The sequence below is a fragment of the Pelophylax lessonae genome, assembly GCF_965119305.1.
Source record: "Pelophylax lessonae genome assembly, chromosome: 8".
NCBI classification, from domain to species: Eukaryota; Metazoa; Chordata; class Amphibia; order Anura; family Ranidae; genus Pelophylax; species Pelophylax lessonae.
In genome coordinates, this window is record NC_138775.1 from 168,686,358 (window position 1) to 168,830,536 (window position 144,179).

The following is a 144,179-nucleotide window of genomic DNA, read 5'->3' on the forward strand; positions in this document are numbered from 1 at the left end:
ATGCACCAGGTGGCCACCCCCGAGCCCGCACTACCTGCATGCATCCTGGCTCGGATATTCGGGCCTCCTTCCATTTGCATGCTGGACCACTGTCAGTTTGCATAGTCTCCAGCTGCATCATGAACCACAGCATTCCTCTTCCACGGCCCAGGAGAGGCCCCGACTCCGCAGCCAACAGGGCATGAGTGACCCCGGTCTCCCATGTCATGCTCAACTTCCTGGGCCGACCTTCACTCCACTCTGCCCGCAGCAGCAGATTGCCACAGTGCCCGCACTGGCCCCAAGCTTGCACTCGCATGGTAACACTCAGACACTGACTACATACCAGGCCCAAGTGCTCCACGCCCTCTCCAGTGCACAACGCCAGTCCTCCGTCGGGCACCATCCACACCCCTGTATCCCACAGGGTGGATGTCTTCGGCTTTCTGGTCTGCTCCGCAGGTTCTCCGCCAACATGTGGGTTAGCCTCTGCACTCCGGCTCCCTCCAGTACTCGCCATCTTGCTCCTCCGCACACGTGTCTCCCTCTCAGCCACACCCGGAGGCGGATATAATTTATAGACTCTCTTTCTTGCTCCAGATTGGCTGAGCGTGAACGGCTTCTCCGCCCACATCTGCAGATTGGCAGTGGCTCCTCCTGCTAGGCAGAACTTTCCAGCGCACCCTTTCCCGCGCGGTACAGTAACCCTTCCGATGCCACTCTCTCTCAGCTCAGCCTGAATGGAAGTTACTGTAAAGCGGACCGTGCCTCTCAGCCTGCACGCATCCGCCATCCTTGCTTGTACCAGGGCTCCAGCTGCGCCTCCATCACTCTGAGCCAGCTGACCCTCTTTGCTAGTCCATAGATTTGTCCCGCTGCCAGATGCATGGCCAACATTTCTCTTCTTAGCACTTGTACAAGCAAGATCCACCATATTGTACTTGAAAAATGTTCCTCTATCATTGTATGCATGGTCAACAGATTTCTTTACAGCATCCACATTGCCGCTGTGTTGGAAAAATGTCCCGCTGTCATTGTATGCCCATTCAACATTTTCCTGTACAGCTCTGGCACACACATGGCTCCCGGCACACCGATCCACGGGCCCTGGGCCGCCAATTTCTTCGTCCACACTTGCACCGTTTACTGTTAAGCAGACACAGTGCATTTTCACAGTAAAATACATTCCTCTGGGTCTCCAGCACATCATTTGAGCAAACACTTTGTAATCCTGGCAAAAATTCTTCCATTGCCATTGGCAACCATCACTGTGCATTTTATTCTTCATCCCACTCTCCCTATCTATCTCCCGTGGAGAAGGCCTCACATTTATCTTGAGCATTAGAACACTGAGAGAAAGATGACATTTTCACAAATTTTCTTTGACCATTGCCATTAGCAACCATTCCGGTAACCCAGGGCGACATCCCAGACGAGCCCCAAAATATAGCACTGCCCCCATGGAAGCTGCTTAAAGTGGATTCCCCTGGGTTACCCATAGCAACAGACAATTGAACTTATAGCTTTAAGTCCTCGGCTCAGTCAATAAACAGTCCAGGGGATTTGTTTTTTGTATTTATTTTGGAACTAGGATGGGAGAAGGGATGAGTGGGATACTCCAACAAGCAACTATGCACAACTTGAGGACATCTAGCTGTGGTGTGTGCGGCAAAGCCGCTGCTTTACTATGCCACTGAGGTGAAGGTTTTAAATGATGAAAAGTACTTTAGGTTTCTCTTCAGGGTCTATCTTGGCACCCCCTTTCTGACCCACTGTGTGTGCTGGCCTTTGTCCACTGACTTTCCCTGGAGTGGTCCCCTTCCTGGGCAGACCCCTGGCAAGCTTCGTGGTACTCACTGATACTGTTTTCCACAGGAATCTCTGCCACTGCTCCACCGGCAGCTTCCACAGGACCTTGCAGCTCAGCCCCACACGTCTGGTCCACTAGGCTGACTGCCTGTGACCACTTCTTTTCTGACAGGAGGAGAGACAGCCTTCACCCTCCTCCTGGGACTCTGCTTCCCGCCAAAGACGCCCTGTCACATGTGTCCTAGGCTTTTATGAACAATCCCAGGATGCACTGCGGTTGTGCCTTCCCACTGGGACTGTCACAAAAGCCTGTGTGGCACTGGCTGGGTTTCCTCCACTGTTCAACAGGCTCCCCTATTGGATACAGTGGGGACACTCCCTCAGACCAAGTGAATCACACCTGGACACATGTAACAGGCAAGACTAGAAATCCTGCTCCCTGAAAAGTAGAAGAGCACACAAATGCTTTTACCTAGCACCTGACTAGGAGGGTGCTACACGAAGAATGCCAAAATAGAAAACAACGTTTCCTGATTTATTGGCTGGCCCCAATGCTGTCCACACATGGACAAGAGCTTTCCTATTTCACATTCACCTCACAACCCTGGCAGAGCTGTACTCCCTCTATGTAGGTGCAGGAGTTACATCATCAATGCCTGCCCAATGGGTGAAGCAAGAAGACGGCGTACCTGGAAGAGCTTAGAGAAGAGCACACCCAGGAGGAGTGAGTCTGTCATAATGTGAACGTATACTCTGCATACTTGCACATTATGGCAAATGCTAGCCACTCCCATACCTCCTACGTTTTTGAGATGGGAATGAGGGACACCTATTAGCAAAAGTATGTAGGCATAAAACAAACACCCCTGCCATGCTTCCTTAAAGGAGAATTAAAAAAAAAAAAAAAAGATTAGTTAAACCTACAAGTGCTGTTTTTTAATCACTATTATTCCTTTATATTGGCTTTTGAATTATACAAATGCAGCAATTTAGAAATTAGATTAAAGGTTTAGCATTGGGAAACACTTTTTGAAAGATAAAAATGGGATTTGAGACTTAGCGTAAAATGCATTTCTCTGATGTTCACTGACGAACACAGCTTCTGGTATTCTTAACCATTGGATTATACTGCCCCCTACAGGCTTAGGAAATGGCAGAAAAAATTCTGGCTACACCCATGGGCAGTCCCAGGGGGTATACTCCCTCTCCCTGCTATAGCCACTCAGTTTTGTTACCAGCAGTGTTAGGAGAACTATAACTCCACAGAGGGGTGGGTGCTGTGTCCGTCAATGAACATCAGATGAATGGATTTTGCGGTAAGTCAAAAATCCCATTTTTCTCTTTTGTTCATTGACGGACACAGTTTCTGGTATTAATTGGGACTATTAACCATTGGGATGTCCCAAAGCAGTGTTAAGCATGAGGGGTTGGAAACAACAAAAAATTCCCAAGGCCAACCATTAGCCAACCAGGCAACAGGGGCTCAACCAAACAACTGGAGCCCACCTGGAAAAAAAAACAATACACCCTCAAAGAGGATCAGGTCCTCTTAAACGGCAGCCTGCAAAACCTTGCAGGCCAAAGGAAGCATCTGCAGATGCCAACAGATCCACTTTATAAAACTTTGTAAAAAAAAGTGCACAGACGACCAGGTGGCCGCCTTACAAACCTGCATCACTGACGCCTGATGACGGAAGGCCCAGGAGGCACTAAGCGCTCTAGTAGAGTGTGCCTTAACAGGAAAAGAAGGAACCTGACTCCTGATGGAATAAACCTGAACCACTTTCTCTCTGATCCATCTAGAAATGGTCACAGAGGAAGCAAACAACCCTTTACGAGGTCCATCCATGAGCACAAATAGAGAGTCTGACTTCCTGAAAAGACTTCCTGAAAAACTCCGTAGCTGCCAGGTATACCCTAATTGCCCGGACCACATCTAAGGGATACAAGACAATTTCCTTCCGATGTTTACGCCTGGGACACAGGATAGGCAACACAATGTCTTTATTTAAATGAAAATCAGAGACCACCTTACGAAGGAATGAGGGAAAGGGGCGAAGCACCACCATATCTCTGTGAATCACCAGATAAGGTGTACTACAGGATAACGCCGCCAGGTTCAACACCCTGCGCACAGAGGTGATAGCCACCAAAAAGGCCACCTTCTGGGACAGTGTAAGCAGGCAAAATTCTCGAAGATTCTCAAATGGAGACTGCTGGCGAACTGAAAGTACCAAATTGAGGTCCCAAGGCGGCAAAAGAGACCACACTGGAGGGACCAAGTGCCGAGCACCCTGCAGTACGCACCAGAGCTGTAGCTAAGGGTTGTTGGAAGAAGACCGCCAAGGCCGACACCTGGCCCTTGATAGTACTCAAGGCCAACTTCTGTTCAACCCCCCCGTTAAAGGAAGGTCAAGATCCAAGCCATCGAAAAAGAGCGAGGAGGAACCCCAAGGGATTCACACCATGCAATGTACATCTTCCACATACGATGGTAGATCTGCCTAGAAGTAGATTTCCTAGCTTTCAACAGTGTAGGAATCACCGATTCAGATAAACCTCTATCCTTTAGCACCAGGCTTTCAACAGCCAAGCCGTTAAAACCAGCGACTGTAAAGCAGGCTGGAAGATTGGCCCTTAGAACAGCAGATCCTCCTTGAGAGGGAGCTTCCAAGGAAACGTCGGCAACCAGCCGCACCAGGTCGGCGTACCAAGCCCAGCGAGGCCAGTCCGGGGCCACTAAAATGACCGGATTTCCTTCTGCCTTGATCCAATAGATGTCTTGGCAGAAGCTTGAGAGGAGGGAAGGCGTAAATCAGACGATAGTGACCCCACGGGGCCACCACCAAAGAATCCCGTGGTCGAGCCACGAACCTTAGTACCTTTCTGTTGAGTCGAGACGCCAACAGATCCACCTCGGAGACACAATTAATGAAACACTTCCGGATGACGAGACCATTCCCCCTGGTCTAACCCCTGCTGACTGAGGTAATCCGCCTGCCAATGTTCCACTCTGGGAAAGTGAACGTTAGAGAGGGCTGGAACAACACGTTCTGTCCACCTGAGAATGCTGGCTACCTCCAGAGCTCCAGAGCCACCAGGACACTTCTTGTGCCCCCTTGAAGATTGACATAAGCCACGGCCGTGGCATTGTCAGAATGAATGCACACTGGACAGCCTTGTAGATGATCTATCCAATGTCCCAGGCACACCCTAATTGCTCGTAACTCAGGACATTGATCGGTAGTCTGGATACTTCCAGGGTCCAGACTCCCTGAGTAGAACTTCTGCCGAGGAAGCCTCCCCACCCGGACAGGCTGGCATCCATGTTGACCTCTGTACAATACAAGGGTAGGAAGAATTTTGCCCTGCCTAAGCACCGGAGAACGAAGCCACTAAATCAGGGACTCTCTCGTACCTCAGTTCAGCTGGATTTGGTTGTCCAGAGACTGCAGATTCTTGTCCCATGTGATAAGAATCTCCCATTGCAATTGCAGGGACCTCGCATAGAACTGCGCAAACTGGACTGCCTCAAAGGTTGACACCATCAGGTCCAGCACCTGCATTCAAGTCCAGAAGGACGACCATCTGCTGGTCAGCAGGAGATGAACTGCAGCCTGCAGTGTCTGAAGTTTTTCCGGAGGAAGAAATACTCTGGCTAAGGCTGAGTCCAGAGTCCGCCCCAGATAGTCTAGGTTCCCCAGCACCACGATCCCCCGCTGGCATAACAATGCCAGTACCGTGGCAAACACTTTAGTGAAGACCCGGGGAGCGGAGGTGAGACCGAATGGTAATGCTCCAAACTGATAATGTTCCTCTCCCACTGCAAAGTGGGTAATCTTTGGTGACCGACACATATTGGAATGTAAAGGTAGGCATCTTTGATGTCTGTGGATGCAAGAAAATCCCCCTAATACAGGGAAGCCACCACTGTGCAAATAGACTCCATCCTGAACTTCTGCACCCGCACAAAGCAGTTCACCGCCTTGAGGCCCAGGATTGGACGCATCTTGCCATCCTTCCTGGGGACTGTAAACAGGTTTAGTAAAACCCCTACAAACATTCCGAGTCGGAACCAGGAAAATCACTCCTTGAAGCAAGAGATCTTGCCCTGCCTCAAAGAGGGCCTGTAAGCAGACTGGGGACAGTCGAACGGTGGAAGGAAAGAACCTTTTGGAAGGGCGAGCAGGAAACTGGATCTTGTATCCGGATCGTATGACTTTGTGGAACCACTTGTCTTGTACCAGGGAAGTTCACGGGTCCCCCCACCCCAGATACGGGTGAGGACGCACCTTCATGCTGAAGGAGCCTTGTCTGCGGGTCTGGAGAAGCCCGCCCTCGACTTGCCAGGCCAAGTTTGCTTGGATCCATCAGAGGACACCCAGAAAGGTGTCGATCCCTTGTCAGACGATCCTGAGGGACGAAAAAACTTCTTATGAGCTGAAAAGGAGGACCCACGTCTGCAAGCAGGGTCCTTGCCCTTAGTAGCCTGTGGAAGAAAGGTACTCTTCCCCACAATGGCACCCTGACTGTCATTAGGTAATGGGATCAAATCCTTGGACCCATTGACAGACCCTATGCTGGTGCACTGGGTCCTGGGTTCCTTTTGGTGCATGACAATGTCCGGCATCATGCGACGAGAGTATGCAGCCAGTTCCTGGAGGATGAAGGAATTGATACTGCTAAATGGCTCCCATGCTCGCCTAGCCTAAATACAATAGAACACCTCTGGGACATTAAGTTTTCGGTCCATCCGCCGCCGCCAAGTTGCACCTTAGTCTGTTCAGAAGCTCAGTGATGCCCTGATCCAGATCTTGGAGGAAACATCCCAGGACACCATCCGTCGTCTCATTAGGAGCATGCCTCGGTGTTGTCAGGCATGCATACAAGCACGTGGGGGCCATACAAACGACTGAGCACCTTTATGAGTTGCTGCAATGAATTTTCAGCAAAATGGACTAGGCCTGCTGCTTCATTTTTTCACTTTGATTTTTGGGATGTCTTTAAATTCATCCCTCTGTAGCTTGATAGTTTTAATTTCCATTAAACAATGTGGCATCCTTTCATTCCTAACACATTACCCAGTCCATATCAGTATAGATATCCAGCATGATATTTTTCTCCATTGAGATCTGATGTGTTTTCAAAGTGTTGCTTTCATTTTTTGAGAAGTGTAGATCAGAGTAGTAGTAATCAGTGTAATAGACCAGAGTAGTAGTGATCCAAGTAATAGATCAGAGTAGTAGTGATCCGAGTAATAGATCAGAGTAGTAGTGATCCGAGTAATAGATCAGAGTAGCAGTGATCCGAGTAATAGATCAGAGTAGTAGTGATCCGAGTAATAGAGCCGAGTAGTAGTGATCCGAGTAATAGATCAGAGTAGTAGTGATCCGAGTAATAGATCAGAGTCGTAGTGATCTGAGTAATAGACCAGAGCAGTAGTGATCCGAGTAAAAGAGACGAGTAGTAGTGATCCAAGTAATAGATCAAAGTAGTAGTGATCATAGTAATAGATCAGAGTAGTAGTGATCATAGTCAAAGATCAGAGCAGTAGTGATCATAGTCATAGATCAGAGTGGTAGTAATAGATCAGGATAGTAGTGATCCGAGTAATAGATCAAAGTAGTAGTGATCATAGTAATAGATCAGAGCAGTAGTGATCATAGTCATAGATCAGAGAAGTAGTGATCATAGTGATAGATCATGATAGTAGTGATCAGAGTATTAGATCCAAGTAGTAGTGATCATAGTAATAGACCAGAGTAGTAGTGATCATAGTAATAGATTAGAATAGTAGTGATCAGAGTAATAGATCAAAGTAGTAGTGATCATAGTCATAGGTCAGAGCAGTAGTGAACATAGTCATAGATCAGAGAAGTAGTGATCATAGTAATAGATCAGAGCAGTAGTGACCATAGTCATAGATCAGAGTAGTAGTGACCATAGTAATAGATGAGGATAGTAGTGATCAGAGTAATAGATCAAAGTAGAAGGGAGCATAGTAGTAGTGATCATAGTCATAGATCAGAGTAGTAGTGATCCGAGAAATAGATCCGAGTAGTAATGATCTGAGTAATAGATCAAAGTAGTAGTGATCATAGTAATAGATCAGGATAGTAGTGATCAGAGTAATAGATCAAAGTAGTAGTGATCATAGTAATAGATCAGAGCAGTAGTGATCATAGTAATAGATCAGAGAAGTAGTGATCATAGTAATAGATCAGAGCAGTAGTGATCATAGTCATAGATCAGAGAAGTAGTGATCATAATGATAGATCAGAGAAGTAGTGATCATAATGATAGATCAGAGTAGTAGTGATCATAGTAATAGATCAGGATAGTAGTGATCATAGTAATAGATCAGAGAAGTAGTGATCATAGTAATAGATCAGAGTAGCAATGATGATCAGAGTAATGATCAGAGTAGTAGTGCTGTGAGTGATGATTGTAGTATGAAGGAGTTATGAATGTGGGAGGAGATGTCAGGCATGCAGTGTCTCTACCCTCTCCCCCCTCCTTTTAGGTGGAGGGAATTCCCTGCTCGCCCCTCCCCCCCCCCTCTGGGCGGTGTCCTGTCACTGCACTCCTTCTTGTCTTTCTACATTTTTGGGTTGTTGGCCTGAGCTCTTCCTGATCCCGATCAGCAGTCCCCATAGACAGACACGGTGACATTCGGAGATGTACGATCAGGTTAGGAGGTCGGTGCTGTGCCGGGCGATGTGTGAAGGATCGGACACTCGGTCTAAGTACGCCGATCTCTTCAGTAAGCTGGACGTCAATAAGGATGGGAAGGTGGACATCCTGGAGCTGCAGCAGGGGCTCCGAGCCCTGGGGATGGCCGTGTCCCCCGGAGCCGAGGAGGTAAATCCAGGAGAAGTGTGGGATCTTCATCTATGTCATAGTCCATCTACTCTACAACTCTGCATTGGAGGGTGTAATTATATTCTATATGTATATAGAGGATACAGGCCCAGGATCGCTGATGATTGCCATGTATATGGTGATGTGATGATCAGTATTGGTGCAGTAGTAGTAATGCTGTATGTGTATGATCGGTGTCAGTACACAGTTGGCGGTGTGCCAGCACTGAGTTATAATGGGGATTGTCAAATGATTCAAATAAGTAAGTTTGTTATTTATATCTGTGAGGGTTCTTCTCTATGGCTGGATACACACTATATAACTTTTGTGGTTTGATTTCCTTTAGGGCTCTTTCACACGGGCGGTCCGATCAGATCCGCCTGTCAGTTTTTAGGCGGATCTGATCGGATCCTCCATGCAGCTCTATGGGGCAGCGGGTGTCAGCGGAGACACCTCCGCTTACACCCGCTGCCATCCGCATCCGATCCTGTGCTGAAATCTGGACGGATGGAAACCCTATTTTTCCATCTGTTCAGTAATCGGATCGGATCTGATGAGAGCGGACAAGCGGTCCGCTCTCATCCGATCCCCCATAGAGGGCAGCGGGGGCTGAGACACCTCCCTCTCCGCTCTGCAAGTGGAGACGGAGCTGTCATCCGCCGGCTCAGCGGGGATCGTGGATCGATCCCCGCTGAGCAACACGGATCCCCCTACGGAGGCGGACAGTGTGAAAGAGCCCTTAGATTTACCTACAACTGTAGTGTAAGGACCTGCTTTATTGCATACAAATTAAAATTGTTTAGGATTGACCAGTGGCGTAGCGTGGGTTGTCAGCACCCGGGGCAAGTTAAGTAATTTGCGCCCCCTACACAAATATACTAGACCACTACACTGACCTAGCTGACCACTACACAGACCTACCTGATTCCTACACTGACCTACCTGACCACTATACAGACACCTACACTGAGCTATCTTATTCCTACACTAACCTACGTTATTCTTGCACTAACCAACCTGATCACTACACTGACCTACCTAATCTCTATACTGACACCTACATGGACCTTCCTGACCACTACACAGACCTACCTGACCACTACACAAACCTACCTGACAATTACACTGAACACTACACAGATCTACCTGTTACCTGCACTAACCTACCTGATTACTATACTGGACACCTACAGAGACCTATCGGACCACTACAGAGACCTACCTGACCACTACACTGGCCAACCTAATTACACAAAATTAAATCAATGAGCTGCCTACATGCAGAACACAGGTAACAATGTTATAAAGCTAGGCTCATATCCTTTACATCACAATCCTGTCATTACAATAGTGTTCTTAGTCCCCCCTGCACATCACCTGCCTGTCTTCAGCCCACCTTCATATCCCCCCTCCTCCCCTCACATCCTTGTCATCACCCCCCCTTTACATTCCTATCCTTATGCCCCTTTATATCATGCCCCTCCTCCTTCACATTTCTGTCCTCAGCCCCCCTCTGCATTCCTGTCCTTAGCCCCCTTTATATCACCTCCCTTCCGTCTTTACACTCCTGTCCTCATCTCCAGTACCCCTTTATATTCCTGTCCTCATCCATTACCCCTTTACATTCCTGTCCTCATCCCAAGTACCCCTTTACATCCCTGTCCTCAGCCCCAGTACCCCTTTACATTCCTGTCCTCAGCCCCAGTACCCCTTTACATTCCTGTCCTCAGCCCCAGTACCCCTTTACATTCCTGTCTTCATCCACTGCCCCTTTACATAACTGTCCTCATCCCCTACCCCTTTACATTCCTGTCCTCATCCACTACCCCTTTTCATTCCTGTCCTCATCCCCAGTACCCTTTTACATTCCTGTCCTCATCCCCAGTACCCTTTTACATTCCTGTCCTCATCCCCAGTACCCCTTTACATTCCTGTCCTCATCCCCAGTACCCCTTTACATTCCTGTCCTCATCCCCAGTACCCCTTTACATTCCTGTCCTCATCCCCAGTACCCCTTTACATTCCTGTCCTCATCCCCAGTACCCCTTTACATTCCTGTCCTCATCCCCAGTACCCCTTTACATTCCTGTCCTCATCCCCAGTACCCCTTTACATTCCTGTCCTCATCCCCAGTACCCCTTTACATTCCTGTCCTCATCCCCAGTACCCCTTTACATTCCTGTCCTCATCCCCAGTACCCCTTTACATTCCTGTCCTCATCCCCAGTACCCCTTTACATTCCTGTCCTCATCCCCAGTACCCCTTTACATTCCTGTCCTCATCCCCAGTACCCCTTTACATTCCCGTCCTCATCCCCTACCCCTTTACATTCCTGTCCTCATCCACTACCCCTTTACATTCCTGTCCTCAGCCCCAGTACCCCTTTACATTCCTGTCTTCATCCCCTACCCCTTTACATTCCTGTCCTCATCCACTACCCCTTTACATTCCTGTCCTCAGCCCCAGTACCCCTTTACATACCTGTCTTCATCCACTGCCCCTTTACATAACTGTCCTCATCCACTACCCCTTTACATTCCTGTCCTCATCCCCAGTACCCCTTTACATTCCTGTCCTCATCCCCAGTACCCCTTTACATTCCTGTCCTCATCCCCAGTACCCCTTTACATTCCTGTCCTCATCCCCAGTACCCCTTTACATTCCTCTCCTCATCCCCAGTACCCCTTTACATTCCCGTCCTCATCCCCTACCCCTTTACATTCCTGTCCTCATCCACTACCCCTTTACATTCCTCTCCTCATCCCCAGTACCCCTCTACATTCCTGTCCTCATCCCAACTACCCCTTTACAATTCTGTCCTCATCCACTACCCCTTTTCATTCCTGTCCTCATCCCCAGTACCCTTTTACATTCCTGTCCTCATCCCCAGTACCCCTCTACATTCCTGTCCTCATCCCCTACCCCTTTACATTCCTGTCCTCATCCACTACCCCTTTTCATTCCTGTCCTCATCCCCAGTACCCTTTTACATTCCTGTCCTCATCCCCAGTACCCCTTTACATTCCTGTCCTCATCCCCAGTACCCCTTTACATTCCTGTCCTCATCCCCAGTACCCCTTTACATTCCTGTCCTCATCCCCAGTACCCCTTTACATTCCTCTCCTCATCCCCAGTACCCCTTTACATTCCTCTCCTCATCCCCAGTACCCCTTTACATTCCTCTCCTCATCCCCAGTACCCCTTTACATAACTGTCCTCATCCACTACCCCTTTACATTCCTGTCCTCATCCCCAGTACCCCTTTACATTCCTCTCCTCATCCCCAGTACCCCTTTACATTCCTCTCCTCATCCCCAGTACCCCTTTACATTCCCGTCCTCATCCACTACCCCTTTACATTCCTGTCCTCATCCACTACCCCTTTACATTCCTGTCCTCATCCCCAGTACCCCTCTACATTCCTGTCCTCATCCCAACTACCCCTTTACAATTCTGTCCTCATCCACTACCCCTTTTCATTCCTGTCCTCATCCCCAGTACCCTTTTACATTCCTCTCCTCATCCCCAGTACCCCTCTACATTCCTGTCCTCATCCCCTACCCCTTTACATTCCTGTCCTCATCCACTACCCCTTTTCATTCCTGTCCTCATCCCCAGTACCCCTTTACATTCCTGTCCTCATCCCCAGTACCCCTTTACATTCCTGTCCTCATCCCCAGTACCCCTTTACATTCCTGTCCTCATCCCCAGTACCCCTTTACATTCCTCTCCTCATCCCCAGTACCCCTTTACATTCCTCTCCTCATCCCCAGTACCCCTTTACATTCCCGTCCTCATCCCCTACCCCTTTACATTCCTGTCCTCATCCACTACCCCTTTACATTCCTGTCCTCAGCCCCAGTACCCCTTTACATTCCTGTCTTCATCCACTGCCCCTTTACATTCCTGTCCTCATCCACTACCCCTTTACATTCCTGTCCTCATCCCCAGTACCCCTTTACATTCCTGTCCTCATCCCCAGTACCCCTTTACATTCCTGTCCTCATCCCCAGTACCCCTTTACATTCCTCTCCTCATCCCCAGTACCCCTTTACATTCCTCTCCTCATCCCCAGTACCCCTTTACATTCCTCTCCTCATCCCCAGTACCCCTTTACATTCCCGTCCTCATCCCCTACCCCTTTACATTCCTGTCCTCATCCACTACCCCTTTACATTCCTCTCCTCATCCCCAGTACCCCTCTACATTCCTGTCCTCATCCCAACTACCCCTTTACAATTCTGTCCCCCCACTACCCCTTTACATTCCTGTCCCCCACTGCCCCTTCACTCACCCTTTACATTCCTTTCCCCCACTGCCCCTTTACATTCCTGTCCCCCACTACCCCTTTACATTTCTGTCTCCCCAGTACCACTTTAAATTCCTGTCCCCCCTACCCCTTCTCTACCCCTTTACATTCCTGTCCCCCACTACCCCTTTACATTCCTGTCCCCCACTACCCCTTTACTACCCCTTTACATTCATGTCCCCCACTACCTTTACATCCCTGTCCTCATCCCCAGTACCCCTTCACATTCCTGTCCTCACCCCCATTACCCTTTTACATTCCTGTCCCCCAGTATCCCTTAACATTCTTGTCCTCATCCCCAGTACCCCTTTACATTCCTGTCCTCATCCCCAGTACCCCTTTACATTCCTGTTCCCCAGTACCCCTTTACATTCCTGTCCCCCAGTACCCCTTTACATTCCTGTGCCACAGTACCCCTTTACATTCCTGTGCCACAGTACCCCTTTACATTCCTGTGCCACAGTACCCCTTTACATTCCTGTGCCACAGTACCCCTTTACATTCCTGTCCCCCAGTACCCCTTTACATTCCTGTCCCCCAGTACCCCTTTACATTCCTGTCCCCCACTACCCCTACATTCCTGCCCCCCACTACCCCTACGTTCCTGTCCTCAGCTTTACCCCATCTTCAGATTCCTGTTCTCAGCCCTCCGCCCCTCCCCCCATCTTCAGATTCCTGTCCTCAGCCCCCCCATCTTCAGATTCCTATCCTCAGCCCCCCCCCCCATCTTCAGATTATTCCTGTTCTCACACCACCCCCCCCCCCCATCTCCAGATTCCTGTTCTCACACCACCCCCCCCCCCCCATCTCCAGATTCCTGTTCTCAGCCCCCCCCCCCCATCTCCAGATTCCTGTTCTCAGCCCCCCCCCATCTCCAGATTCCTGTTCTCAGCCCCCCCCCCCCATCTTTAGATTCCTATCCTCAGCCCCCCCCCCCCCATCTTCAGATTCCTATTCTCACCCCCCATCTTCAGATTCCTGTTCTCAGCCCCCCCCCCCCATCTTTAGATTCCTGTCCTCAGCCCTCCCCCCATCTTCAGCTCCCTGTCCTCTGCTCCCCCTTCACAGCTTCCTCCACGATACTCACAGAGCAGGCAGCAGCTGGATAGCTCCGCGTGGACGGCAGCAAGCATGAAGCTAACATCAGAAGCAGGGCAGCTCTGGAAGGAGGGCGGGATCTGCACAACTTTTCTAGGTAACCAGCTTGTGATTGGTTGCTAGCAACCAATCACCTGCGGGTTAACTTGAAGTCCCGCCCTCCATCCAGAGCTGTACTGGCTCTGATATTAGCCTCCCGCCGCCCGCCGTTCAGGATGGCTGAGCCTGAGCAGATGGCTGAGTGAGTGGGCTCCTAAATGGCAGCGGCGGCCGCAGGATGCGCCCGGGCGCCCCCCCCAGGTTTTGCGCCCGGTGCGGCTGGCCCCCCCAGCACCCCCCACGCTACGCCACTGGGATTGACCTCATATAGTTTTGGTATATCTAAAGGGAAAAAAATCTAAAGATGATTGTATACTGTAGTGTGTATCCAACATAAAACTGTATTCACAGAACAAGCATGTTGGATGTAACTGACTACAGCTGTCCATACACTGCGAATTATTGCCATTTCCCAAGCAACCAGACGAAATACACCCAGTGGGTGGTCTGCTGACCCCACTCTATTCAATAAAGGTGGATTGACATTTGTCAAAGGAATCTGCTGGGAGATTTTTGTCTGCACAGTGGTTGCATCCATTCCGATGCAGCCGCTGTAAAGATATTTCTCTTTCGTTCATTCATTGACAGACACAGCTCCTGATCTTCTTAACCATTGGGTTATACTGCCCCCTACAGAAGTAGGACACTAGGCAGAAAAAGTCTGGCTATGCCTATGGGCAGTCCCAGGGGGGATACTCTTTCTCTCTGCTATAGGTACTCAGTTTTTTTCTGCCTAGCCAGGACCTAGTTTCTTGCTGGGATCTCTGGTCCTGGGAATTTTTTTCCTTTTAGATAGAACTTCTTTTTTTTTTTTTTATTTCTCCTGGTTTTTTCCTGTGAGATCTACAATCAACTGCCGGACTGGGCGACGGGCTGGATAATTTTGATCCAATGGTCCCCCCAGTCCTCCTTCCCGTTACACTCCCCCCTGCCTTGCTGAGCTGGTGGACCAGCTGGTCCAGGGACTGCATTTTATCTGTTATGCCTCTTTGGATGTGGCTCCCCCGATGGCTCGCGTGTCTTTTGGCTCAAGTACTGGTCTATGCATCAGACTTAAAAAAAGGCCTTGACTGATCTCCCCTTTCAAGGAGATCGCCTGTTTTGAGCTACCCTGGATGACATCATTAAAGGTCTCACAGGGGGAAGAGTACTTTTCTTACACAGGCTACTTGAGGGCAAGGAACCTTGCCGTAGACATGGGCCTTCCTTCTCTGCTCACAAGAAGTTTTTTCGTCCCTCAGAGTCAACTGACAAAGGCTCGAAGCCTTTCAGGGCCTCTTCTGGAGGATCCAAACGAACCTGGTCTGGCAAACCCATGGGCAAGGCTCCTTCAGCATGAAAGTGCGCCCTCACCTGTATCGGGGGTTGAGGGACGTCTTCGCTGGTTTCCGGATCCGGGGACTTCCGTGATCCACAAAGTAATTTGGTCCGGCTACAAGATAGTTTCACTCTTGTCCCCCGGAAAGGTTCTTTCCTTCCAACTTGTGCCTGTCCCAAGATCACTTGCAGCATCTGTTTGGGGTGGTACAAGACCTGTTGCTTCAAGGGGTGATTGTCCCAGTTGCGACTTCTGAACATTTTCAGGGTTTTTACTCAAATCTGTTTACAGTTCCCAGGAAGGAAGGCAAAGTGCGTCCAATCCTGGACCTTAAAGCACTGAACTGCTTTGTGTGGGTGCAGAAGTTCAGAATGGAGTCCATTCGCATGGTGGTGGCATCCCTGCATCAGGGTGATTTTCCTTGCTTCAATCGACATCAAGGAAGCCTACCTTTTACATTTCAATATGTGCCAGTCACCTGTGCTTTCTCTGCTTTGCCGTGGGAGAGGAGCATTATTAGTTCATGGCGTTACCCTTTGGTCTCGCCTCCGCTCCGTTTTCACAAAAGTGTTAGCCCCGGTGCTAGCTTTGTTACACCAATGGGGGATACTTGGACAATCTGGGCTACTTGGACGATCTCTTTCTGCGAGTGGAGTCTCCTACTGCTCTGGGGGAAAACCTGGAGATTACAATACGAACTCCTGCAGGAGTTCAGCTGGATTCAGAATTTTCAGAAGTCTGCACTGGTTCTGTCCACATAGCTGGACTATCTGGGCCTGACTCTGGACTCTGCCTTAGCCAGAGTGCTTCCTCTGGACAAACTCCAGAAATTCGTCCCCTGCTGACCAGCAGATGGTCATCCCTCTGGACTTGCATGCGCGGTTGCTGGGCCTAATGGTATCTACCTTTTTTGAGGCGGCTCTGTTTGCACAGTTTCATACGTGGTCCTTGCAAAGGGAGATTCTGGCCAAATGGGGAAAGACTCCGCAGTCTCTGGAAATCAGATCCGGCTGAGTCGGGGAATGAAGGAGTCCCTGATATGGTGGCTTCGTTCTCTGGAGTTTCGGCTGGGCAAATCCTTCTTCCCCCTTGTATTTGACAGTGGTCACCATGGATGCCAGCTAGGGAGGCGTCCTCGGCAAGAATTCTGCTCAGGGGATCTGGACACTGGAAGAGTCCAGACTACCGATCAATGTCTTGGAACTCTGAGCGATCAGACTGTGCCTGAACCATTGGACGGATTGTCTTCAGGGATGTCCAGTGTGCATTCAATCTGACAATACCACGGTCATGGCTTATGTCATTTACCAAGGGGGCACAAAAAGTGTCCTGGCGGCTCTGGAGGTAGCCATCATTCAAAGGTGGGCAGAACGGTTCGTTCCAGCCCTCTCCGCTGTATACATGCCCTGGCAGGCCGATTTACCTAGGTCGGCAGGCATTGGACCAAGGGGTTACATAGTTCCATAGTTTTGTGAGGTTGAAAAGACATCAGTCCATCCAGTTCAACCTATGATGTGTGTGTGTGTGTGTGTGTTTGTTTGCCGTTAACCGTACATTGTATACCCCTGTATGTTGTGGTCTTTAAGGTGCCCATCTAATAGTTTTTTGAAACTATCGATGCTCCCTGCTGATACGACTGCTTGTGGAATCGAATTCCACATCCTTACTGCTCTGACAGTGAAGAACTCCTTACGTATTTTAAGGTTAAACCGCTTTTCCTCTAGTTTTAGTGAGTGGCCCCGTGTCTTATTGTATTCCCTTTCTCTAAAAAGTTTGTTCCTTATGCTAGGGTCATCACCAGTACAGTATTTGTACATTGATATCATATCCCCCCCTCAAGCGTCTCTTCTCCAGAGAGAATAAGTTCAATGCTTGTAGTCTTTCCTGGTCCCTTCATCCGGAGGTGTTTCATCAGTTGTGTCTCCGGTGGGGCATCCCCGAGGTGGATATTTTGGCATCTCGGCTCATCAGAAAGGTGCAGAGTTTTGTGGCTCGGTCACGGAATCCCCTGGCAGACGCTACAGACGCGCTGGTGGCCCTGTGGTGTCAGTTTCGTCTGATTTACGCCATCACTCCCCAAGCTTCTGCCAAGACTTCTACGCAGGATTAAGGCAGAGGGGGGATTTCGGTCATCTTACTGGCTCCGGACTGGCCTTGCTAGGCTTGGTACACCAATCTGGTGCAGCTGGTCACCGACGTTCCTTGGAAGCTTCCTCTTGGGGAGGATCTGCTGTCCCAAAGACAAGTGGGGGGGGGGGGGGGGGAAAGAGATCGGCGCCAGTCTCAGTGCAGCAAGTTTTAAAAGACAATTTATTATAATAAAGCACTCCCATATGGTACTGTAATACAAGCATGAAGATTATGGGGAACGCTGTGGTGATGCAGTCCTGGCGGTAGGCAGATTCCTGTGTCTCGCAGCGTTCTGGCTGTTCCGGTGGGGTTCGGGGCTCCAGGTGCGAGGAGGAGAGGAGAAAGTCGTTGCATCCAGAGGACTTGCGTGGCAGCGGTGGGCGTGTCCTGGCGCACATTAGGAGCATGCGTGCTCCTTCATTAGGCCCTTCTTGGAGGCCTAAGAATATCAGGAGCTGTATCCGTCAATGAACTAAAGAGAAATGGATTTTACGGTAAGTCAAAATCCCTTTTTTTTTTTTTTTTTTTTTTTTTCTACAGCTGGCAGGACTGGCTGGCAGAACACAATATCTGCAGAAGAACTGTTCATCTGCACTGTATGGCATGGATGACAGAACTGGTTAGTATAGTCCGTCCCCCCAATCTGGCCCTCAGGCTGGTAGGTTATGCTAGTAAGACTAGTCTTAGGGCTTGTTCACACCAGGGATCACACAGGATTATGCTGCTCATTCCTGTGTAATTCACATACAATTCAGTGCAGTGTAATTTTAACCCATTCAAAATGAATGGGCTCAGATCACACTGCATCGCACCAAAAGTAGTACGTTACCTTTTAGGAATACACTGCAACCAGATTGTATGTATGGTACTTCTGTACCATGCGGTCTGGTGCAGGTAAACGCACTGCGTTTGGAGTGTCATTAACTTAACGTTGACACCCACTGCAGATCACAACTGCAGTGCATTTTTAAACCCTGTGCGGGGAACGTAGGTGCCTGGCACCGCGCTCGATGTGAACAGGGTCTATAGCGAGATGTACGCTAAGATTTATTTTATTTTATTTTTTTTCATTAAGGCTCCATGTACACGGGACGTTGTTAAAAGTCCCTTTGAATGCTGGAATTTTTAGGACGTTTGAAATGTCCGTTCGGTCGCGTTTGTACCCGCGTTTAGCGGGCGTTTGCGTATAGAACCGTTCCTAGAGGTCAAAAAAATTATTCCCCTTTAAAATGGAAAAACGCGAACGCTAAACACGGGTCATCGCGTTTGGACGCGTTTGTGCGTTTGAAACGCCGGGAAACACACGTTCGAACGCAAATAATTGCGTTCTAAAAACAGTCCCTGAACGCAACTGCCTGCAAATGACTGTAAACGACCTGGTGTACATGGACAGATAAGATAAAATGTAGATGGGTTCAGGGGCTTCTGAAAAAAACGGCCATTTCCAGCGTCCCGTGTACATGGAGCCTTAGCCTGCAGGCTAAACAAAAAAAAAAAATGAACAAATGCCTCCATCCACACTATACAATACAAGTGGACAAATCTGCGGTGTTGGCTATTCAATGGCAGATGTCAGAATACCCAAACCCATCCCAAAGCTGCTGTTCACCAGCAATTTTCCATCTGTCTCCCTCAATTTTTAAAAGCAAATTTCATCCAGTTAATCAGGAAAATTCCCTCAGTCTATGGACAACTTTTAGGCTGAAATTAATGTAATCAAATAGGAATGAACCGATTTTTCTCATCCCCGTTGATACAGCACTTAGGGACAAACCTCCAACTGTGCCTATTGTATTTTGACAGCTATCCCCGCCAGCTGACCGTTTTCCATCTGGCTCTTTCGTTTTTCTATCAGGAATCAGCCAAAATTTGCATAGTGTATGGCCAGCTTTAAACTGTGTCCACAGTACTTCTGGCTATTTTCTGCCACTGTGACTTCATGGGCTCACGCACACAGGCGTACAGGGGCATATAAAATACGGCCACTTTTTTGGCATCTGGGATAAGATGACCAGATTTTTAAAATTCAATCCGGGGACATTTTGTTATTTTTGGCAAATGGCACAGGACTGCCTAATAGACGGAGCGCTGGGCACAGGACTGCCTAATAGACGGAGCGCTGGGCACAGGACTGCCTAATAGACGGAGCGCTGGGCACAGGACTGCCTAATAGACGGAGCGCTGGGCACAGGACTGCCTAATAGACGGAGCGCTGGGCACAGGACTGCCTAATAGACGGAGCGCTGGGCACAGGACTGCCTAATAGACGGAGCGCTGGGCACAGGACTGCCTAATAGACGGAGCGCTGGGCACAGGACTGCCTAATAGACGGAGCGCTGGGCACAGGACTGCCTAATAGACGGAGCGCTGGGCACAGAGGACACTTATGCCCCCACTTCCATAGCTCGCCTCTGCACCCTTCTCTCACAGATTATCTCTGCAGGCTTCTCTTAGCCCTTCCCCCACAACAGCTAAACTCTCCATCTCTCTATGCAGCTGCATTAGCTCTGACCCCTGCTCCCTCACTGCCCTCACCTGTGTACAAACGGACCCATCTTCTCACCTCCCGGTCTCAGCCCCCCCACACACAGTCAATTTTTGGCTCCGCCTCTCCTCCCCTGAACAGCAGCAGGAGCGGCAGTGAGATCGTCCAGCAGGGGGCGTGGGCATCCGAGCCACCAGGCTGTTTCTCAGCCATCTTGGGATGCCCTGTCTACATTAATCTGGCCCTGAATCCGGGGACCATCTTGGTCCGGGGACAACTGGTCACCCTAACCTGGGAGCCACAGGGTATTGCATACAGATGTCTGTACAAATGATTTACAGGTTACAGCTGTATGCGGATATATGCAGCTCTGAGCATAAACACACATACACAGATGGATGTGGACTGCCTGGGTCCAGGGGTGCATATATATGAACATGTTTTTATTCAGGACTGTGTATAGTCTTGTACAGTTGTATCCTGTAATTCATTCATACAGCCAGCTATGCCCCCAATGTGCCCATATGCATAAACCCAATAGCACTAGAGTAAGGCTGGATTCACACTTGTGAATTGAATGTGCGTTTCCCCGCATCTCAATGGCGCCGATTCACACCGCTCCGGGGCGGCCGCGGAGCGCATTGTAGAAGAGTCCTGTGTGTCTTTTCAGGTTCAAATTAAGGCATAAATTCGGACCTGATTCGCACCTGAAACGGTGAACAGGGATCCCTGCTGTGACCTGTGCCGCAGCTAGTGTGAATCCAGCCTGAAAATGTGAGTTTGCGTTTACAGAAAAAGAGAAGTCCAACTAACACTCTACACCCTTCCTAACCCCCTGGTCCCCTCTGTCCAAGAGTGATGAGCTGTCAGTGCCCATGCAGCCAGTTTAGCGGACTGGGGTATTATAATCCCTCTTCTTTCTTCTTTCTTCCAGAGCCTGTGTTCCTCCTCAACAAGCCCATCCCCTTCACAGTTAGAAAACACACCCTAGGCTCACACTTAGCCCTTTGCTCGCACCTTGGTTAACCCCTTCCCTGGCAGTGACATTATTACAGTAACAGATTAGTAATGTCACTGCCCCCCCCCCCCCAAAGTGTCAATGCTAGGGATCTGATCTGTCTACCTCAATGTCGCAGTCCCGTTAAAAATCGCATAACGTCACCATTACTAGTAAAAAAAATAAAAATTACATAAATATTTCCCCTAGTTTGTAGACGCGATAACTTTTGCGCAAGCAAATCAATATAATCTTATTGAGTTTTTTTTTTGTTTTGTTTTACCAAAATAATGTAGCAGAATACAAATTGGCCTAAAATTATGAAATAAAATTAGATTTTTGACATTTTTGTTATTGGGAATGTTATATAGCAGAAAGTGAAAAATATTTTTTTTTTGTTTTCAGAATTGTTGCTTTTTTTATTTATAGCGCAAAAAATAAAATCTCACAGGTGATAAAATACCACCAAAAGAAAACTCTATTTGTTGGAAAAAAAGGACATCAATTTTATTTGGGTACAGTGTCGCACGACCACGCAATTGTCCGTTAAAGTAATGAAGTGCCGAATCGCAAAAAATGGCCTGGTTATAAGGGAGTAAAACCTTCCGGGCCAGAAGTGGTTAAGGGCCCATTCATAGCAGATGCAGTGGGATGCATGTTTTTACTGCATTCCAGCTGCTTAGGCAGTCCAAAATCCAGGATAACCTATGGGCACAGTTCACACAGTGCAGTGAAAAAAGTAGAGCAAGTTGCATTTTTCCGCACTGCAAATGCACAACAAATGTGGGCAAATGTAAATACACAAATTCACCACAACGCAAATTCAGTGCGCATAAAAGTCCAAAGAAGACGAAGGTGACATCACAGGAAATGCAAGCTTAGGAAAAATGCACTGCAAATGAACATCACTGTGCATGCAAAAAATGCGCAGTAAACACGCAGTTTCTGGCATGAATGGACCCTTAGAGTCTATTAACATTTATGCGATTTGTCATGGACATCAAAGTTGCATGGCAAATCACACTCCATTTTTTCAATGGCACCTCTTCAAATCACTGCGACTTAGGTGCGATGTTTCATGTGACCTTGATCTATAGAATGTAAAGTCATGCTCCAAAGCCGTGCTTTGTGCTTTCCCCATTGAACTCTTGCTTTACTCCTAGTTATTCTACCCTAGTCTCAGCTGTTCCTATCTCGTCTTGTCATCAGTTCCTGTTAATTGTCCTGCCGAATCAATATCCACAGGGAGTGGTGGGGAGGGGCACGTGGCTGTGACTTTGTTCATTTTATGGAACTTATCAAGGGAACGCGTATTGCGTGAAGAAGTGCGTATGTCATTTTATAGTGGAGCAAACCCTTCATATCTTTTAGCAGTTTGTAAGGAAAGGTTTTTCGATGAATTACAACTCCTATGCATACACTGCCTAAGCATATCCTGAAATAGGTCAATAGAGTTGTTGGGGCACCCAATATACATTATATTACCAAAAGTATTGGGACGCCTGCCTTTACACACACATGAACTTTAATGGCATCCCAGTCTTAGTCCGTAGGGTTCAATAATAAGTTGGCCCACCCTTTGCAGATATAACAGCTTCAACCCTTCTGGGAAGGCTGTCCATAAGGTTTAGGAGTATGTCTATGGGAATGTTTGACCATTCTTCCAGAAGCGTATTTGTGAGGTCAGGCACTGATGTGGACAAGAAGGCCATTTATTTTAGTAATTCACTTCAAAAAGTGAAACTCCTATATTTTATATAGATGTGTTACACACAGAGTGATATATTTCAAGCATTTCTTCTTCTTTTTTTTTTTTTTATGGTCTTATGTAGTATTCTAATTTTCTGAGATTTTGGGTTTTCACTAACTGTGAGCCATAATCATCCAAAATTTACCACTTTAGCCACGGAGGATTTGGCTGCTCAATGACCAGGCCCTATTTTGCGATTCGGCACTGCGTGATTTTAACGGACAATTGGGCGGTCATGCGACGCTGTACCCAAATGAAATTGAAGTCCTTTTTCCCCACAAATAGAGCTTTCTCTTGGTGGTATTTGATCACCTGTGTGTTTTTTTTTTTTTTTTTTTTTTTTCTTATTTTTTTCCCGCTAAAGAGCGACAATTTTGAAAAAAAAAATTTTTTCACATTTTTTTTAAAATGAAATTCTCAAAAAAAAAAAAAATGTAAAAATCAAAATTTAACATTTTAGGCCAATTTTTGTTTTCTGCTACATATTTTTGGTAAAAATCGCAATAAGCGTATTTTGATTGGTTTGCACAAAAGTTATTGCATTTACTAACTACAGGAAAGATTTCTGTCATTTTTATTGTGTTTTTTTTTTTTTTTTTTTGTAATGGCGGCGATCTGCGATTTTTGCAGGACTGCGACCTAGCGGCGGACAGATCGGACCCCTAACTGACATTTTTGACACTTTTGGGGGTACCAGTGCTATAAATATGCACTGTTACTGTAAAAATTACACTGGCAGGGAAGGGGTTAACTTTACTGGTTAAGTGTGTCCCTAGGGGCGTGATTCTAACTGTCAGGGGGCGTGGTTTGTGAGATCATCACAGAGACATGCGATCCTATATAGCAGGATCGCATAGCCTCTGTGATAATCTAAGGGAGAATGACAGACGGCTGTGTTTACATCAGCCGTCTGTCTTTCTCCCTCTGCTGCGGGAGATCGTGAGTCACCGGCGGCTCTGATGGGAACGAGCGCTGGCTCCCCAGGGAACGAGCGGGGGCGTGAGCGTTTGGTTTACATTACAACAATATAATTTAACATATTTTTTATAAAACAACTTATAAGCACCGGAGCGGAGAAAAAAAACTGAACGGCCGTGTGAAAGAGGCCTAAACAAAATGAAACAAAACTTCTAAATAATCATGCATAGCTAGCTGCTTATGTATGCTTTGCTTACTCAAGGTTTTTAGCCAAGAACACAAGTCTATTAACCTTTGCAGGCTTGAGACAGGTTCGTTGGCAAGTGACGATGTTGCCAGTAGTACTGAAAAGTCTCTCTGACGGCGAGCTTGTCGCAGGAATACACAGGTATTTGTGGGCAAGTCTGGCGAGACGAGGAAAGCTTATTTTGTGTACTTTCCACCATGCAAATGGATCCTCCTCTTTGTCTATTGGAGGTGTTAGCAGGTAGGTGTTTAACTCTGCTTCCAATGCATCCATTAGGGCAGGGGTCGGCAACCCGCGGCTCCGGAGCCGCATGTGGCTCTTTTACACCTTTGCCGCGGCTCCGGGGCGGATACTAGCGAGGGGAGGAGGCGCATTGTGCGCCCCCACACTCCGCACTATGGCGTGCGCTGTACTGGCTGTGACGTCGCATGGGGGCGGTGCGTGCATTAGTCACGCACCGTCCCGACGTCACCTTCCCGCCCGCTGTCAGATCGGAGGGCAGCGGCGCGCACTGCGAGGAGGAAGATGACGTCCGTCCAGACTCCGGTCAGCAGCAGCATGCCAGGCACCAGTGTGAGGTAAGTGAAGTGATGCCTGGGGGGGGGAGCCCGGCCCACACACACTGCATTGAAGGGGGCATGTATGGTGGTCTCTAAATGTGATGCCTCAGTGGGGGGAGCCCGGCCCACACACACACTGCATTGAAGGGGGCATGTATGGTGGTCTCTAAATGTGATGCCTCAGGGGGGGGGAGCCTGGCCCACACACACACTGCATTGAAGGGGGCATGTATGGTGGTCTCTAAATGTGATGCCTCAGTGGGGGGGAGCCCGGCCCACACACACACACTGCATTGAAGGGGGCATGTATGGTGGTCTCTAAATGTGATGCCTCAGTGGGGGGGAGCCCGGCCCACACACACACTGCATAGAAGGGGGCATGTATGGTGGTCTCTAAATGTGATGCCTCAGTGGGGGGGAGCCCGGCCCACACACACACACACTGCATTGAAGGGGGGCATGTATGGTGGTCTCTAAATGTGATGCCTCAGGGGGGGGGGGAGCCCGGCCCACACACACACTGCATAGAAGGGGGCATGTATGGCAGTGTTAATTTTGGCAGCAAATTTCAATTTAGTTTTAGTCTTAGTCTTAGGACTAAAATGGCATTTTAGTTTTAGTCGTATTTTAGTCTTCTGCAAGTGTTTTAGTTTTAGTCGTATTTAGTTGACTAAAACTCCAGTATATTTTAGTCGACTAAAACGCCCTACATTTTAGTCGACTAAAACTAATTTTAGTCATCTATAATGGAATGGGCTTAGTTCAATTGTAATTTGTAATGCATTATTTAAGCATTTCTCTACAATTTACAAACTCATTATATACTACTGCTGGTCCTGGAGTGAAAAATCTAATATGTTATTACTTATGCTTTGAGCATGCACCAGTGTTAATTTTTGGCAGCAAATTTCGATTTAGCTTTAGTTATAGTCTTTTGACTAAAATGCCATTTTAGTTTTAGTCGTATTTTAGTCTTAAGACTAAAATGCCATTTTAGTTTTAGTCGTATTTTAGTCATCTGAATTGTCTTAGTCGACGAAAACGTTTTAGTCGGTTTTAGTCGACAAAATTAACACTGATGTATGGTGGTCTCTAAATGTGATGCCTCAGGGGGGGGGGAGCCCGGCCCACACACACTGCATAGAAGGGGGCATGTATGGTGGTCTCTAAATGTGATGCCTCAGTGGGGGGGAGCCCGGCCCACACACACACACTGCATAGAAGGGGGCATGTATGGTGGTCTCTAAATGTGATGCCTCGGGGGGGGGGAGCCTGGCCCACACACACTGCATTGAAGGGGGCATGTATGGTGGTCTCTGCATGTGATGCCTGGGGGGGGGGGAGCCCGGCCCACACACTGCATAGAAGGGGGCATGTATGGTGGTCTCTAAATGTGATGCCTCGGTGGGGGGGAGCCCGGCCCACACACACACTGCATTGAAGGGGGCATGTATGGTGGTCTCTAAATGTGATGCCTCAGTGGGGGGGGAGCCCGGCCCACACACACACACTGCATTGAAGGGGGCATGTATGGTGGTCTCTGCATGTGATGCCTGGGGGGGGGGGGAGCCCGGCCCACACACTGCATTGAAGGGGGCATGTATGGTGGTCTCTGCATGTAATGCCTCAAGGGCGGACCCGGCCCAAACACTGCATTGAAGGGGGCATGTATGGTGGTCTCTGCATGTGATGCCTCGGGGGGGGGGGGACCCGGCCCACATACTGCATTGAAGAGGGCATGTATGGTGGTCACTACATTGAAAGGGGGCATGTATGGTGGTCACTACTACATTGAAAGGGGCATGTATGGTGGTCACTACATTGAAAGGGGCATGTATGGTGGTCACTACTACATTGAAGGGGGCATGTATGCTGGTCACTACATTGTAAGGAGCATGTACGCTGGTCACTGTTTTTAAGGGCAGTGAAGAACACACACACACACACACACAAAAAGGTAACTTGTTAATTTAACGTTTATTTCTATGAGGAGGAGTAATTCTGAAGGGTCAAACAAAGAAATAATAAAAAAAAGCGACAAAAGTTATTTCATAATGACGAGGATGACATTGGGCCCTCATTATTAATTATTATTTACATATATAGCATTACGGTAAGAAACAATATATGCAGTGTTATATATTTTTTTTTTTTAATGTCGCAATGGCTTTGCGGCTCCCAGTTTTTTTTTTTTCTTCGGAAACGGGTCCAAGTGGCTCTTTTTGTCTTAAAGGTTGCAGACCCCTGCTTTAGGGTCAGAGAGGAATCACCCTTTGCTGCAGTTTCACTCTGTTTAACCACTTTAATACAGGGCACTTCCCTCCCTTCCCGCCCAGGCCAATTTTCCCCTTTTAGCACTGTTGCATTTTGAATGACAATTGCGCGGTCATGCAACACTGTACCTACACCAAATTTATGTCATTTTCCCCCCACAAATAGAGCTTTCTTTCGGTGGTATTTGATCATCTGTGCGATTTTTACTTTTTGCTAAACAAATAAAAAAAGACCGAAAAGTTTAAAAAAAAAAAAAAAATTTTGTTTATGTTATACAATTTTGTAAATAAATAATTTTTTTCCTGCACTGATGAGACTGCACTGACAGGCACTGATGAGGAGGCACTGATGGGGTGGCACTGATGGGGTGGCACTGATGAGGCGGCACTGATATGCGGCACTGATAGGCACTGATATGTGGCACTGATAGGTAGCACTGATATGCAGCATTGGTGGGCACTGATAGGCGGCACTGCTGGGCACTGATAGGCGGCATTGATGGGCACTGATAGGTGGCACTGACGGGCACTGATAGGTGGCACTGACGGGCACTAATGGGCACTGATGGGCGGCACTGATCGGCACTGACGGGCGGCACTGATGGGCACTAATGGGCACTGATAGGCGGCACCGGTGGGCAATAATGGGCACTGGTGGGCGACACTTAAGGATGGCAATGATGGGCACTTGTGGGCAGCACTGATAGGGAGGGCACTGGTGGGCAGCACTGATGGGGTGGGCAATGGGGGGCTCCCTGAGCCCTGATTGCCATCCCTGGTGGCCATAGTGGGCATCCCTGGGGTCATAGTGGGCATCCCTGGGGTCATAGTGGGCATCCCTGGTGGATCTAGTGGCATCCCCCCCCCGAGGGTCTGCACTGGTAATCAATGATCTGATTACCAGTGCCGACCCCCCCCCTGTCAGGGGAGCCGCCGATCGGCGCTCCTTTACTCGTGCCTGTCAGGCACGAACTAAGGAAAGCCGATCAACGGCTGTTCCTATTTACTATGTGACCAGCCGTGATTGGACACGGCTGATCACATGGTAAAGAGCCTCCGTCAGAGGCTCTTTACCGAGATCGGAGATGCAGGGTGTCAGACTGACACCTCGCATCACCGATCGCCGCTCTGCGCGCCCCCGGGGGGCGCCCAGAGCGGTGTTATCCTGCCGCCGTCATATGACGTCCGGTCAGGATAACTCAACCACATTCCCGCCGTCATTTGCCTATAGGGCGGGCGGGAAGTGGTTAAAGAAGCTTGCCAATGACTTCTTTGCTTTCTTTGCCTGGGGTTCACTGGTAACGTTGGGCATCACGTCAGTGCTGCAGCTTGATTTCTCCTGGCATTCCATCATCTGTGATGCCACTCTGGCCTTAACTTGGGTCTTCTTGTCCGCACTGATGAAGTCCATCTTGAACCGGGGGTCCAAAAAAGATGCCATATCTAGCAGCTTCTGAGTATTATCATCTTCGTATTTCTCGTTGAGGTAGTCCAGCATCATCTTCTTTATGTTCTTGGTCAGGTCTGTGTCTTCCTCTCGCATTTCCAGTAGTGAAGTGTTGAAGAGCTGAAGAACTGGCTTTACAAAGGAGACACTTCCATATTCATCCCCTGAAAGTGCATCAGTGAAATCCAGCATTGGGCCCAGTGACTTGCTTACAGATTCCAGGACATCTATATCTTGCCAGGTTGGAATTGGATGCCGCAGCTTCTTGTCTGCAGACACGACCTGAGTTAAAGCCTGCTGCTGCTCTAATATCCTGCTGATCATCATCTGTCTGGAACCCCATCTTGTTTGGCATTCTGAGATGAGGCAATGTGATGGAAGATTGAGTTCCTTCTGGACTTTTGCCAGGGCATCGCTGGCCTTCCAGCTGTGAGAGAAGTGGCTCACCAGCTTCTTGCAGACTCCTACAGCACGATCAATGCGACCATCCTTTTTCACTGCATTTTCTAAGTGGAGAAAACAAACAAAACGTGAACTTTAATTATTGAAGGCCGCACACTGTTTTATTTGAAACCGTAAATGAAGAGCTCTTTTCCAAAACGCGATAAACGCCAATGATATTTCCTTGTTTAAAATGTTTTAACAGGATAAATTGAATATTCTAAAAATGTGTGGGTCTAGGTAAAAAAATAAATTTTCCCTGAAAACTATTGTAGAGTTATCGTGTTTTGGAAAAGAGCTCCTCAAATGTGCTCCTAAAACTATTTTTTGCCACTGATTCAATAAGTTGTTTAAAATTAAGTTGTTTAAAATTAAATGTTTAGTCAGTGTATTTTTTTCTTAAAGCTCTACGTACACATGCAACAAATTCATTTTTCAAGTTTTGTCAGGTTCAGGACAGGTTATTAAAGTGGAGTTCCACCCTAAAAAAAATTATTTCTCTTACGTCCTCAGACAGTCGCCGCTTCCTCTAAGTCATCACTATTGGGTATTGACTTCCGCTCCGCAGGAGTAGTTAGGCATAAAGTCAAAAGAACAAAGGCATTTGCCTATACACACCCATGAGGGCTGTCCCATCTGGTCAATACCCCCCTGCAGTGACCACTCCCAACTCAGTTTGGTAGCATAGCAGTAGGTAATAAGAACCCCAAAAGAGGGGCGGGGGCGGCGACTGTCGGATGACTCGGAGAAAGGAATTTTACAGGTAAGATTTTACAAAAATTCAGTTTTTCTCTTACGTCCTCCGACAGTCGCTGCCTCCTCTAAGTCATCACTGTTGGGATGTCCCAAAGCAGTATAGACATGAGGGGTGGGAGACGCAACCGTAGAAAAGGCAGCGCAGTACCCACATCAGAGAAAGGAACCTTACATGCACAGTAAGAGAACCTCTGGGCAACAGAAAAACAATGCTCAACAGGAGCAACAGCCCAGGAAAGCAAATACCAACAGCCAGGGACCCATAAAAAAACAAGGGTCCTTCATGGCACTGCCGCACTGAGAACTTTGCGGCCAAAGGAGGCATCAGCTGACGCCAGAACATCTACCTTGTAGAATTTGGAAAAAGTGTGCACCGACGACCAAGTCGCAGCCTTGCACACCTGGGCCACCGAGGCCCGATGCCAATAGGCCCAGGACGCACTCACAGATCTGGTAGAGTGCGCCTTAACAGGGAAGGGTGGAACCCGTCCCTTTAAAGCATAAGCCTGTTCAATGGTCTGTCTGATCCATTTGGCAATAGTCGCTGCGGATGCAGCCATGCCCTTCCGAGGTCCTTCAGGAAGGACAAAGAGGGAATCCGTCTTCCGAAAAGATTCCGTAGACGACAGGTAGATTAAAACTGAGTTGGGAGTGGTCACTGCAGGGGGTATTGACCATGGGTGTGTATATGCAAATGCCTTTGTTCTTTTGACTAAGTCTTTATGCCTAGCTACTCCTGCGGAGCGGAAGTCAATACCCAACAGTGATGACTTGGAGGCGGCGACTGTCGGAGGACTCAGAGAAAGGAATTTTACAAAAATTCAGTTTTTTCTATCCGACCTGTAAAAGAATTGGATAATTCATTATTTTTTTTTTTTTTTCACTTGCCTTGTTTTTAAAGAAAATATACTTGCCTTACTTCCTCTTCCTCCCTCTGTGGGCACGTCCGCCGCCGTGACTTCCTGCTTCCTGGGAGCTGAACGTCATCGCTCCCAGGAGTCAATGCGCCTGCACCGGCCCCGCACGTCAGTTCTGGTGCAGGAGCGTCATTCCCTGCTAAATAGCTTCTGGGCATGCCCAAAAGCTGTGCAGGGATGACGAGCCTGCACCGCAAGTGACATCGGGGCCGGTGCAGGGCATTCTAGGACGGAAGAGGACACAGAAGGGGACACTCCGGCTTCAGCTGCCCACACCTGATGGCAGCGCTGGACAGGAAATTTTCAAGGTAAGTATTTCTTCTAAAAGGTAAGTGCAACCTGGGACAGTAGAGGGTGGCTATCCATTGTGGAATGTACTAGCCCTGAGGCCCCTGACTGTCCCGGGGGTATTTTTATCTACATTTTTTTTTTTTTTCAGTAGGAACTCCGCTTTAAATAAAACGGCAAAAAAAATGTTTAGATCATGGTCATTCCTCACCAACTGCAAGATGCAGTCTGTGGCCGAAACACTGTAGCCTGGTCCACTTGTTCAGATCAGCAGCTTTCAGCATGTTCGCTGCATTATCTGTTATACAGACTTGACGTGTCTCATCTAAGCGCCAAGCAGACACCGCTTCTCTCAGGGCCTCTGCGATATTCTCGGCTGTATGACTTTCCGGGAAAAATGCCGTCTGCAAACAGCGACTTTTGAGCTCGAAGTCCTCTGTGATGAAATGGACCGTCAGACTCATGTAGGGCGCCGTTGTCCTGCTGGACCACAAGTCTGTTGTAGTTGCATAGTATTCCACGTGCGACAGTTCTGCTTCAACCTTAGATTTGCATTTTTCATACAGTTCTTCTATCGCAACTTGGGAAAAATATGTGCCGGATGGTACAACATACCGCTTGTCAAGCGTTTGGATCATTTTTTTAAATCCCTCTTTGGCGACGGTATTTAATGGCAACATATTTTTAGCGATATGAAATGTTATTGCCTCTGTTTATTTCTTTGTGACGTTGAGACTGGTAAGGTGTCTTAGTGGCAAAGGCATCACAAATACTTGTTTGTTTTGGAGCTTGACAACATCCAGATTTGACTTTAAATTCATCGTAAAGAGCTTTGTGGTGCCGTTTAAGTGTTCAGACAAATTGGTGGCGTTTCCTTGTTTTGTGGCCACAACTTTATGACACTGCATGCCAAGTACCTCTTTTTGGTCAACATCCTCTTTTTTTTGTACCCGAAATACTCCCAAATAATTGATTTTGACTTTCTTTTTGGTACGAAATCACTTTTTTTGCGGCGGATCCTCTTCGTTGCGCATTATTAGTAGTAGTGATGAATGTTGGAATGTTGGCTGTGACTGAGCGGTGAGCAGCAACACAGCAAACCAATCACGCGTGACTGTGCAGGCACGCGGAACGTGCAGGCTTTCTGACATACAGGGTTAATATATGTTACTGTAGGGAATGGGATTCAGTGCACACTGCAGCCTTGTACCATAGGGTTAATGTTACTGACACTGTAGGGATTGGGAAGGATGCTGGGAATGGAAATCATGAAGCATGCAGGCAGCCTTCTAAATTTTAATTGCAGATACTGGGCAGGTCAGGATAATTAATGGTACTCAAATCAATTACTCAGTGACAGTGTGGAATCGATCGGATTATTCAGTGACAGTCTTTCTCACAGTGGTGGTAGGAAGCTGGAGCGGTGGACTAGGAGCCGGGAAAGGATCACAGCACAACCGCATACACTGACTCACTCGTGCACTGCAGCCTACATGTTCAGTGAGTCTCACTCTCCGCCCTAGTTTTCTCAATGGCACATTTAGGGTACCAATCACGCCGTGAGTAGCGGCACAGCGAACCAATCAGGTGTGCAGGCGCGCGTGATTGGTTAGCTGAGCAGCTGCTCACGGCGCACTGCTCACTGCTGAAGTGGGATGGATGTCTGTGAGTCCTCCTTCGAGTCCCTTCCCCCTACCTATGCGAAATATCGTGACCTCGGCGATATGAATATCGCCGACGGCCGCAGAACGATGGTCGATATCATATCGACTATCGTTCAGCCCTAATCCAAACCATGTATGATCAGGCTGAATGTAACAAGTTGATCAATCAACTTTGGTACAACCAGCCTGTTGGATCTTGCATGCGATTTTCGCCAGCGATTAATCCCTGTCTTCTCCTGGCGGGGACGACTTCCTCCTCCTCCTCCCCCCCCCCCCCCCACCCCTCCTGGGAGAATACAGTGGCTTGGCAGATAGGGGGATCTCCCTGTCAATGCCGTCTGTGTTGAAGGGTAATTGAGCCAAAGAAATTTGCACAGAGTATGGCCGACTTAAAGGATAAGTGCACCTTTCGTAACATGTTACACCTATATTCTGGGTGTAATATTTTATGAATGGACCGGCCCCCGCACCTCCCCAATCCTTGCTTGGACAGCTAGCTGGGTTTTTCTCGCTCCCCGCTAGCTGTCACAATTAAAGAAAAAAACGTGGCCGAGCTGGGCTCTGCCCTGGTCCGGCCATGTCACTGATTGACAGGGCTATGTGCATTGAAAACTATAAGGTCCAGTAGCCTTTGTGGCGGTCGGCTTGTAGTTTTCAGTGAACTACCACGGTGCTGTGGAGCGCCATGGTAGTTAATTCATGCTTCCTGTCAGATTTGTATCTGCTTGCTCCTTTGGTTGCCCTTCTCTGCACTTTCTCCAGTTCCCCGATATCCTTTTTGAGAACTAGTGCCCAAAACTAAACTGCATATTCCAGATGAGGTCTTACTAATGATTTGTACAGAGCAAAATGATATTACTCTCTCTGGAGTCCATGCCTCTCTTAATAGAAGACAGGATTTTGCTCGCTTTGGAAGCCGCAGCTTATTGCATGCTATTATTAAGCCCATTATCTACCAGAACACCTAGATCCTTCTCCGCTATGGATTCCCCCAGTTCTACTCCACCTAGTATGTATGATGAATGCATATTCTTAGCCCCCAAGTGCATAACTTTACATTTATCAACTGTAAACCTCATTAGCCACATAGTTGCCCAATTAAACAGTGCATTAACCACTTGCCGACCAGTCACGTTGACTGTACTGCGGCAAAGTGGCTCGATTCCGTCCAGCGACGTAGACCTACGTCGCAGGACTCCTCCCCTTGTGGGCGGCGCTCGCGAGCCGCCGGAGGCTCGCTCCCGCTGTTTTCAGTCACAGCGGGAGTCGGGCCAGGGGAGGAGCAGCGGCGATCGCCGCCGCTCTTCCCCCGATCGTCGGGGAATCGAATCTGGAGATCCGCCCGCTTGTGTGAACAGAGCGGGTGGATCTCCTCTGTGACAAACAGTGACAGATTGCAGGGTTCAGCATAGCTGAACATGCGATCTGTCCCTGTGTCACTCAGTCACCTCCCCCCACACACGTTAGTAAGCACCAGGCATACATTAACCCCTCCCTCTCCAATAAAATTAACCCCTTCCCTGCCAGTGTCATTTTTACAGTAACAGTGCATATATATAGCACTGATTACTGTAGAAATGTCACTGGTACCCCCAAAAGTGTCAAAAATGTCAGTCAAGGGTCTGATCTGTCCGCCACAATGTCGCAGTCCCGCAAAAAAAATCGCAGATCGCCGCTATTACTCGTTAAAAAAAAAAAAAAAAAAAAAAAACACCAAAAATGACAGAAATCTTTCCCTTAGTTAGTAAACGCGATAACTTTTGCACAAACCAATCAAAATACGCTCAGTGATTTTTTTTTTTTTTTTTTTTTACCAAACATATGTAGCAGAAAACAAATTGGCCAAAAATGTAAAAAAATGTTGATTTTTACATTTTTTTTTGGGGGGGGGGGGGGAATTTCATATAAAAAAAATGTGAAAAATATTGTTATTTTCTCTTACGTCCTCCGACAGTCGCCGCCTCTTCATATTCGTCACAATGGGGTATTAGACTTTGCTCCGAAGGAGTAGCTAGGCAACAGAATATGTTAACATTAAAGCTTTTAACATATCCCACCCTCAAGGGGTGGTCCCCTCAGTCAATACCCTCCTACTTCCTGCAACCATATCTCAGTTTCAATGTCTAGCTTGTCAGGAGTAGCTGGTTCTCTCTGTGCTGGGGCTTTGTGCCCCAGCCTCTTTCTTCTTTTTTGATTTTTTGTTTGTTTGAGTTTTTTCTCTATCTTTACCTAGCTGTTCTTTTTGTCGGCATTAGTTAGTTCTTCTGACGAAGAGGATTATGCGGGCTGGGTCTCGGGCTGATCCTCCTGGTCGCAGGTCGTGGGTCAGTGGCTTCCCAGCCTGCCATCGAGCGTTCAGCCAGGTAACGCTCCTGGCACAGTGAACGACCCATCCCTGTTCGGTGCAGGGATGATTGGTGAGGTGGCTACCTCACTGGACGCTGTGCGGTTTCTTAACCCCCATTTTGTGCGTCTTGTATGCGACTCTCCCTGCCTCATGTGCAGCGGCTTGTTCGCCTGTGCGGGTCCCCCACGCCATTGAGAGGTAAGTGTATCTATGTGGGGACCTGTCTGTCTGGGGGGGGGGGGTGTCAGTCTGGGACTGTGTAACCTGCCTCTGTTCTCACTGTTTGTCTCCCTATCATTCTGCTGCATGCTGCGGGCTGCAAGGGGGCGGAGAGCTGTGTGACACTGTCTGTGTCAGCCTTGTCAGTGTGAGAAGCTGTGTGTTGTGGGGCATGTTTTGTGGCATGTTTGGGCACTATACAGCGATCGCTGCGGCGATCTGCCATGCTTTTTATGTGGATGGTGTTATGTGCATTACTGTACTGAGGAGCGGCGGTTTCGGCGCCAAACGGCGCCATTTTGCCTACACTTGCTCCGGCCGCATGTTCTACATGCATGGCGGTCATTTTCTTGTAGCCTCCCATAGGCTTTAATAGAGCGCCCTGGTCTCATCACTTCCTCTTCTCCTGGGTACACCGATCGAGGCAGCAGCAGCGGCGAGGGTCTCCTCAGGTTCTATCCTTCTGTTCTTGCTATATCCATTGCCTGTGTCAGTTTATTGTCCCTGTGGGGGTCTCATTGTGCTTGTGTGTGGTGCGGTGGGCTGCGCTCGCCGCGCTTGTTAAAGGGGCAGTTAATCCTTTATTCTCCGGCATATCATATTGGGGCAATGGATTCTCAGGAGGGCAAATTTCCTGCCACCTTGGTGGAAAGCCAGGGGACCGCTGTTTCCCCCCCAGGGGGGGATTTGGCCACTTTTGTGGCTGGCCTTGCTGCTCAGGTGCAGATGCTGGTGGCTGCTCAATCTACTAAAAGACCCAGAGTTTCTATTTCCTCTGATTCTGAGGGTGAAGGTGATGGGGCTGTTATGGCGGGGGTCTCCTTATCGGGGTCCCGCTCCTCCCTGGATCTAGTGGGGTCCGAGGTGGAGGCTGAAGTTTAAGGGGTGGATAATTCTCCCCCTGGCTCGCCTGAAGAGCTTGCAATCATGGATGAATTGATTGCTTCCATAAAACAAACGCTGCGTTTGCAGGATGAAGTGTGTCCCCCCGCTGCCTTGGCGGCTTATGGGACGCAGAGAAAACGCAGGATGCCGCAGGTTTTTCCCGGCAGTGATGATTTTCAGCGCGCTGTTAAGGAACAATGGCGCAATTTACGCAAACCTTTTGCTGTGCCAAGTAGGTTCAAGCTGCGTTATCCTTTTTCGCCTTCCACTGATGATCGGTGGTGTGTACCACCCCCGGTGGATCACGCAATTGCGGTTTTGAACAAATCCACTGCGATTCCTGCAGAGGATTCCCCGGTGTTCCGTGATGCCACGGATAGAAGAATGGAGTCTCTTGCCTGTCATACTTATTCTGTTACGGGTTCTATGCTTAAGGCTCTGTTTGCCTCTCTCATGGCGGCCCAGGCTGTCGCAAGTTGGACGCAGATGCTTAGTCGCGTCCTAGTGGCCGATTCGGCCTCGCCGGCGACCCTGGATATGGTGGATCAGATCCACCAGGGTGTCATGTATCTGTGTGATGCGGACGTGTGCACAGCGTGGCGGTGTTGTCTCGCCGCCTGGTTTGGTTGAAGTGTTGGTCGGTGGACCAATCTTCACGTAAGACCTTAGCCAATCTGCCTTATGATGGGTCTCGCCTTTTTGGGGAGTCCTTGGATGTGTTGATTAAGGGGATCACCGGAGGTAAGAGCACTCTCTTGCCCCATTTCCCCAAGGCTAAGGGGGCTTCTGGGAAGAAGCATGCTAATTTTCGGCCCCCTCAGGGGTCCTTTCGTGCCTTTCGGTCGCACTACAAGGGCAAACCGTTCAAAGGACAAGGCTCTCAAAAGAAGCCCTGGTCTGGTAAACAGAAGTCCGGTCAGTCCGGACCCGCTGCCCATAACAGTGCGGCCTGATGGGGCGCCCTCACCCAGTTTTGGGGTGGGGGGACGCTTGCTCGGTTTTCTTCAACCCTGGTTGGCCCACGTGCGGGACAGGTGGGTTCAGGAGATCGTTCGATCTGGTTACAAGATCGCGTTTCTCTCTCGGCCGGAGAGCAGATTTTTTCCCTCAAATCTTCAACTGTCTCCAGAGCGTTTACGGGACCTGCACCTGGCGGTGCGAGACCTGAGGGCTCAGGGAGTGGTGGTTCCGGTGCCTCATCGGGACAGATTTCGGGGGTTTTATTCCAATCTGTTCACCGTGCCCAGGAAGGAGGGCAAGGTTCGTCCAATTCTGGACTTGAAGGCTCTAAACTGCTCTGTGCGGGTTCGCAAGTTCCGCATGGAATCCCTGCGGTCGGTGGTGGCTGCCCTGGTTCCAGGGGAATTCATGGCCTCCATCGATTTGAAGGATGCGTATCTTCACATCCCCATTTTCGAGGGTCACCAGAGGTACCTTCGATTCGCCATTGCGGAGGATCACTACCAGTTCGTGGCGTTACCTTTTGGTCTCGCCTCGGCTCCGCGGGTTCTCACCAAGGTGCTTGCACCGGTTCTGGCATTATTGAGAGCCCAGGGCATCTCTGTCCTGGGGTATCTGGACGACATTCTGGTTCGGTCTGCGACCAGCCAGGGTCTGGAGAAGGACCTGTCTGTCACGATGCAAACTCTGCAGGAGTTTGGTTGGACGATAAATTTTCCAAAGTCGACACTGAGTCCGTCGGTTCGTCTTCCCTACCTGGGAATGATCCTGGACTCGGTTCAGGCGAAGGTCTTCCTGCCGGGAGACAAACTCGGAACTCTTCAGGAGGAAGTCAGGTCCCTCAGGGACGTTCCAAACTCGTCTCTACGGACGTGCATGAGATGTCTGGGATTGATGGTCTCGGCCTTCGAGGCGATTCCCTTCGCCCAGTTTCACACGCGGGGTCTCCAAGCGGAGATCCTGTCCAGGTGAGACGGGCGACCTCAATCTCTGGATCTTCAAATCTCGTTGGGCCATCGCACCAGAAGAGACCTTCTGTGGTGGCTCCAGTCCCCGATGGTGTCGGGGGGCAAGTCTTTTCGTCCTATCTCGTGGACGGTAATCACCACGGATGCCAGCCTGTCGGGCTGGGGTGGTGTTCTGGGCGTTCTGTCCGCCCAGGGAACTTGGTCGGAGGAGGAGTCCTCCCTTCCGATCAACATTCTGGAATTGCGTGCGATAAATCTCTGTCTTCATCGTTGGACGGACCGGCTGCAGGGCTGCCCGGTTCGGGTGCAGACGGACAATGCCACGGCGGTGGCCTACATCAACCACCAAGGGGGCACCAGGAGTGCCCGAGCGGCTCGGGAAGTGGCCGACATTATGTCCTGGGCCGGGACTCATGTCCTGGGCCGGGACTCATGTCCCGGCGATAACGGCGGTTCACATTCCGGGGGTGGAGAACTGGCAGGCGGACTATCTGAGTCGCCAGACCCTAGATCAGGGGGAATGGTCTCTCCACCCGGCTGTCTTCCAGATGTTGTGCTCGAAGTGGGGTCTTCCAGATGTGGACCTGTTCGCGTCTCGTCTCAACAACAAGGTGAGAAGGTTCGTGGCAAGGGCGCGCGACCCTCGGGCAGACGCGTTGGACGCGTTAGTGGCCCCGTGGCATCAGTACAAGCTGATGTACGCGTTTCCACCGATTCAGTTGCTGTCCAGGTTCCTTCGCAGGTTACACTCGGAACGCAGCACGGTGATTCTTGTGGCGCCGGATTGGTCACGCCGGTCCTGGTACGCAGACCTCGTGAATCTGGCGGTCGACGCCCCATGGCGTCTGCCTCTTCGAGACGATCTCCTGTCTCAAGGGCCGATATACCATCCTGCTTTACAGTCGCTGGCTTTGACGGCCTGGCTGTTGAGACCGAGGTCCTGAAGGAGAGGGGTCTCTCCCTTGAGGTCGTTCATACCTTGATCAACGCGAGGAAGTCTTCCTCGGGGAAGGTTTACTACCGTACTTGGAAGGCCTATTTTGCTTGGTGTGAGTCCAGGGGGTTTTCACCCCGCACGTACTCGGTTTCCCGAGTGTTGTCCTTCCTTCAAACAGGTGTCGATCAGCGTTTGGCGCTGGCTACGATAAAGGGTCAGGTGTCTGCGCTGGCCGTTCTTTTTCAACGTCCCGTGGCTTCAAACTCCTTGGTTGGCACTTTTGTTCAGGGTGTGCGGCATCTGGTTCCTCCTAGGAGGGATCCTCTGCCCCCTTGGGACTTGAATCTCGTTCTATCTGTGTTACAACGTGCTCCTTTTGAACAGATCAGGGAGATCTCGTTGTCTATGTTGTCCAAAAAGGTCGCCTTTTTGGTTGCGATCACTTCGGCTCGCAGAGTGTCGGAGCTGGCGGCTTTGTCCTGCAAGTCTCCGTATCTGGTTATTCACTTTTAAAAGGTGGTCTTGCGACCTAATCCTTCTTTTCTTCCAAAGCGAGTTTCGGAATTCCATCTAAATGAGGATATTGTCTTGCCTTTGCTGTGCGCGAAGCCTAAACATCCGAAAGAGGTGAGACTACATTCTTTGGATGTTGTTCGGGCGATAAGGGTTTACCTTAAATCGACTGAGTCTTTTCGAAAGACGGATTCCTTGTTTGTTCTTCCTGAGGGTCCTCGGAAGGGCATGGCGGCGTCTGCCTCTACCATCGCCAAATGGATCAGGCAGACCATTGAACAGGCATATGCTTTGCAGGGGAAGGTTCCCCCTGTGCCTGTGAAGGCGCACTCTACTAGATATCTGAGTACGTCTTGGGCCTGTCGTCATGGGGCTTCTGTAGCCCAGGTGTGTAAGGCGGCGACCTGGTCGACCGTGCACACTTTCACAAAATTCTACAAGGTAGATGTTCAGGCATCGGCGGATGCTTCCTTTGGCCGCAAGGTTCTTAGTGCGGCAGTTCCCTAGGGTCCCTTGTTGGGACCTCTGGCTGTTGGGATAGGTTTTTATCCCCTGGTTCTTTGTTTTTTCCTGGGTTGTTGCTCCTGTTGAGCAATTTTTTTCCTGTTGCCCAGCTGGTTTCCTTCCTTTGGTAAGGTTCCTTTCTTTGATGCGGAGACTGCGTTGCCTTGCGGCGCGGATGCGTTTCCCACCCCTCATGTTTGCACTGCTTTGGGACGTCCCCATTGTGACGAATATGAAGAGGCGGCGACTGTCGGAGGACGTAAGAGAAAACGGAATTTTTGTAAAATCTTACCTGTAAAATTCCTTTCTCTGAGTCCTCCGACAGTCGCCGCCCCCGCTCCTCTTTTGGGGTTTGGTTGTATACTCTACTGCTATTCCACTGAAACTGAGATATGGTTGCAGGAAGTAGGAGGGTATTGACTGAGGGGACCACCCCTTGAGGGTGGGATATGTTAAAAGCTTTAATGTTAACATATTCTGTTGCCTAGCTACTCCTTCGGAGCAAAGTCTAATACCCCATTGTGACGAATATGAAGAGGCGGCGACTGTTGGAGGACTCAGAGAAAGGAATTTTACAGGTAAGATTTTACAAAAATTCAGTTTTTTCAAAATTTACGCTCTTTTTTTTTTTTTTTTGTTTATAGCGCAAAAAGTAAAAATCACACAGGTGATCAAATACCACCAAAAGAAAGCTCGGTTTGTGGGAAAAAAAAAGGACGTAAATTTTGTTTGGGTACTGCGTCGCACGACCGTGCAATTGTCAGTTAAATTGGCACAGTGCCAAATTGCAAAAAGTGGCCTGGACGTAAGACAGCAAAATCCTCTGGTGGTAAAGTGGTTAAAGTAAGCTTGTAAATTGGACATCTAAAGAAGTTATTACACTGCAAAGCTTGGTGTCATCTGCAAACACTGAACTGGTACTTTTAATCCCAGTCCCTATATAATTTATAAAGATATGAAAAAGTAAGGGTCCCAACACTGAACCTTGGGGTACACCACTAATGGCCTTAGACCATTCAGAGTAAGAATCATTAACCACTACTCTCTGAATTCTGTCTTTTAGCCAGTTTGCTATCCATTTACAAACATTTTTTTTCCAGGCCTGAGGACTTTACCTTACACATCATAATGTATACCTGTAATGATCCCTATGGCTTGGCACATGCCTCCTTTCATTTGACATATGTTAAATGCATTGAACTGCCAAAGCTCTTTTGGCCATAGCTCTTCTGTGGGTCACAGGAGTGCACTTTCTGTGCTCCTGTGACCCAGATTCAGCCGACAGCGGGCTAAAGTTTGCTCTCAGCTCACATCACAGAGCTTGCACAGGCTCTGCAGGGATCCTGACAATAATGTTGGGATGTGCCCAGATGTCTGGCCGGCAGCTGCCTGGGCCTCTGGGCGTGCCATTGAGAGCCTGAGCCAGTCGCTCCCACTTCCTCCAAAGCTTGGTGCTCCAGTAATAGCTGGAGGGGCAGAGCAGAGAGCCAGTGACTGACATTCACTGCTGTCTGCTCACTGAAAAACCTGAGAACGAGCGATCAGTGGTCTTTGCTCGGTTCTTGATCTTGGAGGTGGTGGGGGACAGATACAACATCTGACCAAAACTGCATCCACCTTGATGAATATGACTTCTCGATTTTTTTTTTTTTTTTTTTTTTTTTTAAAAACCCACACTTCACTATTAATGTCCCTTGCAGTAAACTGCTGTTTTACTGCAACACATACTGTAGTTGTGAAGGTAAACTAATAGTTACTGCACTTCATTTTTGTTCTGTGAAATGCTTTGTTGCATAAACCTGATGGTGGAAAGAATGTTCCCCCCCAGGGAATAATGGAAACCTATTCTCTATGTAGCGTTGTACTGCCTTCTTTTTTTTTTATGTTTGTTTTTATACCACACTGAAATGATATAGAAAGTGTATTTGGCCTCTTGCACATGATACTCCTGTCTGAGCACCGACTTTTTTAGACATGTTTGAGGTGGTTTTTATTTGTGTGTGTGTGTGTGTGTATATATGTATGTATGTATGTGTGTGTATATATATATATGTATATGTGTGTGTATATATATATATATATATATATATATGTGTGTGTATATATATATATATATATATATATATATATATATATATATATATATATATATATATATATATATATATATATATATATATATATATATATAATTGTGTGCATTCACGAATTTGCGTGCATTTGCGAGCAAGCTTATTCTCACTTTCTCATTTTGTACAATATGCAAATGGGCATTTGCGTGTATTTGCGCGCATGGGGCGTAAATTACTGACCTAAAATGCTCCTTTTTTTTTCCCTTTTCTTTACTGAAGAATGCGTGGCGCTTGTTTACGTATGTGTGTGCGTGGGTATGTATAGGCACATTAGATATAATGGCCTGTATTTTAGCTCCATGAAGGAAAAAAGTGATACTAAGCTTTTTCAAGCTGTAGTGTGCAAGAGGCCTTAGGATATAAATTATTTTTTTTTTCACATCCTAATACTCCTGCTTCCTAGATGAATGTTCTTGCCTATGTCAAGAGAGAACCTTTTTAGAGTTGCAAGCAGTGACCTGCCTCACACACCTTTTAAATAAACAAATTTCTTCCTATACTGCTAGCTATGGTACTTTGTTTCTATGCAGAGAGTAAACGGACTACAGCCTATCCCTGGAATGGCTTCTGGTTTGAATGACTACAATAAAACATGAACACTAAACCCCTCTGGCCTAGTGTCTGATACCAGTCAGTGTGTTGGCTTTATAAATGTGCACTTTGTCATATAGTGAGTCATTTAAAAACTGATAAGAAGCACACTTGGGGATGGTGGTAATATTATGTTCTACTTGTTTCAGTTGTTTCTGCTCTAATCATAATCAAGTTAGCTCTCAAAGACATTTTTAATGCAACACTACAAAAATGAATAAACAAAAAAAAAAAAGAAAAATGAATGGCTGAGTAAAAAAAAAAAAAAAAACAGAAACCCGAAACCTCAGCATAAAAATGTCTAAAAGGAGATGGGGTCGGGGGGATTACTAGTGCTAGGTATTCAGGGTATGGGTCTGGTATCTTTTTCTGACTGACCCGGGTTCTGAGACTGCTTGATGCCATGACTGCCCAAAGCTTTGTGTTGCATAGTGCTGCAGTGACCGTGGTGGTGTGAATAGTGGACAGTAGGGAGGATATGAGTTTGGGGTGGGAGGGGGGGTTGGGGATGGAGATTTGTATTGGAGGGGGGGGTCATTTTTTCGTTCTGGGCAGTGCACAATACCCTGACTCCCTGCGCGCTGCTCAGCGCGCGATACCCTGACTCCTGCGTGCTGCTCGGCGCGCGATACCCTGACTCCTGCGCGTTCTCAAGGCATACAGCCCTAACTGTTAGGAATGCTTGGTATTGCACCACATATTTCATCCTGTCATAGATTGTGACGGGTTGTTGGCAGCAGGGCTGGATGCTGCACCTGTGCCCCTCAGGCACCCAAAAACACCAGGATTTGACGATAACGGACCAAACTGCCTGTGTGCATGTAGCCTAAATGTCTTCCCTTTGATCTGCATTTGTATGGAACAATTGCAATAATAATGTTCCATTGGGTTTCTCAGGCTTCTGAACACTGTCCTAAATGCTCAGTTTTACAACGCTGTGACCCCCCCAACCACTTCAGTAACACAGAGCAAGTCTAAGTTGTTATTTTTACAGCAAGTAATTTTTGGTAAGAGTAGCGGAGAGAGATGGACTGGGCCTATGCCCTGTGCACTTTGTTTTGTTTTTTTTTTCGGCTGAACGTCACGCGCAACAAATCTGCAACCAAAGAAAACTTGCCTTAAAGTATAACTGAAGGCAAAACTTTTATTCCAGCTTTAAATAGAGGGATTAGAACACCTCTCAGGTTTTTATTGCTGTCCGGACCCCATTAGAGAGATTAATTCTCTTTATTTGTCCTGGTGATCATTACCCAAAGTCTCAAATGTTGAGTGGTCCCCAAAACAGGACTAGAGGGGAAATCTTCCAGTGGGGACACTATTTCTACTAGGGATTTTCTTATTTTGGAGGGATTATTTCTCACTTCTTTTGGCTATGGGACAAGAGATGAAGGGAAATCTCCCCAATATGACAAACATGGCAAAAAAAACTCTGACAAGGGTTCTAAAGCTTCCCTTACTCTATACAAAAAAAAGTTTTGCCTTCAGTTCTACTTTAATAAATATGGAGGCTGCCATCGCTGACCTAGCAATGTAAAATGTTTGTGGCTGTCTAAAGCAATGTAAAATGTTTGTGGCTGTCTAAATTCATTCTTGATGAGTTCATATTTAGGGGGCTTGTCCAAAGGCTTGAAGTTTAAAAACGGAACAAAAAAAAAAAATCTTAAAATTCACATTCCCCAAGATGGACATTTTCCAGGATCTGATATGTTTATGTACACCCAACTAAGGAAGACCCAAGTCCACCAAATATTAGTTGGTTAGATTTGGATAGATGTGCACTTTCTATCTGGAATACTATGTCCATTCCTAAAGGGCATGTGTCATATATTTTTTCAGGACATAGTGTGTATTATTGCAGTGTTTACTTTAGGCCACATGCACATTGGGCGTCTAGCACAGTGTTTCTCAGTCTTTTTACAGTTGGGCCGCCCTTAAAAAGTGTTTTCAGTCTCAAGGCACCACTGTACAAGGCTTGGTTTACGTTACTTTGTCACGGAACGCACTTAAAATCATGCTCCTTCCTCGCACAAGGACAGATGCAATGCTCTTTAGGGGTGCCATTAATTCCTAATGGTACCCCACACATTGGCAAGCGTGGGGTGTTTTTGGTGTAGCCAAAAAGGGTCGGAACTTCTTTGTGCATTTCTGCAGGTAGTGCAGTCCATGGAAATAGGCTGCCGTAAACCCAGCCACTCAGATGTGGACCAAGGGCTTGTTCACATGGGACGTTGGAGGGCGGTAAGACTGCATGGTTTAAGTTTTTTTTTTTTTACCACCCCCCCCCAACTGAACCCCCTTTAGCTACAGAGGCAGCAGCTGGGTGTGTACAAATCCTGTGGCCACAGCTGGGTATACCTCCAGGTGAATAGGGCTGCACTGTAATCACCCCACAACTGTGTGCTTTGCATGCGGATGTGGTGTGGTGATGTTACATTTACAGGGTTAAAACAGGTTGTGAGGAGGCACAGAAAAAAAAAAAGGGGGGGTTGGATGTACAAGGACTACACAGACTGGATGTCCAGTGTGCATGTGGCCTTACAATAAACCTGTGCTCTCCATGATGGCAAAGCCATATGCTCGTTTTGATCCTTCACTCCCGTGCAGTAAGGCTACGTTCACATCTTGGCGTTGCTATTACAGGCATTTTTATGGGCGTTTTTGCAGGCGTTTTACAGGCGGTTTTTGTGCAGGCCTTTTTAGATTGAATAGAGACCAATGGAAAACGCCTGTAATCTGCCCAAAAAGAAGCTCATGTACTTTTTTGAGCATTGGGTGTTTTGCTCACAGCGTCAAAACACTCAGATGTGAACAGGGGTCATTGAAATGAATAGGCTTTGTCTTGTTGGGCGTTTTGAGAGCTGATCCTAGAGCAGAAAAACGCCCCCAAAACGCCTACATGTGAGCGGAGCCTAAATGCTCACTATTCCTTTCCTTTACCACCACTCCATTCTGCTTCTGAGTTTGGGAGAAGCCACCGTGGGTAGGTTATGAATTGCTCGAGTTGTAGCTTATATAGGACAATAGTCTGACTCCATGTGACAGTGATGGAACCTGTTGATTTCTTAGTACTGATACATGGAGTGAGTGACATTGACCCAAAAGTACCCAGCATTTCTGTTGGTTCTCAGAAGCTAAATAGAGCACTTGGAGAACAAAGAAAAGCTAAGTATATGGTGCTGGGGAGTGTTGAGTTAAGCAGAGCTGTTGCATTGGCCTGTTCGATATCATTTTAAATAATCGTTTGTCTCTCTGTTGCCTTTTTTCAGAAAATTGTTGCAGCTGGTGACGTTAATAAAGATGGAACACTTGACTTTGCAGAGTTCATGAAATATCTAGAAGAACATGAGAAGAAAATGAAAATTGCTTTTACGAGCTTGGACAAAAACAGTGATGGTGAGGAAATAGTCTTCCTTTTGTCTGCTTTTTAATATCTTTTATGCATGTATTTAAAGACCAATTCCAGCTAAACCATCTTTACCCTAATGCATTAAGGTAAAAAAACATTTTAATATGTTCTATCCAGCCCCCCTTAAACACTTACCTGAACCCGATCTTGATCCAGCGATGTCCCCGTCTACAGCAGCTCTTCTCCCCCTCTTTCTTTTCTCAAAGGAGTCTCCGCAGCATCCTAGACATTGGGAGCGGAGTGTGGGGCCAAGCCACGCTCTGTATCTATAGACATGCACAGCCCGGTTCTGGGGATCTGTGTTTATTTCCATATATACAGGGGAAGTCTACATAGGATGGAGGTGGCTTAAAGATTACAAAAAAAAAAAACTCTGTTCTACAGATACAATACTCTCTACCTTTTTCCTAGGCGTCCATGGGAATTTGCAGTGATGAATTATACATATGATGTAATTGCAATCTGTTCATCTCCAGCAGAAACACTTGGGTATGGTGTTCCTACTTTACACCTTTTAAGAGTCAGTAGTTATCTGTAGCCTGCTCACCTGCTGAACATGATATCAGCTGGATGCTTGAGCTATTGGGGGCACTATACACAAAACTCCTCTCTGTAACCAATTGCTCTAACTTTCATATCTGTTTAGATGTTTGCTTTATCCTGTGTGCTAGCTTGAAGGCATCCTGGCTTCTGCCTCTGACATCACAACTAGCTCATGCTGGCTATACACAATACAATCTGATTTTACAATCTCGGTAAAGATTTACCAAAACTACATAAAATGAGGACAGACCTAAGCAGTCTTTTCAGTTTGTATCAAATCAGGCAGGCCCTTGCACTACATGTAGAAAGATGATCTGCACACTGGTTGTTGCTCTTAAGAAATCTTTATTTCTTTCGGAAACCACAGCGTGCAAACGCAGATAAAATCAGTTCACGTGTTTCAGCCTAAAAGGCCTTAGTCATAACCACATTACAGACCTAAAACTTTGAAATAAATAGTAGCTCTAAAAATCAAACTCCACCCCTTAATTGTCTTAATTGATAACAGGCAATATCAAAAGGAAAAATCGGCTGCAATACATGCAAGGTAGTCCCTTTTTGTATTCCACTAGTTTTCACAGACATTGTAGTAATGATATGATATATTAAAAAAAAAAAAATAGGTGAAAATAACAAACTAGGTGTGTGTGTGGGGAGGGGGACCCGGAAGAGAGGAAGGGCACTGGGGAGAGGCATTTTAATGTAGGTGCAGATCCACATCCCACCTAAGGTTAACTGCAAATAAAAACAAAGAAAGGGGCGCACCAGCCTAGTGCATTATCCTCAGCGGGCTTTTTAATAACCTAAATTTTAAAATCAGCTACTCACAAACATGCGTGATATTCCAGCATTTCAATTCCATAGAGCAGTCTCTTTATGAAAGTCTAATGTCTCGTGGAGAGGAGACGGAGGGCTGACGCGTTTCGAGGCCGTGCCTCTTCCTCAGAGCCTGAAGGCTGTGCCTGGATCCATGGTTTAAATACAATGGACCAGACCTCAACATGACCCTCAGAGTTTTGGGAGGGGATACCGCCATTATGGGCGTGGCTACACAGCTGATTACCCAAACCATAACAGACCTAAGGTTAACCCCTGAGGTGATCCAGTCTTTAATCATAAAAATCCACCATGCCTCTCTCCCCAGTAACCTTCTCTCCTTGTCCCCTCCTCTGGCGAGTGAAACAGCCGTTCTATTCCTCTGAACTGGAATGAGGAGAGATCGCCCTGATGGCTTTCCCTAAAGTGACATGTTACATTAGAAATATTCTTAGCATTAGGATTATTTGTGTCACAATAATTTTCCTCTATACGGGTTCTCAAAGGATGTGTGGTACAACCCACATATTGTAGGCTGCAGGAAATACAGCTTATTAGATAGATTACAACATTTGTGCCAAGTTAATATATTGTTGTATAGGGAACTCTTCATCTGTAGCTGTGGTAACAAACGTTTTACCCAACACCCTAGAATGACAGTATCTACAGGCCTTTATATTGCAAGGGTAACTCCCAGCATAGAAAAGCCAGGTGGACTGGCATTGTTGAGATGAGAAAAGCCGACGAGCATTCCCTAGTGTGGGTGCTCATCTGCTAGAAAAACGGCAACCTGCATGCAATATTCAATTTAAATCTTTGTCTGTACACAGTATTGGCAAATTATTTTTTAATATTCTAACTTGATGGTATTCTTGGGGAAAATCACAAACATGATGGGTTTGCCTGTTACTCTATTTCTAAAGTTGTAAGATTCATTCTTATTTTTTTTATGTAATTTTATTTCCTCTTTGTTTTTAGACTATGTTTTTTTTTTTTTTTTTTTATTTATTTATTTATTTATTTTAAATTCACACAGAGCCAGTCCAGGCTGGTTATGGGGTAGAGTGGCAAGACGGAAGCCTTTTTCTTCTGAAGAAAAACATCCAAGCCTGGCTAAATTTTGCAAGAACACATCAGAAGTCTCCCAAAGGCATGTGGGAAAATGTGTTAGGCTTCCTTCACACGGTCCGCCTCCGCAGGCGGATCCGTGTTGCTCAGCGGGGATCGATCCGCGATCCCCGCTGAGCCGGGCGGATGACAGCTCCGTCTCCGCTTGCAGAGCGGAGAGGGAGGTGTCTCAGCACCCGCTGCCCTCTATGGGGGATCGGAGGAGAGCGGACCGCTTGTCCGCTCTCATCAGATCCGCTCCGCTCCGATTACTGAACGGATGGAAAAATAGGGTTTCCATCCGTCCAGATTTCAGCACAGGATCGGATGCGGGTGGCAGCGGGTGTCAGCGGAGGTGACCTCCGCTGACACCCGCTGCCCCATAGAGCTGCATGGAGGATCCGATCAGATCCGCCTAAAAAACTGACAGGCGGATCTGATCGGACCGCCCGTGTGAAAGAGCCCTTATGGTCTGATGAAACCAAGGTTGAAATTTTTGGCCATATTTCCAAAAGATACGTTTTGCGCAAAAACAACACTGCACATCACCAAATAATCAAAATTCCCACAGTGAAGCATGGCGGTGGCAGCCTCATGCTTTAGGGCTGTTTTTCTTCAGCTGGAACAGGGGCCTTAGTCAGGGTAGAGGGAATTATGAACAGTTCCAAATACCAGTCAATATTGGCACAAAACCTTCAGGTTTCTGATAGAAAGCTGAACATGAAGAAGAAGTTCATCTTTCAGCGTGACAATGGCCCAAAGCATACATCCAAATCAACAAAGAAATGGCTTCACCAGAAAAAGATTCAAGTTTTGGAATGGCCCAGCCAGAGCCCTAAGCTGAATCTGATTGAAAATCTGTGGGGTGATCTGAAGAGGGCTGTGCACAGGAGATGCCCTCGTAATCTGACAGATTTGGAGTGTTTTTGCAAAGAAGAGTGGGCAAATATTGCCAAGTCAAGATGTGCCATGTTGATAGACTCATACCCAAAAAGACTGAGTTCTGTAATAAAATCAAAAGCTGCTTCAACAAAGTATTTAAGGGTGTGCACACTTATGCAACTATATATTATTTTTGTTTTTTTACTTACCTCCATCTAAAAGTTTTCAGTTTGTTGTTCAACTGGGTGCTGTAGGTGTGAACGATCCCTTTACATGAAGTTATTCTATTGTCGCTATCATCAGTTGAGTTGTGTGAATTTGTCATCTGCTAATTGAGTCACACTACAAAGAAAGGATTGGGGGGGGGTGTTTTTACATAGTGATGCATACGTCGCTTAGAAAAAACATTTTTGCATGGAGATTATATGTTTGCATTATTCTTGGAGCATATTTTTTAATTTTCATGGATAACCATTTCATCCACTCATCTTTCACCTTTCTCATTCCAGGAAAGATTGAAGCATCCGAAATCTTAAACTCCCTTAAGACTTTAGGTATCCACATTTCATCAGCCCACGCTGAGAAAATCCTCAAAAGGTAAGTACGTTACAGACCACTTCTGGGCAGCCCTTTTATTAATGCTAACAAATCGCATTAAGGAAGGGTTATAACCCCTCTGTCAGTTTATTTATTTTTTTTTCTGTATGCCTTGTTCGGAAAGTTTCCTTCATGTCCTGCCCTGGAGACCCAACCAAAAGTGAGAAGACATCTTTCCAAAATGTTGGGGATTCCCCTCTTAAGCCGGCCATAGATGGTGCAATTTTTCTTTCCTGCAGCCACGGGTTGCAGGAAAGAAATTTGTCAGTCAGTGTTGATGGGGGAAACCCTTCTGTGGAGCCACTGTGTTCACCCAGTGGGAGGATCCCTCCCGCTAGGAGAACACAGTGATTACTGCTAGCGGCTATAATAGCTGCTAGCAATAGTCGCATGTAAAAACAGTATTGTCGGGATCCACCACCTACCTGATTGACCGCTGGCTGCTCCACCTTTAATCATATATCTGAGAGCAGGAGCCAGCCGTGTCTGCCCCTCCCCAGCCTGGCTCTCCAGTGAGTGGAGAAGGGGTAGCGCAGAGAGGGGTGACTGACAGTCACTGTTCTCTGCTCTGAGCAGACTGAGAGTTTACGGTCATGCAGCGGTTGTGTGATTGTTCAGCTTTCAGTCTTAGAGCCAGCATGGGACAACTGCAGTGTCACACCAACGCTGCGGCATGGAGGGGAGTATGGATGTTTAGTAATCCAAAACCTTTAATGATTACGTAACTGCATTCATTTGTCTAGTCTATTTCTGCCTAGAGTTCAGCTTTGAATAGAATAAATAGAATTTCAGTGACAAATGCAGTGTGCAGAGGAGGCCTATTTTTTTCATTCCATTCTTTGATTTGTTATGCAGGAAAAATATAATTCGATCAGTTTTATTTAATTTGTCATTTCTAAAGGAGTACAGCCAAAGCATGTTTGGCTGTACGTCTGTGGATCACAAGGGTGCAGTTCGTTCTACACTCCTGTGACCCGTTTTCAGCAGACCTGACTGCTGACATCACAGAGCCAGTCCAGGTTGGGGAAAGATCACAACCATGTGGTCGGGATCCACCCAGATTCCTGCAATTCATTCTAAAAGCCTGAGCCAGTCGCTTCTGCCCCCTCCACAGCCCAGCGCTCCCGCCCAGCAGAGGGGGGGGGGGGGGAAGAGAGAGCTGGAGATTGACAGTCTCCAGCTCTCTGCTCATGAAGCTCTGAGAACCGAGCAAACCGGACTGATGCTGCATCCACCTAGGCAAGTATGATTCTGAAAAAAACAAAGTTCTCAACCTCTCTTTTTATTGCTGCGATATATGTGCGTGGGGCATTCCGGAAGCGGTTGAAGTAGAAGTCCACCTTTACAGAAAATCTGTAAGGTGACCTTACATCGGACATCCTTGCTAGCGCCTTCCCTGGCACTTGTGGGTGACTTCTTCATGTGGGATGGACGAGAGAGGGGGGCTGGTTGGGATCAGCGCACAGGTAACCCCGTAACCAGTACTGTGCCCTCCTGACGGCCCCTATACCATGCACTCCTACCCCCCTGAACTGGGCACTTCTGCCCCCCCCTTTTTACTGTGCTGTCCTGATCTCTGCTCTACAGACTCATGCACATTGCCCTACTGACCCTGTACTCCACCTTGCTGACCCCCCCCCCTCTCCTCTGCCCTGCTGATGCCCTATCCTCTACTGTACTGACCCCTAGTCTTTTTCTCTGCTGACCTCCTAACAGTCCCCTACATCCTATTGACTTCTGAACACAAGCCTGCAGTGCCACTTGTTTTGACTTTACAATGGACTCCTGCATCAGACTTGTTGGGGTTACCAACTACTCTCCAGACATGAAAATAAAATGGGGAATGCCAAGCTTCTCACTGAAGCTAACATTTAAGGTAGTCTAAGTTTTTTTATAATATTTTTAAAGTGCCTTTTTTTTTTTTTTTTTACATTTACCTAAGCGTTCTTCACACCATCCTTACTTTTTATTGAGGGTTTGCTAGTTAAAAAATTGCTGTACCCCAGTGATCTTTGCTCTCTTCCATGTTGTCCAGGTAGTTCTCCATCTCTCAAAGGTTGCCTACCCCTGCCCTCGATATACTTAAGAGGAGCTGCAGTCATTTCTATACACATTAAAAGTCAGCAGCTACAAATACTGTAGCTGCTGACTTTAAAAAAAAAAAAAAAAATAAAAAAATGAAGATACTTATCAGCCCAGGGATCCATCACTGTCTTCACCCGAGCCAGCTCTTTGCCAGTCTTCGGGTCCCTGGCTCTGCCATCTTAGATGTGGGAAGCCAACTATGACTTTCTGCTGTTTGGCATCAAGCTCCCCACTGTGCATGTGCGAGCCGTGCTGCACTTTCTGAATGGTCCGTCAGCCTCCTGGGACCTGTGTTGTGTCCCAGGAGGTTGTGGGTGGGCAGGTGGGTTGGGGGGTCAAATTCAGCTCTGCTCACTTAAACTAACAAAGTAGGAGGGAGTGGGCACCTGCCATAAATGGGTACTCGATCAAAAAAAAAAAAAAAAGTTTCCAAAACTGGGAGAGGAGAATGATCATTTTAGGTGAAGTTCTGCTTTAAATCTTGGAACTACCTAAGTACACCTGAAGCACTTTTCATTCATGTACATGTTCTTCGTTCAGTAAATGATTTTGTACCCCTATGTAGAACACTGCAGCCACTTGCTGTGCTATGGTCAAGGGGCAGTGCTAGGTGTTCTTAAGCAGTGATCGGCAATCAGGGGAGGAGTTGACGTGGTTGACCATGGAAGGACACTTTGTAGTAGATTGGTGAATAAACAATAAGGGGCCGGTTTATTTAAGTGTATGTAAGCCCTAATAGTTAAATTCCCTTTTTGCCTCCTTTTGGACCCTTTTGAGGTCTGTTAAATATACCATTGAAAACCTTTTATCTGTTCAGTTAGTGCAAAAAGACCTATTAATCCTAACCAGAAATCAAATAAGCTTGTAACCTTGTATGTACTCTGCCTCTTCTGCGCTGATACCTCACTCTTACCAGCCCTGCCCTGTTCTCCCCTCCCAGACTACAGAACACCTTCCACCTATGTTATGGAAATGAGGAGAGCCTCAAATGAGGAGTTATGTAGTCCTAATCTGGAGTGCGCAGCCTAGGCTAACAATAATGCTTCACTTTAGAGTACAGTGGGCGGGTGTTTTTCACCTTGGACAGGAAGAGTTTTTTTAGGCCTTATTCACACTGTGGACTTACACCTGTGTTAGGGCCATTTTTGCCTGCATGGTTCTGTGTATTCATGTGCAGGCAGTCCTATTAATTTCTATAGGAATGTAAAGGTTGCACACAATCTAATATCGGTGTGGGTGCATGTCGCCATACTCGCACTGTGTCTATTTAGGAGCACGCACTCGCAAGTACCTAAATGTCAAATTGGGGGCAGTGGCTGTGTCCAGGCATCCACTGTGTGCCCCGTGCAAGCAAACGCGGTCCTTTCATTGGTTTTGCATAAGTACGCTTGTGTAAAAAAGGTCTTACTGGCAGGGTCACCAGGTGAGAATAAACTGAAAAAAGGGAACTGTTGCAGCCATCTCATTTTAAGCGGAGCTCCCCCCCCCCCCCCCCCCCGCTGCACCAATTTGCGCCTTTCGGGGGGAGCGGGTACCTGCTTTTGACAGGTATTTGCCACAGCAAAGTCATCTGGAAGTTCGCCCCTTTCCTCCTTCCCCTACCCCTGGCCCATTCACAATGCATACGCTAGGGAGCTGGCTGCAAAGCTGCAAGGCTTAACTGCAGGTTTCCCTTACCCGAAATGGCAGTGGCAGCACCCGAGACCCGATTGAAAAATTAGCTCAGGTGAAGACACCACTGGATTCATGGATCGGTAAGTGTCCTAATAATAGTCAGCAGCTACAGTATTTCTAGCTGATGACTTTTTTAAATGTTTTTCTAATGGAGCCTAGAGCTCCTCTTTAAGGACTGGAAAGCTGCAATATAATACATTTTCGGATTTAGATGTATTTTAGAGCTGAACTCTTGGCAGATACAAAAAAAAAAAAAAAAAAATAGTGATTGTATTTTTGTATTTTAAAATCCACTTGTATAAATATCTTGAGTTTTTTCTTGATTTTCAATCTTTTTGCAATCCCTTCAAAAGCAGCATTTGTGAGAAAGGCAGTACTTCTTTTGGCCAATCAGTCCCTGATTTATTGTCCTATGCATACAAGGAACATACTGAGGGCACTAGGTCATACTGAGGGCAAGCGGTAGAAAACTGAGCCAATTTTTTTCCTTTAACCCTGCAAAATAAAGACATAATGTACTAACACATTATGATATACTTGCCTTAGATCGAAGCCCTGCAGTGCCGCACTGTTTGCTCTGACAGACCTTCTATCTTCACTTGGTCTTCCTTCCGGGTTCACGTCCTCAGGCCATCTGATTGCCTCATCACGATAACGTCACTCCCACGCATACACGCGGGAGTCACGGACCACGACACGGGGCTCTGAAGGGACGGCATGGGTATACCGGCTCTTCAGAGCGCATGTGCCAGTCATGTCACTGCATGAAGTGTGAATATCTTTTAAACTCATAGTACCTACAGGTAAGCCTTATTAAGTTTACAGAAAGGGTTTACTTCCACTTTAACTGCAGCGAAGAAAAGTCAAGTCACCAGGCTGGTTCTGATGTCTGGTGGGGCTAGGTTGGGATTTTACTATTTTAGCCCTATCCACTCTAAAAAGCATGGATGGAGGTACTAAGGCAGCAGCAGCACCCGCAGAGGTCAAAATAACTCAACATCAATGCCTCTTATTGGCTTTAGTCACTGTTTGGCCAATGATTTTCCACCCAACTCCTTTATTTTTCACTAGAAGTTTGCTGAGCTGGGTGGCGCTGACATGTCCACCCACAGCTCCAATTTCAGATGCTTTAGTAGTAATTGGCCAAAATTTGAGCTCTGTATGGCCAGCCTAAATTTTAGGACTGGGTCAACAGAAATACGAATCCTCTAGCAGAAAAAAATGCTCACATATATGTAATTACAGAAAGTGATGAATGTAGCTTCATTTTCCTGGCGAAACAAAATTGGCAAGCTTTTTATTTCATAGCCCTGTTAAGTATAATGGCTATTGTGATGGAACCGACCCAGACACCGCTCGAGTGCTTCCGTCAGTATAACGCTTCCTCCAGTCTTGAACATAGATTTCAGATATTATAGCTGCAATATACAAGACGAGCCGACAATAGCTTATATAAGATCTGGATAAGTTTATTGAACAAATCACACAGAATATATACCCCACCAGGTCAGGTGCCTGATTACATTATCGTATGCACATGAAATTGTATATAGAAATATAATTAACATTTCTAAGGAACAACCAATGCAAACAGTATACTACTGTCCCACTAGCAACGAATAGTTGACAGTGATTTAATGAACTAGTCACTTAAACCAGCCTAGGTGGAGTGCACACAATACTAGCTGACAGACAAACAATAAGTGAGACAATTAACCATGGAACCCACATCCAAGCAATGCTTTCATTATTCAGGAGTCAGACTTCATGGCAATGGTCTACTCCAGGCTTTAAGTCTCACAGTGTAAAGTGGGATTAAATCTTAATATATTTCTTGAGGGATATTGTTGATAAATATTACTGTCCCATTTTGAAGTAATTCAAACCATATTCTGTGTCCATTAAATAGTTATCCATCATTTTCTCGGTCACCCTGTGCCACTGACCTTTTTTTCCCCTACTCCTCTTTTCTGACAGTTTTTTTCCACTAGTTTTGCATTTGGATAGGGTCAGTGTCTCTACTGGTAGCATGAGGGGATACCTGGACCCTATAGATATTGCACAGGCAGTCCAACTCCAGGATGGCACATCAATATGTGCCATTGCCAGAAGGTTTGCTGTGTCTAACAGCACATTCTCATAAGCATGGAGGAGATTCCAGGAGACAGGCAGTTAATCTAGGAGAGTTGGACAGGGCTGTAGAAGGTACTTGACCCATCAGCAGGACCGGTATTTGCTCCATTGTGCAAGGAGGAACAGGATGAGCACTGCTAGAGCCCTAGAAAATGCCCTTCAGCAAGCCACTAGTGTGAATGTGTCTGACAAACAATCAGAAACCGACTTCCTGAGGGTGGCCTGAGGGCTCGACGTGCTCACTGCCTGGCACCGCAGCACTCGTTTGGCATTTTCCACTGAACACCAGAATTGGCAGGTCCACCACTGGCACCCTGTGCTTTTCAAAGATAAGAGCAGGTTCACCTTGAGCACATGTGACAGACCTAAAAAGGTCTGAAAAAGCCGTGGGGAGCGTTCTGCTGCCTGTAGTTCAGCGTGGCCGGTTTGCTGGGGGGTCAGTGATGGTCTGGGGAGGCATATCTATGGAGGGACGCACAGACCTCTACAGGCTAAACAATATAACAATATTGACTGCCATTAGGTATTGGGATACAATCCTTGGACTCATTGTCAAACCCTACGCTGGAGCAGTGGGTCCTGGGTTCCTCCTGGTGTACGACAATGCCCGGCCTCCTGTGGTCCGAGTATGCAGCCAGTTCCTGGAGGATGAAGGAATTGATACCATTGAATGGCTCCCACGCTCCCCTGACCTAAATCCAATAGAACACCTTTTAGGAAATTATGTTTCGCTCCATCCGACGACGCCAGGTTGCACCTCAGTCTGTTTAGGAGCTCAGTGATGCGCTGGTCCAGATCTGGAAGGAAATACCCCAGGGCACCATCCATCGTCTCATTAGGAGCATTCCCCGTCGTCAGGCATGCATACAAGCATGTGGGGGCTATACACACTTTCTGCATACCATTTTGAGTTGCTGCAATTAAATATCAGCAACATGGACTACCCTGCTGCATCATTTTTTCGCTTTGATTTTCTGGGTGTCTTTGATGGAAATGAAATAATCAACCTACAGAGGGCTGAATTCAAACGATGTGGCATCCTTTCGTTCCTAACACGTTACCTAGTCCATATCCATGTAGAAATCCAGCATAATATTTTTCCCCATTGAGATCTGATGTGTTATCAAAGTGTTCCTTTTAATTTTTTTTGAGCTGTGTAGTTTGTTTGGACCAAGCTTATCCAAATTAACTATTTACTTCACTAACATTTGCAGAGGCTGGGAGAGCTGTATAAACTGTATGTAGCTGAAGCTTCCTCTGATTGGCTGAGGAGAGCGAATGACATCTCGGCCTCCGCCAATCAGAGAAAGCTTTGTATTTATTTAAAGAATACAAAGCTCCCTGTGAAGTTCTCGTCCCACTGCTGGAACACAGAGCTGTATAATGTATGTAACTAAGACTACATTCAGTTTATACAGCATTCCCAGCCACTGCAAATGTTGGTGAAGTAAATAACGGTAGTTAGTTTGGACCATCTCTGTCCAAAGGAACTACTTAAATAATATGTAAAACCACCATTTCATATTCCTGATATGTGCCTGCTGTACCATGTACTTGTATATAAAAAAGTATCCTGTTCTCTTTGTATTGCTTCCTTTGTGTAAAATCCATGGTGTTCCTGCCAGTCCCTCTGCTTTTCTATCAAAAATTGACAACAATGTAGTTAACTCTCTAGTTGTTCTGAGAACTCAGCCTGCTTTTCTACAATGATCAGACTCATCCTGATATGCCTCCCCCGCACAGCCATTCACTTGGAAGACCAGTGTAATGATGTTTCTCCTTCCCCAGCTCTGGAAGCTACTTCCGCAGCTGAGAACAGAGGTTATGTGATCACTTATTAAAAAAAAAAGGGGGAAAAAATATACATATACTGTGTGTGTGTGTGTGTGTATGTATGTGTACACACACACACACACACACACACACACACACACACACAGTATCTCACAAAAGTGAGTACACCCCTCATATTTTTGTAAATATGTATTATATCTTTTTATGTGACAACACTGAAGAAATGACACTTTGCTACAATGTAAAGTAGTGAGTGTACAGCTTGTATAACTGTGTAAATTTGCTGTCCCCTCAAAATAACTCAACCCACAAAAATTAATGTCTAAACTTCTGGCAACAAAAGTGAGTACACCCCTAAGTGAAAATATCAAAATTGAACCCAATTAGCCATTTTCCCTCCCCAGTGTCATGTGACTCGTTAGTTAAAAGGTCTCAGGTGTGAATGGGGAGCATGTGTGTTAAATTTGGTGTTATCGCTCTCACTCACTTATACTGGTCACTGGAAGTTCAACATGGCACCTCATGGCAAAGAACTCTCTGAGGATCTGAAAAAAAGAATTGTTGCTCTACATAAAGATGGCCTATGCTATAAGAAGATTGCCAAGACCCTGAGCCCCGGTTCACATTAGTGCGATGACAGACATCACATGTGATTCGGAGCGCACTGCTCTAAAAATCACGTGCGATGCAAATTCAGCCATACAGATTGTATGGCTGAATTCAAATTGGATTCGGACACAACACGCACAGGACCCTTTTATGGGTCCGCAGTAGAATCGGATCGCCTGGTGGTTCACACCTATGCAATCCGATTCATGTCTGAACTGACAGTTCGCACTGCAATATGCGAACTGATCTAGGGGTGTCTTTAGTGTTGACACCACCAACGATTCGCATATGGCAGTGTGCACTGCCTGCGATTTGAATGCGATGCGGGAAACCGCAGTGGATTTGCAGGGTTTCCACATCGCATATATGTTAACTGGCATTTAAACTGAGCTGCAGCATGGTGGCCAAGACCATACAGTAGTTTAACAGGACAGGTTCCACTCGCCATAATTGACCAAAGAAGTTGAGTGCACGTGCTCAGCGTCATATCCAGAGGTTGTCTTTGGGAAATAGACGTATGAGTGCTGCCAGCATTCATTGCTGCAGAGGTTAAAGGGGTATGGGGTCAGCTTGTCAGTGCTCAGACCATACGCCGCACACTGCATCAAATTGGTCTGCATGGCTGTCGTCCCAGAAGGAAGCCTCTTCTAAAGATGATGCACAAGAAAGCCCCAAAACTGTTTGCTAAAGACAAGCAGACGAAGGACATGGATTACTGGAACCATGTTCTGTGGTCTGATGAGACCAGGATAAACGTATTTGGTTCAGATGGTGTCAAGCGTGTGGGGCGGCAACAAGGTGAGGAGTACAAAGACAAGTGTGTCTTGCCTACAGTCAAACATGGTGGTGGGAGTGTCATTGTCTGGGGCTGCATGCGTGCTGCTGGCACTGGGAAGCTACAGTTCATTGAGGTAATCATGAATGCCAACATGTACTGTGATCTACTGAAGCAGAGCATGATCCCCCTACCTTTGGAGACTGGGCCGCAGGGCAGTATTCAAACATAACGAACCCAAACACACCTCCAAGACAATCACTGCCTTGCTAAAGAAGCTGAGGGTAAAGGTGATGGACTGGCCAAGCATGTCTCCAGACCTAAACACTATTTCGTATCTGTGGGGGCATCCTCAAATGAAAGGTGGAGGAGCTCAAGGTCTCCAAACATCCACCAGCTCTGTGATGTTATGGAGGAGTGGAAGAGGACTCCAGTGGCAACCTGTAAAGTTCTGGTGAACTCCATGCCCAAGAGGGTTAAGGCAGTGCTGGAATATAATGGTGGACACACAAAATATTGACACTTTGGGCTAGAGGGCTGCATTGGGTTTGGGCTCCCGCGGGACTCAATGCCAATCTTGTGGCAGCGGGCGGTTTTACCTCTGCTGTGGGCGGTCAAAACAATTTGCGGAGACCCGCGGGGAACGGTGCAATTTGGTGTAACATACTGGTACTGTAGCTTCAGCTAGTTACAGAACATCCCTATTAAAAATGTTAGCCCGCTGGATGTGTATACAGTACCTTTGGCAACCTACAGAACGTCCCTGTGCTGTAATACTCTATGTACCGTGCTGAGCCAATCATGACAAGCGGTGTATTCTATTAGCCAATTTGAACAGGCTTTGTATGCGTTGAGTCAGAGAGGCAGGCTTATACAACCTTTGCCAATCCGAGCAGGCTATGTATGCAATAATAGAATACACAGCTTGCCGTGATTGGCTCAGTGTGGTACATAGAGTATTACAGCACAGGGACGTTCTGTGTGTAGCCAAAGCTTACTGTATACACATCCAGCAGGCTAAACTATTAATAATAGAGAAGTTGTTTATATAGCATAAGCTACAGTACCTATTAGGGCACATCCAGCGGGCTAAAATATTTAATAGGGACGTGATGGCTCCACTGATGTTATGAAATGGTGTTGCCTCAGAAGAGGGGGTAGTCTTGTACGGCAAGTATAGGGCAAAAACGCAGGAGTGGACACAAACCTTGCGGGTGCGGGCCGGAGTGGACACAAACCGTGCGGGCCGGAGTGGTCACAAACCTTGCGGGTGCGGGCCGGAGTGGTCACAAACCTTGCGGGTGCGGGCCGGAGTGGTCACAAACCTTGCGGGTGCGGGCCGGAGTGGACACAAACCTTGCGGGTGCGGGCCGGAGTGGACACAAACCTTGCGGGTGCGGGCCGGAGTGGACACAAACCTTGCGGGTGCGGGCGGGAGAGGACACAATACTTGCGGGTGCGGGCGGGAGTGGACACAAACCTTGCGGGTGCTGGCGGGAGAGGACACAAACATTGCGGGTGTGGGCCGGAGTGGACACAAACCTTGCGGGTGCGGGCTGGAGTGGACACAAACCTTGCGGGTGCGGGCTGGAGTGGACACAAACCTTGCGGGTGCGGGCTGGAGTGGACACAAACCTTGCGGGTGCGGGCTGGAGTGGACACAAACCTTGCGGGTGCGGGCAGGAGAGGACACAAACATTGCGGGTGCGGGCCGGAGTGGACACAAACCTTGCGGGTGCGGGCGGGAGAGGACACAAACATTGCGGGTGCGGGCGGGAGTGGACACAAACATTACGGGTGCGGGCGGGAGTGGACACAAACCTTACGGGTGCGGGCGGGAGTGGACACAAACATTGTGGGTGCGGGCAGGAGTGGACACAAACATTGCGGGTGCGGCCGGTCCTGGTCATACGTTCAGCGGGTGCTGGTTTAATAAACAGTCCCACGCTTGGCTCTACTTTGGGCCCAATTTGGACATTTTTATTTAGGGGTGTACTCACTTCTGTTGCCAGCAGTTTAGACATTAATGGCTGTGTGAGTTATTTTGAGTGGACAGCAAATTTATGTACACTCACTACTTGACACTGGAGAAATGACACTTTGCTACAATGTAGTCGCATGAAAAGCTATAGTAATATATTCACAAAAATGTGAGTGGGCGCATAAGTGTTTTGCCTTTTATTTCTATTTTAATATTTTTTTAAACTGGGTTGTTTTTACAAGGTGAGGGTTTACCTATACTTATTAAGGCTGGAGCTCAGGTTTAGAGGGAATGGAATGTTTGTTCTTCTGTTTCCATTTATAACATTTAATGGAATATATGAAGTCCATAGCCTCCAGGGTTTTTTTTTTCCTCTGAAATTACATTGAGTCATATTTAATATATGAATAGTTGAACAGTAAACGGCTCTTTTTTGCTATTTTTTTTCCTCTAAAAATCAGCATAACATTTTGATTACACAGCTCTGATTCCTTTTTTTTTTTTTCACTTTGCAGTATGGATGCAGATGGCACCCTGACAGTAGACTGGAATGAGTGGCGGGACCACTTTCTGTTTAATCCTGCGGATAACATTGAGGAAATTATCCGTTACTGGAAACATTCCACGGTAAGTTTGATTCTAAAACAAAGGTCTACTCTAATGTTTGTGTTGAGGGTTCCTAAATTAAATCCACAATCCAAAAACATGGTGATAAGTTAACTGGCTTCTAATAAGTGGGCCCTAGCAAGTGTGTATAGCTTGGGTGCAAACGTTTTGATTTTGGATATCAGAATCAGGGACAAATGGGAATATTCTCTGTACTGTTGTAGAGATGCTGGCTTTATATGAATGAGGACAATAAATTGATTCTCTGAGCAGTTTGTACTTATTGGTCTCTTACAAATCTTCTACTTGAAAAGGGTTGCTCAGGTTGTGCAGTATCAATTAAAATATTAAGGCTTGTTTTTTTTTGTTTTTTTTTAAAAAACGAACATGTCATGCTCCCCTGCTCTGATCAATGGATTTGAACAGAGCAGCCCAGATACTCCTCTAATTGGGTCCCTCACTGGCTCTCCTGGCCCCTCCCTCCTGCCGAGGGCAACCAAGCAAGCTCACTCCGGAGCCGCTGCTCTACATGTCCATTCACACCAAGAGCCAAGACTCGGCCCGCCCCCTTCTTCATTGGCTCACTGGCTCTGATTGACAGCAGCGGGAGCCAATGGCTCCCACTGCTGCCTTAGCCAATGAGAAGAGAGTCCCCGGAGGGCCCAGGTTCTCGTGCACATCGCTGAATCGAGAGGGGGCTGGGGGTCTTCTGCACTGTGAAGATTTTTTACCTTCATGCCTAGAATACATGAAGGTAAAAAACCTTGAGCCTTTAGAACCACTTTAATTAAAGTCTCATGATAAAGAATTTGTGTGCCATGGAAGTGGTTTTGAAAACTGGATAGGAAACCTTTCTTGTAAAAACAGTGCATGTATTGGCCTCTCCTAGATAATTCCGGAGTCTCAAGGTGGAGGAGACATTTCATATACTTAGCATGTATAGCAATGTTCTAACCTTCACAACCTTGTAAATGTGCAGCTATAGACAGCAGATTGGAGACAGGCACATATTGTGGTGGATACAGGTGTAGGAGGCAGAACAAGAAAATCAATGGACAGTACATGTGTGGACTATGCAGTCCTCGTATGACCCTGTTGGTCCCATTGCTAGGTACGTGTGGCTCAGTTTTTTTTTTTATGTCCATCTGATTAAAATTTGGCACAGTGTTTAAATAATCTGGCTTGATCTTATGCTGTAGTTACCTTAAATGTGTTCAGGATAGTTTTTATATGTTGTGGAAAAAGCATTTTTTTTCACCCCAAAAACAGATTGGCTGAAATACTTTTTAGGTAGCTGAAAATAAGTGTTTAAAGAAACCCTGCTAGTTTTACCTTCCTTGATGTTACTAGTTGCCTGGTTGTTGTACTGGCCCTCGTAAAGTTGTGTTAAACCCCAAACCAAAAAAAATCAATATATTGCAGGTTACCAATCATTACAATTGGTGGCTTTACCTGTGTTTTTTTTTTTTTTTTTTTTTTACCTTTTTAATCAGTTACAGCAATTGTTTTTCCTTTTGGGATAAAGGTTTTACATAAATGCAATCTGACCATTGTAAGCACCTCTGCCTTTACAACCACTAACACTGGCAGAAGGTGTTTTTTTTTTTTTATCCTAATGCATTCTATGCATTAGGATAATAAACCTTCTGTGTGCAGCAGCCCCCCCCCCCCAGCCCCCCTAAAGCCTAACTGAGCCCCCTCTTGATCCAGCGATGTCCATGACTGTCTTAGCCTTCCGGGACTCCCCTCCTGATTTGCTAAGACACAGCAGTAGTGCCATTGGCTCTGGATGCTGTCAGTTAGCCAATGAGGAGAGAGGGGGGCAGGGCCGGCCCCCATCTGTGTCTGAATGGATACACAAAGCTGTGGCTCGGTTCGATTGCCCCCATAGCAAGCTGCTTGCTGTGGGGGTTACTCAAAGGGAGGAAGGTGCCAGGAGAGCCGAAGAGGGACCCAAGAAGAGGAGGATCTGGGCTGCCCTGTGCAAAATCAACTGCACAGAGGCGGTAAGTATACCATCTCTTTTTTTTATTTATTTTTTATTGAGAGGAAAAAAAAGAGACTTTACAATCACTTTAAATGGTTTGTCTCATCCCTGTAACTGCTACATCTGCAGGAGAGCTTATTCTTTTGAAAAACAGACTTACTGGCTAGATAACCAGATGAAAATAAGAGAGCCTAAAGATGTAGCCTTCACATTTAAGAATTTGTAAGCTGCAATATGTTTTTTTTTTAATACTGCTTTCATTCTGTAATTTCAGGCTAAAGCCTAGTGCACACGGGCTGAATGTCGGGCGGCATCGACCGGTTCAATAGAAACCGGCTAACGTTCAGCCCGTGTGTATGGCAGCTGGTCTGACAGAAGCCAACCGTTTGGCCGGCTTCTGTCGCAGGGTCATGACAGAAAAAGGTCTACCAACCGGCTCCTGATCAGCGCTCAGCTGCTGGCTGAGAGCGCTGACCGGAGTGTTTTGGCGGGGAGGCCCCCCTGTCAGAACACAATAGCACAGCAGGGGAGCATGCAGTACTAACATTGGGTTTTTTTTTTTTTTTTTTTTCACTGGGTTGAATGGATAAAAAACTAGTGGTGTGTGTTCAAAGATTTACTAATGCAAGGTCTGTAAAATATTGTGACTAGTTGATTTTCTGTGTCATCAGTATTTTAAATTAAGACGTGCATTTCTTGTCTAGCTCCAGAATGTCATAACTATTTTGCCTGTGTATATGCGGGAATGTATACAATGCTGGATACTATGCTGTGTTCATACTTTCAGGTCCTGGATATTGGTGATAGTCTCACTATTCCGGATGAGTTTACAGAAGAGGAGAAGAAGACTGGTCAGTGGTGGAGACAGCTGTTGGCCGGAGCAATGGCTGGAGCCGTGTCCCGTACAGGAACTGCGCCTCTTGACCGTTTAAAAGTCATGATGCAGGTATTTCAGTCCATTCTTGTTCTTTTAAAGCCTTTTATGATTTATGGCGGGTTTTTTTTTTTTTAAGATGATAAACAAATGTACAATCATTTTTATCCCTTTTTGGGTATTTTATACACAAAAAGCTATCTATGCTTTGTCTTGTAAAATCCGCTGCATTCATTTTGTATCAAACGGTTGTTCTAGTTATCCAGCTACCTAAATTCATTGGAATAAAATTACCTCTAACTTAGACAGTCACCCATAGAATGGTTATCAGAACCCCTTATCGGAATGTGGATCAGGAAAAATTTGGTCTTTATAAGGTTTTAGTGATATTTTGGAAAAAATGTAATAACTGCTTCTTTCTAGTATTTAGGCTCTATAGATGAAGATGTAACATTTATAGGTAAAGTTGATCCAGGGACTATCCGATTGTTTCTCTGGGAATCGGGAAGGAAATTTTCCCCTGTTGGAATAAATTGGATCATGCATTGCTTTTTTTTTTTTTTTTTTTTTACTTCCTCTGGATCAACTATGGTTATAGGATTCTATATGCGAGGAAGCTGTATACTGACGGAAGACCACAAGTACAGTTTGGGTCTGAGGTTCCGTTAGAGGATTGTTTTAATTTTTTATTTTTTTTTCTTCCTTCTATTGGTTGAGCTTGAACTTTTTTCAACCAAACTAACTATGTAAGAAATACAGGAATTTTGTGAACTGTAGCTACTTAGTAGTACATCGTCATGTCATTTTTATGACGAACTATATATAATTTTGCCAGGTACATGGGACCAAAGGAGACTCAAACATGTTGGCTGGTCTGAAGCAGATGGTGAAGGAAGGAGGTGTCCGATCCCTCTGGCGGGGGAATGGAGTGAATGTAATCAAAATTGCCCCAGAGACCGCAATGAAATTCTGGGCTTATGAACAGGTAAGACTGAATGTATGCACACACAAGTACACATCAGAATTCTTTATAGCACTCCCCCAACCTGGGCAGTGCTGAATGATGACAAAAGTAGTATGGCAGGCTAGCATTTAAAGGCTCAGTTCACCTTTTGAATAACATTGACTATTCAGGTTAGAAGCCAAAGTTAAAAAAAAAAAAAAAACCAGCGTAGAAACATTTTGCTTAGTTTAAGTGCCATACCATGATACCAATAGGCAACTCCAGTCCTGCCTTATATTTGTGATGTGCCACGCATTGAGTGCACCCTTGGCATCACAGGAGCAAGTACTCTCTTGTTCAAAACCCAAGCACGCACAGCGAGCTCTTCCTTTCCCTGTAGCTGCAGCATCCTTGGATGTGGTCGCTGCATGTATTTGTTTAACATTTTTTTTTTCCTTTCATTTTTACCTGGTAATCCTGTGAATAACTAATTTCCTGTCCTAGGGTGGCTACACTTACTGCTCCTTCAGTGTATCTATGGACAATAGCCATGGTTCCCACTGAGGCTGGACTACAAACATGTCTCCCTGTCCACTGCATGGAGGATGGGGAAATTGGTAGTGTACAGAAGGAAGATAACATTGTTTTGTACTTCTAATTCAGGTCACAGGAAGTGACAAGAACTTTGCATTTCAGTAATGCTTGAAGTAGAACTGGACACAACCACTCCCAAAAGCTTGCATCTTTAACAGTTTAAAGCAGAACTAAAGTTCTGCTGTAACAAACAGCAAGCAGGCAGGCTTTTTATTGCAGAAGAGACATACAGGGGTAGATTTACTAAAGCAGGAGAGTGCAAAATCTGGTGCAGCTGTAAATGGTAGCCACTTAGCTTCAAACGTCAGCTTCTTCAATTAGCCCCCGTTCACATCAGCACAATTTGACATGTCAAATTGCAGCCTATTGCCGGTAACAGCATTGTCCCAATCTGTGCGATACCGACTTTGCGGCGCCACACTGTTTTCCAAAAGTAGTTCCTGCATTACTTTTGGGGGCGATTTCACTAGACATCTGAGCATAAACCCACACAAATGTCATTCTCATCGCCACCGAACTCACACTAAAATGCGGCTTTGAAATTATGTGAGTTCAGCTGAACTTGCATGATTTCAAACCCGTGTTTAATGTGAACGTACCCTTAAACTTTGACAAAATAAACTTGGAAGCTGATTGGTTTCTATGCAGAGCTGCACCAGATTTTGCACCCTCTAGTTTTAGTAAATCAACCACACAATGTCTCTTCTGCAATAAAATTCACCTACCTAGCAGCTTGTTGTCATCTTCAATGATGTAAACTGAGTTGCGTATGTGCAGCTCAGTTTACAGTGTCGGCAAAGGCCCTGTGTGCTGCAATGACTGCTTCCTTTGCTTGTTAAAAAGTGACGTCATCCTGCACTGTCCAATGAAGATGGACAAAGACTGGCACACAGGAGAAGATGCCGGTGAGGCTACACCTTGGGTGATCTGAGTGATCTTAGCCAATAAAGGTTCTCACCGGAAATCCAATCCTATGTTAATGCCCGTACATACACTTTAAAAAGTTGCGTATTTGAATGCCTCTTGAATGTTCAATACCGTTTTCATCCTGAAGGTGTCAGTGTTGCTGTAAGTACTGTGTAACTGGTACAGAATAACCTAATACCATCATTTTTATACCAACTCTCGACGGAGGCTAATCGAATTAGAATTCAATAAAATAATGCTTACCATAGAGTCAAAAGGTTCAAAACAAACAGACCCAAACCCAATTTTACAACTTTGACATGTGTTAGTATTACTGTACATATCATTGCAACTACTTAGTGTATCCAGGTGGATTATTTCTCTTTTTTCAGGACTGATTTGGCTTTCATTTGGTAGTTCATGTTAATAGCATTAGTTTATTGATTTTGTTTCATTATCCAAGAAAACTGGCCCAAAATAGTAAAAAAATATTTTTAAACTAGAGCTGTATATTTTTTATGCCATTACCACGACCCATCATTAAAATCACCTGCAAAAAAAATATTTCCCTGACAATTGTGGCAATACAACATATGTGTGCTTATCTGTTCTTTGTACCTGTATTAGGGCCAGGAAACTGTGCAGCATTTATTTTTATTTTTTTTGGGCTTTCCTGCCTAAGCAGACTGACGCTAAATATAAAACCTTAACTGACACTTTTACAGATTAATTAGATCAAGTCCTGGTCTGATCTAATTAATCTTTTTTTTTTCTTTTTTTTTTCTTTATAGGCTTCTCCTCTAATAAAGAGGAAAAGATGCAATGTATTTTTACTCTTTAGTGGAGAAACAACGCTTGGACGAATCTTCACAGTAGTGATCACTGTGATTGGCTAATCAAGGTGATCACATGATCAGGAGCCAGCTCCCAACTGTTAAAATGAGACCTAGTGTTTCCGGTAACAGCTCAGTCTTAGTGCTGGGAGTGCGCAATCAAGCATGATTCTAGCACAAACAAAGGAGCGCATATATGCAGCTCCCAGGAGAAAAGCCCTCCTCCTGGACGCGACATATGTGTTTGTGTTACATATTCATAAAGGGGTGAAACAATCATTTTGTAGAGTTATAATTGTTTTTTGCAGTATGTAAAAAGTATGCAAAACATGCCTTGTTTTCTTTTTCTTTCAGTACAAGAAGCTATTTACCTCTGAAAGTGGGAAGTTGGGTACGGCAGAGAGATTTGTAGCTGGGTCTTTGGCTGGAGCAACAGCGCAGACTTCGATCTATCCTATGGAGGTATTGGAATCTATTGAATTTCAATTCATGAAATGGTCATCCTACCCAACACTGGTGGTTGTCTTAGTGGGATACTGGTCAGTTAACTTACTTTTTTCCTATAGGTGTTAAAGCGGTAGTAAACCACATCAAAAACCTGAAAACCAAGCCCTCCAGTAGCGTGCTGTCACCACTGTGGGCGCTTCATCTTCACCCGGTCTTCCTTCCGGGTTCGTAGGCTTGACCCGTATGAATGGCCAAGCCGCGATGACAGCACAGTCCATTCAGAGTGCAGTGCGCATGTGCCAGTGACCTCACCGGCTGCCGCTAAAGTAAATATCTCCTAAAAGGTGTACGTTTAGGGGATCCTTACTGTACCTGTAGGTACACCTTATTATAGGCTTACCTATAGGTAACAATGAACCATGTGAGTTTTCTACCACTTTAAAAACTGCAGTGAGATCTGTTTGGGTTCCTGGGTTCTCCTCCTGACCCCCCAAACAATTTAAAATAAGCTTGCCAGCACTTCAACGCATTTTTTAAAAGCATAAGCAAATGCACTCTAAGTGCAGCACTATACCTTTTTAATCTGCTTCTTGCACTATATGGTACAACAAATTTAAAGTGAAACAATTATACACCCAGAAATTCTTGCAAATACACATCTATAAGAACAATTAAAGAAAAAAAACAGTATATTTTAAAACAATTAGAGTTAGGCCGGCCATAGATGGTTCGAATCTCAGCCGGTTCTAACTAGCCACTGAATTGCTTTTACAAGCAGCGGAAGGGGATGTCCTCCTCCCGCCACCTTCCGCAGCTGTACCAGGATCATTCCTCCAGCTGATCATAGAGCCAAGCAAAGGCCTGATCAACTTTGTTGGGCTCTGTGATATAGTAACCCGGAAGCAATGACATCACATCACTTGGGTTACCTGGATGTAAGATGGCGCCATTTTTAAGAATTTGTTCTCGCCGATCTTGGTGTGATCAAATGCTTTTAAGTGCAGAGGAGGGATTTATAGACCCCCGATCTCTCCATAAAGAGTACCTGTCACATGCCTATTGCTGTCACAAGGGATGTGTACGCATTCCTTGAGACAGATATAAAAGTGATTAAAAAAAATGTATTTAAAACAACCGTGTACAAATAAAAATACATAAATAATATACAAAATACATAAATAATATAAAAAATAAAGTGCCCCCCCATGCTCACGCACAAAGGCAAATGCACACGTCAGTCCCACATGCATGCACACAGCGATCGTCCCACACTTGAGGTATCGCAGCGAAAGTCATTTCAAGTCAGATCCTGTGGAGTAATTCTAGCACCAGACCTTGCTGTTCAAATCTAAAGTTGTAACCTGTAAAGGCTTTTAAGCGGCGCCTAGTCCAGATAGTACAATTTACATCATTTGTTGCCATTACATGGGCATGCGCAGTTTGAAAGCATGACATGTTTGGTATCGATTTACTTGGCGTAATATCTTTTATATTTTAGCTAAATAATTGGGTTATAGCTTTGTTTTTGTTTTTTTTGCATTAAAATTCAAATGAGTTTAATTTTTTCGAAAAAAAAAAATAAAAAAAAATAAATTGCATTTGAAAAGCCATTGGGCAAATACCATATGACATAAGAAATGGCAAAACTCACCATTTTATTCTCTAGCACCTCTGCTTTAAAAAAAAAATGTTTGTTTTTCCTAGCAAACAATACTGATTTTTACATGTAAACAAAAGTGTCAGAAAAAGGCCTGGAGGTCAAGTGGTTAAAGAGAACATCCACCAGGAAACGTTCATCAGTGCTTAAATCCGAGTTCCAACCAAAAGTGGAACTTCTGCTTTAGGGCCTCCTTCCTACCTCCTGTTTGGGAAACAGTGCTTTTTGGGAGGAGGGGGGGGGGGGGGCGCGTTACCCGATTTTTTTTTTTTTTTTTTTTTTACAGGTACCTGCTCCCACTATCGTTCCGGTCGCCCTAGGCGATTGTAAGCGCAAGTTCTCCTTCCCAAAGTCTTCTGGGAAATATGATGGGTCCTGGAAGACTTGGGGAGCAGTCACTGTGTGCAGCTCGCGCATGCGCAGTGGGCACCCGGCTGTGAAGCCCGCAAACTGTCACAGCCAGGTGCGGATGGAGGACATGGGGAGAACACAGCTGATTTGAGTACGTGCAGGAGCTAGTCAAACAACAGAAAAAAAAAAAAAACACTACTAGCTCAACTTGCCAGCCTGCAACAAACTGAATTATCCTGTCTAACAGCTCTCAAAATACATGCGTAAGCATGTACTATGGATGCTTTCATAATTTATAGCGTTAGGACTGCAGGTAATATTGGGGTGGTGAGATGTGGCCTCTGCAGCTTGCGCATGTATTTGCATATGTGTGCAAACTAAACCTGTGTTTTTAATGTGAGCTGTTAGACAGGACAGTTCAGGTTTTTTTTTTTTTTTTTTTTTACAGGCTGGCTGGTAAGTGGAGCTGGGAATTTCTTTGTTGTTTGACATGCGTCACCCTTCCATGTGCTCCATGCTGTTATGCCCAGTTATAGGTTGGGGCAGTTGCCATTTGTTCATACTGCAGGAGCTAGACAGGCCCGGCACTGCATGCGCAGCTCAGTTTGCAACACTGGAAAAGACAGCAAGCAGACAGGTGAATTTTATTGCAGAAGAGACATGCCTGCATGCTGTTTCTTACAGGGAACATTAGTTCCACATTAAATTGTTTGTGTGTCCATTTAGGTGTGTTACACAATCTGTTATGCTTTAGGTCTGGTATTAGGACAGAACAATGCAGAGCTATACGCTAGAGAAGTATGTCCTGTATGATCAGCATTTCAGATCCACTGTTTAGCATGTTTTTTCTGAGAATCATGCTGAAAGAGTGAACCATCAATGCTGAATATGCGCATTACATACAATTACATCCAAAACATTATACAGTATCTCACAAAAGTGAGTACACCTCCTCACATTTTTCTAAATATTTTATTAGATCTTTTTATGTGACAACACTGAAGAAATGACACTTTGCTACAATGTAAAGTAGTGCGTGTACAGATTGTATAACAGTGTAAATTTGCTGTTCCCTCAAAATAACTCAACACACAGCCATTAATGTCTAAACTGCTGGCAACAAAAGTGAGTACACCCCTAAGTGAAAATGTCCAAATTGGGCCCAAAGTGTCAATATTTTGTGTGGCCACCAATCTTTTTAATCATTGCCCTAACCCCCTTGGGCATGGAGTTCACCAGAGCTTCACAGGTTGCCACTGGAGTCCTCCTCCCCTCCTCCATGATGACATCACAGAGCTGGTGGATGTTAGAGACCTTGCGCACCTCCACCTTCCATTTGAGGATGCCCCACAGATGCTCAATAGGGTTTAGGTCTGGAGACATGCTTGGCTAGTCCATCACCTTTACCCTGAACTTCTTTAGCAAGGCAGTGGTCGTCTTAGAGGTATTTTTGGGGTTGTTATGTTGGAATACTTCCCTGCGGCCCAGTCTCCGAAGAGAGGAGATCATGCTCTGCTTCAGTATGTCACAGTACATGTTGGCATTCATGGTTCCTTCAATGAACTGTAGCTCCTCAGTACCGGCAGAATGCATGCAGCCCCAGACCATGACACTCCCACCACCATGCTCGACTGTAGGCAAGACACTTGTCTTTGTTCTCCTCCCCTGGTTGCCACCACACACGCTTGACACCATCTGAACCAAATAAGTTTATCCTGGTCACCTCAGACCACAGGACATGGTTCCAGTAATCCATGTCCTTAGTCTGCTTGTCTGCAGCGAACTGTTTGCAAGCTTTCTTGTGCATCCTCTTTAGAAGAGGCTTCCTTCTGGGACAACAGCCATGCAGATCAATTTGATGCAGTGTGCGGGGTATGGTCTGAGCACTCACAGGCTGACCCCCCCACCTCTTCAACCTCTTCAGCAATGCTGGCAGCACTCATACGTCTATTTTCCAAAGACAACCTCTGGATATGACGCTGAGCATGTGCACTAAACTTCTTTGTTTGACCATGGCGAAGCCTGTTCTGAGTGGAACCTGTCCTGTTAAACTGCTGTATGGTCTTGGCCACCATGCTGCAGCTCAGTTTCAGGGTCTTGGCAATTTTCTTATAGCCTAGGCCTTCTTTATGTAGAGCAATAATTTGTTTTTTCAGATCCTCAGCGAGTTCTTTTGCCATGAGGTGCCACGTTGAACTTCTAGTGACCAGTATGAGAGCGTGAGAGTGATAACACTAAATGTAACACCTGAGACCTTGTAACCCTAACGAGTCACGTGACACCGGGGAGGGAAAATGGCTATTTGGGCCCAATTTGGACATTTTCACTTAGGGGGTGTACTCACTTTTGTTGCCAGCAATTTAAACATTAATGGCTGTGTGTTGAGTTATTTTGAGGGGACAGCAAATTTACACTGCTATACAAGCTGTGCACTCACTACTTTACATTGTAGCAAAGTGTCTTTTCTTCGGTGTTGTCACATGAACAGATATAATAAAATATTTACAAAAATGAGGGGTGTACTCACTTTTGTGAGATACTGTATGTAATGTGCTTACACAGCTTCACACAATCTGCACCCACTGAGGCTAAGAAAGTACCCTTCAATAGCCCCACTGAGTGAGGGCAGCATGGATCTGTTTAGTGAGGGCAGCATGGATCTGTTTATGGATGTCACTGCTGATCACTGGACGGTTTATCTGCTGTTAAGATAAATTACATCCTTTATAGTGCATGGCATGCTGAGGATTAATCCTGAAAGTTGAGTGGGCACTGTGGGATATTTAGCCCTTGTAACACATGTGCAATATATCTTTTGATGGTTGGGGCAAAGGGGGTGTGTTACCATCAGTCCTGGCTGCCAGATAGTCTCGGTGAATCCACCTAGCAGGACAGGCCCTGTGTCTAAAATGTACTTTGAATAGGGGAATGACTTCTGAAAAAAGCATAAACCAATAAAACATTTTGTGCATTGTATTTTAGCTGAAGGTTTGTTGTTTTACAGGTCATGAAGACTCGCTTAGCTGTGGCAAGGACCGGACAATATGAAGGAATGTTTGACTGTGCTAAGAAGATTCTAAAAAAGGAAGGTGTCCGGGCTTTTTATAAAGGATATATTCCTAATATCCTGGGAATCATTCCTTATGCAGGCATCGACCTTGCCATCTATGAGGTATTCTTTGATATATTGCTGAATGTTTAATTAACATTTTTTGATCTCCTGTTATTAATGAATTTATTCCATGTAATGATTACACAACTTCAGACCGCTTCTGACACTGTTGTTCTGGAACAGAGCTTAAAGTGGTTGTAAAGTCAGAAGGTTTTTTAACTTGATGCATTCTATGCATTAGGATAAAAAAAAAAAAAAACACTGATTTTGATCCGCATTATATCCAAACATATATTTCACAATATCTTTCTCTTCTGACCACCTACCAGAAATAACTTATATCCCTGTTTGCCTCCTGCAGACTCTTAAGAATGCTTGGCTGCAAAAATATGCTACAGATTCTGCCAACCCAGGGGTCCTGGTTCTGCTGGGCTGTGGCACTGCTTCCAGTACCTGTGGCCAACTGGCCAGCTATCCATTAGCTCTCATCAGGACAAGAATGCAAGCTCAAGGTAAAAGACACAATTTATCTGATTTTTAAACTTTACCAACATTTTTGAGTAAGGGTGTATATGTGTGTGTATATATGTATATGTGTGTGTGTGTGTGTGTGTGTGTGTGTGTGTATATATATATATATATATATTAATGTGTATGTATGTGTATATAATTATTATACAGGATTTATATAGCGCTGACAGTTTGCGCAGCGCTTTACAATATGAGGGAAGACAATACAGTTACAATACAATTCAATACAGGAGGATTTAGAGGGCCCTGCTTGTTAGAGCTTACAATCTAGTATATATATGTGTGTGTATATATATATATATATATATATATATATATATATATATATATATATATATATATATATATATATATATATATATAAAATCTCTACTATTCTCTCTACTTGGGATAGATGTATATTGGCATATTGTTTGTGCCTGTGAAATGAGCAGAGCCTGAATCATGGGCGCAGAGATTTGGCTTGTAGAATTCATACAATGAGTGTATGTGTAAGCACAGCATCCATTAGCACTAACACTCATTGAACTGCCTATGATCTAGATGCCAAATGGGCAGATCTGATTGATTTGATCACCCTGATGTGCAGCCAAATAGAATACTGGCCCTGGCAACTGTGTTACTGCACACCATGATTAACTCATTAACAACAGAAGCATATTACTGCAGAAACAGAATTTTGTGACTTTTGCGGGAATACAGTGCTATGGCAAAAACATCCATTACATATCCTAAATTATGATATTTAATAAGATATTCTCATTTCTTTTTTACGAAAGCATTAATACAGGGTGTCAAACTGTCTTCCCTTTAATACAGTGTTATTGTCCTGATATGGTCATCCCATTTTATGTCAGAGAATTATCAGTTTTATGATTTATTAAAATAAAATGATCATCAATGGAATAGTAAGTTGAAATGTCGGCAATGTAATATACCAAAGAATCTGTACCTCTGTGCAACTGCTTTGTGCTCGAAGCAATCCTGCCACACAGCACAGCTGGTCCTCGACCTCCATGCAGTAGCATAGCTTTTGTCAAAAGGCACCTCCTAGACTGCATTGTGGTGCTGCTTCCTCTGTGTCCAATCAGCAAAGTCCTAACTCTGCTCACTCTGCTTTCTTCTACTGCCAGCACATGTGCGCTGCAGGCCTGATTTGGCTACTGGAACTTCTCTTACTTCTGCCTTGATTTTCTTGATTTTTAATCCACTATGCGATGCTGCTGTACAGTGAATTAAAAGACAATTTATATCAAGACAGTTTTTAGTTACGTCAGTTGAATTTAAACTTGTTTTACTAATATGTACCTATCTTAATTGATGTTTGATATCTACCTAGAGTTTAGCTTTTAAAGAAGAACTCTGGTAATAGGGCAGGTAGGCTACATCTCTTGATAGGTACACTTTAAGTGTAACAGAGGACTACACTTAAAGTGGTTGTAAACCATAGACATTAAATATGAAAAAAGCACATCCCTCTATAGGGTGTACAGTTCTCAATCCAGAGCACAGTGTTATTTCTGTCCACTGCCTCGTTCCTCTGCTATAAGCATGAATCCCTTCTGACAAGTTTCCTGACACCAAGAGACAAATGGTGAACGGGGAGGGAGCTCCAGCTGATTGACAGCCTCAGCTCTGTTCCTCTGTGCTGCGTGAAGGGGGGGTGTGTCCTTTCCCTCCAATCAGCTCTCAGAGCTCTTCTTACTAATGTAACTTCAGCTCCCTGCCCATTGCTTTTCAGAGCTCAGAGATCCTGTGTAAATTAAAGAGGAAGTAAAGCCTAAACAATTTGTAATTATAGGTAAGCCTATAATGAGGCTTACCTATAGGCACTGTAAATATCTCCTAAAACATGTACTGTTTAGGAGATATTTACATTGCATGCATCCGATGACATCATCGGCGCATGCGCTCTGAAGGAATGGTCAACCGTGCCGTTCCTTCAGATACCTGTGCCGCGAATGACGGCTCCCCGGCTTGTCACACAGCCGTAGTCCGTGGACCAGGGAGAAAATGGACGCTGCCTCCAGCGACTACATCACTTCGCTGGAGGGCTTCAATTTCATGTAGGTTTCAGATAATGTGCTAATATGTGATGCCTACTAGCACATTATGCCTTTACCTTGCAGGTCCTAAAAAAAATAACCAGCGCTTTACACCCGCTTTAAGCACTTTAAATGGATGTAGGGGAAAGGCGAAAGTGAAACCAGTGTTGCAAGAGTAGGGGAAAGGCGGCTGTAAATAAAAACTAAAAAACAAAAAAAAAAACTAAATTTTAAGTTATGGATGTGTTATTTAACATAATAATTAATAGCTTAGGCTAATTGGTTACTTACAGCTTTCCAAAAATACGCTTTTAAGAGCTTTACCCATTTATAAACCAATGTGGGGTAATAACCAGTTTCATCGTGCTATAGAAATAATTAAATTAATTTCATTTAAAAAAATTAAAAAAAAAAAAGCAATTCCACAAAATCTTGTACACACAATAGATTTAGCCTATTTAAAGGCACGTGACACATTTTTTGTCACATTACAGAGCAACTCATCTTTAATTGGCAGTTGTGCCAATGCCAAAGGCGGGCAAGCAGGGAGCAAAGGCATAGTCATCGTATTACCTGAGGTATCACTGCAGCTGATCCAGCTGTCTTTCATTCATTACTTGCTACTTACCATGCCTTGTTCTGCACTGCCTTTGTGTGGAGGGATCTATCTTAGAAGTGGCAGGGCATTGCTTCCTCATGTTGGAGCCTTTAGCAAGGAGAACAAAGCAGCTCAGAAGTTGGGGGAAGTTCATGGAGTAACATGATTTTTTTTTTTTTTTTCTATAATGGTTTCATTTATTACACTTTGCCTGGATAATAGGGGTTTGTCACATTCAGTTGGAACACATTTCACCATTTATCCAACTTAGTTTACCAGTCTAAATGAGTACCCACAAGGGTCATACACCTTGGTGTCATAAACTGTCAAGGCAGATGTTCAGTGTCCCAAAAACACGAGTGAGGTGTGAAAAGTTGTGGGACGTGCAGCTCTAGTTATCAATCATCTTGTTGCCATGAAACCAAGCATATGTGTTTGATTGTTTTAATTATATGGCTGAATGTGGAAATTGTTGCCAAATTGCAGATTTAAAACCATTTTAAGGTGGGAATTTTGACTCCTGTTAAATAAGCAACCATAAGAGGTTTTCCGTGTTTTTTTTATTGCTTTTATTTAAGATTTTCCTTCCATCTTTTGCAGCATCTATAGAAGGCGCACCTCAACTTAGCATGGGAGGCCTCTTCCGCAAGATTATAGCTAAGGAAGGATTTTTAGGCCTTTACAGAGGAATAGCTCCAAACTTCCTGAAAGTTCTCCCGGCTGTCAGTATCAGCTATGTGGTGTATGAGAAGATGAAGGTGCGGCTTGGGATCTAGAAGTGGGGAACCTCCAGCCGTCATACTCAGGAAATCCATTGTGTGTACATTTGTCTGTGTGTTGTTCTGAGAGCTGAGCAGTGTGAAGTATCCATTGTGTTGCTGTAGACCATAGTGAAAGTCTCCACAGCCAACAGAACATTGCCAAAATGTAGAATAATAAAGTGCAACTCCACTTATGTCAAGAAAAAGCAATCCCTTCTAGCAGAAATGAATATTTTTTTTTTTCTTAAAGTGTATGTAAACCCTAACAATGAACTTTTTTTTTTTTTTTTTTGGTTATATACCATTGGAAGTGTTTTGTCTACTTCTCTGTTCAATAAGTAGAAATGCAAAAAGAAATAACTTGTTCCTGCTAGAAATCTAGCAAGCTTGTAATTTCTGTGTTCTCTGCAGCTGTCTTATCAGCCCTGCCAGGTCCACTGTGAGCTACAGAACACCTCTTATGTTATAAAGAGGGACATGTATTCTGTAGTCCTAACACAGTTCTTGTCCAAGGGTGACAACGTGGTTTCCCCACAGATACGGTACGGTGAGTGTTGTCACCTCTCTATTTTCACCCTGTGATCCTGCCAGTTACTAACTTCTGTCTTAAGCTGAGTGCACACGATTAGGTTTTTTTCTGTTTAAACTCGTAGGTTGAACAAAAAAACCTGTCAGCTCTGGTCGGAGCCGCAGTACTAACCATGCGAGGTTAGTTCAGCGATTTTTTTTTTCCCTCTGCTGAGTTTTTGTGTCCTGATAGGGGGAGGCCCGCCCCCACCCCTCTCACCACTAGAAAATTCCAATCAGCACCATTGGCTGAGAGCGCTGATCGGGAGTTGGTCAGATGCATGTTTTCCAGCATGCATATCCGACATACGGGCTGAATGTCAGCCATGTCTCCCAACATTCAGTCCGTGTGTACCCAGCTTTAGGGTTACTCCACTAATGATGTAGAAGCAATAGACACCTCTGGACAGCAGCATTGTCAATCTGGAGAGAGGGTAGTGTTAGACTAGAAGAGGACTTGACTAACAAATTAAAGCTGAAAATCTGCCTACACTTTTTTTAAAGTGGTAGTAAACGCTTTCCCATGGCACGGTCTGTTCTCTGCTCAGCGGGGGATCCATCTGCCGATCCCCACTGAGCAGGCGGATGGCAGCTCCGTCTCCGCTCTGTGTGTGGAGACGGAGCGGTCAGATCTCCGCTGTCCTTTATGGGGAGATCGGATGAGAACGGACCGCCTGTCTGTTCTCATCTGATCCGCCAGACGGATAGAAAATAGGGTTTCCATCCGTCCGGATTTCAGACAGGATCGGATAGCAGCGGGTGTCAGCAGAGAGGTCTCCGCTGACATCCGCTGCTCCATAGGCATGCATGGAGCATCCGATCCGGTCCGCCTGAAAAACTGACAGGCGGATCGGATTGCCCGTGAAAGGACCCTTATACCCACACTTAAAGTGATACTAAAGTCTTGTTTTTTAAAAAAAATAACAAACCTGTAATGCTTGCTTTGTGCGGTGGTCTTGCTAGCACTCCTGGCCCCTCCCTCCTGTCAAGTGCCCCCACAGCAAGCTATGCATACTAGCACATTATGTATTAACCTGCAGACCCTTTTTTATTTTTATTACAGTGTACTACCTCTTTAGGCAGTTATGGCAACTGTTGGGTTTTTTTTTTTTTCTTTTTTGGGATAACATTTTTAGATAAAAGCTGATCATTACAAGCACTCCTGTTGTTAAATGGATTGTCTTAACCCTCTAACTGACCCTTTTGTTTGGTGCTAAAGTGGAACTAAAGGCAAAAAGTGAAAAACTGCAAACAGGCAGGCTTTTTATTGCAGAAGAGGCATTCAATCTATCTTCTGCAAAAGAAAACACTTACCTGCCTGTTTGCAATCCCCTGTAGAGTGTACACTCAGCTGTGCATGCTGTGTTGGGGGATGACATTCCTCCCACGCCAGCCAGTCAAGATGGTCAAAGATCAGCACCTTGAAGAAGCCAAGGACAAAATGCCGGTGCCAGCGAGGGACCTCGTGGGCAATGGACAGGTGGAACAGAGGTAAGTAGTTGTGCTTTAGTTCCACGTTAAAGGCAAATTTAAAAATGACAGACTTAGGCTGGGTTCTCACTTGCTGTGGCTCACAGCGGTGGGCGGGTGGTCCGTTGCGTCCCTGTTCTCTGTTTCAAGTGCAAATCCGACCAGAAGATGCACAGGACCCTTTCCAGTGTGGACTGCGGCTGCCCTGGAGCTGTGTGAACCGGCTTCATTGAGAGCCAATCACGCTCTCCAGTCAAGTGAATTGGATGCTGGGAGACCCAGCCTTACTGGCCAGATGACCAGGTGAAAATAAAACAAAAAAGCTAAGAAATATGAAACGAATGCAGCCTCCATATTTAGGGACTGGAAAGCTGCAATATATCACATTTTTGTTAATGGGTTTAGATACACTTATTTATATTCATTTTTGCTTTGCCAGCACTTCTATCCAACTGACTAATTGGTAAGATGTGCCTCTTGGTGCTGTTATACAAAATTGTACAACCTCTGCATCTCTTTATAGGTGTACATTTTTTTTTAAAGTAGCTCACTGGTGTCAGTAGGTACCTGAAATTTTACTTCAAGTTCTATGTAGGCTTCTAAGAAAAGCAGTGAGCCTATCGCACAAATAGGAAGTGAGACTGTCCTGTATTCAGTGTAAATAATGCCCCAACATATTTGGGTAATTATGTTGGATACTATTCTATTAGCATTAAAGGAGAAAAAAATTAACTTGAGTAACAATTATGTCAAATTCAGCTTTATCTTAAGATGAGGCGTGTAAAAATGAATGTTCCATCTTGCTTCAGGCTTTGATTTCTGCGAAAAACTTTTGATGTATCACCATGCAGCAGTTTTGTATAGTCAGATGAATGAGAATGATTGATTGGTTCAAGGGTACCTCATACCCATTATCTCTGCACTTATGTATGAAATACAGTTGCCTGTAAAACTATGCAAAATCTTGAGTATAAACAAGCTTTGTTTTTGTTTTTTATAGCCACTTTTGTAATTTTATTTTTATTTTTTCTGTCCTTTTTATTATGTAGAAGTGTTATATGCCGTCTGTTAGAAATGCAATATTCCGTACCAATACCAAAGAGTTCCTAATGTCCTGAGGATGACTAGAGTTTAAAAAAAAAGTATTCTATAAGAAGTGCAAACTTTATAAATGTATATTATTATTTTTTTTTTATAAGTAAAAAGATCACAAGAGAAATTTCTTCCAACCATATTTATACATTGGGTAACTGTCATGTGCATAGGCAATGAAGCATATCTAAAGCCAAAACTGTTTTTCATTTTAGGTAAAGCAGAGAAATATTACAACCCCTATACATTTTTTTTCCCCATCTTTGTCGTTTTTGAGAAGTTTCTGTTTACTTTCTGTCTTTAAAGCCACAAAAGAAAGAGGTGCAATTTAAGGGTGAATTCACAATGGGCATGGTTGAACCAAACTGTGCCTTAGTTTGACTGTCCCCCCCCCCCCCCTGTGCATTCCTCCTGTTGGTCTGCACATTGGGCTGTAAACAAATGTTCCTAAGCACACTTGCATCATTGCCTGCACCAACTGGATCACAGTGATCCCAGTTTCTGTTCTCAGCGATCTATGGAGAGTTCTTTACTTTTTGATTTACAATCGCATACTGGACCACAAGTAAACCGTGCCCAGGACCACCTCTTCAGGTGGTCCCAGGCATGGTTAGGAGTACCCACTACACAAACCGAACCAAGGGGGTGAATCATTCCTGGTCATACCCTAATTATTTTGAACAGTTGTCAAAGGAAGAAAATGTCTTCATTGGAGGATTCTTATCCTAGTGGTCATCAAGACAATTGGAAAGGGTAAATCCTTCTAGCAGGGACTATAAAACCCTGATGTGGTTCTAACTCTCCATACTCTTTATAAAATGAAAATAATTAGTTTTGGCTGGACAGTTTTGCTTTGTGGGTTGAGATCTTATGAGAAAGCAGCCTGCGCTAGTGTATGTTTTACTGGGGCAGTGTGATGTTTTGTTACAACACATCACACGGTTTCCTATTCTTTTTTTTTTTTTTTTTTTCTTCAACTATATTGAGTGTCATTAGGATACTTCATTCAAGCCCATGCATTGAAGCAAATTGCAACGATAAACAGTGAGGTTTGGGACATTGTGAAAAAGTGCAAGAGGTCTGCATTTTATTAACGCAATTCATGCTGACCCAACTCAATGCAGATTTATGTTGGGAACAGTTCAACTATACAGCTGAACTGACACTTGTTATGCTCAAACATATTTTATTTATCTTCCATATTTTCTAAATTATACCCACATTTTTTTACTTCTCTGCATCACTTGTTCACTAGGAAATTTTTACTCTTCTATTAATGAATCATGTTAAAGTAATTTAAAGTCAAAGATCTTGGGATGGTGTAGGTGTTGGATCAAATCCAATAGAATTTTTTTTTTTTTTTGCTGTCTGTATCCCATTGTAGAGCTTTACCTTAATTTCCTGTCCTGGAGAACCAACAAGGTATGATTTATCATTGTGGTGCTTGGATAACAATGAGGATAGTGGTATTTGCACAGAAATTGAAAGAGTTGTGGAGGAAGGAACGATATCCAAGGGACAAGACACTGGTCAGTATCCCCTGAGCCAGTGATGGAGACACAGGGACTTTTCTAGGGACACCATGGTGCCAAGCTAGGGTTTTTTAGGGTAGAGATATTTCTACATTACTAGTAAGTAGGGCAAAGGGGCATCTATATTTTTTAGGGACTGAATTGGGGATATGATGACATTACAGGGACACTCCAGTACTGAATGTAAAAAATACAACTAGTTTTTAATGATTCTGCTAGTTGTCACAATTGATGGTATTCCATCCATAGTTCACAAACTGTTGCCTTTTTATATTGAGTCTTTTACATATTAATGCACACTAAGGTGAATGTACCAACCAGACAGACTGTAGCTATTATTTTTGGGTTGGGGTTAGAAAAAAAAAAAAATCTCTGGACAACCTCCATTCTTTCTTTCGTTTCTTCTGATATAAAAAAAATATATATTGGTACTAGTAGTAGATGCACATGTCTATGCCTGCACTTTTTTTTAATTATTTTTTTAAGATCTGTTGAATAATGATTACTACCTTCTCATAGTAATTATGTATTTTACCTGGAAAAACAATCATCTCCGGTAATTAAATATTTACTAGTTGGTGTTTTGGCATATATACTAGCAGTTAGTGTTTTACTGAAGCAATACTTACGTACATTTCCCTTCATAGTTGCCAGTTTGCCATCTCAATAACACTCTTTAACATATAGTAAGGCATAGGGGGTAGGTGAAGTAAGCCGATCACAAAGTCAGAATGAGAAAACTCTGGAAAAAAATATGTCAAACAAAAATGAATGAGGTAGAACCAGTTCTTGTAACCCCTCTGCTTTATAGGCAATGGCGGTATTTTGCATGTGTTATTTTCCTGGCTGTTATACTGACCCTGTTACCTCTGATTTGATCACAACTTCTGATTTTCTTAATCTGCATGCTTGCTTTGGGTGAGTGACTTTAAAGTAGCAACAGAATAGTCATCCAAACAGGGTTTTACAGTAGGAAGGCATTGGCAAGTCTCTGAGTCTCTTATAACAGCTTGACTGTTCATGTTATGAATTAGGGCTGTGTTTAATGAGGTTGATCATCTATTAGATATTATTGTTGGGTATATTTTTACATTTTTATCTGATAATGTCATGTTACAGGTCTTTATCATTTAGTTTTATAGGGTTGTAAATGGTGTAGGAGTCCAAAATCGATGCACCCAAAATACTACTCCCAGTTTTTTTCCAGCTACAATGAATGCATGTTTTCAGAAATATCCTTTGGGAGTCCGTCCACATCCACCTTCGGTAGGCCATTGTGAAAGCTGGTAGACTTTCCTTTTTACCTAAACAATCTACACAGGGAATATTTTTATTTGTATATTACACTCCTCTCCCAGTACTTTGCAAAAAAAGGCCATCTTAACAAAATGAGGGGTCTGATGTGAATATAAGTATAGGGTCTAACTGAAAAGTGTGTTTTTCAGTGCTTATTGCAAGGCCTTGGTGAATATAAAGAAAATCAGATTATGGCAGCAGATATTTAATGCCGGTCTCTGGGGTTCGTATATTTGAGGCTATTTCACATAGGTTGCCAGGGGCACTGAGCTGTGGTTTACTGCCCCTTGGCCACCCACCAAAATTCTAACATTACAGCTTGACAGGGCTGTATACATGCCAGGATACTTTGCTTCTTTTAACTCGGGTTGCAGAGTTTAACAGACGACACGGATTGTCAAACACTCTCACTGAGATCAATGTGGAAAAAAAGAGCGTTGCACTGATATCTGTGCATCATCACTGCGCTAATCTTGGCCACACAGTGACTGGTGTGAACATACCCTACACGAGGATGCAGGCCTCTCAAAGATGGCCAGCATAGCCCATGACCTTTATATTCATTTATATTTTCCTGCTCTACTAGTGACCAACTCCACACTGCAGTAAAAGTGCTACACTGGTTCATGTGTTAGAGTGAGATTACACTGATGCTCAAATTGACTCTCTAGTCCAGGTCTTCAAACTGTGGCCCTCTAGTTCTTCAGGAATTTCAATTCATATCATGCCTAGTCATGTCTGTGAATGTCAGTGTTTTACAATGCCTCATGGGATGCGTAGTTCTGCAACAGCTGAAGGGCTGTAGTTTGAGGATCCCTGCTCTAGTCCAAGGGTAAAAAAACCTCAGCTCTCCAGCTGTAGTGGAAGACCCATTTAGACATCGGGAGACTTTTGTGGAAGTCCCATTAGGCATTGGGAGAGTAATAGCCACAGGATGTGTAGTTTCAGCACAGTTGGAGTGCCAAAGTTGCCTAACTTGGCTCTAGCGTACGAACACTGACAAAAAAAAGTGCTTGTTTGCACCAAGCTAGGTTATGGACCTAAAGCAGCCCATGCATGAATCAGTTTTTTTGTTCAGCTAGCAGGTTGAATGAAAAAACGGACTCTGTTCTCCCATATACACATTTGAGGTGGGTTAGGAAATCCTCCCTGCTGAGCTATTGTATTATGTCCCTTCAGTCATAATACACTGATAGGTGCTGCCACCCTACCCATACATGAATTGAAATCCTGCTGAACCAGACGAATTTCGACCCATGTTTGACCACATTGTTTTAATTATATTTGTTCCTAAAATGAGCGTGTCAACAGATCCACCGGCAATCCTATTGCTCTTTTAATAATACCAGTGTACATATAGCTTCATGCTTTCTTTTGTCTTTTGCTGCATTTATCATTGTTCAATACTGAAGAACTGATCTGAAAAGTGAAAGTGAGTGCTGGCCTTTTAAGGGGTGTAGATCACCCTGGCGCAATGGTTTACAATGTTTATCCATGTGTGGCCTTTCAAATGTTTTAATGTGCATTACTTTACTATTCTAACCCTTTGATAGTTAATATCATAAGCCATGGGACCGGAAAATGCTTTGGAAAGACCTCAAAACATCTGGCTATCAGTGTTTTTGTTGTAAGAAGTTTACATGAGTCCGACCACTTCCAAATGTTTGACTAAGTGTGAGTGTAAATCATTGAAAAAAAAAAAAAAAGAGCTGTTATGTGGTTTACAGGTTTGTTTACTGTAACAAATCACCAAAGACATTATTTCATATCTTACAGTGAAATTATTGTGACAATGGTATGTAAACTAAGTTGTCAATTTATGAATAAAATTTTCATTGTTCACTTTCAGCTGATATAAGAAGATTATTGTAAATGAATGCTATAAACCAGGGATATAATTACATAGGGCATTGTATACATTGGAATGATAATAATGAGAAAAAAAAGATAATAATGAGATCCAGGTTTCACATTTTGGGCTTTTTAAGTTCGGGATAGGCTGAACACCTCGGTTTAAAGCTGAAGCCGATATATGAAAGACACAAATTATTGCAGGTTTGCATTAATTAATAAAACCTTTAAGAGCAGTATTAAACCTAAAAACAAAAATGTAATATATTGCAATAACACACTTCCTGTTTAGGGGTGTCTCAACTCTAGCTGGAAAAGCAACAGAGACCCCTTTGGACATAAGCATTGTCAAAGAGAGGGGTAGTGTTTGACCAGCAGATTGGATGGACTTGACTAAAAAATTTAAGCTGCACCTTCGCTAACACTATATTATAGACTTATCTGTAGACACAAGTTCAAAAGTGGATTTTGATACCCCTTTAAGCAGTTACAGCAGCAATAAATGAATAAATGCAGACCATCGTAAGCACCCCTGTAAGTGTTAAATGGTTTGTCCCAACCCTTTGACATTTTAGCTGACTTAATTTCTGGATCACCAAGCTAAAATAAAGAAAAGAGACTAAAAATTTCAGCCAGCCACCACATTTGTGAGTTGTTAATCTGCAATTATAATGCATTTGTTTTGTGTTTTGGGTTTATAACCGCTTAAATGCAGCTGTAAAAGTACCTAAATTTGTCTTGGTATCGGCCCCTTTTAATCCTCTATACCAGTCTTTTTCAACCAGGCACCCTGGGGCGCCTTCAGGTTTCTTCAGAGATGCCTTAGCAAAATGGCCCAAAAAGTACAAGCCAGCAGGTGGATCAAACCGGTCTTTTAATTTCACGAAGCCATGGGTTTTCACTGCACCATTACAACCTTCCAGCCGCCGGTGTCCTAACAACCAATAACGCCATCCATTTTATAAGGAGAACGTCGGGCACCTACACAGCACCCTTGTTTGCTCCTCTTTGTCAGCATTGGGGTCATGTTAGCTGAGCGAGGGAGAGAAACTGAGGGAGAAGAGTATGCTGGGATACTAGTCAGTACAAGGGTGTAAAGGTGTATCTGCTTTGGAAGACCAATGTAGCCCATAGATGAGTCAGATTTTTTTTAATTTAACCACTTAAGCCCCGGAAGATTTTACCCCCTTCCTGACCAGGGCCTATTTTGCGATTTGGCACTGCGTGAATTTAACGGACAATTGCGCGGTCGTGCGATGCTGTACCTAAACTAATTTGACGTCCTTTTTTTTCCCACAAACAGAGCTTTCTCTTGGTGGTATTTGATCACCTGTGTGATTGTTTGATCATGCGCTATAAACAAAAAAAGAGCGTTAATTTTGCAAAAATAACAATATTTTTCACATTTTTTTTATATGAAATTCCCCCCAAAAAAATGTAAAAATCTAATTTTTTTTTAACATTTTCGGCCAATTTGTTTTATGCTACATATGTTTGGTAAAAAAAAAAAAATCGCAAAAAGCGTATTTTGATTGGTTTGCTCAAAAGGTATCGCGTTTACTAACAAAGGGAAAGATTTTTTTTTGTTTTTTTTAACGCGTAATGGCGGCGATTTGTGACATTGCGGCGAACGGATCGGACCCTTCACTGACATTTTTGACACTTTTGGGGTTACCAGTGACACTTCTACAGTAATCAGTGCTATACATATGCACTGTTACTGTAAAATTACACTGGCAGTGAAGGGGTTAACTTTTTTTGAGAGGGAGGGGTTATGTGTGTCCCTAGGGGCGTGATTCTAACTGTGATTGGCTGTGGCTTGAGGTGTAGGAACAGTGATCAACGGTCCTACATAGTAGAACCGTATGATCACTGTTCATACACAGGGGAGAATGACAGGCGGCTTGTTTACATCAGCCGCCTGCCTTTCTCCCTCTCCACCGACGATCGCCGAGTGACACACGTGCGGGGGGGGTCCGTGACCGCGCCTCCGGCGGCGCACGCTCGCTCCCCAGAGCCTCACAGGCTAGTGATGTATATATACGTCACTTTGCCTGTGAGGGGCTGACCGCCGCAGTATATGTACTTACGGCGGTCGGCAAGTGGTTAACCAGTGGGTTGAATAAAAAACTGACCTGATTTCCACATTCAGTCTAGGTTCACATCTATGCGGGCTGCGCTTGATGCATTTTTCAGGCATGTTTTGCGGTGCGTTTTCCAACCCTTGTTTTTGCATGCAGTCTTCATGCATTTTGTATTTTTTTTTCTCTCTTTTAAACACACTGTATAGAGCTGTTTGCTAAGGAGGGGGTTGGGAAGGCAGCTGTTGCATCCTTAACAACAAATGAGTCCCCCATTACCAGGTGAAAAAAAATCAGGTGGAAAAAAAAAACGTGTGGGGTCCAAACTGGGTCCTTCAGATCTGGTATGAATTTGGAGAGAACCCCCCCCCCCCCCCCAATGCTAAAAGGTAAAGAAAAAATGGTGTGCGGTTCCCCCTCCCACTCTATACCAGACCCTTATCCGAGCATGCAGCAGGGCAGGAAAGGGAGGGGATGAGCGAGTGCCCCCCCCTTCCTGAACCATACCAGGATGCATGCCTTTAACATGGGGGGGTCTGCTCTCCCACTCCAAAACACCTTGTCCAGGGTTCGTACGGTCATTAAAAACCTGGAAAAGTTATGGAATTCTGAGATGACACTTTCCAGGCCTGGAAAGGTCATGGAAAAGTACGATTTTACAAATGTTTTGGAAAAGTCATGGAAATCTGGGGAGGAGCGGGGGGGGGGGGAGCAGCGGGCAGCGGCGGGGGGAGCGGATGCTTAAAACTTTTTTATTGCGAATTAATGTATAATTATTTTATTTTATGCTTGTGCACATTTCCGGGTCCGCAGCAGCCGAGGAGTAGATCATACACCAAGCACCAATCGCTGGCAGCGGGGAGGGCCGGGCCACGGTTTGCCTGTATGTGACTGGCCAGCAGCAGCAAACCAATCACAGGCGGCGGAAGCGTCACTGGCCCTCCCTGCTGCCTGTCATTGGCAGTGTTCCCTTTAAGTTGCGCGCGTGCGCGGACGCGCAGTGTAAATTACGTCCCGCGCAAGCACCTAGTTAGACGGCGCAGCCGCAGACGGGGCGGCAAGGGAGCAGAGCGTGCACCCCGAGAGCACGCCCATTGTGTGACAATAGCGAATGAAAATTCGCTATTGTCATGCGGATCCTCCTCCTGGCCAATCAGGGAGCGGGTCCTCCCGCTTCCTGATTGGCCGAAAGGCCAACTTCATGCCATTGGCCGAGGAGGAGGCGCCGGGACTCGGGAGGACGGAGACGCGGGAAGCCGGGGACTGAAGAGTGACTGTGACTGTCCGTGAGGTAAGTGCACGGGGTCGCGGGGGGGGGGCCATGTCACGGCTGTTCACTTGCTCGTAATGCAGCACATCCCTTACCCGGGCCGCAATGCCGACTTCCTGCTCCACCAGCATGTTAACGCAGGAGAGAAGCTGGCATCTCTGCATTGATTGGGGGCATTGCTGTGGGCACTCTGCATTTTTTGGGGGCATTGCTGTGCCACTCTGCAATTTATTGGGGGCATTGCTGTGGGCACTCTGCAATTGATTGGGGGCATTGGTGTGGGCACTCTGCAATTTATTGGGGGCATTGCTGTGCACTCTGCAATTTATTGGGGGCATTGCTGTGGGCACTCTGCAATTTATTGGGGGCATTGCTGTGGGCACTCTGCAATTTATTGGCGGCATTGCTGTGCCACTCTGCAATTTATTGGGGGCATTGCTGTGGCACTCTGCAATTGATTGGGGGCATTGCTGTGCACTCTGCAATTTATTCGGGGCATTGCTGTGCACTCTGCAATTTATTGGGGGCATTGCTGTGGCACTTTGCAATTTATTGGGGGCATTGCTGTGGCACTCTGCAATTGATTGGGGGCACGCTGGTCACTCTGCATTGACGTCCCCCCCCCGCTCAGTCTAAAGGTTTGCGCTCATGACTCACTGCCACCTGAACAGCTTTATTTGGGCAAGCAGGAGCACCACTGTTCTTTCTCCCAAAAGTAAGTGCCGCATTTGTGCACCATCAGATCTGTGCCATCCATACCAGTCTGCCTGCACCTCATGACTGTCGCTTGGGCCTTAAAAGATTACTGTGCTGCATTTTGGGTGTGCTGGGTGTGACACATGCTGGGTGTGACATAGATTTTCTTCTTATTTAACACGTATACATAGACATTTCATGAAACATTAGGTCATGAATATTTACGTGAAGTCATGGAAAAGTCATGGAATTTCATTGGTGAAAATGTGTATGAACCCTGCTTGTCCCCATGTGGATGAGGACAAGGGCCTCTTCCCAACAAACCTGGGCAGTGGTTGTGGGGGGTCTTTGGGCAGCGGGCTTATCGGAATCTGGAAGCCCCCTTTAAGAAAGGGGGGCCCCTGGATCCCGCTGCCCCCATGTGAATGAGTATGGGGTACATTGTACCCCTACCCATTCACCAAAAAAAGTGTAGTGTTACAAAAAACGAGACAGCTTTTGACAAGTCCTTTATTAAAAATGAAGAATGTCCTCCCCCCCCATCATAGCTCCAACATGTCTTCTCCCTTTTGCTTTCTTCTCTCTCCAGTGATGTATTTTTTGTCCTCTGCCGCTCCCCTGCTAAAACCAAAAAAAGCTATCTTCCTTCAACTCTGGCAGCCTCCATTGTGCTGCTTCCCGCTGTCTGACTTTTCTTGAATAGCCATGGGGCGTGGCCATCCAGTGATGTCACCTGGAGAACCCACCCCTTGTGACGTCATGGCCACACACTTTTTAAATAGTGACAAGTACAGGGTGAAGAACCCTGGCCTGCTGTCACATGAAGCGTGGGGATCGGGGAGCAGCTGCTGGATCAGGAACATTTTACATGTTCCCAAAGGTGAACTTATCCTTTTAGGAGGACACCATAGTATCCCTTAATTGTGAGTGGTGTAATCAACCTGGCATAGTTGTGTGATTGTGCTATGTATATCTAAAGACTGGATAGACAGTAGGGATGGACACCCTGTTTGGTTCACACCAGAACATTCGAACATCGCGAAAGTTCGGAACCGGATAATGAACCCCATTGAAATCTATAGGACCCGAACAGAAAAAAAATCCAAAGTGCCCATTTTGAAGGCTTGTATGCAAGTAATTGGGCATACAGTGGGGATCTGGGTACTACCCTAGGGGACATGGAATAATGGAAAAAAGGTCATTTTTAAATGAGCGGTGATTTACTGATGCTTAAATTTAATGCATAAAAATGAGAAATATAAACTAAAAATTCCTTTCAATATAGTGTCTGGGGGGTCCCCTTAGTCTACCTGTAAAATGGCACGTGTACTGTGCATAAAAGCTGCTTCAGCAATAATTGCAATTATAAAGCCAAAATAATGACATTTTCCCTGCAAGCTTTCTTTATTTTTAAAAACCACAGCTTGAGGAGCCAGTCTGTATGATGAGGCCACAATGTAGAGCACTGGAAACAAGATTAGAGATTTATTTTTAGAAATTCTGGTGTCTCTTCCGCAGACTTTGGATAGACGTAACAGGTGTAAAATTGATCACTGAAGACAACTTGGCAATATGCTGCGGCTGGGGGAACATGACTGCAATTTGTGTACCAGTTTCCCCCCTCTAGTAACACAAAGAGGATAGGACCCTCTAGGTGGGACTATAGCGGGTAATGACTCCAAAATGTATCAAAAAATATATAAATTTTATTGCATAATATAGGTACAAGGAACAGACATGTTCAAATACATAGCGTGAGTTTAAAATAATGGCGACTAAACAAAGAGTTGATGTGACAATCTTGGCTTGGAAGAACCTTGAATTGGTCCAAAAGATCCTACGCGTTTCGATAAAATGTATACAATCTCTTCCTCAGGGGTCTTAGACCATAGTTCCATTATACACAATCATGAGATCAGTCACATTCATTTTGAAAGGTCGCCTAGGATAAAAGCATTAACTGTCCAACCAGCCGAAGGGAGTATGCCACAGATTGGCCCAACTGCCACACTGCCTGCCCCTCACCATGCACCCCAATGACAGAGGTGTCGTTGTTCCAAATGTGAGCAATGAGTGCGAGCAGAAAGAGAGGGGGGGGGGCGATAACATCAGGACTTCACATGGGGTCCAAACGTGGTGACACAGGAGAAATCCAGGCTCAAACTTGCAATTTTCTAAAGCTTTCTATTTGTAAAGTAACCGAATAAAGATTCAAGGCTCTGCACTTTAGGCTCTGTATGTCAGGTGAAGGCAATATTCAATGTATGTTCTTTCAGTAGAGTATTAGAACTTAGATCATCTGCTCTTTCCTTGACAACAGAAGCGCCGTGCCTGTGTGATCCTCCTAGCTGGGATGTCACGGGATGGGATTTCCCCCCTCTATGTAGGCTCATGTTCCTACCTTCCTCAATCTCAGAACCACCATCTGAATCGAGCAATGGTTGTACATTGTCAAGGAGCAAGTGGCTAATGCTGTGTTCAAATAACTCCGCTGAATCCTCCATGCCTGATGCTGGGGCTATGGCAGGAATAGCTGTGGACAAGGAGGCGTATTAAGCCACTTTGGCAGCTGTAGTGAACTGCGCACTTGTCTATGCTTGAGTGAGGGAAGATGAGGATGGTTAAGTAAGCCAGTCCACTACCTCCTCTGCATGCTGTGGCTGGATAGCACAGGCAACATCCCTAAACAGAGGAAATGATGCCCTGCCTGTGGACTTACCATGTCCACCTTTGCCTGTGGACTGGACATATAGGCTGCTTGCCCCCTGCCATGGGAACCTTAGCCTCTCCTTGTTGGCTTCCCAGATCTGATGGGAAAGTGCTTATAACAAAAGATGTGGAAATAAATACGTGGATGCACTTTAATCAATGGAAAGTGGTGTTTGGTGCACTTTAACCGTAGTACTCACTACACAGACACACTACAATATAATGCACTAACGCACAGAAATGATACTGCTTTAAATGTGCAGTAGCGCACAGAAATAAACTGTTGTAAACGGCATGTAACGCACAGAAATATACTGCATTAAATGTGCACTAACGCACTGAACTATGCTGCATTAGGCGGCATATAATGCATTGATATATACTGCATTCAGCGTGCAATAACGCACAAAAATATATTGCGTTAGATGTGCACTAAAGCACAGAAATATACTGCGTTAAACGTGCACTAAGGCACAGAAATATACTGCGTTCAACGTGCAATAAGGCACAAAAATATACTGTGTTAAACGTGCATTAAAGCACAGAAATATACTGCGTTACACGTGCACTAATGCACAGAAATGTACTGCGTTAAATGGCACGTAACACACTGAAATATACAGCATTAAATGGCATGTAACGCATGGAAATATACAGCATTAAACGGCACATAACGCACAGAAAAATACTTTGTTAAACGTGCACTAACGCAGTGAACTATAATATAGTAAACCTGCCCTGACAAAACAAACTGACACTAAAGTAGAAATGAATAGTCAGGTCACTCACACTGACTGAATTATCACTAGATTCACAAAAAACAAACTGATAGTCTACACCAGTGGTTCTTAACCTTGTTGGAGGTACTGAACCCCACCAGTTTCATATGCGCATTCACCGAACCCTTCTTAATTGGAAAAATAAAATATGATTTTTTTCAAATTCAAAACATAGGTATATATTATTTTAGGTATATATTTATACATAGGTGCACAAAATGAACAAAACCATTAAAACATGATTTTCACACAAAAACATAATAATAAATATTTACTGCAAATTAGTGTGACTTCTGCTGTTGTCTTTCAGAGACCAGTTCAGAAATGCGCGGCTTTATCTTGGCAAGTGCCACTCTCATGTCATTATCATGTCTCATGTCACCTCACCCTGGCCTGCTGTAAGGGGGGAGATCTATATGGGGGACGGGACCTCACCTCACCCTGGCCTGCTGTAAGGGGGGATCTATATGGGGGACGGGACCTCACCCTGGCCTGCTGTAAGGGGGGATCTATATGGGGGATGGGACCTCCCCTCACCCTGGCCTGCTGTAAGGGGGGATCTATATGGGGGACGGGACCTCACCTCACCCTGGCCTGCTGTAAGGGGGGATCTATATGGGGGACCTCACCTCACCCTGGCCTGCTGTAAGGGGGGATCTATATGGGGGACCTGGTCCCCCATATAGATCCCCCCTTACAGCAGGCCAGGGTGAGGTGAGGTCCCGTCCCCCATTTAGATCTCCCCCCTTACAGCAGGCCAGGTTCCCCATAAAATAGATCCCCTTTACATAGTCTTCTCAGTGTTCTCACACACTCAGTCAGACAGTCAGTCACTAGACTAGTACAGCCAGTACTACTCCCGTCCTACCTTTTTTTCACCTGTGTCCTGACTCCCGATCACAGGCTAGGTTTTCCTCCTGCAGCACCACTGTCACCACTGGCTCTCTGGCCTCTCACCTGCCGGCTTCTTCTGTTGCTGCGGCTGCCTGGCTTGGTGGTTCTCTCCCGCGCTGCGCTGCACGGGTTAGTCCCTCACCCAGACAGTCCCTCTCCGCACCGCACGCCTGGCCTGTCTCCAAACCCCCCCCCCCACCACCACTACACAGTGGGCGATGGCGGCTCCGGCTGGATTGGATTCGGCCAGGAGCCGAGCTGCACAGCCAGCAGTGAGAGTGAGCCAGGGGCAGAGAGAGCTGCGAGTGCGAGCAGACTCAGCGGGCGGCGGCCAGCCTATCATGACAGAGTGAGTGACATGACACTGCGGAGCGGATGCGCCCCCCCCCCCCAGATGTTGCGCCCGGTGTGGCCCGCCCCCCCTGCACCCCCCACGCTACGCCACTGGATGTTATGTATTTCCATGATGACGGAGCGGGAGCAGAAGGACATGCCCGAAACTGGAGAAATAGTCCATGACAGCGAACTGGTACTAGCGGAGGGTGTGCCGAACCCTCGAGACTGACCCACCGAACCCCTGGGGTTCAAACGAACCCAGGGTAAGAACCACTGGTCTACACTGACAACAGAATTGGAATAGCACACTATAGCACTCTAACTCTCTAGCACTAAACAGAGCCCCTTTCTATCTCTCTCCATGCCTATCTCACCATACAAATGTCCGCTATTGAAAGAATACTTTTATAGATTGGGATAGGACTAAGAGCAATGAGACATTATTACTTTCTCCAATCATAGCTCTGACAGTGCTCTGTGCCCTGATTGGGCAAAGCTTTCATTGCTTCAGCCAAAATGGGCTTCCAATGCACTGTGCGGTGGCGGAGTGCATTGTGGTCATTCAGAGTCGAACGCCCCGATAATTGAGATGTTTGTCTAATGGGTGAACAGCCAATGTTCTGCCCAAACTAATGCTTGGGCCAAACCGTTTGCCCGCTATTTGCCTAGAGCTCAGCTTTTAGGAAAATTCAAAGTCTAGTAAATGCAAGGAATAAAAAGTATTATTTAGTCCTGCTAAAGAAAGAAAATAATCTTACAGGCTTTTGAAATATAGTAATAACTCCTTCTTATGAGATGAACTCCAAGAGAGGGAACAGCGTGATTTGCAGATTGATCTTCATTGCCTTCTATGTGGTTTACGCTCCACAGTCTATTATGTCTTTCTGAAGTCTCTTAGAGTAAATCTGTAATATACAATCAGAAACTGTTTGTCTACGTGGATGTAACCCTATTGACTGGAAGACGTTGAAGGCTTTGTAAACTAGGCAAAATGAAGGTCCAAAAACTCAACAAAGCACACTTCTGGTAGATATATTTTCAAATGTTCAAAAACATTTTAATTTATGAAAAGATAATGCTTTTTCTGAAATAGTAAACTTTCAGTCCAGAACTGTCACCCATGGTGCTTCCTTTCTTCCACAAAATGTCCTCCTTTTTCTAGGTCCAATGACAGAAGCATCAATCAAACCACATCCTCTAAGTCCAGCCGATCACATACCCCTCTTCCAAAATAGGTATTTAAGAGGTGCTGGACCTTGAGTAAGTCTTTCCAATCCTTAGAACTTCCTGGTTCTGGTGAGGCTGCTTGTAAAACAAGATTCCTCTAGCAGTCCCAGAGGAAAGAACTAAACCACAGTTTCTCTTACGTCCTCCGACAGTCGCCGCCTCTTCATATTCGTCACATATGGGGTATTAGACTTTGCTCCGAAGGAGTAGCTAGGCAACAGAATATGTTAACAATAAAGCTTTAACATATCCCACCCTCAAGGGGTGGTCCCCTCAGTCAATACCCTCCTACTTCCTGCAACCATATCTCAGTTTTAATGTCTAGCTTGTCAGGAGTGGCTGGCTCTCTCTGTGCTGGGACTTTTTGTCCCAGACTCTTTCTTCTTTTTAATATTTTGTTTGAGTTTTCTCTCTACCTTTACTTAGCTGTTATTTTTGTCAGCATTAGTTAGTTCTTCGGACGAAGAGGATCATGCGGACTGGGTCTCGGGCTGATCCCCCTGGTCGCAGGTCGTGGGTCAGTGGCTTCCCAGTCTGCCATCGAGCGTTCAGCCAGGTAACGCTCCTGGCATAGTGAACGACCCATCCCTGTTCGGTGCAGGGATGATTGGTGAGGTGGCTACCTCACCGGACGCTGTGCGGTTTCTTAACCGCCATTGTGTGCGTCTTAAATTGCGACTCTCCCTGCCTCATGTGCAGTGGCTTGTTCGCCTGTGCGGGTTCCCCACGCCATGTGAGGTAAGTGTATCTATGTGGGGACCTGTCTGTCTGGGGGGGGTCTCAGTCTGGGACTGTGTAACCTGCCTTTGAATCACACTGCTTGTCTCCCTATCTCTCGGCTGCATGCTGTGGGCTGCAAGGGGGGGGGGGGAGCTGTATGACACTGAGTGTGTCAGACTGGGCTGTGTGAGGAGCTGTGTGCTGTGGGGCATGTTTTTAATGGCATGTTGGGGCATATACAGCGATCGCTGCGGCGATCTAACATGTATCCATATAATGGGATGAAATTGTGTGTGTTTTTATGCACTGTGGAGCGGCGATTTCGGCGCCAAACGACGCCATTTTACCGGCGCCCGCTCCGGCCGCATGGTTTACATGCACGGCGGCCATTTTCTTGTAGCCTCCATAGGCTTACATAGAGCGCCCTGGCAGCATCACTTCCTCTTTCCTGGAAGCACCGATCGAGGCAGCAGCAGCAGCGGAGTCTCCTCAGGTTTTATCCTTCTATTCCTGTGTTCCATTGCCTGTATTCAGTCTGTATATTCCCTGTGGGGGTCTCATTGTGCCTGAGTGTGGTGCGGTGGGCTGCGCTTGCCGCGCTTGCTGAAAGGGGGCAGTTAACCCTTGGTTGTCTGGCATACAGGGGCAATGGATTCTCAGGAGGGCAAGTTTCCCACAGTATTGGTGGAAAGCCAGGGGACCGCTGTTTCCCCCCCAGGGGGGGATTTAGCCACTATTGTGGCTGGCCTTGCTGCCCAGGTGCAAATGCTAGTGGCTGCTCAATCTACTAAACGGCCCAGAGTTGCTCTGTCCTCTGATTCTGAGGGTGAAGGTGATGGGGCTGTTCTGGCAGGGACCCCCCTATCGGGGTCCCGCTCCTCTCTTGATCTGGTGGGGTCTGAGGTAGAGGCTGAAGTTGAGGGGGTTGATAATTCTCCCCCTGGCTCGCCTGAAGAGCTTGCAATCATGGATGAGTTGATTGCTTCCATTAAGCAGACGCTGCGTTTGCAGGACGAGGTGTGTCCCCCAGCTGCCTTGGCGGCTTATGGGACGCAGAGAAAACGCAGGACGCCGCAGGTTTTTCCCTGCAATGCTGATTTTCAGCGCGCTGTTAAGGACCAATGGCGCGATCTGCGCAAGCCTTTTGCGGTCCCAAGTAAATTTAAGCTGCGTTATCCTTTCTCGCCTGCCACTGATGAACGGTGGTGTGTGCCTCCACCAGTGGATCATGCTATTGCGGTTTTGAACAAAGCCACTGCGATCCCTGCAGAGGGATCCCCTGTTTTCCGTGATGCCACGGATAGGAGACTGGAGTCTCTTGCCCGTCATACTTATTCTGTTACGGGTTCTATGCTTAAGGCTCTGTTTGCTTCTCTCATGGCGGCCCAGGCGATCGCAAGTTGGACGCAGATGCTTAGGCGCGTCCTAGTGGCCGATTCGGCCTCGGCGGCGACCCTGGATATGGTGGATCAGATCCACCAGGGTGTCATGTATCTGTGTGATGCGGACCTGGACCTGATTCCGTTGGCTGCACGTGTGCACAGCGTGGCGGTGTTGTCTCGCCGCCTGGTTTGGTTGAAATGTTGGTCGGTGGACCAATCTTCACGTAAAACCTTAGCCAATCTGCCTTATGATGGGTCTCGCCTTTTTGGGGAGTCCCTGGATGTGTTGATTAAGGGGATTACCGGGGGTAAGAGCACTCTCTTGCCCCATTTCCCCAAGGCTAAGGGGGCTTCTGGGAGGAAGCATGCGAGTTTTCGGCCCCCTCAGGGGTCCTTTCGTGCCTTTCGGCCGCACTACAAGGGCAAACCGTTCAAGGGCCAAGGCTCTCAGAAGAAGCCCTGGTCTGGGAAACAGAAGTCCGGTCAATCCGGACCTGCGGCCCATAACAGTTCGGCCTGAAGGGGCGCCCTCACCCAGTTTTGGGGTGGGGGGACGCTTGCTCGGTTTTCTTCAGCCCTGGTTGGCCCGTGTGCGGGACAGATGGGTTCTGGAAATCGTTCGATCTGGTTACAAGATCGAGTTTCTCTCTCGGCCGGAGAGCAGATTTTTTCCCTCAAATCTACAACTGTCTCCAGAGCGCCTGCGGGATCTGCACCTGGCGGTGCGGGACCTGAGGGCTCAGGGAGTGGTGGTTCCGGTGCCTCATCGGGACAGATTTCGGGGGTTTTATTCCAATCTGTTCACCGTGCCCAGGAAGGAGGGCAAGGTTCGTCCGATTCTGGACTTGAAAGCTCTGAACCGCTCTGTGCGGGTTCGCAAGTTCCGCATGGAATCCCTGCGCTCGGTGGTGGCTGCCCTGGTTCCGGGGGAATTCCTGGCCTCCATCGATTTGAAGGATGCGTACCTTCACGTCCCCATATTCGAGGGTCATCAGAGGTACCTTCGATTTGCCATTGCGGAGGATCACTACCAGTTTGTGGCGTTGCCCTTTGGGCTCGCCTCGGCTCCGCGGGTCTTCACCAAGGTGCTTGCACCGGTTCTGGCATTATTGAGAGCCCAGGGCATTTCTGTCCTGGGGTATCTGGACGACATTCTGGTTCGGTCTGCGACCAGACAGGGTCTGGAGAAGGACCTGTCTGTCACAATGCAAACTCTGCAGGAGTTTGGTTGGACGATAAATGTTCCAAAGTCGACACTGAGTCCGTCGGTTCGTCTCCCCTATCTGGGAATGATACTGGACTCGGTGCAGGCGAAGGTCTTCCTGCCGGAAGACAAACTCAGGACTCTTCAGGAGGAAGTCAGGTCCCTCAGGGACGTTCCACACTCGTCTCTGCGGACGGGTATGAGATGTCTGGGATTGATGGTCTCGGCCTTCGAGGCGATTCCTTTCGCGCAGTTTCACACGCGGGGTCTCCAAGCGGAGATCCTGTCCAGGTGGGACGGGCGGCCTCAATCTCTGGATCTTCAGATCTCGTTGAGTCATCGCACCAGGGAAAACCTTCTGTGGTGGCTCCAGTCCCCGTTGGTGTCCGGGGGCAAGTCGTTTCGTCCGATCTCGTGGACGATAATCACCACGGATGCCAGCCTGTCGGGCTGGGGTGGTGTTCTGGGCGTTCTGTCCGCCCAGGGGACCTGGTCGGAGGGGGAGTCTTCCCTCCCGATCAACATTCTGGAATTGCGTGCGATAAGGCTCTGTCTTCATCGCTGGACGGACCGGCTGCAGGGCTGCCCGGTTCGGGTGCAGACGGACAATGCCACGGCGGTGGCCTACATCAACCACCAAGGGGGCACCAGGAGTGCCCGAGCAGCTCGAGAAGTGGCCGACATTCTGTCTTGGGCCGAGACTCATGTCCCGGCGATAACGGCGGTTCACATTCCGGGAGTGGAGAACTGGCAGGCGGACTATCTGAGTCGCCAGACCCTGGATCAGGGGGAATGGTCTCTCCACCCGGCTGTCTTCCAGATGTTGTGCGCGAAGTGGGGTCTTCCAGATGTGGACCTGTTCGCGTCTCGCCTCAACTACAAGGTGAAGAGGTTCGTGGCAAGGACGCGCGACCCTCGGGCAGACGCGTCGGACGCGTTAGTGGCCCCGTGGCATCAGTACAGGCTGATGTACGCGTTTCCACCGATTCAGTTGCTGTCCAGGTTCCTTCGCAGGTTGCACTCGGAACGCAGCACGGTGATTCTTGTGGCACCGGACTGGCCTCGCCGGTCCTGGTACGCAGACCTCGTGAATCTGGCGGTCGACGCCCCTTGGCGTCTGCCTCTTCGAGACGATCTACTGTCTCAAGGACCGATTTACCATCCTGCTTTACAGTCGCTGGCTTTGACGGCCTGGCTGTTGAGACCGAGGTCCTGAAGGAGAAGGGTCTCTCTCCAGAGGTCGTTCATACTTTGATCAACGCGAGGAAGTCTTCCTCGGGGAAGGTTTATTACCGTACTTGGAAGGCCTATTTTGCCTGGTGTGAGTCCAGGGGGTTTTCACCCCGCACGTACTCGGTTTCCCGTGTGCTGTCTTTCCTTCAGACGGGTGTCGATCAGCGTTTGGCGCTGGCTACGATGAAGGGTCAGGTGTCGGCGCTGGCCGTTCTGTTTCAACGTCCCGTGGCTTCCAACTCCTTGGTTGGCACTTTTATTCAGGGTGTGCGGCATCTGGTTCCTCCTAGGAGGGATCCTTTGCCCCCTTGGGACTTGAATCTCGTTCTATCTGTGTTACAACGTGCTCCTTTTGAACAGATCAGGGAGATCTCGTTGTCTATGTTGTCCAAAAAGGTCGCCTTTTTGGTGGCGATCACTTCGGCTCGCAGAGTGTCGGAACTGGCGGCTTTGTCCTGCAAGTCTCCGTACCTGGTTGTTCATTTGGATAAGGTGGTCTTGCGACCTAATCCTTCTTTTCTACCGAAACGAGTTTCGGAATTCCATCTTAACGAGGATATTGTTTTGCCTTCGTTGTGCACGAAGCCTAAACATCCGAAGGAGGTGAGATTGCACTCTCTGGATGTTGTTCGGGCGATAAGGGTTTACCTTAAATCGACTGAGTCTTTTCGTAAGACTGACTCCTTGTTTGTTCTTCCAGAGGGTCCTCGGAAGGGCATGGCGGCTTCGGCCTCTACCATCGCCAAATGGATCAGGCAGACCATTGAACAGGCCTATGCCTTGCAGGGGAAGGTTCCCCCTGTGCCTGTGAAGGCGCACTCTACTAGATCACTGAGTACGTCTTGGGCCTGCCGTCATGGGGCTTCTGTAGCCCAGGTGTGTAAGGCGGCGACTTGGTCGACCGTACACACTTTCACAAAATTCTACAAAGTAGATGTTCAGGCATCGGCGGATGCTTCCTTTGGCCGCAAGGTTCTTAGTGCGGCTGTTCCATAGGGTCCCTTGTTGGGGACTCCTGGCTGTTGGGATAGTTTTTTGTATCCCCTGGTTTTTTTGTCTTTTCCTGGGTTGTTGCTCCTGTTGAGCACTTATTTTTGCTGTTGCCCAGCTGGTTTCCTTCCTTTGGTAAGGTTCCTTTCTTTGATGTGGAGACTGCGTTGCCTTTCGGCGCGGATGCGTTTCCCACCCCTCATGTTTGCACTGCTTTGGGACGTCCCCATATGTGACGAATATGAAGAGGCGGCGACTGTCGGAGGACGTAAGAGAAAACGGAATTTTTGTAAAATCTTACCTGTAAAATTCCTTTCTCTGAGTCCTCCGACAGTCGCCGCCCCCGCCCCTCTTTTGGGGTTTGAATGTATACTCTACTGCTATTCCACTAAAACTGAGATATGGTTGCAGGAAGTAGGAGGGTATTGACTGAGGGGACCACCCCTTGAGGGTGGGATATGTTAAAGCTTTATTGTTAACATATTCTGTTGCCTAGCTACTCCTTCGGAGCAAAGTCTAATACCCCATATGTGACGAATATGAAGAGGCGGCGACTGTCGGAGGACTCAGAGAAAGGAATTTTACAGGTAAGATTTTACAAAAATTCCGTTTTCTCAACCCTTTCTACCTTGGAGAAAACCCTGAAATAATGTCAGATTGACAGCTCAAAGAACATTAGTGTGATCAGTGAGCTGTTGATACAACGATATTTATTTTTTTGAAACCACATCAAATAATGGAATAAATATTAACGTACCTCCTAGTTGGTAAGGTTAAATAAAAACTCCAGCCTATCTAGTTTTAACGTGTGTGTGTTTTTATGTCTCTACCACTTTACGTATCCCTGTATATTGTGTTCAGTAGAATGCCCATCTCAAAGTTTTTGTTTTTTTTTAATTAATGACACTGCCCACTGAAACCAGCAATTGTGAAAGGGAGCTCCACATCCTTCGTATCTCATCCTGATTAGCTCTGTTTCATCAGCAAACACTGTGATTAAGCTATCCCAACCTCTATATCATTTATGAAAAAGTTCAACAGGATTGGTCTCAGGACAGAGCCCTAGGGTACCCTACTTTTAACTCCAGTCCTTTCTGAAGATACGCTATAACCGTCCTCTGGACAGGCAATTGTAACCAGTTTTCTACCCAGGTACGTACACTACTATCAATTTCAATAGACCTCAATTTGGGGGTTAAGCGTTTATGGCGTACTATGTCAAATGCTTTGGCAGTAGCTAGATACACCACATCCACAGGCCTTTCTTTTATCCAGAACAGCTTGCTTCTTTAATAGAATGTTAATAGGTTGGTCTGGCAAGAACGATTTTTCATAAATCCATGATGGTTACTACTAATGATCCTATTATCAGGAAATTCTTGGATATGGTCCCTTATCCCCTACAACAGTTTGCAAACTATTGATGTTAGGCTGACTGGCCTGTAGTTTCCAGGTATGTATCTCAGCCCATTCTTCAATATTCGTACGTACCAAAATCGCTTTTCAATGGTCGGCTGGCACCATTCTGGTCGGTATGCTTTCCTTAAAAATTAGGAATAGCAGTCCAGCAATGACCTTGCTAACTTCTTTGAGGACTCTCGGGTGTATGCCATGTGGTTCTGGTGACTTATTCACATTAAGTTTTTCTAGTCTTTTGGGAACACTGGCTTCTGTTAGCCAAAGGGGTAACTGTTGTGTTGCTAATGCCGTCTTGCTGTGTTGCTAATACCGACCTGTCTTTTATAGCCCTCCTTTTTCATAGTAAAAACTGAGGAGAAGAATGTATTTAATACAGTTGCCTTCTCCTTGTCCCTTGTAGCCAACATCAATTGAGCATCCTTTTATGGGGCCAATATCCTCTGACATTGCTTTTTTTTCTATTGCTAAATTTAAAAGATATATGGGATTTTTTTTTTTTTTTACTCTCTTCCTCTGTGTTTTTTTTTGTGGTCTATTTTTGCTGCCCTGATCGCACTCTTTAATTTCTTATTGCATTCTTTGTAGTGCTGGAATGTTAATGGTGTCCCCTCAGCCATATATTTTTTAAATGACATTTTTTTCTCTTTAATGTACCTTTTCACTTTTAAATTTAGCCACCTAGGTTTACATTTAGTTCTTTTATGTAGCAATATTTCCAGGCATTGGGTCGGATATGGTTCTGCCATCGTTACAGGTGACCCTTCCAAAACATTTAAGTTGAAAACCCAAGTGTGAAAACTAAGACAATGACCATTCCGGCATCTTTGGTTTGTTTTGTTTATTTTGTAATGGGGATGGGAGAAGGGAATGAGTGGGATACACCTCTGCCTCAACTAGGTTCAACTGGGACACTGTACAGAAAAATGCCTGTTAGCGTTGTCTTGACGCCAGCTGAATGCCGACCAACGCTCCCCGGCGCTTGAAAATACTGTTCTGCTGAACGGTGCTGAAACTTTGACTTTAATACTCAGATTAACTCAGAAGATCCAGGACTGGAAGACATTTGACTCCGGACACTCTGTTTAGCTCAAAAGTCCGGTAAACAGCTCCCTCCAGCCCTTCACTGACTGAGGTAGCTCCTTGTAACTGCTTGTGCTGCTGCAACTCTTAACACTTAACTCTTCAGGGCCCAACCGCTTTTGCCCCCTCTACACTTCAGGGTCCTCTCACTAGGCACCCCCTCTAACACTCCAGGGTCCTCTTGCTAGGCACCCCCTTGACACTAGCTGGCTCCCGGATCCCTCTACACTTAAGGCAGACCTGCAGGGGCAATTCACAGTACTCATGAACATGAACATGAACATGAACTTCTGACAGGAGGAGATACAGCCATACCCTCCCTCCTGGGACTCTGCTTCCCGCCAAAGATGCTGCGTCATGCGTTCCCCTCAAACTTCTACCCACTCCCAAAATCCTCTGTGGCAGAATCTGCCTTCTGGGGTAGATACAGACCTGAATGAGCCACTGATTAGGTTTCCTCCACTGCCCAATGAGAATCCTCTCATGGAGCCATGAAGTATGGAGCGCAGTTTGGTAAAGTTGGCTTTCTTGAAATTTACTTGTACTTGTCCTACCCTTGTGTCTACTTTTCCTGTGCTTTTCAGGGATGGAGGTTTTTTTAAATTATCCCTTATTTCCACATCTGCTATCAGCTCTAAGTTGTTTGTGATTAGTAGGTCAAGCAGAGCCTTGTTTCTAGTTGGTGCATCCACTAACTGACACATAAAATTATCCCACCAGAGGAAGAAGTGCTGAGCCTTAGAGGAGTCAGCATCTCCATCTGCCCAGTCAATATCTGGAATAAATAAAGTCCCCTATGATGATGACATTGCCCTGCCTCTCGGCCATTTTTAACTGTCAAAGGAGATCTGCCTCCTTCATCCTTCAGGGTAGGGAGCCTGTAGTATACCCCCACTAATAATTTCCCTTTTGTTTGTTCCCCTTGAAGCTCCAGCCACAAGGATTCCACCCCTTCCATTGCCCTATTAGTGATGTACATGCACACCCTCCCCCTCTTCTATCTACCCGGTTCCTTCGGTACAGGGAGTACCCCTGAACAGTCGCAGCCTGTCATGTGTGCTGTCAAACCAGGTCCTTGTTACTCCCACAGAGACAAAATTCTCCTAATGTAGCAGTAGTGCTTCCATTTTGTTCACCAGTTTTCTAGCATTAGTGAACATGCCTTTTAGTTTTGTACGGCCGTGTGTTTCTTTTTTTTTTTGTTATCCCTGTACATTCTGAGGCTGAAGAAGGATTTTGCCAGCCCACATTTGTTGAACTTCGGTACTCCAGTTACATTGACCACTGTAGTATTTTCTGCCCTTCATCCACTCACTGGCAAAGCTTCCTCTGCCCCCCCCCCCATCTAGTATTAAAGTGCTTCTAACTTTTTGGCCACCCTTTCCCCCAACAGAGTTGCACCCTTCCCATTTAGGTGCAGTCCATCCCTGCTATAGAGCCAGTAACTGACTGAAAAGTCAGCCCAGTTCTCCAAAAACCCTCCTTCCTGCACCAGTTCCTAAGCCACTTGTTGAGTTCCCTAAGCTCCTGCTGCCATTTTGGTGCGGCTCAAAGTACAGGCAGTATTTATCAAAAATACCACCCTTGAGGTCCTTTTCTTCAATATAGCTCCTAAGTCCCTGAACTATTTTTTCTTAGGATGCTACATCTTACTCTAACTTTGTCTTTGGTACTAATATGCAGTATGACAGCTGGCTCCTCCCAAGCCCCACCCAACAATCCATGATGTGCCAAACCCAGTAAACAACATACCATTCATCGATCACGGTCTTTGTGACACATTGCCTTATTTGTCCGATTATTGAGTCCCTTACCGCCAGTATCTGCCTAACCTTACCTGTACCTTATCCTCCCTGGAGCAATCATTCCCCCTGGCAACTAGGGGAGGAAGTCTGCTCCAGCAACTCCCAAGCCTGAACTGCTATCCCCAACATCATGCAACTTGGCATATTTATTGGGATGTACCAATTCAGGACTAGCCTAAGACTCTTTCCTCTGTTCCTCCTTCTCACTGTAACCTAGCCACCTAGCTCTGGCTCCTGCACCTCCATGTTTTCAACCCCCTCAATACTGCTCCCAGCCAGCCCCTGCTGGGTAATGTCCAAACTCCTTTCCAGGTTGTTGATCCTTCACAGTGTTGCCAGTTGATCCTTTAGATCCAAGATCTTGGCTTCCAAAGAAACAACTAACCCACATTTTGCACACTACCCACAGGCGGCTCTTCAAGGAATGTATATATGGGCAAGATGTGCACTGGGTCGCATCACCATTCCTATTGGACATTTTACCCACTTACCCTAATGGGGATAATCTAGGAAAAATTAAGAATTATTTTTTATAATTTGCTGTTAAACCCTGCTTTATCCTACTCTGAGCACACTCTGTCTCCTTAACTGTTTGGGATCTATTGCTCCCTGATAACACAGCCCCAGTGTGCTATTTTCCTGCCCCTGCCTTACTGATCACTAGGCCCTCGTTGTCCTCTCCTCCTCGTACCACACACTGATCACCCAGCCCTCGTTGCCCTCTCCTTTTGCTTCTGCTCACTGTTCACACAGTCCCTGGTGACCTTTCTTCCTGTTCTTGCAGATTACTCGCAGTACCCCAAATTACTCATGATGTCCCATGTTTCAGTATTCCAGGTTACACCAAAATCACTCACAGCACTTCAAGTTACTCCCTATATTTCAAGTACTCCAAATTACTCCCAGTGCCCCAAGTTACTCCCAATACTCCATGAAACACCAAACTACTCTTGGCACTTACAATGCCCTAGATTACACCCTATACTCACAATTTCCAGTTTACTCCAGATTACTCGCAGTACTCAAAAAACACTCACTGTACTCCAAGTTACATGCAGCGCTCCACGTTACTCCTGATCACTCACAGCACTCCAAATTACTTCCTATGCTCCCTATACTCAAAATTATTCAATGAACTCCAAATTACTCACAGTACTCCAAGTTACTCTCAGTGCTTCAAGCTACTCCTCCTGACTCACTGCTCCCAGAGCCCTCACAGTGCCCCAGCTCCCCTGCAGTCAGTCCTATCAGTGTGGTCCATGCTCTCACAGGCTCCACTCTCAGTGTCCACAGCTTCTCCTGTTCCATCTGTTTCTTGTCCACACTCAAAGCCTTCCCTCCATCAAGCTGTCTCCTCTCTCCCGCACCTCTCAGCACCTCAGTATGCCTCCACTCTCCCAAGTTCCTTTGCACAAATATAATGAGAAACTTGTGCTTGTTTTTTTCTGCACATATTCTCAATTCTGGATCAAACCCAAGATAAGCAGTGTACAGGGGGGCAGCTTGGTGGGGGCAGCAGGGCAGAGCACAGAGTCAAGAGGACATGGTACATGGGGACAATAGGGAACAGTACAGGAGTGTACATTAAACTTGGGGAGTGGTTTCCTTCACATGCAGAGCAGCACAGGAAAGCTGCTACGATCGTCCTGTTCTGACATGTTGATAATCTCCGGCCTTCTCTCTCTCGTTCATCCAATGTCACATACAAGTGTCTGGGATGGACAGGAGGGGAGTCGCGACGGGGAACATGGGGGAACTGCACCACTCTGTATGCAGGGTAGGAGCATATCGTGATAGAGTATCAGCTAGGTGAATGGCAGGAGACTAGCCAGAGGAGAGCTGCCTGTAATTTCACAAAATAACTATGCCCGCACGAATACGCACACACGTGGTGTGAACACGGACGCACACAATGCACGTCAGATCCTGGCACCCTCTGGCCTTTAAAAGGGTAACTGTGGCACATGGACATTGCTGACTGGTCTTCAGCTTCCTGCTCCCCGTTCCTGTGTTTGCTAATGCTCCTGAATACCTGTTACCGACCCGGCTTGTTCTTGGATTCCTCATACACAGGACAGGTCACAAGAGCAGACCCATGGACAAGCCAAGTTCAGAGCCCCCGGCTCTGAACTTGGCTTGTCCATGGATCTGCTCTTGTGACCTGTCCTGTGTATGACCCTGGCTTGCCTAATCACATCTCTGATATCCAATTCTAATTTGCTGACCACTGGCTTTCCGACCTCTGCTACCATCCCTGCATGCGCCTTCTGCTGTGTGAGATCCGCACCACTCTCAGCCTTCCTGGGTCCTGCCGCTCACTTCATCTGGTAACCATCTTCAATGAGATCTCTCATCTGTGGCACAGCTGGCAATTCCTGCTTCCTTGGGCTTCGTGTTCCCTGTTACCACCTTCAGAGTAGGGACAAATCCGGGGGGAGACTGGCCCCCCTGAGAAAATATTACCGACTCAGAGGCTCCTGGCGCCACCTCCTGCTCTGGAGCTCTGAATGCGGGTTCCCAACCTGCTGTCCACACGCATCAGTGTGAAGAACAAAGTAAGCACTAGAGGAAGCAGAGCTGATGCTTCCTGTATAGCGCCAGCTCCTGTCACAGGCAGAGAAATGCCAAATGTACTACGCCTGTGATAGGAGCGATACAGGAAGCATCAGCTCTGCTCTCTACTGCAGCTGCATGCTGCCTCTAGCGCCGCCCCCTGTCACATTGATGTTTGTGGATAGTGGTTCGTGAAACCTGCCAGCAGTACCCACCAGTACCTGCAGGAATCCTGAGGAAGAAATTAAGATTTAGGTCAGTTGAGGTGCAGGTAAATCGTAGTGCATGAGTGTGAAAGCAGCCTTAGGCTCCTTTTACATAAGCTGTCTGATTGTGTCCGCTTGTCTGTTTTTCAGGTAGCCCCAAGCGGATCCTCTATTCACCTCTATAGAGCGACAGATGTAAACGTACTTGTGTCCGTTTACACCCGCCTATCTCCAATCTGATCCACTTAAAAAAAAAACAGAAGGGGATCTGCCCCCTTCCATCTGGGCGGATCGGAGGGCCCATAGAGTAGAGGGGCTGTGTCCATGTCTGCTCTGCATATGCAGAATGGACAGGGACCTGTCATCTGCTTGGTTTACTCATTGTGACCCATGACTGGTTACCAAGTCACTAAAGTGGCCCTCGGTCCTCAAAAGGTTGGGCAACCCTTCTGTAGGGGAATGAGTCCCAGATGGAGAGGTGCGCTGTAGCAACCTTCCCCTTTAATTTTGCCGCAGAGGGAAGGAGTCCTGGAGGGAGAAGTGCGCTGTACTGTAGCGCATCAGGAGACCCACAGGGGAGATGACAAAGACCTCCCGTAAAATAAATAAAAGTGTTAAGACTAGTGTTGAGCGAACACGGACTGTATTATTCGTGTTCGTACCGAATAATTGGATTTTTTGTACCCGAACACGGACACGGACACTTTACTGTATGTTCGGGTAAAAATCCGTGTTCGGTCGTTTTATTTCCGGGTTTTGCATGCTTTGGCGCTCTTTTCATGGCGGGCTTTCAACAGCCAATCAACAATCGTTTAACTGGTGTGCCTTAAGCCATCCCAGCCATGCCTGCAAATGTCTCAGTAGCTGTGATTGGCCGTCTGAAGCATGTGACCAAGTCTTTATAAGTTCGAGGCAGCTGCAGCGGCGTCATTATGCTGCTTAGATTCAGGGACAGAGCACACATCAACGTGCTGGCTGCTGATTAGGGAAAGATAGGCAGGAAAAAACCATTTGTGTCCGGATAGAATTGAGGGACAGGTCGGAGTGTTTAGGCAGGGCGAGTTGTAGGCATTTTAGGGATAGAGTCTGCTGAATTATATAGGGTCAGTGTCTTCTACAAACTACAATCGATATTGCTGTGTGGGGGGTGGGGTGAATCTGCACTCAATCCTGATCTACGATCTCTTCTCAATCCTGTTAGGGACAGAGTCTGCTGAATTTTAGGGAAACTGTGTTCTACAAACTACAATCGATATTGCTGTGTGGGGGGTGGGGTGAATCTGCACTCAATCCTGATCTACGATCTCTTCTCAATCCTGTTAGGGACAGAGTCTGCTGAATTTTAGGGAAACTGTGTTCTACAAACTACAATCGATATTGCTGTGTGGGGGGTGGGGTGAATCTGCACTCAATCCTGATCTACGATCTCTTCTCAATCCTGTTAGGGACAGAGTCTGCTGAATTTTAGGGAAACTGTGTTCTACAAACTACAATCGATATTGCTGTGTGGTGTGGGATTGGAGATAGGCAGGTGTCAGTGATCCACATCCATTTTTCTGTGTGTGAGCTGCAGTGAACACAATCTTTTTGGGCTGCAGTGAACACAATCTTTTTGGGCTGCAGTGAACACAATCTTTTTGGGCTGCAGTGAACACAATCTTTTTGGGCTGCAGTGAACACAATCTTTTTGGGCTGCAGTGAACACAATCTTTTTGGGGTGCAGTGAACAAAATCTTTTTGGGGTGCAGTGAACACAATCCTTTTTGGTGTGCAGTGAACACAATCTTTGTGGGGTGCAGTGAACAAAATCCTTTGTGGGGTGCAGTGAACACAATCTTTTTGGGGTGCAGTGAACAAAATCCTTTTTGGGGTGCAGTGAACAACATCCTTTTTGGGGTGCAGTGAACACAATCTTTTTGGGGTGCAGTGAACAAAATCCTTTGTGGGGTGCAGTGAACACAATCTTTTTGGGGTGCAGTGAACACAATCTTTTTGGGGTGGAGTGAACAACATCCTTTTTGGGGTGCAGTGAACAAAATCCTTTTTGGGGTGCAGTGAACAAAATCATTTTTGGGGTGCAGTGAACACAATCTTTTTGGGGTGCAGTGAACACAATCTTTGTGGGGTGCAGTGAACACAATCTTTTTGGGGTGGAGTGAACAACATCCTTTTTGGGGTGCAGTGAACAAAATCCTTTTTGGGGTGCAGTGAACAACATCCTTTTTGGGGTGCAGTGAACACAATCTTTTTGGGGTGCAGTGAACACAATCTTTGTGGGGTACAGTGAACAGAATCTTTGTGGGGTGCAGTGAACACAATCTTTGGGGGGTACAGTGAACACAATCTTTGTGAGGTGCAGTGAACACAATCTTTGTGGGGTGCAGTGAACACAATCATTGTGGGGTGCAGTGAACTCAATCTTTGTGGGGTACAGTGAACACAATCTCATACTGAAGGTTTGAGGGTGCTGCCTGTTCCATACTCCCCCTACTCCTCATCTAGCCTTTTAGGGGTACAAACAATAGTAATTGGGGCCTAGTGTGGTTGTGTACGTGTGATATACATACACTTTTTTGGGATCATATTTTCTATTCCGCTATTTAATCAAAAACCTTTGGGGATCAGTTAAATTGGGGGATAGTCTGTGTTGGTACGTGTGAGAGAGATCCACCTTTCCAAGTTGTTGGGGTTCATCTCATACTTCTGAAGGTTTGAGGGTGCTGCCTGTTCCATACTCCCCCCTACTCCTAGCCTTTTAGGGGTACAAACAATAGTAATTGGGGCCTAGTGTGGTTGTGTACGTGTGATATACATACACTTTTTTGGGATCATATTTTCTATTCCGCTATTTAATCAAAAACCTCTGGGGATCAGTTAAATTGGGGGATAGTCTGTGTTGGTACGTGTGAGAGAGATCCACCTTTCCAAGTTGTTGGGGTTCATCTCATACTTCTGAAGGTTTGAGGGTGCTGCCTGTTCCATACTCCCCCTACTCCTAGCCTTTTAGGGGTACAAACAATAGTAATTGGGGCCTAGTGTGGTTGTGTACGTGTGATATACATACACTTTTTTGGGATCATATTTTCTATTCCGCTATTTAATCAAAAACCTTTGGGGATCAGTTAAATTGGGGGATAGTCTGTGTTGGTACGTGTGAGAGAGATCCACCTTTCCAAGTTGTTGGGGTTCATCTCATACTTCTGAAGGTTTGAGGGTGCTGCCTGTTCCATACTCCCCCTACTCCTAGCCTTTTAGGGGTACAAACAATAGTAATTGGGGCCTAGTGTGGTTGTGTACGTGTGATATACATACACTTTTTTGGGATCATATTTTCTATTCCGCTATTTAATCAAAAACCTCTGGGGATCAGTTAAATTGGGGGATAGTCTGTGTTGGTACGTGTGAGAGAGATCCACCTTTCCAAGTTGTTGGGGTTCATCTCATACTTCTGAAGGTTTGAGGGTGCTGCCTGTTCCATACTCCCCCTACTCCTAGCCTTTTAGGGGTACAAACAATAGTAATTGGGGCCTAGTGTGGTTGTGTACGTGTGATATACATACACTTTTTTGGGATCATATTTTCTATTCCGCTATTTAATCAAAAACCTCTGGGGATCAGTTAAATTGGGGGATAGTCTGTGTTGGTACGTGTGAGAGAGATCCACCTTTCCAAGTTGTTGGGGTTCATCTCATACTTCTGAAGGTTTGAGGGTGCTGCCTGTTCCATACTCCCCCCTACTCCTAGCCTTTTAGGGGTACAAACAATAGTAATTGGGGCCTAGTGTGGTTGTGTACGTGTGATATACATACACTTTTTTGGGATCATATTTTCTATTCCGCTATTTAATCAAAAACCTCTGGGGATCAGTTAAATTGGGGGATAGTCTGTGTTGGTACGTGTGAGAGAGATCCACCTTTCCAAGTTGTTGGGGTTCATCTCATACTTCTGAAGGTTTGAGGGTGCTGCCTGTTCCATACTCCCCCCTACTCCTAGCCTTTTAGGGGTACAAACAATAGTAATTGGGGCCTAGTGTGGTTGTGTACGTGTGATATACATACACTTTTTTGGGATCATATTTTCTATTCCGCTATTTAATCAAAAACCTCTGGGGATCAGTTAAATTGGGGGATAGTCTGTGTTGGTACGTGTGAGAGAGATCCACCTTTCCAAGTTGTTGGGGTTCATCTCATACTTCTGAAGGTTTGAGGGTGCTGCCTGTTCCATACTCCCCCTACTCCTAGCCTTTTAGGGGTACAAACAATAGTAATTGGGGCCTAGTGTGGTTGTGTACGTGTGATATACATACACTTTTTTGGGATCATATTTTCTATTCCGCTATTTAATCAAAAACCTCTGGGGATCAGTTAAATTGGGGGATAGTCTGTGTTGGTACGTGTGAGAGAGATCCACCTTTCCAAGTTGTTGGGGTTCATCTCATACTTCTGAAGGTTTGAGGGTGCTGCCTGTTCCATACTCCCCCTACTCCTAGCCTTTTAGGGGTACAAACAATAGTAATTGGGGCCTAGTGTGGTTGTGTACGTGTGATATACATACACTTTTTTGGGATCATATTTTCTATTCCGCTATTTAATCAAAAACCTCTGGGGATCAGTTAAATTGGGGGATAGTCTGTGTTGGTACGTGTGAGAGAGATCCACCTTTCCAAGTTGTTGGGGTTCATCTCATACTTCTGAAGGTTTGAGGGTGCTGCCTGTTCCATACTCCCCCTACTCCTAGCCTTTTAGGGGTACAAACAATAGTAATTGGGGCCTAGTGTGGTTGTGTACGTGTGATATACATACACTTTTTTGGGATCATATTTTCTATTCCGCTATTTAATCAAAAACCTCTGGGGATCAGTTAAATTGGGGGATAGTCTGTGTTGGTACGTGTGAGAGAGATCCACCTTTCCAAGTTGTTGGGGTTCATCTCATACTTCTGAAGGTTTGAGGGTGCTGCCTGTTCCATACTCCCCCTACTCCTAGCCTTTTAGGGGTACAAACAATAGTAATTGGGGCCTAGTGTGGTTGTGTACGTGTGATATACATACACTTTTTTGGGATCATATTTTCTATTCCGCTATTTAATCAAAAACCTCTGGGGATCAGTTAAATTGGGGGATAGTCTGTGTTGGTACGTGTGAGAGAGATCCACCTTTCCAAGTTGTTGGGGTTCATCTCATACTTCTGAAGGTTTGAGGGTGCTGCCTGTTCCATACTCCCCCCTACTCCTAGCCTTTTAGGGGTACAAACAATAGTAATTGGGGCCTAGTGTGGTTGTGTACGTGTGATATACATACACTTTTTTGGGATCATATTTTCTATTCCGCTATTTAATCAAAAACCTTTGGGGATCAGTTAAATTGGGGGATAGTCTGTGTTGGTACGTGTGAGAGAGATCCACCTTTCCAAGTTGTTGGGGTTCATCTCATACTTCTGAAGGTTTGAGGGTGCTGCCTGTTCCATACTCCCCCTACTCCTCATCTAGCCTTTTAGGGGTACAAACAATAGTAATTGGGGCCTAGTGTGGTTGTGTACGTGCGAGATACATACACTTTTTTTGATCATATTTCCTATTCCGCTATTCAATAAAAACCTTTGGGGATCAATTAAATTGCGGGATAGTCTGTGTCGGTACGTGTGAGATCCACCTTTCCAAGTTTTTGGGGTTCATCTCATACTTCTGAAGCTTTGAGGGTGCTGCCTGTTCCATACTCCTCCTCCTCCTCATCCATCCTTTTAGGTGTACAAACAATAGTAATTGGGGCCTAGTGTGCTTCTGTACGTGTGAGATACATACACATTTTTTGATCATATTTCCTATTCCGCTATTCAATAAAAACCTTTGGGGATCAATTAAATTGCGGAATAGTCTGTGTCGGTACGTGTGAGATCCACCTTTCCAAGTTTTTGGGGTTCATCTCATACTTCTGAAGCTTTGAGGGTGCTGCCTGTTCCATACTCCTCCTCCTCCTCATCCATCCTTTTAGGTGTACAAACAATAGTAATTGGGGCCTAGTGTGTTTCTGTACGTGCGAGATACATACACTTTTTTTGATCATATTTCCTATTCCGCTATTCAATAAAAACCTTTGGGGATCAATTAAATTGCGGGATAGTCTGTGTCGGTACGTGTGAGATCCACCTTTCCAAGTTTTTGGGGTTCATCTCATACTTCTGAAGCTTTGAGGGTGCTGCCTGTTCCATACTCCTCCTCCTCCTCATCCATCCTTTTAGGTGTACAAACAATAGTAATTGGGGCCTAGTGTGCTTCTGTACGTGTGAGATACATACACATTTTTTGATCATATTTCCTATTCCGCTATTCAATAAAAACCTTTGGGGATCAATTAAATTGCGGAATAGTCTGTGTCGGTACGTGTGAGATCCACCTTTCCAAGTTGTTGGGGTTCATCTCATACTTCTGAAGGTTTGAGGGTGCTGCCTGTTCCATACCCCCCCTACTCCTCATCTAGCCTTTTAGGGGTACAAACAATAGTAATTGGGGCCTAGTGTGGTTGTGTACGTGCGAGATACATACACTTTTTTTGATCATATTTCCTATTCCGCTATTCAATAAAAACCTTTGAGGATCAATTGAATTGCGGGATAGTCTGTGTCGGTACGTGTGAGAGAGATCCACCTTTCCAAGTTGTTGGGGTTCATCTCATACTTCTGAAGGTTTGAGGGTGCTGCCTGTTCCATACTCCCCCTACTCCTCATCTAGCCTTTTAGGGGTACAAACAATAGTAATTGGGGCCTAGTGTGGTTGTGTACGTGTGATATACATACACTTTTTTTGGATCATATTTTCTATTCCGCTATTCAATAAAAACCTTTCTAGGGCAAGATCTTAAATTACAGAAATATGAGGAGACCGTCAAATAAGGGCCGTGGCCTGGGTCGTGGTGCTGCTGGTAGAGCTCCTGTTGCAAGGAGAGGACATGGTCGATCTGTGCCAGCTACACGCACAAGTGAAACACCTTCCTCAAGTGTGAGTAGGCGACAGAACCTGCATCAGTATTTGGTAGGGCATCAAACGCCCCTAGAAGTGATGAGGCCAGAACAAGTTGAGGCGATAGTAGATTGGTTTGCTGCTGACAGTGCCTCCAGTTCCTTCACATTGTCTCCCACCCAGTCTACTGCAGAAAGGTCAGAGTTGGCACCTGCAGCCAATGTCCAACCGTCTTTCACCTCACCCCCTTGCAAATCAGGCCAGCAGTCTGAGCCCCAAGCCATACAGCAGTCTCTTATTCTTTTTGAGGACTCTGTCAGCAGGGTTTCCCAGGGCCATCCACCTAGCCCTGCCCCAGAAGTGGAAGAGATTGAGTGCAGGGATGCCCAACCACTTATTCCTCAAGATGAGTACATGCAAGGATCATCGCAGCACGTCTCCGATGACGACGAAACGCAGGTGCCAACTGCTGCGGCGTTCAGCATTGTGGAGACCGACAAGGAGGGCAGGGGTGAAGACTGGGTGGAAGATGATGTGGAGGACGATGAGGTCCTCGACCCCACATGGAATGAACGTCATGCAGGTGAACTGAGTAGTTTGGAGGAAGAGGCGGTGGTCGCACAGAGCCACCAGCACAGCAGAAGAGGGAGCAGGGTGCAGAAGCGGAGCGGCCGTGCCCTAGACACTACGCCCGCTACTGCCCAACGCAGCAAGGGAACGAGCGCACCAAAGTCAGCTCAAAGGAGTTCTCTAGCGTGGAAGTTCTTTAGAAAATGTGCTGATGACAGGACACGAGTGGTTTGCACCCTGTGCAATCAGAGCTTGAAGCGAGGCATGAACCTTCTCAACCTGAGCACAACCTGCATGATCAGGCATCTAAGTGCAAAGCACGAGCTGCAGTGGAGTACACACCTTCAAAACCAAGAAACGTCTCTGGCTCATCCTGCTTCCTCTTCTGCTGCAGTCTCGGCCGCTCCAGCCACATCTGTAGTGATACCGGCACCTGCCACCCCGCAAACAGACGATCTGTCAGCAACACCACCACCTGGGTCACCAACAACCATCTCCACAATGTCCCGTGGAAGCGTTCAGCTTTCCATCTCCCAAACACTTGAGAGGAAGAGGAAGTACCCCCCTACCCACCCGCGATCCCTGGCCCTGAATGCCAGCATTTCAAAATTATTGGCCTTTGAAATGCTGTCATTCCGTCTGGTGGAGACGCACAGTTTTAAAAACCTTATGTCGGTGGCTGTCCCACAGTACGTCGTGCCCAGCCGCCACTACTTTTCCAGGCAAGCCATCCCTTCCCTGCACAACCAAGTGGGGGAAAAAATCAGGTGTGCACTGCGCAACGCCATCTGTGCCAAGGTCCACCTAACTACGGATACGTGGACCAGTAAGCACGGTCAGGGGCGTTATATCTCCCTAACGGCACACTGGGTAAATGCAGTGGCGGATGGGCCTGAGGCGGATAGCAATTTGGCGCATGTCCTTCCACCACCGAGGATTGCAGGGCGCTTCAGTTTGCCTCCTGTTCCTAACTCCTCCTACTCCGCTTCCTCATCCTCTACCGCCTCCTCATCCGGACAGCGTAACACCTTCACCACCAACTTCAGCACGGCCAGGGGTAAACGACAGCAGGCAGTTTTACAACTTGCCTGTTTGGGGGACAAACCACACACCGCGCAGGAGTTGTGGAGGAGCATGGAACAGCAGACAAATGAGTGGTTGCTGCCAGCGAGCCTCAAGCCCGGCCTGGTGGTGTGCGATAACGGGCGAAATCTCATAGCAGCTCTGGGCCTAGCCGGTTTGACGCACATCCCTTGCCTGGCGCATGTGCTGAATTTGGTGGTGCAGAGGTTCCTTAAAAACTACCCCGATATGTCAGAGCTGCTGCAGAAAGTGCGGGCCGTTTGTGCGCACTTTCGGCGTTCTCACCCTGCTGCTGCTCGCCTGGCAGCGCTGCAGCGTAACTTCGGCCTTCCCGCTCACCGCCTCATATGTGACGTGCCCACAAGGTGGAACTCCACCTTGCACATGCTGGAAAGACTGTGCGAGCAGCAGCAGGCCATAGTGGAGTTTCAGCTGCAGCACGCACGCGTGAGTCGCTCTGCGGAACAGCACCACTTCACCACCAATAACTGGGCCTCCATGCGAGACCTGTGTGCCTTGTTGCGCTGTTTTGAGTACTCCACCAACATGGCCAGTGGCAATGACGCCGTTCTCAGCTTAACTATCCCACTTCTATGCCTCCTTGAAAAAACAATTCGGGCGATGATGGAAGAGGATGTGGCACAGGATGAGGAGGAGGAGGAGGATGAAGAGGTAACATTTCCAAGGCTTTCAGGGCAGTCATTCGCAAGGGGCTCCGAGGGTGGGTTCCTGCACACGCAAACGCCAGGGACGCAATTGTCCAGCAGGGGCACAGTTCTGGAGGATGAGGAGGATGAGGAGGAGGAGGAGCTGGAGGAGGAGATGGAACCATGTTCACAGCAGGGTGGCACCCAGGCCAGCTCATGGCCATCACTGGTGCGTGGCTGGGGGGATACAGAGGACACGGACCATACACCTCCCACAGAGGACAGCCTTTCGTCGCCTCTGGGCAGCCTGGCACACATGAGCGATTACATGCTGCAGTGTCTCCACAACGACCGCCGAGTTGCCCACATTCTAACTTGTGCTGATTACTGGGTGGCCACGCTGCTGGATCCCCGTTACAAGGACAACGTACCGTCCTTAATTCACTCACTGGAGCGCGATCGCAAGATGCGCGAGTACAAGCGCACGCTGGTAGACGCCATGCTGCTGGCATTCCCATCTGACAGCGGGGCCACAGTGGAAGCACAAGGCAGAGGAGGAGGAGGAGGAGGTCGCCAACGCAACCAGGGCACCGCCAGCACCTCAGAAGGCAGGGTTAGCATGGCCGAAATGTGGAAAAGCTTTGTCAGCACGCCACAACAAACAGCAGCACCAGCAGCTCAGATGGAACGTCTTAGCAGGAGGCAGCATTTTACCAACATGGTGGAGCAGTATGTGTGCACACGCCTACATGTAGTGAATGACGGGTCTGCCCCCTTCAACTTCTGGGTCTCCAAATTGGGCACATGGCCTGAGCTTGCCCTTTACGCCTTGGAGGTGCTGGCGTGCCCTGCAGCCAGTGTATTATCTGAACGGGTATTTAGCACGGCTGGGGGCGTTATAACAGACAAGCGCAGCCGCCTGTCCAGAGACAATGTGGACAAGCTCACGTTCATTAAAATGAACCAGGCATGGATCCCACGGGACTTTTCCGTACCTTATGCAGAATAGCAATGGATACCGACCTTACCCACCCATTGTTCCATTTTTGCTCTTTCTCACTCTTTTGGGGTGTACCCTCATTTAAAATTTGTGAAAAGAAGCAGTGTTGGCTACCTCGTCCTCCTCCTCAGGGCCAGATTAATGTAGGGTCTATTGGAGCTGCAGCTCCAGGCCCCTACCTTTTATATAGGCCCCGGGTTGGCCATATTCACTGTTACCGCTCTTCTGTCACTTGTAAACACAGAAGTCTGGCTTCTATGCTCGCTTCCCCAGGCAGCACCCTCAGAACCTCCCCACACAGCGTGAAGGCCGGACAAGGAGGGACAGTTGGCGATGCATGGATGTGTTTATGGGCTTCAGAGACAGCATCCCATGTTGAATTAGGCATGCATGGCTGCACCCTTCCTCCTCTGGGTGCATGGCAAGGCACGGCCCTAAGGCCCTTCAAAATCCTCAGCACCAAGCCCATGATGCTGTTAATCCGGCCCTGGTCCTCCTCCACCGCCGCTTCCACCTACACCGCCCATAGGTGTGCGCAGCCTATTGCATTAAGGTGTGCACCCCAAAGTTGAAATACACATGCATGTGTTTGCCAGCAGGGAGAGTAATGTATCGGGGCCATGTACCTGTAGGCAAGGAGAAATAGAGCAGAGCAGGTCCCAGGGAGATCTTTCCCATCTCCTCACTGGCAATGCTATGTGCCCTAGGTGATTAGGGTGTGCCCAGGCACACCCAGCACACCCTGTGCGCACGCCTATGTCACCGCCACATCCACCACCACCTCAACCTCCCTCCTACTCCATATGGGCCTCGTCCTTCAGAGATGAAGAAGAACATTGTTTTATTTTTCTGTTTTTTTTTGTTGTTTTAAGTTATTTCCCTATCCACATTTGTTTGCAGAGCACTTGCCATGCTCTTAATTACGTTTTGCTGCCATTTGCAGCACTCTAGCCCTTTCCTTTGGTGTTTTAGAGCCATTTTAGTGCCTTAAAGTTCGGGTCCCCATTGACTTCAATGGGGTTCGGTGTCCGGGAAAAGTTCGGTAAAAGTCCGGGACACGGACCCGGACTTTTTTTTAAAGTTCGGCCGAACCCGTCGAACACGGACATCTAGGTGTCCGCTCAACCCTAGTTAAGACTGCTCGCGGCTGGCCTTATCACTTTCATTACTGGGGTTGGCAGGTCTTACTATTTTTTCATACCTCCTCTGTGCTGAGGAAGTGGCATCATTTTAAATGTAAATGGATAAGTGCGCTCAGTAATATAGGTGAGAAATATGCATCAAAGTATATAAATAAATAAATGTGAGCAGTATATGCCAACAAATGTTGAATTAAATATACATAAATCACGTATGAATAAAACCAGGTTCATAAAGTCCAAACAAATTAAGATCTTCTTAGTGATTAAAGTGAAAAGGTGATTTAAATATGGATTCACAGACTCCAATTCCCCCAACAGCACTACATGAAGGCCGATATTGTGATGGTACCCTTACCAGCTCCTCTTTATCATGCAATCAAAATGTCAAGAGCCAAAGTCAGTCTTCCCACAAGCCAGATCAATCACCTCGTGGTATAATGGGGATTAGACTCTTACCGATTACTTAGATATCTTGTGCTATGTACTGGTTATTCACAGGCAACTGTAAACTCCAGGGCCCTTGTAGTGTAGATATTCCCCTCTGCACGCTCCTGCTAGATCCCCTCACTGTATTAATGTTGAGCCTCACCGGAGATACCTCTCCTGTACAGCGCCATCTTTCTGCTGAGATCGGGGATTCTTGGCTATTTCCGCCACTAAATCGTCAGGAACTCCCAATAAACTACAGGGCAGCCATCTTTGTTAAAGGCAAACTCGTTTTTTTCCAGATTTACCGCTTCTCGTGTACATAATACTGCACCAGTGTCATAGTGTCATAATAAAAATGTCTTAAGTATTGTGCAGGATTATGCCAACATAAGAGGATTTAGTGTACATGGAGAATGCAATATAGTATGGCAAAGAGAATACATAGAAAACTGGTGTTCAGAAATGTGCCATTACGGAAGCCAGAGCTCCTCCAATTAGGAATGGATTCATATTTAAATCACCTTTTCACTTTAATCACTAAGAAGATCTTAACAGTCACTCATTTGTTTGGACTTTAGGAACTTGGTTTTATTCATGCGTGATTTATGTATATTTATTTCAACATGTGTTGGCATATACTGTTCACATTTATTCATTTATATACTTTGATGCATATTTCTCACCTACAGTATATTACTGAGCGCACTTATCCATTTTCTATTCATATTCACTCCATCACGGTTGGAGTCTCAGTTGCTGCCACTGTAAAATAATTCAGTTTTTTGCGCACCTTATTTTACTTTTGATCATTTTAAACGTGTCACTGTTTTAAACGAGGTTAAGACTGTATGATACTTTAAATACAGTACTGTAAGCAACACCGTATTTTCTGGCAGTGCACCTCCCAAGACTAGACTCTGGATCCACCCCTGCTTCAGGGGCACCAAGCACCCAGCCGCAAGGAGAGCCTTCTCAGCATTTTGGCTTCAGGACTAGGTAGTGGGAATGTAATCTACCCATCACCTGTCTGCACTCGATGGATAGATTGCATCGGAACCCCTAGGGACTTCTTGTGGAATAACAAAACCCTGATCTAGACAATAAACTGCGGAAAGAGCATCAAACCAGTAGTGGATGATTTGTTTACTGTTGGTTTTGAGCTCTTTCTGCTTCTACACTTTGGATGTAGCTACCCATAGACAGTTACTAGACAATGTCAGCATCACATTGCTGTAGAGCAGTGGTTCTCAACTCCGGTCCTCAGGACCCACTAACAGGCCAGGTTTGCAAGATAACTGAAATATATCACAGGTGATCTAATTTGCTGCTCAGTGATTGCAGTACTCTAGTCTGCATCTCCCCAAGGTAATACTTAACCACTTTACTGTTGCTCACTAGAGCTCTACTGCGGCAAAGTGGCTCGATAACGTCTGGCGATGTAGACCTACGCCGCCAGACATTCCCCTCTCTCGGCGGCGCGGGCGTGCCACCGGAGGCTCGCTCCCACTGTATTCAGTCACAGCGGGAGTCGGGCCAGGGGAGGAGCGGCGGTGATCACCGCCGCTTCTCCCCGATCGTCGGGGAATCGAGTGTGGAGATCCGCCCGCTTGTGAAAACAAAGCGGGCGGATCTCCTAAGTGACAGGCAGGGTCAGATTGCAGGGTTCAGCATAGCTGAACCTGCGATCTGTCCGTGTCACTCAGTCCCCTCCCCCCACACACGTTAGTAAGCACCAGGCATACATTAACCCCTTGATCACCAATAAAAATTAACCCCTTCCCTGCCAGTGTCATTTTTACAATAACAGTGCATATGTATAGCACTGATTACTGTAGTAATATCAAGGGTACCCCCAAAAGTGTCAAAAATGTCAGTTAAGGGTCCGATCTGTCCGCCGCAATGTCGCAGTCCCGCAAAAAAAAATCGCAGATCGCCGCCATTACTCGTTAAAAAAAAAAAAAAAACACCAAAAACGACAGAAATCTTTCCCTTAGTAAACGCAATAACTTTTGCGCAAACCAATCAAAATACGCTTATTGCGATTTTTTTTTACCAAAAATATGTAGCAGAAAACAAATTGGCCTAAAATGATAAAAAATTTAGATTTTTACATTTTTTGGGGGGAATTTCATAATCAAATAATAAATAAAATAATGTGAAAAATATTGTTATATTTTCAAAATTGTCGCTCTTTTTTTGTTTATAGCGCAAAAAGTAAAAATCGCACAGGTGATCAAATACCACCAAAAGAAAGCTCTGTTTGTGGGAAAAAAAGGACGTAAATTTTGTTTGGGTACGGCATTGCATGACCGCGCAATTGTCAGTTAAATTCGCACAGTGCCGAATCGCAAAAAGTGGCCCAGACGTAAGACAGCAAAATCCTCCGGTGGTAAAGTGGTTAAAATCTGGCCTGTTAGTGGGTCCTGAGGACTGGAGTTGAGAACCACTGCTGTGTAGTGACATGAATGTGTACTTTTGTACACTTCAAATAAAGTTTGTACAAAAAAAAAAAAAGAGCTGCGTGATGCACTGAGCTGCACACCACACTGCCCCTAACCCCAGTCGGGAACGGACAGCTGCCAGACCTCTTGCTCCAGCAGCTGTCTATTCTTGAGTGAATCGGCCCCAACACATCCTTTGTATGTAACACAATACAGTTTGGTTTACATGCCATTCTGAAGGAAGCCTTTGAATGACCTAGATACTCGGTACCATCTGAACTCCCCGTGTTTCTCAATGCTTATAAGAAACCTGATACCCAGCCAGAGGGGTTTTACCTCTCAAAAATTGCATACAGATGTTTCCTTCTGTGGGAAACGTATTTGTGTCACTTTAGTTATCCTTGCTATTTTGGTAGGAGCTACTTCTATGATGTCTCCATAATTTAATCTAAAATTAGAAGTGCTATGATAATTGTTAAAAATTCCTTCCCTTTTAATACCCCTATGGTAAACCCTTCCTGGGAAAAAACATGAAAAATGCCATTTGCTGCTTGTCATGCTGACCCTCTGGCCTCAATACTTTAAGCCACTGACCCAGGACAAAAATGAAAATAAGAACTTATGACTTTGCTCTTACTTTCCTGATTTGCATACTTCTTCCAGGCCTAGAGACTCCTGAAGCCAGTGGGAAGAGATTAACAATGTCCGGTGCCAAATTTCTCACAGAAATAGTTTAAGTTAAAATAATTTATAGACACCAATAACAGGTATATCATTTTATGATACCTTGTTTCCGTATATATACCAAATAACACATTTTTTCTTTCAAAAATGTTTTTTTTTTCCTGGAAGGGTTTATCCACTCCTAAAACACACTGTGAACTGATCTAAATATAGTGTTTAGCCCACATAAAAAATCTTGTTTTGCTCTAAAATTTTATTTAAAATGTATTTATATTCGTTCTGTGGTTGACATGTGCTGGCAACAACATCCACCTTAGAGGGATGATTTCTTTTGCCCACTATGTCAAGGACCGGGAGTAATGGGAAAAATCTACAATGAGAGGAAAAGGGAAGGCTGTAATAAACCCCCTTTTCCTCATGGGAGAGTGGCTGGAAAAGAAAAGTGGTTCGTGAGGAAATATTTCCCTCCTTTTTTCCCTCAGGTAAAAAGGGAGGGAGATTTAGGGTATCCTGAGGGAACAGCTGTAGTGGGCGTGACTTTGCAGTGGTCAGAGCACCTATAGGAATAGGTTTAGTGTAGAAGCTTCTAGAGCTCCCTGAGGCCCCTATATAAAGCGAGGCTCGCCTCAGAGGGGCTCATTCGCCTCAGAAGACTCAGCGGTTTGAGTTCCCCATCCCCCCCTCCCTTGTCGTGGCTGTATATTATGTGGTGGGTCACCTTTGCTATAGCAAAGGGGGACGGTTTTCTTATATTTCAGTGGAAGTTTATGGTTTTACCTGTAATTTTATTTATCCAGCCTGAGCCGTGGTGGCTAGGCTGTTGAGAGTGTTGATGTTTTTATTATATATTTATTTATTGAAAGTTTTAAAACCAGTAAGAGTCGGTTCACATTAGCACGACTTGTCAGCCTGACAAGTCGCGCTCCCTCGCGGTCCATTGACCACTACAGGACCTGTTCTAATAGGAGCGACACAAGTCTCTCCGACTTAGAAAAAGGGTCCTGTACTATTTCGGGGAGACCTTTGAGCTACTAGCATAGACTTCCATTATGTGAAGTCCCTGCAAGTCGCTCCGAAGTCATGGTGCACAGGACTGACAAGTCGCCTCCCGAAGTAGTAAGGAGTCGTGTCGCCCCAGTGTGAACCGACTCTAAGGCTCCATTCACACCTGGGCGTTTTTGTTTCGGGCGTTTTTTCAGGCGTTTTTTTCAGGCGGTTTTATGGGCGTTTTTGCAGGCGTTTTTTGTGCAGGCGTTTTTAGATTGACTAGAGACCAATGGAAAACGCCTATAATCTGCCCAAAAAGAAGCTCATGTACTTTTTTGAGCGTTGGGCGTTTTGCTTCAGGCGTTAAAACGCTCAGATGTGAACAGGGGCCATTTAAATGAATGGGGTTTTACTTGTTGGGCGTTTTGGAAACGTTTCTTTTGAGCGTTTTTGGAGCTGAAAACGCCCAGGTGTGAATGGAGCCTTATAAGCAGCCGCGGCCAATCATTTTTCCAAATAATACATGTGTCTGCATTTTATTTAGGTTAAGTTTTAATAATAATAAATCCTGCCTACTGTCCCATAGGGAGGCAGATAATAACATATTTTCAGTAGAATGAGGAAGGATTAGAACTTCTAACAATGTTTTTTTGCTGTCCGTACTTTCCTGTCCCAGTTATATCATGCACATAGGAACTGGAAGTGACAGGGAATCTGCCCAGTTAGGTCACAAACAAAAAATCTGACAGAACAGTTCTCTCAACAAACCTCTTTTTACGAAAGAGGTTTTGGAATCTCTGAAATCGTTTAAAACTCAAAAGGGCCTGCAACTGGTTACTTTTACATAGCTTGGACAAATTTTCTATAGATATGAATCTCTATGACGACAATTGTGACCGGATCATCAATCCTACTGGAGTTCCGTCAATAAAAACAAAACAAGGACCCTATTCTCTGTAAAATATTCATCCATTTTTTAAAATCAAGACTTTCACAAAAAATAGCAAATAGATTTTCTTTTCCGTTAGTACAATTAATACTGCCTGAACCTTTACAGAAAGGTCATAGGGTCCTTTTCTCAAACCCTGGGATGAAGACCAAAATTTTTTTCACAGTTTTCTCCAAAAATAGATACAAATTTAGGGAGGAGCAACACAACAGATCAACATGCATCTGGAATACAAGATAAGAAAATGTTGGCACTCTGGAACATTTAGCGCCGGTTCACATTGCAGCGACGCTACTTCGCACCGCGACCTCCGAGGTCGCGGTGCGAGCAGCGCGCCGCGACCTCGGAGCGGCCGCCACGGACTTCATAACATTGAAGTCTATGGCGGTCGCCTCCGGGTCGCCCCAAAGAAGCTCCGGACCCTTTTTCTAGGTCGGAGCGACTTTTTTTTTTTTTTTTTTTAAAGCCCGTAGCGTGTGAAACACACTCAAAAGACTTCACCCGGTGCATAAAAAAGTGCACACACACAAACGTGAGGAACACAAAAAGTGCACAGGGTGTGCGAACAAATGGTCTTCCCTCCGAGGTGGTAGGACCCGAACCTCGATACCCCGGGGCGCAAGACTCCTGACAGGGATTTAAGGTACTCATGGTCTGTCTGGCCGAAACCAGACTGACCCCGTTCTTCAGGGGGACTGCCGAAACAGCCCCCACCGAGTACTAAGTGGGGCTCCCCCGAAGGGAGACCCCATGAGAGAGGGCAGACCAAGCCAAAAGGCCATATCCACCCCCTCCCAAGACTCAAGGCAGGGCCCGAGGACCCACACCCTACAAGTCGTGCAGGTGAAAAAAAGGTGATAGAAAAGTGACAAACTACAAAGAAAAAGCACACACAAACAAAAAAGGTGGGGGAGGGGAAGTGGAGAGGTGAATTAGTGCCTAAGTGAAAAACAAAGGCAGGCCTTCCGGCCGGAATAAAAATTCCTCTGGTCGAAGCCAAAAGGCCTTGCCCAAGAGGCAGGTGCTTAAAAAAGTGTGCGTAGGTGCAGTGACCATGGTGCCGAAAAACTCAAGGCGAGCTGCCCCTCACCAGTGAGAATTAAGGCACCCCTGGGCTGCCACCCCAGGGGCACATACACTACGGGCTTTCTCTACCCCGGCCCAAAGGCCAGACCGAGTGTAGCCCTATCCTACCAGGAGGCATCAGAACTTTGGACAGCTTAGGGAGAACCTACCTTCAACTGGGGACAAGCCTTTTGCAAGGCCAGATTCAACCCAGGAGGAAAGGCTCCCCCACCGCCACCGCCGTTCCTTACCAATCACATCCAGGAGCAGTACTAACTGGCCACGGAACCAATCCAGTTTTCTCGCTCCCTTCAAACTGGTAGGTGCGGACCTATTCAAATTAGGAAGGCATTGGAACCATCCGGCTTTCTCTGGTTTGGCCTACTCCGGTCCTCCAGTTACGCCCAGAGCGCCCCGGTTAACTTCGGCCACCACCGATACTAACCTTCAGGTTCCATTCCAACACTGATAAGAACAGATACTACACTTGATCTTAGCCAAAAGGCCGAGAAGCGACTTGTGTCGCTCCTATTAGAACGGGTCCGCAGCTTCCCTATGGGAGGCAACCTGCGACGACCTGTGAGGCGACCAGTTCGCCTCACAGGTCGCCCTAGTGTGAACCGGCACTTAAAAAAACTGAACATCACTTTAACACACCTTAATCCCAATTATTTATTTAAAAATGCTCAATTTTGGATAGATAGGCCTTCAGATAGAGATGATCAAAAAATTGTCACTGTGATGGTGTTCACCATCACTGGAATTTAAGGACAGATGGGTGAGGGGTTGAATTGCGTCATTTTTGTCAGCAAGGTCAATTGTTCCCTTTGCCATGAGGTTTCTGAGCAGGAAGCCCTCTCCTAATATGGTCATCCCAGGAAGTTCTGAGGAGCCGGACTGTCTGGGGTGGCTCCCCATTCAACTATTGTCAGGTGGGCTAATGCTAATGACCGCACCTGTGGTCTGCTAAGGGAGGTATTGACACAGAGTAATGTGTATTCAGGGCTCGTTAGACAACCATTGTTCTGTGTCTGACTATTGTGTACATTGATTGCCCCCTGGGGCTTCTGTCTCCTTGCATTGGTCAAAGTTATCTGACCAATCACTACTGACTCATTTTCAAGCCCTCATTTGCATTGGTCAAAGCTATCTGACCAATCCCTGTTGACTCATTTCAAGCCCTCATTTGCATGGATATTCCACTTTCTGTATAAAGTGTGCTGTGTTCTTCCAATAAATTGTCTTCCTGCTTGAACTTACATACAGCCTGCTTGGTGTTTGTTGTAATGGATTCCGAACGGCACATAGCTGTAGTTCGGATCCCGGATCCTTGGTTGACCGAACCATCAGACGATGCGATCTGCAAGCTGACTGACTAGAAACAGAGGAGTGTCGGGAGAGCGGACAGGGCGAGCAAGGGTCTCGTCACAGTCACTATTTAAAATTTCTTAAGCGGATACAACATATATTTCTACTGTCTATTACAATATACTAGGTGTCAAACACAAGGCCCGAGGGCCGAATCCGGCCCACAAGGCCATTTCATGTGGCCCTCGCACCTCTCCTGAGCTGAGGCACCCCCCTCTTCTCCGCCTACCCCCTTGTCTCAGTAGTCGGCAGCAGAGAGGAGGGCAAAACTCCTCCACAAGATCCTGCGCTTCTCTGTGCAGCAGAAATTTTTATCTCCGCCTAACCTGGTCTCCGTATTCAGTAGACTCTGGCAGCAGACCCTGCCCTCCTCTGGTCCTCCTCCAGACCCTACACTTTATGCTTTGCAGCTCCACACCCAGCTTCTTCCTGGAAGCAGCACAAGGTAATGGAGGGGGGGGGGGTGTTCTGTGATATAAGGGAGGGTGGGGGACTCTAACTTCTGATAGTGGGGGGGGGGGGGGTTCTTGACATCTGATGTAAGGGGGTGGGGTGCTCTGGACATTTTGTCTTACAGATACAACCGATCCTTTCGAGGAGAACCATAATGCTGATGCGGCCTACAATGCAATTGAGTTTGACACCCCTGTACTAGGAGATCCCTACTGATTTTATTCTATTATCAGCACATAATCTTTATCTGAACTCCTCAAAACCGGGGAGTCTCTCATTCTTTGACTATATTGAAGTTAAATACCAAAATGATCCAAGAAGGCAGCATTACCACCTTTTGCTCACACTTATAATTAATTATCCAATATTCTTCTCTTTGAAAGCACCATGCTTCACTGGGAAAAGATCTTGGGGCTTTGATGAGAAAATGTCAATATATGCAATATTAAGCAAACCTCCTGTAAAGATTTACAAACTCATGGATTGCTTGGACTGTTTTAAAGGCTGTGGAAAAATAGTATACCTAGTTTTTTTTTTTTTTTAAAACGGGTGTTGTTTTCTATAGTGATTTATTTTTAGAAAAACTTATCAAATGCAAAAATCATATTTAGATTTTGGAATGTATCTCCAGTCCATATTGGACAAAAATGGATAGTAGAACTCTGTTCCATCTGCATGTTGGAGAGGATGCGGGCCTATAAAAGGACTGAAACAGAGAATCTATGTAGGCACCATCAGATATTCACCAGAGCCACCTCAAGAAGTAATGCACTTTACAGAATATATCTGGTTGTTGTCCTTGGGCATACCTGTGCATAAGGCAGCTGGTCAGAATGTTATACAAAGTCGACCAGCAAATTCAGAAACAGCGACAGGCCAAAGGTCAGGGTGGGCAGTGAACAAGCGTAGCCAAATACAAGTTGAAGTCAGTAACCAGTATAACAGGAATTCAGGACAACAGGAGCTAACACAGACCGAAACCTTGGGTTATGAAATTAACCTATGGTTTTCGGATGTTGGCCTTAGTGTAAGGTTTTTGAAGGCCTGCGCAAGAAGTGGCTGTGTAGCTGCTATGTAAATCATTGGGTGGAACTTGGCCACACTTATACCTTCAATCCCTATGGATCATAGCTGGATGCAGTACAAGATAAAAGAGGTTAGATCTTGCTGATGTTTGTGAAAATTATGAACATGGTTATTGGTCTTTTAACTAAATTACTGCTTGTTCTATTATACGTTCTAGTAAAACCTTAAAGTACTAAACTAAAGGTTCCTGTATGACCAACCTCATAAAGTAAACAAAATCTCCCTTTATCTTCTTAACCAGACAAACCCTCCTTCATTTGTGTATCACATGTTCCCCCTGCCAGGCACTGCAGCTCACAGTGGGATGATTCCAGCAACAGAGGCAGAGCTGTCAATCCAGAAAGCAGTGGACAGGACTAGGTGTTGACTGACAAGCTACAGGCTTGTAAATCAGCAGTGCCAATCTTAAGGCTCTGTTCACAACTGATCGTGGGCAGAACCGCCGCAATTTCTAATTGCGCCAAAACGTGGGACGTGTTTGCAATGCCATTACTTCCTAATGGCACCCCAATTGCGCAGTGATTGTCGCGCGGTAAATCGCTATGCAATCACGGAAAATCACAATGCGCGACGCTGTCGCCCTAAAAGTAGCTCATGTTCCTTTTAGAGTGACAAGGTTCCCATGTTGTGATATACTGTGATTCCACCCACGATCAGGTGTGAATGGAGCCTAAGAGACGCGCCCCATGTAAATTTTTCCCACTAGTGTATGCAGGCGCAATCTGTTTGAAATTGGCAACTATGCGCTAAATTTTGAAGCAGTGCAGCATTATTGCCATTCCATCACAGGAAGCTTTACTAGGTGGACTTTACTGGCAGGATCAACTGTTATTTCTAGGACTTTGCAGGGGACTAAAAGAAAACTGTAAGTGTAGATGCATTTAAAATAAGGTAGTGCAACATTTTTTTTTTTTGTTTAATGGGAGACTAGACCACAGTTCTACAAAACCTGAATTAAAAAAGTACAGTGAACGGCATGGAACAGTATAGTTATGTTCAGACTTGTATAAAGTACTCGAAATTTCTACTTGAGTAAAAGTACAAGTGCTCGATCAAAAAATTACTTGAGTAGAAGTGGAAGTGCTCGCAGAAAAAGTTACTTAAGTAGAAGTACTAAAGTATTCAACATTTTTTTTACTTAAGTATTGCAAGTAGTTTTTTCAAAAAATTTGCTACTTAAGTACTAAAAGTAAAAAGTACCAGTAGTTTTGAAAAAAAATTTCTACTCAATTACTGAAAGTAGAAGTACAAGTACTATGTTATGTAGTTATTAAAGAAAGAAGTCAAAAGTTTGAACATCATATTGTTTTTATTATTTCAAATGATTTATTCAAATGATTAACCTGTGTTTGTTAGTAGTTTCTTGATGCACTTTAAGCGCTGTAGCACCATTTATTTGTTTGTTTCATATTTTCTTTTTATTGGAAAAATTTGGTATAGCAGCTTTTATTATACACAGCCTTTATTTTCGTATGCGCTGATTTACAAATGACATTATACACATTTTTTTGAGCGTTATGCAACCTGCCATCTACTGTTCTGGCAGTGGTAATTTTTTTAAAAGTAACGAGTAACTATGCAGCACAAAAAAAAAATACTTGAGTAGAAGTATCGAAATCATCGAAAAAATGTAGTGAAGTAAAAGTAGAAGTAGGAGAAAAAAATTCTACTCTAGGAAAGTACAGATACCGCTTTTCGGTACTTAAGTACAGTACTTAAGTAGTTCTACTTCGTTACTATACATCTCTGGTTATGTTGTGCCAGTAACACTGCTCTCTGGGGAAGCTGGGATTGCATTGCAAACAATGATCCTTGTAGCTGTGCAGGTTTAATACAAGCAGAGACTAGACTAGTAAACAGGAACATCACTGCTGGCAGGGTTACAAGTACATTTGCAATAGAACCCACATAGTTTACGTTGCCAACATTCTCCAGTGGATAGAGTTGTGAATGAGCTATAGGAAGGCTTTGTTCACACATGTGCAAATGTAAAATACAGGTCAAACCTAATCCACGAGCGTAGTAAAAGGCGTCATCATCCCAGCCTGTCCCTGTGTGATTTCTTTGCATCATTTCATCTCAATGCTGACTAGTCGACTTCCCTGCTGATATTGATGTTTTCATTTATTAAGTCCTCCCAAGGCACTGACATGCATAGGAATGTGTATTCCAGGGCATACTGGAAATTGGATTACAATATACACTCACCGGCCACTTTAGTAAGTACACCTGTTTAATTGCTTGGTAACACAAATTGCTAATCAGCCAATCACATGGCAGCAATTCAATGCATTTAGGCATCTAGATGAGGTGAAGACAACTTGCTGAAGTTCAAACAGCAGAATAGGGAAGAAAGGGGATTTGGGTGACTTTGAACGTGGCATGGTTGTTGATGCCAGACGGGCTGGTCTGAGTATTTCAAAATTTGGTGATCTACTGGGATTTTCATGCACAACCATCTCTAGGGTTTACAGAGAATGGTCAGAGAAAGAGAAAATAACCAGTGAGAGACAGTTGTGTGGATAAAAATGTTTCTCTGTCGCTCATTGACAGACGCAGTCCTCTTGATTAATATTAATTGGGTTATACTGCCCTCTACAGGAGTAGGACACTAGGCAGAAGAAAACGTTCTGGCCACACCTTAGGGGCAGTCCCAGAGGGTATATCCTCTCTCTCTCTGCTACAGGATGTTAGTTTTTTTCTGTTGGGTTTTCAGTTGAGTCTCATCCTTTTGTTGATGAGCCTTTGAGACTTCTAGTTGGCACCGGTTGGGCCTTCTGGATTGGATTTTGATTTCCATTATCCCACCCCTCATTTGTGGCACTGCTTTGGGACGTCCCAATTGATGTTAATCAAGAGGACTGCATCTGTCAATGAGCGACAGAGAAAAATTGATTTTTGTAAGATCTTACCGTAAAATCCTTTTCTCTTAAGCTCATTGACAGACGCAGTACCCGCCCCTCTATTCTGAGTTGGGTTGGGTTAAATTCTCTGACATTGCTTTGTGACATAACTAACATCCTGTTGCAGAGAGAGAGAGGATATACCCTCTGGGACTGCCCCTAAGGTGTGGCCAGAACGTTTTCTTCTGCCTAGTGTCCTACTCCTGTAGAGGGCAGTATAACCCAATTGATATTAATCAAGAGGACTGCGTCTGTCAATGAGCTTAAGAGAAAAGGATTTTACGGTAAGATCTTAAAAAAATCCATTTTTTTTATGTCAGATTAGAAAGGGCAGCCTGGTTCCAGATGATAGAACGGCAACAGTAACTTAAATAGCCACTTGTTACAACCAAGGTATGCAAAATGCCATCTCTGAAAGCACAATATATCGAACTTTCGAAGCAGATGGGCTACGGCAGCAGAAGACCACAACGGGTGCCACTCCTGTCAGCTAAGAACAGGAAACTGAGGCACAGGATCACCAAAATTAGACAATAGAAGATTGGAAAAATGTTGCCTGGTCTGATGAGTCTCAATTTCAGCTGCAACATTTAGATGGTAGGGTCAGAAAACAACATGAAAGCGAGTTTACTGCTAAAATGTAAAATTCAGGACTTGCGTGAGTGTAAGAAAATGTCCGCCTCTGCTTCGTGTTCTGTCACATTAGGAAACCTTTTGGAACACGTAACGGCCATGTTGGAATGCATGGCGCATGCGCAGTAAGTTGTTCTAGTCCGTTTGTCACTTCCGGTAGCAGAATCTGATAGGTAGCGGTATTCTGACAGAACACCGTCTCTCACCGCCGCCAGTCTGCAGTGGTGACCGGGAAGACTACCCTGCAGAAGAGCAATCTGAAATTGAGGCTTAAAGCGCTCGTAGAGCACAGCATGGAAGGGATGACGATAGCAGTTCAAAGTTTGCCCCGGATGCCTGCATACTTAGATGTGCCTGTTGTAATCATCAACCATGTGAGTTGCTGAATATTGTACCTTTATTAAATGTAACCATATTGCTACACTTAGAGGCGCCTCTCTTCTCTTTTATACTCAGTTGTGACATGATGCTACTTGTATATCAAGACATCACTTATTTATCAAGTCAAAAGTTATAAAAAAAATTAGGTTGTCTTGCAAAATGCTCTCAAACCAAGTTACTCTCAATCCAAGGTTTTACTGTACTATTCACCTTGCTGATCCCTCCTCTTCCCCTTACTACAGGGGAAGGAGAAAGATGAAGTGTTTATGAATAGGCACAGAATGAACGGATCAGCATATGCAGCTGCTGATTTATTTATTCCATTGCAGCAATACAGGAACTCTTCTTTCCTGCCCTGCCCCTCCCATCCTCTTTTAGGCGTCTTGCACACTACAACTTGATAAAGCTCAGTACAGTTTTATTTTTTTTTCTGAGCTAAAATACAGGCCATTAACTGTAATGTGCCTATGCACACAGGCGCGTAGAAAAGAGCCGTTCATTCTTCAGTAAAAAAAAAAAACGAAAGAAAATCTGCTTTTTTGGTCAGTAATTTACGCTTCATGCGTGCAAATACGCGCTAACGCACACAAATGTGCGCATATGGCTGTTACTTATTGTGCAGAACAAGAATGCGAGAATAAAAAAAAATGCAAGTGTGCGTGAAATTGCGCAAACGCATATATATACCCGAAAATGCGTGTAAATACATAAAAAAAAAAAAATCCCAAATTGGAATTCCCAAACAAAATATTTGAAAGATCCGATCCTTCTGGTTCTACATGTCAATGCTATGTCTGCTTCTTACATACTTATTCCCCTATTCATAACCCCCCCTTCCCCTCCCCCCCCCCCCCATTAACCTCCTTTTTTAACTCTCACCCACATTATCCCCCCCCCTTACTATCCGACCGTTACTCCCCTTGACCCCTACTCTTAGTCTCCCTATCCCCACCTAGACAAGACGACATTGCTACCAATACATTACTGTATGAGGACGATGGTCCACGTTTATTCAACTGTAGCGGGGTTAAACATGCCTAAAGACACTGTTTGATATGTGGGAAGGAACTAGGCTCCCTCTAGTGGTAGCTGCATGGAATTTCCCGGGCTGTGACTTCCTTTTCACAAGATGAAGAAACTACATCTCCCAGGCTGCTTTGCAAGATCCAGGAACTAGGCTCCCTCTAGTGGTAGCTGCATGGAATTTCCCGGGCTGTGACTTCCTTTTCACAAGATGAAGAAACTACATCTCCCAGGCTGCTTTGCAAGATCCAGGGTGCACGGCTGCACTGCACGGCACTATGGGGGAGGTTATTTAAAGGAAGAGAGAAGCGCGCGAAGGGGGGGGGGGGCCTTTCTGCGCTGGACTCTGAGGAACCAGCGAGCGAGAGTGAAGGACTGACACTGGATATTGGGCCAGAGCCTTTTAGCCTGGAGGGACGACGTGGAACCGTCCCATCTCAAGCACGAGGCACATTCCTGGAGGTCATACTGCTGTTTGCCGAGACCGGAAGTCATCCGCCAGAAGGACCCCGCGCGGCTGGCATATAGCCAAAGGACTGAGACCGCAGTGGAAGCGCGCGAAGGAGAAACTTCTGTTGGTGAGAGGGCACATGCCCAATAACTGACTTTATCTGCTGAAGAGACAGTTTTATCTACAGATAGCGGTAGCGCAGCAGGAGGTGATAAAACCCCGGGGTTTATCACCATACTCTCTCAGGAGACTCATAGACAAACAATAAGGTCTGTAAAGGAGTCGCCAGAGGCTTATCTCTCTCGCAGAAGTTATTGCTCAGTTACGCAGACACCCTGCGGTGACAACTAACAGCTCGTTGTTTTTTTCTTTCTTGATCTTTATTCCTAATCTGGATTACAAATGAGCTCTATTCAATAACCTTGCTAGCGAAGATCAACAAGAAAGAAGAGAACTCTGGGGGAGGGACTCAGATAGGCCCACCTACCTGGTACTGTGTCTAGCCTTAATGCAGGAGGAGTGTGGGGGTATTCTTTTACCTTTTTAAAGCTGTTTTAAATAACCTTTTATGGACTTGTATTGTATTGTATTGTATCTCCCCTATTCAATTTGATACATAGTAAACTAAGTTTGGTTAATTACAATCTTGTGCGTTGTTCCATTGTGTCACCCAGAAGGACTACTATTCAAGAAGGTAACAAGGTATTGTTGCATAGTGAAGTATTGTATTCCAACCTGTGTATCTATTTGATAGTCCAGTCCTATTCTGGGTCAGTTGTGCCTGAGGAGGGATCGAGCCAATTTGATTGGGTTGTTAGGCAGGGTGTAGACCCAATAATATAATCAGCAGCTCCTGCGGGGGTGGTGCTACACAACATTTCTATACAAACTGTTTTAAGTTGTAAAATATTTCTATCTTCTTGCTTGTTGCAATGTACCTCTCACATGCGCTGCGTCGCATTTTCCTTGTCATTGTCACTATTTGAAGTTCACATGTTTTGCTTGAATTTTCTCAATAAAATCTTTTATGGAAAAAAAAAAAAATCCTAAAAACCCATACTATATCTAATACTGTCCTTAGTGACCAGTAAATTAACCCCTAACTTCCCTGCCAATTTGAACATTAACCCCTTCATCTCCATTCTGCCACTGTCTGTGACCTGTACGTTGACCCCTTCACTTCCTCCTTGACCTATACAGTGATGTATTTAGTGCACCATGCTTAAGCTCCTTGTTTAACCCCCTCAGTACCAGCATGTTTCTTCATTTCCAAAATATTATGGGGAAAAAATGAGATCACCTTGGGGTGTCTGCTTTCCAAATAAGGGTCATTTTGAGGGTTTTCGTGCTATTCTAATATTTTTATTTTAACAGAAAGTAAGGGAAACTTTTTTTTTTTTTTTTTAAATAATTTTTGGTCTTTTTCCTTTTATAGTAAAAAAAAAAAAACAAAGGTTATTAAATACCACCAAAAGAAAGCTCTGTTTCAAAGAAAAGATATAAAAATTCACTTAATCACAGCATTGTACACGTTGTATGACAGAGTAATTGTTGGTCAAACTATCAAAGCACTGAAAACTTGACTGGTAATAAAGGGGTATTACAGGCTGGTACTTAGATAGTTAAGTGAACCCATGGTATGTATGTGAGCCACTCAGGCTGCTAGGAAGTGTAGTCATGTGCCTGCCGCTGTGAGTGCTGGCTGAAAAGGAGCCCATCCACGCTCCAAACAATGACAGATAAGTTAGGCCTTAAGATATATCTATTATGCCTCAAAATCAGCTACATCATACACTGACTCCAGTAATTTTGAAAAAAACAAAACTCTAAAAGAAAGCATCTCTGCTTAAAATATATGTAAACCCCCCACCTTGTAAAACAGCCCATTCAGTTTAAAATAGAAATAAAAAAAATAAAAAAACATTTGTGTGTATACATACAAAAACATTACAAATACCTTTTTGTTTTCCCCTTTTTTATAAGTGATCACATACTCTCTGTTCTCAGCTGCATAAGGAGCTCAGAGAGCTGAGGGACAATTCTGTTTGTTGGAGTAGAGTAGGCTGAGTACTCAGCACAGCTAGAAAACTGACCACACTGTGCTTTCTTGCTTAGTGTGGTCAGTTTTCTAATAGGAAATCAGAGGGACTGGGAGGAACACTAGGTATTTCATACAAAGGAAGCAATACAAAGAGAATATGATACATTTTCGAGCAAGTACATGGTTCAGCAGGCATATATCAGGAATATGAAATTCTGGGTTGACATATTATTCAACCACTTAAAGACCAAGCCTATTTCTGACACATTTCGTTTACAAGTTAAAATCTGTATTTTTTGCTAGAAAATTACTTAGAACCCCCAAACATTATATATATTTTAAGACTCTGGAGAATAAAATGGTGGTCGTTGCAATATTTTTTGTCACGCGATACTTGTGCAGCGGTCTTTCAAATGCAATTTTTTTAGGAAAAAATACATTTCACTGCATTTAATAAAATTAAACAGTAAAGTTATGTATGTAGTATGTAGTGGCAGGGCGAGCAGTCAGTGAACAGCAAGTAGTGGCAGAGCGGGAAGTCAGTGAGTAGTATGTAGTTGCAGGCCAGTCAGTGAGCAGCATGTAGTGGCAGGACGAGCAGTCAATGACCAGTATGTAGTGGAAAGGCTGGCGTCAGTGAGCAGTATGTAGTGGCAGAGAGGGCAGTCAGTGAGCAGTATGTAGTGACAAGAGGTGCAGTCAGTGAGCAGTATGTAGTAGTAGGGCAAGCAGTCAGTGAGCAGTATGTAGTGGTTGGGCAAGCAGTCAGTGAGCAGTATGTAGTGGAAGGGCTGGCAGTCAGTAAGCAGCATGTAGTGGCAGAGCGGGCAGTCAGTGAGCAGTATGTAGTGACAAGAGGTGCAGTTAGTGAGCAGTATAAAGCGGGAAGGCAAGCAGCCAGTGAGCAGTATGTAGTGGAAGGGCTGGTCAGTCAGTGAGCAGTATGTAGTGACAAGAGGTGCAGTCAGTGAGCAGTATGTAGTGGAAGGGCTGGCAGTCAGTGAGCAGCATGTAGTGGCAGAGCGGGCAGTCAGTGAGCAGTATGTAGTGACAAGAGGTGCAGTCAGTGAGCAGTATGTAGTGGAAGGTCTGGCAGTCAGTGAGCAGCATGTAGTGGCAGAGCGGGCAGTCAGTGAGCAGTATGTAGTGGCAAGAGGTGCAATCAGTGTGCAGTATGTAGTGGTAGGGCGAGCAGTCAGTGAGCAGTATGTAGTGGAAGGGCTGGCAGTCAGTGAGCATGTAGTGGCAGAGCGGGTAGTCAGTGAGCAGTATCCAGAGACAAGAGGTGCAATCAGTGTGCAGTATGTAGTAGTAGGGCAAGCAGTCAGTAAGCAGTATGTAGTTAAGGGCTGGCAGTCAGTGAGCAGCATGTAGTGGCAGAGCGGGCAGTCAGTGAGCAGTATGTAGTGACCCAGGGGTCCAGTCAGTGTGCAGTATGTAGTGGTAGGGCGAGCAGTCAGTGAGCAGTATGTAGTGGCAGAGTGGGTAGTCAGTGAGCAGTATGTAGTGGCAGAGTGGGTAGTCAGTGAGTAGTATGTAGTGGTAGGGCGAGCAGTCAGTGAGCAGTATGTAGTGGCAGAGTGGGTAGTCAGTGAGCAGTATGTAGTGGCAGAGCAGGCAGTCAGTGAGCAGTATTTAGTGGCAGAGCGGGTAGTCAGTGAGTAGCATGTAGTGGTAGGGCGAGCAGTCAGTGAGCAGTATGTAGTGGCAGAGTGGGCAGTCAGTGAGCAGTATGTAGTGACAAGAGGTGCAGTCAATGTGCAGTATGTAGTGGTAGGGCGAGCAGTCAGTGAGCAGTATGTAGTGGCAGAGCGGGCAGTCAGTGAGCAGTATGTAGTGACAAGAGGTGCAGTCAATGTGCAGTATGTAGTGGTAGGGCGAGCAGTCAGTGTGCAGTATGTAGTGGTAGGGCGAGCAGTCAGTGAGCAGTATGTAGTGGAAGGGCTGGCAGTCAGTGAGCAGTATATTGTGTCAGGGTGGGCTGTCAGTCACTTACCACATGGCTGGGGGTGGAGACTTCCCAGGTTGCTATCTCTGCTCCTGCCCAATCTTTAGTTACTGGATCAGCCAGAATGAAGCAACCACCTGTATGAGGAGAGGAGGAAGTGGCCACACCTCTGTCCCGGCCCATCAACTTGGCTGCAAGGGGAGAAGCTGCTAAATGCTGACTGGCCTCAGGATTCTCTGCATGGGGCACTGGGGAGGATTATCTTACTAAGGAGAGGGGAGAGCCCATCCTGCTGACCTGATGGGGCTCCGGGCCCTGTACAGGAGAACTGCCTGTACCCCCTGCCTGGAAATATTGCAGGGTACTAAAAAATAGAATGCATAAAACACATATTAATTTTAGGAACTCTTTCTTTAATATATAATAAAAACCATCAAGTGCATTTTGTGTGTATGTATTAATGGATGCATTTAAAAATGCATATTTATTAAGTTAGTTTATCTGTTTCATCTGCAAGTGATTGGGTATTCCAAGTATACAGGAATTTGCTTTTACCATGATGGGATAAATTAAGTAAATATTCACAAATTGTTATTATGGCCTACCTTTTGCTTAGCTTTAAAAAAGGCCCTGTTTCTAACCCCCCTGTTTGTAGACGCGATAACTTTTGTGCAAACCAATCAAAATACGCCTATTGGGATTTCTTTTACCAAAAATATGTAGCAGAATACAAATTGGCCTAAAATGATGAAAAAATTGGATTTTTACATTTTATTTTATGAGGAATGTTATATAGCAGAATGTGAAAAACATTTTTTTTTTTCTAGAATTGTCGCTCTTTTTTATAGTGCAAAAAATAAAAATCGCAGAGGTGATCAAATACCACCAAAAGAAAGCTCTATTTGTGGGAAAAAAAGGACATCAATTTTATTTGGGTACATCGTCGCAGGATTGCGCACTTGTCCGTTAAAGTAATGCAATGTTGAATCGCAAAAAATGGCCTGGTCATTAAGGGGGTAAAACCTTCCGGTCCAGAAGTGGTTAAGGAAAAAACAGCATATAAGAAAAGGAATTATAGATCCCCAAGAACACCTTATGCAGGGACACTCGCTGTATTATAAAAATCACAGCTTTATTAGGACAAAAATTGTAGTAAATTTAAAAACACACACAACCACCTGACAACGTTGGCATGACTGGTAAGAAAGCTGCTAGCAGCGCATCACATGCATACACCACAGTACACAAACACCACTGGAACCTAGAAAGGTAATATATAGAAGTCTACACTGTGCAGTATGGGTTAGATGGATCAAATGAGTCCAGTAACATAATCTCAGCTGCTGACTAGCAATGGGACATAGTAAAAAGAGGAACTGGTTGTTCCTGAATGGCAACAATCCAACAACCAATCCTCTATGGTTCAGTGCCGGTTCACACTATAGCGATGTCAGACATTGCATGTGATTCGCACTGCTCTGCAAATGGGATGTCTGTGCGATGCAAATTCAGCCATAGTTTGCATATGGCAGTGTGAACTGCCTGCGAGCCAGGTGCGATTCGGGAACCTGAAAGGGATTCGCAGGATTCCCGCATTGCACCAATGTGAACTGGCACTGTATGGCTGAATTCGCATCGCATTTGGACCAAAGTCGCGCAGGACCCTTTTTTTGGTCCGCACCAGGATCTGATTGCATAAGTGTTCGCACCTATGCGATCCGATTCCTGTCCAAACTGACAGTTCGCACTGCAATATGCAAACTAATCTGGGGGGTGTCGTTAACTTTGTATTGACACTTCCAGCAGTTCGCATATGGCAGTGTGAACTGTCTGGGAGTAGGGTGCGATGCGGGAATTTGCAGGTTCCCACATCGCACCAATGTGAACTGGCACTCAGTGTGGGTTTGGTAGATGGAAATCCAGATGGATCACTGTAACTGAATGGAAATGTACAAGAACGAATACGTATGAACTGGCTGGATCAAAGTACCTCCATGAACGCCACTGAGTTCATCCTCATGGGGGGCAGGGTAAACAAGACTGCTCGCCGTCTGATGCATGGGGGTATATGCAGATGGGTCAGGTGTCTGTCAATTCAATAGATGGGAAGCCTTGCTGAATGTAAATAACAACCGTGATGCAGTTGTTCTCTGTGCCCCCCCAGATTGTGACAAATTTAGCAACCTTGTCCACCTTTGATCAGCTAGAGGAATTCAAGATACTTAAAGTAGTTGTAAAGCCACTTGGTCAGGAACATACAATTCCCTCTGTTTAATAACGTTATGTGCCCCACAGTACGTGTTTTATAAAAAATATGCAGATTTCTACCTTATTTCAGAGCGCTTCCTGGCGCCCATGTGACTGCTCACCTCTCTCTCCTCTCCAGGGCTGACATCTACAGGGGGTGGGGCAAAAAACTCCTGCTAACATCATCCGGGAGGAGTGGAGGAGAGGGGGGAGAGAGGTGAGCAGTCACGTGAGCGCTGGAAGGCGCTCTGAAATAAGATAGAAATCAGCATATTTTTTATAAAACACGTACTGTTGGGCACATAACGTTATTAAAGAAAGGGGATTGTATAAATATATTACAATTAATATAGCAGAGCGGCACTGTCACAAGCTGACAGGCATGGAGGAGGTAGAAGAAGATTACAGAGTAGAGCTGTGGATGATGGAGGCATGTAAACTGACCACAGTGTCAGGGCTCAGTAGCCATATCAAACCATGGTCAGTTTACAGAACCAGACAGGTATTTTAGGGTATACAAGGGACCAAATTACAAAATTACACAGCCAAAATCACTGTGCTGTTATTCATGCTTTAAAGGAACAGGATCCATTTTTTTTTTTTTTTAGGGTAATGAACACTTTAAGTAAATGTCACACTGAAATATGGGATATAGTGTTCTCAATAGTAGCCATGCTGTGCAAGTTAATGAATCGATGGATGACAATTCCCAGGAAGCGATTGGCAGGAGGAGGAGAAAAGATGGGTATTTTTCTGCTCTTTGGTATGCACATTAGGAATTGCAACTCTATTAACAGAGACTGTAGGACAGGGCTGTCCTTAACCTGTTTGCTGTGACTGGAATTGCCAAGGGACAGAGTCACCAAGGCTGCCATTGTCTGAGGACCGTGATTGAGGTTTTCTTTGTCACTGCTGCAGAGACTGAGATTATAGGAAGGCTGTCTGTCCACTTAGTGGCTTCTATCACTGCATGAAGAATCTAAAGGGACTGTTCCTAATTGCACCACCTTAAAGACTGGGCCCCACTGTCAGGCGGCTGAAGATTTAGAGCTAAGAACAGCCTCCCAACTAGTTGCTTGCAGGGACTTTGCTTTATTCACCCATATCTAGAGGTTCCTACCTGGGGACACTCGTAGAATACAGTTTTTGAAGAGTGCATTGTGAAGTGGTTATGATCCACTGGTTGCAGAGGAGCTACTGTGAGATTTGTCATTCAAGCTTAGACTGCCATTGATTCTGCTCTTGCTAAAACTTGTTATTACTGGGTTAACTTTCTTCATTTTGTACTGTGTCGAACTTTAAACTTCTATAACTGAATTATTTAATTGTTTAGCCCACTGTACATCAATTCATTCTTTCATTTTGTGTGTTTATGTGCCATTTACCTCAAGCTGTGACATATCTTCTCTAATTACAGTTACCCAGTTTGGTTTTTTATTTCTGGATACTGAGATATAGCTGTATGCATAATACTTATATGTGTGCTCCTATAAGTGCTTACAGCAACCATTTGTGTACCCAGGCGTGTCAGAGAGGTTGAGCTCATTCACAGAGTTGAGGCAAAAGAACAGAGAGTAGTGCTACAGAAGAGGTATCAGTGTTCTTAAGTGGTTGACTGGAGGTTGCAGAGTGTCTTGGAGTAAATAATTATCCCAGCTTTAAGGTGCTGATGTGTGTGGCAGAAGAAGCTGAATTGGCACCCACTAACGAATGTCAATATTCCCATCGTACACGTTCCTGGAAAAGGCTCAAAAGTAATGGGTGCTGAAACAACAGCCAGCTGGAGACTGGAACCATGCACAGAACAGTGTAAATATTTGTCAGCATACCACGGATAAAGTTTAAACTTTTTTTTATTGAAGAGTGATCACATCACAGCAAATTAGTGATAGTTTTGGAGCCACACAGAGCCCCCTTATTTCACATGCCTAATAAAGGGTCCTTTGTGGCTATGAAATGTTGCACTACTTTGCTGTGATGTGATCACTATTTAATAAAAAAAAAAGTTTAACCTTTATTTAAAGATCTGTGTTGTGCTGGCAAATATTTACAATGTTTTGGCATCCATTAGGTTTCACTATAATCTCTACTGGGTGGAATGTGGGGTCTGAGTGACCCCAATTTTAGAGTGCAGGTATGTACCAGGAAGTGGTGCTGAGCAGAATTTGGGCAAATTTGATACAGAGTAAAAATACAAACTAAACAAAACAAGAAAAAAGATTGGAGGCAGTGGAGTGAGGGGGTGGAAGGTGGGAAAGGTGTAAGGGACGTGGGGGAAGGGGTATGACGAAAACCAGTGGCGTAGCATGGGTTGTCAGCACCCGGGGCAAGGCAAGTAATTTGCGCCCCCTAACCTGCGGGATTTTAGCACTTGAGTCTCTTCCACTAGATTAGTTAAAGAAACCCTTACCCCCCTAAGCACATGTATTCTTTAGAGCAGGGTCCCCCATAGAACCTCCTTTAGAGAAGGGTCTCCATAGATCACCTTTTAGAGCAGGGTCCTCATAGATCCCCCTTTAGAGAATGGTCCCCATATAATCTATGGGGACATTTCTCTAAAGTGGGGAATCTATGGGGACCCTGCTCTAAAGGGGGATCTATGGGGACCCTGGCCTGCTCTAAAGGGGATCTATGGGGACCCTGGCCTGCTCTAAAGGGGATCTATGTGGATCCTGCTCTAAAGGGGGGGAATCTATGGCATAGATCCCCTTTAGAGCAGGGTCCCCATAGATCCCCCTTTAGAGCAGGCCAGGGCAGGTCTCCCATAGATCCTCCTTTACAGCAGGTCAGGGTGAGGTCCCCCATATAGATCCCCCCTTACAGCAGGCCAGGGTGAGGTGAGGTCCCCCATATAGATCCCCCTTACAGCAGGCCAGGGTGAGGTGAGGTCCCATCCCCCATATAGATCATCCCCCTTACAGTAGGCAAGGGTGAGGGGGATCTATATGGGGGACCCTGGACCTCACCCTGGCCTGCTGTAAGGGGGAGATCTATATGGGGGACCTCACCCTGGCCTGCTGTCAGGGGGGATCTATATGGGGGACCTCACCTCACCCTGGCCTGCTGTAAGGGGGGATCAATATGGGGGACCTGGTCCCCCATATAGATCCCCCCTTACAGCAGGCCAGGGTGAGATCCCCCATATAGATCCCAGGTCCCCCATATAGATCCCCCTTACAGCAGGCCAGGGTGAGGTCCCCCATATAGATCCCCCTTACAGCAGGCCAGGGTGAGGTCCCCCATATAGATCCCCCTTACAGCAGGCCAGGGTGAGGTCCCCCATATAGATCCCCCCTTACAGCAGGCCAGGGTAAGGTGAGGTCCGGACCCTGGCCTGCTGTAATGGGGGGATCTATATGGGGGACCCCAGACCTAATCTCACCCTGGCCTGTTGTAAGGGGGGATCTATATGTGGGACCTCACCTCAGGTCCCCCATATAGATTCCCCCCTTACAGCAGGCCAGGGTGAAGTGAGGTCTGGGGTCCCCCATATAGATCCCCCCTTACAGCAGGCCAAGGTGAAGTGAGGTGAGGTGAGGTCCCGTCCCCCATTTAGATCTCCCCCTTACAGCAGGCCAGGTTCCCCTTAAAATAGATCCCCTTTACATAGTCTTCTCAGTCAGACAGTGACTAGTACAGCCAGTACACTACTCCTACCTTTTTTCACCTGTCCCGACCGACCCCAGGCTAGGTTTTCCTCCTGCTGCAGCACCACTGTCACCAGGCTCTCATCTGCCTTCTTTGCTGAAATTGCTGACTCCTGTCCTGTTGTCGTCCTCCTCGTCGCGCCGGCTTCTTCTGCTGCTGGCCTGGTGTGGTTCTTCTCTCCCCGTCTCCCGCGCTGCGCTGGGCGGCCGCTGCGGGTTAGTCCCTCCCCCAGACAGTCCATCTCCGCACCGCACGCCTGGCCTGTCTCCCCCACCACCACTCCACAGTGGGCGATGCCGGCTGGATCGGATTCGGGAGCCGAGCAGCCAAACCGAGCTGCCAAGCCGAAGCAGTGAGAGTGAGCCAGGGGCAGAGTCTAGAGCAGACTCAGCAGGCGGCGGCCAGCCTATTTCAGAGTGAGTGACTCAGTGACATCTGACATGACACTGCGGACAGTGCGCAGCGGATGCGCCCCCCCCCCCCCAGATGTTGCTCCCGGTGCGGCCGCCCCCCCTGCACCCCCCACGCTACGCCACTGACGAAAACTCAAGGTATTAGAAGAGGGGGAGGAATGGGAAGAGCGATCCACTGTACTGTCAAGTTTA

The 144,179-nt window shown here is 45.9% G+C and overlaps 1 protein-coding gene across 1 annotated transcript; it reads left to right on the top strand.

Moving 5' to 3' along the window:
* Positions 1-8,388: 8,388 nt before the first annotated feature.
* SLC25A24 (solute carrier family 25 member 24) lies at positions 8,389-77,310 on the top strand. Its single transcript, XM_082265270.1, has 10 exons — positions 8,389-8,649; positions 45,669-45,795; positions 49,666-49,753; positions 61,320-61,431; positions 64,185-64,343; positions 65,107-65,256; positions 67,902-68,009; positions 73,007-73,174; positions 73,476-73,626; positions 76,889-77,310. Exons 1-10 carry the CDS (start codon positions 8,467-8,469, stop codon positions 77,062-77,064), a joined length of 1,422 nt encoding a protein of 473 aa, XP_082121396.1. The 5' UTR covers positions 8,389-8,466; the 3' UTR covers positions 77,065-77,310.
* The last annotated feature ends 66,869 nt before the right edge of the window (positions 77,311-144,179 follow it).

What these genes read in the sequence shown, in the direction of transcription:
- SLC25A24 (XM_082265270.1), top strand. Translation starts at nt 8,467, where the DNA reads ATGTACGATCAGGTTAGGAGGTCGGTGCTGTGCCGGGCGATGTGTGAA. An exon ending in AATTCTGGGCTTATGAACAG is followed by an intron (nt 65,257 to 67,901) that starts GTAAGACTGAAT and finishes TTTTTCTTTCAG; the next exon opens with TACAAGAAGCTATTTACCTC. An exon ending in CTTCGATCTATCCTATGGAG is followed by an intron (nt 68,010 to 73,006) that starts GTATTGGAATCT and finishes GTTGTTTTACAG; the next exon opens with GTCATGAAGACTCGCTTAGC.